General features: G+C 44.8%; 2 protein-coding genes across 4 annotated transcripts in view; one reads left to right on the top strand and one right to left on the bottom strand.

The window, feature by feature from the left end:
* LOC132821685 (uncharacterized) overlaps positions 1-25886 on the bottom strand; it is a 58451-nt gene extending 32565 nt beyond the window's left edge. Inside the window, exons 1-3 of the mRNA XM_060834395.1 lie at positions 25741-25886; positions 13983-14369; positions 10136-10483 (exon numbers count right to left, since the gene is read on the bottom strand). Coding sequence (XP_060690378.1) covers positions 10136-10483; positions 13983-14369; positions 25741-25804 — 799 coding nt within the window. The 5' untranslated portion in view covers positions 25805-25886. The remainder of the gene's footprint in view (positions 1-10135; positions 10484-13982; positions 14370-25740) is intronic.
* Positions 25887-58819: 32933 nt separating this feature from the next.
* On the top strand, positions 58820-133719 carry LOC132821652 (uncharacterized). 3 transcript variants are annotated; one of them, XM_060834371.1, is made up of 13 exons: positions 58820-58915; positions 66900-67286; positions 76917-77264; positions 88636-89022; positions 93342-93689; positions 106370-106489; positions 109212-109251; positions 114715-114776; positions 116868-116915; positions 117009-117044; positions 131987-132040; positions 132136-132171; positions 132694-133719. In XM_060834371.1, the coding sequence occupies exons 1-13, from the start codon at positions 58855-58857 to the stop codon at positions 132729-132731; spliced, it is 1965 nt and encodes a 654-aa protein (XP_060690354.1). In that variant the 5' UTR covers positions 58820-58854; the 3' UTR covers positions 132732-133719. The 3 variants fall into 3 exon arrangements, with proteins under 3 accessions (XP_060690354.1, XP_060690349.1, XP_060690361.1); XM_060834366.1 differs by having other exon boundaries at positions 132136-132180; XM_060834378.1 differs by lacking the exon at positions 88636-89022 and having other exon boundaries at positions 132136-132180.
* The last annotated feature ends 10460 nt before the right edge of the window (positions 133720-144179 follow it).

The raw sequence follows: 144179 nt of genomic DNA, 5'->3' as shown, positions 1-144179 counted from the left end.
TTCATGGGATGAGGGTGTCACAAGTGAGGCCATCATTTCTTGTCTGTTCCTAACTGCCCTTGAGAAAGTACTGGTGAGCTGTCTCCTTGAAATGTTGCAGCCAATGATGTTAGAATCCTTGGTGACTTTTAATGATTTTTATTTTGTTTTATCAATCTTTGCTTAGAGTTGTGAACTGAGGACTGTTACCTGAGGAAGACAAACAAATTTGGCTTAATTTATGAGGCCAGATGTGGAAGTTATTTGCAAGTTGATTCTGATCAAAACAATTCCATAGATTCTTCAACACTGGGGAAGAGCAGTGCATGTAAACAGACAGACGTTGGTCATTAATAAAGACAGTCCCTGGGAACTGGTTCCACCAAGTCTGGGAGAGACCGAATGCTCAAGGAGGTGGCAGATGTTCACTGGGAACTGGGACCTTGCAGTGAGATGGTCAGTCTGTCAGGGAGAGGCCACAGTTTCGAACTGGGTTTTGGGGAGGAGTCTGGCTGTTGAAGTAACAACATGAAGATCTGAAAGCCCCTTTCCTAACCGTCCATTGACAGCCAACGAAATGAGAGAGATAATGAGGTCCCTTGGCATTTGGATCTAATATTAGGAAAGCAGCCACATCCTTAACTAACTTGGTTCAACAATAAATGAAAATTGAATGGGCTACAGAATGTTGCCAGACAGTCATTGCAAAACTGAAAGTAATTTTAACAAATAAATGTGTATTAACTGCACCGAACTTTAATAAACCATTTCAATTAGCAGGAGATGTTTGCGATTTGGGGATTGGAGCAGTTCTCCTACAGGACAACGAGGCTGGGATGGAGAAACTTGTGGCTTATTTTTCAAAAAAGGTCGAACCAACATCAGAAAACCAACTTGATGATAGAAAAGGAAGTTAGCAGCTTTTCAACACTTTGGATTATATACTCAACATGGAGACAATGAGACTGTCTCTTTTACTGATCATAATCCACTGACGTTTGGAGATGGAGTTTAGATCTACAGCTGGAGAAGTGTGAGTGGACTGGAGGAAAGCTCATGTGGCACCTTGATTTAAAAATTGAGCAAGGGATAAACCAGGTAGCTCCAGGCCAGTGAGTCTGAGCTCAGTGGTGGGGAATCCATTGGAAGCAATTTAAAGGGACAGAATTAATCTACACTTGAGGAGGCAGGGATTAATCAGAAACAGACAGCATGGCTCTGTTAAGGAGAGGGCGGCAGAAGATGGGAAATTATCTGCTGTTAGTCTGGCTTCAGTTGTTTGTAAGATTTTAGTGAACATTATTAAGAATGAGATTGCAGAGAACTTGGAAGTGCAGAGTAAAATACAGCTGAGTCAGTATGGCTTCATCAAAGGCAGGTCATGCCTGAAATAAATCTGTTAGAAATCTTTGAGGAGGAAACAGGCAAGTTAGATAAAAGAGATCAAAGTTGGTCATTAATGAGAACATGACCAACTTGGATTTCCAGATGGTTTTTGACAAGGTGCTCCAGTGGAAGCTGCTAAATAAGATAAAAGCCCATGGTGTTAGGGATTGGCCTGGTGTGACAATACTCAGTCTTTCAGAGGTATATTTTGTCCTGGTATTTATTTTTTCATGAAAAGAGGTTGAGATAGAGGTGAAAAAAAGTCTGTTTCAAAACATTAAAGTAAACAGCTCGTGAACAGTTGAAACAATAGAAGCACTCTGAACGAGTGGGTTAAGCTCCGACATAACCAGGATTTCAGTTTAACTTTGAGAAGCTGCTGGGGTTTGGAAGCTGCTATACATTGCTTCCTGAAGGCAAATGGAATATTATCCTTCATTGTAAGAGGGATGGAGTTTAAACAGATGGAGGTTATGCTGCAGCTGTATAGGGGGCTGGTGAGACCACACCTGCAGTATTGTCTCCTTAATTCCGAAAGGATGCATTGGGACTGGAGATAATGCAGGGGAGGTTCACTTGGTTAATTCCAGAATTGAGGGGCTTGGCTTATGAGGGAAGATTGAGTCGGCTGAGACTACATTCATTGGAATTTAGAAGAATGATGGGGGAATATTACAAAAATATGTAAAATTATGAAGGAAATGGATAAGGTAGAAGCAGGGACGTTGTTTCCACTGGTGGGTGAAACTAGAACTAGGGGGCATCAGCCTTCTGTTATAAAGCCTCAAATTATCTTGAGAATGTGACTTAAATAAAGTTCTGGGTAATACACATTAATGAATCAAAACCAGCAAATCCATTCTAAAAGATGAAAGACTGGATAATCAAGGTTTGTTCAATGTATCATTGTATCACTGTAATCTATTGCCAGACACTCTTGTCTTATGGTCCTGTTTCACACCACCTGATGAAGGAGCAGCGCTCAGAAAGCTAGTGCTTCCAAATAAACCTGTTGGACTATAACCTGGTGTTGTGTGATTTTTAACTTTGTCCACCCCAGTCCAACACCGGCTCCTCCAAATCTTGTAAATGAACTCTGTCTTGTTTAAAACTAAATGGTTTGACCAGCCAATTCTCTCCTGCAATATCCACTTTACACCTGTTTAAAACAACGAGCAAAGTTAAGGTCTGGGCTCCCTTCTTAAAGGGTTTGAGGGATCTGGCCTGGTCCATAACAGAATGGGGACTCTTTACAGGATTTGTTGTTTAGTTGCAAACTGGGATTCGAGTTGTTGGACTTGAAGGCAGCGAATGGTAAGTGTTAGTGTCTGTTGTTCTGGAAGTTGGTTTTGGTTGGTGTTGCTTGGTGTAGTCAGGGCTCTTTCAGTCAGCAAAAGTTTTCTGGGGGTGGAGGAAGTGACCTTGGGGGTTTTACAAAAAGGTGGTTAAAGTAGCCTGCATCTCTGCTGTCTTACTTTTTTTTTGATATTTTAAACTTCTGTCAATTGACTTCCACCTCGCACCTCTACCTATCCCCCATTAATTAGTTTAAAACACTCAAAATAGTTGTTTAAAAAGGCACAAATATCAAGAGCTGTATTCTGGGGGAAGTCTTGTCAGATTTTTGTTAACTCACACACAAACAATGGTCCAAATGACCTCTTTCTATGCAGTAAATGTGGTGAGGGCATGGAATGCGCTGCCTGTGGGAGTGGCAGAGTCAGAATCATTGGTGACCTTTAAGCTGCAATTGGATAGGTACATGGAAAGGTGCTTCAGCCCGGAGAAATGTTTGGCACAATATTGTGGGCCGAAGGGCATGTTCTGTGCTGTATTGTTCTATGTTCTATGTTCAAGCCCTCCAGCCCTGGTATCATTCTCCTCAATCTTTTCTGAACCCTTTTGAGTTTCACAGCATCTTTCCTACAGCAAAGAGACCAGAAATGAATGCAGTATTCCAGAAGTGGTCCAACCAGCATCCTGTACAGCCATGATAAGAGCTCCTCATTCCTGTACTCAATGCATTGATCAATAAAGGTGAGTTTACCAAATGCTTCCTTCACTAAACAGTCTACCCTTTGACTCCACTTTCAAAGAACAATGAACCTGCACTCCAAGGTCTCTTTGTTTGGCAACACTCCTCAGTACTTTACCAGGAAGTGTATCAGTCCTGCCCTGATTTGCCTTAACAAAATGCAACACCTCAAATTTATCTAAGTTAAACTCCATCTGCCACTCCTCAGCCCATTGGCCCATCTGATCAATGTCCCGTTGTCCTCTGTGATAACCTTCTTTGCTGTTCACTACACCTCCAATTTTGGTGTCATCTGTAAACTTACTGACCATTTCTCTGATATTCACATCCGAGCCATTTATATAAATGACAAGAAGCAGTGGATCCAGTACCGATCCTTGCAGCACACCGCTGGGTACAGGCCTCCAGTCTAAAAAGCAATCCTGTGCTACCACACTCTGTGTCCTATCTTCAAGCCAGTTATGTATCTAAATGGCTAGTTCCCCCGGTATTCCATGTGATCTAACCTTGTTAACCAGTCTATCATGCAGAACCTTGTCAAATACTTTGCTGAAGTCCAATTAGGTCATGTCTTCCACTCTCCATTCATCAATCATCTTCATTACTCCTTCATGAAACCCAATGAGTCATGTTATGTCTGAACATGTCCTACTGATCCACACATTATCAGGAGCTATACAAATGTACAAGAATCCCAGTAGGATCACCCTGACACCCAAAGTGCCTGACAGACTGTCACTCAGCACAGAAGTGAGCCACACCAGGATTCTTCAGTAACAGTTAAATAATTCCATTAATGAATAATTCCAGTAATAAGAGCAGTGAAAGAAATGGATACCTAATTAATAATCCAAAACAGCATCCCTAGCAAGCCACACACACGCACACGCACACACACACACACACGCACAGACACACACAATCACAAGTAAGACAGAGAAAAGATAGATGATTTATATTTCTACCATGAGTGACAAAAGAATGTAGACAGGGTAACAGGGAAAACAAAACTCTGAAAATAAAAGTCCTGACCACAAGATGGAAGGATCGTTCTCTCTCACAGTCCTTGTGTTTTTTAGCAGGAACGAGATGCTGTGTTCTGGACAGTGATGGTTATGCTTCAAATTCAACGGCCACCAGGTGAACTTAGAACTTTTCACATGTGACTTCTTTCTTTCCAGATTACTTGTGTATTTTTCTGCTTTTCTCGATAGTGATGGGGGAGAGGCAGTGCTGGCTGCTTTCTCTCTGTAGGCTCCAGATACTTTACACTTTCAGACACTCCAGGGATGTTTAGCTTTGTAACAGCACAGTTCAACCAATCAGACAGCAGTTGCTAAGCAGAATTTTCTTAACTCGAAACATTATCATGAGATCCGATGACATCAGGTCAAACATGAGCAAGGGAATCTCCGGATGATTTCCCACTGCCACAATCCCCCCACTCCCAGGCTTCTGATCATGTTTATCACCACTTGGAGGAAGCACTGAGGTCAACACTGGCACAGAATGTACTCTGGGTGGGAGACGTCACTGTCCAACACCAAGACAGACTCAGCAGCTTTACTACTGCCTGAGCTGGTGGAATCTGAAATGACATAGCTCTTGGACTGGGTCTGTGGTGGGTGGTGAGGGAACCAACAAGAGAGAAAAGCTTGACCTTGTCCTCAGTCGTCTATCTGCCTATTATAGGATTGGGAGGAGTAACTACCACACAGTTCCGTGGAGACAAACTCCCATCATCACATTGAGGTACATCCCCATCGTGTATGGCACTAGGCCTGAGTTAAATAGGACAGACTTTGAACAGATCGTGCAAGTCAAGACTGGGATCCCTGAGACACTGTGGGCCATCAGTACAGCAGAATTGAGCTGTAACACAATCTGTAAGCTCATGGCATGTAATTCTCCCCCACTCAGCCATTAACATCAAGTCAGGACATCAATTCTCGTTCAATGAACAATGCAGGAGGTGATGCCAGGAACAGCACCAGCAAACCTGAAAATGAGATGTCAGCTATAAAACTACTTCTGTGTCAAACAGCATAAACTGCAATTGATGCTCTGGGGTAAGTGATTCCACTGTCAGTGCATCAGATATAAGCTCAGCAGACCTGTCACATGCAGTTATGAATGGGTGAGGACAATTAAGCAGCTAACAGGAATATGAGTCTCCACAAATATCCCCATCCTCAATGAGGGGGAGCCCTGCTCATCAGTGCAAATGATAGGGCTGAGACATTCACACCTAACTTGACCCAGAAGATGTCCCCAGCATCATAGATGATTCCTTACCCAGCCGGTAAATATAATTCAGTGGGTCAGCATTCACGTGTAGATGGGGCTAGGGACAGAAATCATGGGACCTAGTGCTGTTCCTCACACAACCCCTGACCCAACCTCCAGGACCCACACTCACTTCCACTTACCTGACACAGTGAACACCCTTCTTCAATCCTAATGTACTGTCCACCCCTGTCCTGGAGAGACCTGACCAAGTAAGGATGGCAGAGACAAAAACAGAAATTGTGGGAAAAACTCAGCAGGTATGGTGACATCTGTGGAGAGAAAGTAGAGTTAATGTTTTGGGTCCAGTGACACTTCTTCAGAAATAAAATGATCAAAAACAGTGGACTGAGAGGAGTGTGGGTCTTGCAGCTGCTCCTGAGATTCAGATTTATTTCCAAATTTACTTCTGGTTTTCTTACATTTATTAAATTTCAGTAAGAAAAGCTTTTTGTTTGATTCACGTTTAGTTATTTTATATTCAAAAACACAAAAAAATCCCAAAATGGACAGGCACAATATTTTTTATCAAACAGAGTCCTATAAATGGACTTTTTGGATCGGCCCACATGTGGGCTGTGGGAAGCTTTGCTGATGGAAAATCATTGCTGAGGGAGGTTTTGTTTCAAACCAAGTTGTGTTCACAGAGCTCTTGGACAGGTTAACGCGTGGTTGGCTCTGGAGTGGGATTTTATTTTTAATCAGAACATTGATAGCTGTCTGCTGACCACTTGTGCTTATTATTAGCTCTTTGGATAAAGAAATGTAGTTTATTTTAGAGTTAAGATGTGAGTGTAAGTTGGTTCTTTTTTGACTTAATGACATTGTGGGCATACAAGAGACACAGCATTAGATGGCCAGTAGATTTCGAGAAGTGATAACACAGCAGGATCAGTCAGATAGAAGGATGACTGTCAGGAAAGGTAAGAAGGTAGTTCAGAAATCTCTCGTACTGTTGAAAGGATAATCTCTCAGAGGAAGTTAGAAGGGACAGTCAGATCTTGGGCACTAAAAATGAACCTTATGTTCAAAGGGGTTTGACAAAATTTAAAAGAATAATTGTTGTAGGTGATTCTCCTGTCAAGGACACAGATACTAGGCTCTGCAGCAGTGAGCATGGATCTAGGATATTATACTGTTTTCTTGGTGCTAGGATTAAGGACATTACAAAATGTTTGAAGCATACTGTTAAAGGGAATAATGAGATACTGGAAGTTTTTGTACACATTTATTGGAATAACATAGTTAGGGAAAGGATTAAGGCTTTACAAAGTAATATCAAAGGTTAGGTCGACGATTAAAAACCAGACCCTCAAAAGTAATAATCTCTGGTTTACTCCCAAAGCCAAGCTCAGATGAGGGAACAAAAGGATAAAGGAGACAAATCAATGGCTGAAGAGGTGGTGTAATGTTCAGGGATTCAGATTCTTAGATCACTGCGATCTCTTCTGAGACAGAAAAGACCATTCACAAAGGATGGTTTCAACTGTACTGCTTTCAGGAACAATGTGTGAATAAAGAGATTGAGGTTCCAGTCAGGGATAGGAGAGAATCATACACTAAATATAAACAACTGGATCCAAATGGATCTCTTGCACCATATAATGAGTGTCGGGGCATTCATACGAGGGCGATCAGGAAGTCAAAGAAAGGACATGAGATAGCCTCAACAAGTAAGGTTAAGGATAATCCAAAGGGATTCTATAAATACATTAAGACCAAGACAGCAACACGAGACAGAGGAAAGGGCAAAGAGATTGCCTTTGTGTTCGACCTCTGGAAATGGGAGAGATCTTAAGTGAATATTTTGTGTCAGTTTTTACAGTGGAGAGAGAAGTGGAGGCGAGAGAACGCTGAGAAATAAATATTGATGTTTTGAAAACCGTTTGCATTACAGAAGAGGAAGGGCTAGAGGTCTTTGAAAATATAAATCTCTGAGACCTGGTCTCATGAATCCCAGGACTTTGTCAGAAGTTAAGAGGAAATCGCTGGGCACCTTGCAGAAACATTTGTATCATCTATAAATATGAGTGAGACGCTGAATGAGTGCAGAGTGGCTAATGTTCAAGAAGGGATGTCAGGGGAAGCCTGGGAACTTCAGACCTGTGAGTCTGACTTCAGTGGTGGATAAGTTGTTGAAAATAATTCTGAAATTTGGGATTTATATGCATTTGGAGAGACAAGGAATGATTAGGGATGGTCATCATGGGAGACTGATTAGCAAGATTAGATCTCAAGGAATACAGGGAGAACCAGTTATTTGGATCCAGAAATGGCTCAAAGGTAGAAGACAGTGGGTGGAGATGGAGGGTTGTTTTTCAGACTGGAGGCCTGTGACCAGTGGAGTGCCACAAGGATCGGTGCTGAGTCCTCTACCTTTTGTCATATACATAAATGATTTGGATGCGAGCATAAGAGGGACAGTTAGTAAGTTTGCAGATGACACCAAAAATCGAAGGTGTAGTGGACAGCGAAAAGGGTTACCTCAGATTACAACAGGGCCTTGATCAGATGGGGCAATGGGCTGAGAAGTAGCAGATGGAGTTTAATTCAGATAAATGTGAGGTGCTGCATTTTGGGAAAGCAAATCTTAACAAGACTTATACACTTAATGGTAAGGTCCTCGGGAGTGTTGCTGAATAAAGAGACCTTGGAGTGCAGGTTCATAGCTCCTTGAAAGTGGAGTCGCAGTTAGATAGGATAGTGAAGTAGACGTTTGGTATGCTTTCCTTTATTGGTCAGAGTATTGAGTACATGGGTATTGAGCCAGGGGGTCATGTTGCGGCTTTACAGGACATTGGTTAGGCCACTGTTGGAATATTGCATGCAATTCTGGTCTCCTTCCTATCGGAAAGATGTTGTGAAATTTGGAAGTGTTCAGAAAAGATTTACAAGGATGTTGCCAGGGTTGGAGGATTTGAGCTACAGGGGAGAGGGCTGAACAGGCTGGGGCTGTTTTGCATGGAGCATCAGAGGCTGAGGGGTGACCTTATAGAGGTTTCCAAAATTATGAGGGGTATGGATAGGATAAATAGGCAAAGTCTTTTCCCTGGGGTCAGGGAGTCCAGAACTAGAGGGCATAGGTTAAGGCTGAGGGGGAAAGATATAAATCAGAGCTAAAGGCAACTTTTTTACGCAGAGGGTGGTACATGTATGGAATGAGCTGCGAGAGGAAGTGGTGGAGACTGGTACAATTGCAACATTTAAGAGGCATTTGGATGGGTATATGAATAGGAAGGGTTTGGAGGGATATGGGCCAGGTGCTGGCAGGTGGGATTCAATTGGGTTGGGATATCTGGTCGGCATGGATGGGTTGGACCGAAGGGTCTGTTTCCATGCTGTACATCTCTATGGCTCTATGACTCTAGTGATAGTCAGCATGGTTTTGTGCAAGGGATATTGTGTCTCACAAACTTGATTGAGTTTTTTGAAGAGGTAAACAAGAAAATTGATGAGGGCAGAGGGGTTAAAATGGTTTACTGAGACTTTGGTAAATCCTTTGATAAGGTTCCCCATGGTAGACTAATTAGTGAAGTTAGATCCCATGGGATTCCGGGTGAGCTTGGCAAGTGGATGCACAATTGGCTGAAAGGCAGAAGACAGAGAGTGACGGTGGAGGGAGGGTTTTGTTCTGGAGGCCTGTGACCAGCAGGGTTCCACGGGGATCAGGGCTGGGCCCAGTTTTGTCACTCAATAATTTGAAAAGTTTAGGTAAGAACACAGAAAGACTGTTTTGCAAGTTTGCGGTTGATACCAACATTGATGGTACATTTAACAATGAAAGAAGGTTTTCTTAGAATACAAAGAGATCGTAATCAAATGGGAATGGGCTGAAGAGTGACAGATGGAGTTTAAGATAAGTGTGAGGTATTGCACTTTGGGAAAACAAACAAAGGGAAGACTTACACAATTAAAAGTAGGGCCTGTGAATGCAGGGCGAGGGTAAGTCCCACATGGCTGTGATGCCTCACACAGTCAGATGGACATTGGGGGAATGTAGTTGCACTGATGGAACTGTTCCTGATGAAGATTGTAACCAAGAGGGACACATCAGACTGTTGCACTTTCCTGTTTGAGGAGATGATCTCAGTGTCAGTATAACTTTGGGGCATTTGGAGATATAACTGAATGTTCTGAGTCTGTCAATGTCTTACAATACTGATATCAGAATGCACCTAACAATATCAGCACAACATAGTACATTAAATATGGACTAAAATTAAATTTGAAACCCGAAGCTAAAACACTACAGATGGTGGAAATTTTAAATAAACATCAAAATGCTGCAAATACTCAGCAGGGCAGAGAGTACCTGTGGAAAGAAACAGGGTTAATGTTTTAGTTCCATGTCCTTTCACCAGAAAATCAAATCACAAAACATTCACAGAATCTGTTCCACTCTCACTGTGCACCTTCTACAGGCTGAAGAATGTGGGAACGGTTTCTTACCATGTACCTGCAGCCGAGTCTCTTTCTGGATCAGATACTGAGAGTTGAATCTTGACCTGTATTCCACCAGACACAGGTAAGTGTGATTGTCCCTCACACTCAGCTGGTTTATCCTGGTCGAGGCGTTTCCCTCCTCTGGGTTCCCGATGAGCTCGTACAGATTTCCACCGTGTCCAGTTGTCCAAGTTCCCTGTGATTGGGCTGTAAATGTAACGATGTGTTGGTAGGGCTCCTTCCTCATCCAGGAAACAGTGGTCAGGGTGTAGGAGTCCCAGCGACTGAAGATACAGGGTAAAGTAACTGAATCTCCCTCTGTCCCACTCACCACTGGGACATTTCCCTGAGCAGCTGAGGAAAGGACAAACATCAGAATGGATGAGGTCAGTGTGCAGAAGTTCTTATTTCAATATGTTATATTCCTTTCAACTTCACAATAAAATGAACAATTAAAGACTCCACTCACATCTCTAACAGGTCTGTCCTAGATATTCCCCAACAAGAGTCACCCTGATCAAAATGTCTCCTCGCCACTCAATTTGAAAACCTTGATTACAAGATACTTCCATGATGTGGGGGTGCCAGTGTTGCACTGAGGTGGACAAAGTCAGAAGTCACACTGCACCAGGACTTCACCTGATGCAGGAGCAGTGCTCTGAACCTTGTTATTTCAAATAAACCTGTTGGACTATAACCTGGTGCCGTGTGACCGCTGAAGGTACTTACAGATCGGATCCATTGAACCCTCCTGAATTCATTCATGCAGAACCCGCCGCCCGATGCTCAATACTAATATACTTTAAACAAGGTCAAGGATTTTACAGCCTCCCCCCTCACTCTGTTGCTCAAACACTTTCAAAGTATTGACCACACTCTTGTGTGAAGGAGAGCCCCCTGGTGTCATTCCTAATGTAACCATTCACCAGCTCCAACCTGTGACCTTTGAAATGAGCACAGGTTAATTTAAACTCAGAGTCCAGATTACATTTTCCTACACTGAGTAAAATATTTGGGTGCAGGAGGAGGGGGATAACCAGCCATGTGGCTCTTTGCTGCATGAACTTAAAAGAGGAACTATGGGATTAAATGTTTCCACATTCTTATTTAAATTGGTAATCTGTTATTTTGCAATTGTTCCCCTGTTTGACTTCTGTTCACAAGAGCAAATAGCCTCTCAGAATCTGCATTGTCAAGCTCCTCAGGATCTTGAGGAAGGGTCACTCTGCCTGAAACGTTAACTCCAATTTCTCTCCACAGGTGCTGCCAGACCTGCTGAGCTTTTCCTTACACTTTCCATTTTTGTTTCTGATTTGCAGCATCTGCAGTTTTTTGTTTGTATTTTCCTCAGGATGTTCGCTGTTTCATTAATTTCTACTTTTGTTTATTTGGTCATGGGTGTCACTGGCCCAGATGATGTGCATTTATTGTCCATCCTGATTGCCCAGGAGAAGCTGCCTTTTTCAACTGCTGCAGCCCTGAGGTGTCGGGGTTATCCAGAGTAATTTAAGGGATTGAGTTTCAAGACTTTGACCCAGCAACAGTGAAGGAATGCCAATAGAGTACAAATAGACTCAGACTTCTCTGCATTGACCAAGGCCCCAATAACAGTGAGAACAGTCCCAGCCCTGTCAACCCTGCAAAGGCCTCCTCAGTAACATCTAGGAGCTAGTGCACAGACGGATCGACTATCAGTCTCACATGGTCCAACTCACAGAACCATAACTTACAATATCACAGACACCACGATCACTGTCCCTGGACACAGCCTGACCCACCACCAGGACAGAGCCAGCAGAGGTGGAGGCACAGTGGTATACTGTCAGGAGGGAGTTGCCCAGGGACTCCCCAATATGAAGTCCCCACGTTAAAGACTACATTGTAAGCCCATTGAACTGCAATCTGTAACCTCACAATCCACATTAACACACCCCCACACCAACATTCCCGTCAGGCTGGGAGATCAATGAAGAGACATGTGATTTTGCTGCATGCAACCAGATGAAAGTGAGGATTGCAGATGTTGGAGATCAGAGTGTGTATAACACCAGGCAAACTGAAATGTGTGAGACCAACACAATGAATCTACAATGTCCCCAGGACTACTTGCTCATCAAACAGCAGAAACAGCACACAACAGAGCCACCCCATAACCAATGGATCAGATGGCTCTGCAGTCCTGCTATAGACAGTCCTGAATGGTGGGGGACAATTGCTGCACCAGTTGTTCCAGTACAGAAAGCGCTTGATGTTGTCTACATGGACTTCAGTCAAGCCTTTGACAAGTTCCCTCACTGCAGACTGGTAAAAATGTGAAGTCACATGGTATCGGGGTGAGCTGGGAAGGTGGACACCGAACTGACTTAGTCATAGTAGACAGAGGGTAACAATGGAATGGAGGGTTGTAACAAGTGATGTTCCACAGGGATCAGTGCTGAGATGTCTGCTGTTCATGGCCTATCCAATGATTTGGAGGAGAACGTGTCTGGTCTAATTTGTAATTTTGCAGGCGATGCAAAGATTGGTGGAGTCGAGGATAGTGAGAAGGATTGTCAGAAGGTTCAGCAGGATACAGATCAGTTCAAAGCCCTTGGAATCCTTAACCAACCTTATCGGGAATGTCCCTGCAGCTGAGGGGATGCAGCAGATCAAGAAGGCAGCTCACCATTCCCTTCTCCAGGGTAATTAGGGATGGCCAATATCGGCTGACCCAGCATGTGACACCCACGTCCCCTTGAACAATGAAAAGATAACAATACTTCCCAGTCAGGATGGTCTGTATCTGATGCCATTTTTTACACTGAGGTCATAGAGGTCACTACTTTGGAAGGTGCTGGTGGAGGAAGTGTTGCTGCCTTGCTGCAGTGTATTTTATTGTTATTTTTATTGTTACAATACTGTTGGGGTGGGGGAGTTCCAGGATTTTGACCCAGTAACAGTGACAGGGAGCAATATATTTTACTGCTCTCTTCCAGACAAGTGGGGAGTATTCCATCACACTTCTAACTGGTCAATATGCTTTGGAGTCAGGAGGTGTGTTAATTTACAGGATCTCCAGCCTGTGACCTACTCTTGGAGTCACAATTCCATTTACACTCCTGGGTTCACTCCTTGTCCACAACAGAGTGAGTCATTCAGGGGGCAGTTAAGGGTCAACCTCATTACAGTAGGTATGGGGTCGCATGTAGGTCAGACCATTTAGGATACAGATTTCCCTCCCTAAAAGACATGAGTGAACCATGTTTTTTTTGTCGGAGGTGCCTACATGGTCTTTATTAAACTGGCTTTTCAGTCGAGATTCCTTTCAAATTCAAATTTCACAATCTGCCATGGATTGGAAAGTATTCCCCAGGACATTTGCCTCTGCAGAGTCCTTCTCCCCCCATCCATCTATTTTCTGCTCAGCCAATAGAAAATGAAGATAGAAACAGTGAGGTTTTCAGCCAATGCGAGCTGAGGGTTCCCTCACTTTGAGACGTGCTCATCCAATGAGGGCTCAGAATTTATGGATCTCTTTTTCTCACCCAATGCCAATAGAGCAGGACTGTCATTGGGAAGGGGGTCTTGGAGCTTGAATCCTTGATGATGTTGTGTCTGTTCCCTGCCCCAAAAAACTGAAGCCGGTCTGACCACAGCAAATGAGTGACTGTGGGAGGTTTCAGAGTCGGAAATGGGTTGGTCTGTAAATCCCAGCCAGGTCTCTCTCTCTCTCTCTCTCCTTCTCACTGCCTCCTGCCTGAGACCAACTGGAAGAGCCCAGGAGAAGAACCCAACCCGAGAGCTCCTGGACCTGGTGGAGCCTGTCCCCATTGAGTTGTCAGGGCAGTGACACCATCCGAACATTGTTCCTCACCTTCCACTTCCAGGCGTGTTCGATACCTTGTTTGCAAATTGCCGATATTGAGCTCCACTCGACACCGATAGAAACCAGCATCCTCCCGGCTCAGTCCCTCCATCATTACTGAGGCATCTTTGTTGGTGAGACTCCCCACGAATCTGAATCGATTCCCACCATCCCGCCGTCTCACATTCTCACACAGCTCACCCTGGGAATGGTCTGGACCAGGATATGTACACTTAAAGATAAAAGCCCGTGTTTCCTCCTTGTACCATAAGATGGAGCCGGTGAGTGTGAGGTGAGTGTCAGGGTGGGTGAAGCTGCAGGGTAAGACAGCGGAGCCTCCTTCCTCAGCCCACACTCCATCCGCGATTGTCATTGACCAACCATTAACAGACATCTCTGTGAGGGGAGAGAAAGAGAGAGAGAGAGGATATGAGCACAGCACAGACACCAAACAGTGAGGAAAAACACTGAATCTGTTGTATGATGAGAAAATATATAACATTGTTCAGTCATGGTTTATAAACTAACCTGGGACAGTGTGGAATGAGCTTCAGGCTGGAGCACAACAGGAGGTTTCAGGGGGTTTGTGTTCGACTGTGGGTGTTTGTTGCTGTTGGTTGATGAGAGTTTTTGGTGCCTGAGAGTTTCCAGGAGACCCAGAGTGATCTGAAGAGCAGGACTCAGGGCCCTCCCTGCAGAACCTTTTCTATTTCCCATTACCTTCTACTCTATTACCGAGCCAGCCTTCAGCAACCTGGCTCATTCATCAGGCGTAGCAGAGGGATGGGGTACACAGTGAAAGTATTGCAGAGGGTGAAGGTGATACACAGAGACATGAAGAAGGAGAACTGAAGTAAAAAAATAAATAAGTCATAATTCCAGAAAACTGCTGTCTCATTAGAGAGAGGTGACTGATGGTGATTTAACCTGAGGGCCACTCTGCCTCAGACAAGGGGCGCGGTTGAGAAGCTGAGACCTTCATGGTCCCCACAGACAGTATGGGAATTAAACCCACATTGTTGGCATTACTCCACATCGCAAACCAACTGTCCAGCCAACCAAGCTAACTGATCCAACAAGATGATCCAAGGAAATCCAGAAGGCAGTGTGAATATCATCAAGGGAGGTCATAAGGGAGTGTGGCATGGCTGGGTGGCATTTACTTGTGGGTAAGGCAGATGAGCTGATGGTGTAGATTAACACATTGGTATATGATTTAGTTGTTATTGCAAAGACAGATAAAAACAAGGACTGAGGTAAAAACAAGGACTGCAGATGCTGGAAACCAGAGTCGAGATTGCTGGAAAAGCACAGCAGGTTAGGCAATATCCGAGGAGCAGGAAAATCAATGTTTCGGGCAAAATCCCTTCATCAGAAATAGCGGCAGGGTGCCTGCAGAGTGGAGAGACAAATGAGACGGGGTAGGGGTGGGGAAAAGTTAGCATTGAGTACAATAAGTGAATGGGGATGGGGAAGAAGGTGATAGGTCAGAGAGGAGGGTGGAGTGGAAGGCTTCTTTAGGGTAGGCAAGATTGACAGCAGAGGTGTCAATGTGTTGCTGGAAAAGCACAGCAGGTCAGGCAGCATCCAAGGAGCAGGAGAATCGACGTTTTGGGCATGAGCCTTTCTTCAGGAATGAGGAGAGTGTGCCAAGCAGGTTAAGATAAAAAGTAGGGAGGGGGGATTGGGGGAGGGGTGTTGGAAGTGCGATAGGTGGAAGGAGGTTCAGGTGAGGGTGATAGGCCGTTGTGGGGGTGGGGACGGAGAGGTCAGGAAGAAGACTAAAGGTTAGGAAGGTGGTGCTGAGTGGTGCTGAGTTCGTGTGTTGGGACTGATATAAGGTGGGGGGAGGGGAAATGAGGAAACTGGAGAAATCTGAGTTTATCCCTTGTGGTTGGAGGGTTCCTAGGCGGAAGATGAGGCGCTCTTCCTCCAGCCGTCGTGTTGCTATGGTCTGGCGATGGAGGAGTCCAAGGACCTGCATGTCCTTGGTGGAGTGGAGGGGGAGTGGGAGTGTTGATCCATGGGGTGGTTGGGTAGGTTGGTCCGGGTGTCCCAGTGGTGTTCTCTGAAATGTACCGCAAGTCGGCGGCCTGTCTCCCCAATATAAAGGAGGCCACATCTGGTGCCGTGGATGCAGTAAATGATGTGTGTGGAGGTGCAGGTGAATCTGTGGCAGATATGGAAGGATCCCTTGGGGACTTCGAGGGAGGTAAGGGGAGAGGTATGGGCGCAAGTTTTGCATTTCTTTCATTTTCAGGGGAAGGTATCGGGAGTGGAGGTTGGGTTGGTGGGGGATGTGGACCTAACAAGGGAGTAACGGAGGGAGTGGTCTTTTTGGAATGCTTATAGGGGAGAGGAGGGAAATATATCCCTTGTGGTGGGGTCCGTTTGGAGGTGTTGGAAATGATGACGGATGATATGATGTATATGGAGGTTGGTGGCGTGGTAAGTGTGGACCAGTAGGGTTCTGTCCTGGTCACGATTGGAGGGGCGAGGCTCAAGGGTGGAGGAGCAGGAAGTGGAGGAGATGCAGTGGAGGGCATCGTCGATCATGTCTGGGGGGAAGTTGCGGTCTTTGAAGAAGGAGGCCATCTGGGTTGTTCGGTATTGGAACTGGTCCTTCTGGGAGCAGATGTGGCGGAGACGAAGGAATTGGAAATATGGGATGGCGTTTTTACAGGGGGCAGAGTGGGATGAGGTGTAGTCTAGGTAGCTGTGGGAATCGGCCGGTTTATAGTTAATGTCCGTGTTGATTCGGTCATCCAAGCTAGAAATGGAGAGGTCTAGGAAGGGGAGGGAGGAGTCTGAGATAGTCCAGATAAATTTGAGATCGGGATGGAAGGTGTTGGTAAAGTGGATGAACTTTTCAACCTTTCTCATGGGAGCACGAGGCAGCGCCGATACAGTCATCGATGTAGCGGAGGAAAAGGTGGGGGGTGGTGCCAGTGTAGTTGCGGAAGATGGACTGTTAAACATATCCTACGAAGAGGCAGGCATAGCTGGGGCCCATGCGGGTGCCCATGGCTACTCCTTTGGTTTGGAGGAAGTGGGAGGATTGGAAAGAGACGTTGTTCAGAGTGAGGACCAGTTCAGTCAGTCAAAGGAGGATGTCAGTGGAAGGGTACTGGTTGGTACAGTGGGAAAGGAAGAAGCGGAGGGCTTTGAGTCCTTCATGATGGGGGATGGAGGTGTACAGGGACTGGACGTCCATGGTGAAGATAAGGTGTTGGGGACCGGGGAAGCGAACATCATGGACGAGGTGGAGGGCGTGGGTGGTTCTTGGACTAAGGGGGACAGGACCGTGTCAAGATATGCGGAGATGAGTTTGGTGGGGCAGGAGCAGGCTGAGACAATGGGTTGGCCGGGGCAGTCAGGTTTGTGTATTTTGGGCAGGAGATAGAAACGGGCAGTGCGGGGTTGTGGGACTATGAGGTTGGAAGCTTTGGACGGGTGAGAAGTTGGAGTGGGTGAGAGGGGTGGAGAGGTTGAGGCAGTTAATGTCGCGGTGGCAGTTGGCAATGAAGAGATCGAGGTCAGGAAAGAGGCCAGCACAGGGTGTCCAGGTGGATGGGGTGTGTTGGAGGCGGAAGAAGGGGACGTCAGTGGGTAGGCGAGAATCCTGGTTGAAGAAGTAGGCGTGGAGGTGAAGGCGGTGGAAGAATTGTTCGATGTCTCGCCGCATGTTGAACTCGTTAATCCGAGAGCATAGGGGAATGAAGGTGAGGCCTCTGCTGAGGATCGATCGTTCATCCTCAGAGAGGGGGAGGTCTGGAGGGATGGTGAAAACACGTCAGGGCTGGGAGCTAGGACCTGGTGTGGGGCTGGAACTGGGAGTGGGGGCGGGGTAAGGCGTGGGGACGGGAATCGGGGCGGAGACGGAGATCAGGGTAGGGGTGGGGTTCGGCGTGGGGGGCGGGGTTAGGCTTGCGAACGGAGATCGGCGTGGGGGCATCTGCAGTCCTCACTTTCTCCAACAAGCTTGACAGCACAATGTCCCGGGTATAGAACCATCAGATGAGACATGTGGGGGAAGGGGAATGTAAAAGAGGAGGGGGTATTGCGACATTGATCAAGGAGTCAATTGCTGTAATAAGATGGATGATATCTTAGAATATTCTTCAAATGAGGCCACATGGTACAATGTAAAAACAAAACCCCATCACCACCCTCTGTCTCCTACCATCACGTCAATTTTGTTTCCAATTCATATTCTTCCCCTGAATCCCATGTGATCTGACTTTACTAACTGGTCTACCATGCGGAACCTTGTCAAAGGCTTTGCAAAATGACCAAGTCAATAACATCTCCCATCTTGCCCTCATCAATCTTTCTGGTTATATCATCAAAAAAGTTAATCAAGTTTGTGAGACATGATTTCCCCTGCACACAGCAGTGCTGACTATCCCTTATCCCTGGTGTTGGGTGAGGTTTTTAAACTTTGTCCACCCCAGTCCAACACCGGCACCTCCACATTATATTCCTTAACAGTCCTAACTTCTTCACATGCCTGTAAATCCTATTTCTCAGAACCTCCTCCAAGAACCTATCCACCAGTGATGTCAGACTCACAGGGTTATAGTTTTTTAGATTAGACTTACAGTGTGGAAACAGGCCCTTCAGCCCAACAAGTCCACACCGACCCGCCGAAGCGAAACCCACCCATACCCCTACATTACCCCTTACCTAACACTACGGGCAATTTAGCATGGCCAATTCACCTGACCCGCACATCTTTGGACTGTGGGAGGAAACCGGAGCACCCGGAGGAAACCCACGCAGACACGGGGAGAACGTGCAAACTCCACACAGTCAGTCGCCTGAGTCGGGAATTGAACCCGGGTCTTCAGGCGCTGTGAGGCAGCAGTGCTAACCACTGTGCCACCGTGCCGCACCTAGTTCCCAGGCATCTCCTTGCAGCCTTTCTGCAATAAAGGCATAATGTTAGACAACGTCCAGTCCTCCAGCACCTTACCTTTGGATGCAGATGATGCAAATATCTCTGCTAGAGGCCCCATAATTTCTTCCCTAATGTGCCATAATGCCCTGGGATACACATGACCATGTCCTGATGATTAATCACCTTTATGTTTTCAGGAACTCCAGCATTTCCTCTTCTGAAATGTAGGCTGTTTTCAAGCCATCAATATTTATTTTCCCAAGCTCCATGTCTTAAAGAGTGACTTAAAAGGGGGAAAGAGAGTTGGAGAGGTTTGGGCAGGAATTCTCACAATCTTGGAGATTGAAAGTTAGGCACCAGTGATCTTAATATTACAGTCTGGTGAAACCACCACCAGTCATCTCTTGCTAATGAGAGATTGGCCCGATGCCCCCTGGGACTATGGTGAGTTTACATTTACAATAAGGGATATGGAGGGGCCAGATTTGGAAATATTGTGAGTATATGAAGATGACAGACCCAATGCTGTGGAAGAATTTGAACCTGAGGAGGATAATCTTTCATTTTATGTCTTTTTCAATTCACGAGCAGTTCTGGGCACCACACCTTGGGAAGGATATTCTGTACCGGGCCACCAATCAGCTCACACTACTCTGATGTGTGTACAAGCAGGCACCACAAGCAGGTTGATACAAAGGTGCCAGGATGGACGTCAGGTTATGTATGAACTTCCTGTAATAGATCACCAGCCCCTGGAACGACCCAAGCTGTGGTACTGATGTGGAAATTAGGGTCACCTCTGCCTGCCCTCTTCCAATGGGTGTTACCCAGTCTTATTGACTCTGTCGTTTAAGTAGGACACTCAGGGTGCCTGGATTCTATATTTACCCCTAACTAATTCACCTCACCTGCACATCTTTTGGATTGTGGGAGGAAACTGGAGCACTCAGAGGAAACCAAAGCAGACACAGGGAGAATGTGCAAACATTGCATAGACAGTCGCCCAAGGCTGGAATTGAATGCAGGCCCCTGGTGCAGTGAGGCAGCAGTGCGAAACACTGAGCCAAAGTGTCGCTCTAAACCTTTCTGATTCATGTCCCTGTACAAATTTCCTATAAATGTTGTAACTGTACCTGCATCTAGCATTTTTCTTCTGGCAGTCCATTTCACATACAAACCCCCCTCTGTGTGAATACTTGCCCATCATGTCCCTCTTCATTCTTTCTCCACTCACCTTAAAAATATGCCCCTTGCTTTGAACTCCCCCCACTCTGAGACAAAGACCTTTGTTATTCACTGTCTGTGTTCTCCTCACGATGTTATTAACCTCGGGGATGATCACCTTGATGGGATTGCTCTATCTGCCCTCAATAGACAGGTGGAAATTGAGGAACAAAAATGTCAAGAGATCTCAGCTCTATGTAAGAATAATAGGGTTGTAATAAAAGGCAATTTTAACTTTCCAGATAGAGACTGGCACTGCCATAGTGTTTGGTGCTTGGACAAGTGAGGAAATTGTTAAATGTGTTCAAGAAAATTTTCTGTCTCAATCTGTAGCTGTCCCTATCAGAGAAGGAGCAAAATGTGACATTCTCTTGGAAAGTAAGGCAAGCGACTGAAACGTTTGGGAGCAGTGATCATCATTTTGTTAGTTTTAGATTCGTTATGAAAAAGTATAGGCATTGTAAAGTAGTATATAATTAGAGTCAGGCAAAATTTGATGGCATGGGACAGGAACTTTCAAACTTGATTGGAGTAAACTGTTCACAGGTAAAGGGACGACTGGCAATAAGAGTTTGCAAAACTGAGATAATGAGAGTTCAGAGACATGATGTTCCTGTTACAGTGAAGAGTAAGCTGGTCGGAGTCTGGGATAATGGATGAACAAAGATATTGAGGCTATGCTCAAGAATAATAAGGAGTCTTTTATTAGGTATAGAAAACTGGGATCAAGCGAATCTCGTGAAGAATATCATGCGTGTGTAGTGATTGTAACAAGGTCAGCCAGGTGGGCCTCACAGAATTTGAATACCCTAATTGGTGCAGGTAATCTGGTCCAATCAGGGAGTCCTGGCTGACAGAGAAGAACAGGAATGCTAAATATCCTGTTCACTCTGAGGGAGCTGGATCAATGCCAAGGACTCTCCACATGTAAATATGGGTTGACCTGGTGATGAAATACAAGCCTTTTAGTGGAATTATTTCAGTGACAACAGGGGTAAGATTAATAATGTAACCATGCAAAAGTGCCTACTCGCTTCAAACAAGCAGTACAACTGGCTTTACCAATGGAAAATGCAGCAAGTGGAGCAGATGAGAAATAGGATATTCCCCTGGAAGTGGGCACCCGCACCAGACCGACTGAGCTGAGGGAACCACCACCTGAGTGAAGGCAATTGCACAGCCTCACTCAGGACATATCCTGAATAGAGGGACTCCAGGTCAGCCCAGAGCAAAACCCCAAAACAAAGCCAAGCTCCAACCAAATAGTGACAAATTTCTCCAGGATCCAGGCTGGCACAGCATTGTAATTGCTGTAGGAATCAGGACTCGAGACAGTAAAAGAGTCTCATTCGACCTAAACTGAGTCAAAGAACTCATCAGTCAGTGTCCAGGAAAGTCCATCTAAATCTGGTGTAGAATAATTAATTTGTTTAACAACACCTAAATCAGAACCAATCAAAATTGGAGTCTGGTTAAATGATGACCTATTCTGGTTGAGGTCAATACCAGAATGGCCGTTGCAGTGATCATACAACCAGTCTTTAACAAAATTTGCCCTGGACTCCAACCCTTAGGTTTGTACAAGAGCTCAGCGAGATTGAGAACCTCATACCGGGAAACCTTTCCAAATTAAGGATACAACTTCGGTTCCAGTCTCTTATGAGAAGCAGCTGGTTCAGTGATCACTGATTGTAGTAAAGGGTTTGGACCCGAGCTTGATCAGGTGAGGTTGGTTGACAAAGAGTCACCTTGCTTCATCAACATTTTTGAATAGAAAATGGCTGCCTGAATGAATACTCAATGAGTATTTATATGGTTAACCATTTGCTTAAAATCTCCACAAAGATGAACCAACTCATTGGGTTTCATAACTGGTACGATAGGATCAAAAAACAGGAAATGTGGAGGACCCTGAAACTATGAACCATAAATACAATAGTCAGCACCAAATCACCAAGGGATTCAGAAAAAGCTTCTCTGCAGGAAGTGGTTAGGATGTGGAACCTGCTCATACACCAAGTGGTTGACACAGTGACCATTGTTGTACTGAAGGGGAAGCTTGATTGACACTTGAGGGAGGAAGCAACAGAGGGAAGTGCTGTCAAAGTGAGAGAAAGAAGGGTGGGGGGAGAACTTGAGTCTGGCTGTTGAAGTAACAACATGAAGATCTGAAAGCCCCTTTCCTAACCGTCCATTGACAGCCAGTGAAATGAGAGAGATAATGAGGTCCTTTGGCATTGGATTTAATATTAAGAAAGCAGTCACATCCTTAACTAACTTGGTCGAAAAATAAACGAAAATGGAATGGGCTACAGAATGTTGCCAGACAGTCATTGCAAAACTGAAAGTAATTTTAACAAATAAATGTGTAATAACTGCACCGAACTTTAATAAAGCATTTCAATTAGCAGGAGATGTTTGTGATTTGGGGATTGGAGCAGTTCTCCTACAGGACAACGAGGCTGGAATGGAGAAACTTGTGGCTTATTTTTCAAAAAAGCTGGAATCAACATCAGAAAACCGACTTGACGATAGAAAAGGAAGTTAGCAGCTTTTCAACACTTTTTCTCCATGTTGAGTATATAATCTAATGAGACTGTCTCTTTTACTGATGGTAATCCACTGACATTTGGAGATGGAGTTTAGATCTACAGCTGGAGAAGTGTGAGTGGACTGGAGGAAAGCTCATGTGACACCTTGATTTAAAAATTGAGCAAGGGATAAACCAGGTAGCTCCAGGCCAGTGAGTCTGAGCTCAGTGGTGGGGAATCCATTGGAAGCAATTTAAAGGGACAGAATTAATCTACACTTGAGGAGGCAGGGATTAATCAGAAACAGACAGCATGGCTCTGTTAAGGCGAGGGAGGCAGAAGATGGGAAATTATCTGCTGTTAGTCTGACCTCAGTTGTTTGTAAGATTTTAGAGAACATTACTAAGAATGAGATTGCAGAGAACTTGGAAGTGCAGGATAAAATACAGCTGAGTCAGTATGGCTTCATCAAAGGCAGGTCATGCCTGAAATAAATCTGTTAGAAATCTTTGAGGAGGAAACAGGCAAGTTAGATAAAAAAGAACAAAGTTGGTCATTAATGAGAACATGACCGACTTGGATTTCCAGATGATCTTTGACAAGGTGTTTCAGTGGAAGCTGCTAAATAAGATAAAAGCCCATGGTGTTAGGGATTGGCGTGGTGTGACAATACTCAGACTTTCAGAGGTATATTTTGTCCTGGTATTTATTTTCCATGAAAAGAGGTTGAGATAGAGGTGAAAAAAAGTCTGTTTCAAAACATTAAAGTAAACAGCTTGTGAGGCTTTGGGTGTTTTTTTTACAAGTTGAAACAATAGAAGCACTCTGAACGAGTGGGGTTAAGCTCCTACATAACAAGGATTTCAGTTTAACTTTGAGAAGCTGCTGGGGTTTGGAAGCTGCTATACATTGCTTCCTGAAGGCAAATGGAATATTATCCTTCATTGTAAGAGGGATGGAGTTTAAAAAGATGGAGGTTATGCTGCAGCTGTATAGGGGGCTGGTGAGACCACACCTGCAGTATTGTCTCCTTAATTCCGAAAGGATGCATTGGGACTGGAGATAGTGCAGGGGAGGTTCACTTGGTTAATTCCAGAATTGAGGGGCTTGGCTTATGAGGGAAGATTGAGTCGGCTGAGACTACATTCATTGGGATTTAGAAGAGTGATGGGGGAATATTACAAAAATATGTAAAATTATGAAGGAAATGAATAAGGTAGAAGCAGGGACGTTGTTTCCACTGGTGGGTGAAACTAGAACTAGGGGGCATCAGCCTTTTGTTATAAAGCCTCAAATTATCTTGAGAATGTGACTTAAATACAGTTCTGGGTAATACACATTAATGAATCAAAACCAGCAAATCCATTCTAAAAGATGAAAGACTGGATAATCAAGGTTTGTTCAATGTATCGTTGTATCACTGTAATCTATTGACAGAAATTCTGTGTCTTATGGTCCTGTTTCACACCACCTGATGAAGGAGCAGCGCTCCGAAAGCTAGTGCTTCCAAATAAACCTGTTGGACTATAACCTGGTGTTGTGTGATTTTTAACTTTGTCCACCCCAGTCCAACACCAGCTCCTCCAAATCTTGTAAATGAACTCTGTTTTATTTAAAACTAAATGTTTTGACCAGCCAATTCTCTCCTGCAATATCCACTTTACACCTGTTTAAAACAACGAGCAAAGTTAAGGTCTGGGCTCCCTTCTTAAAGGGTTTGAGGGATCTGGCCTGGTCCATAACAGAATGGGGACTCTGCAGGATTTGTTGTTTAGTTGCAAACTGGGATTAGAGCTGTTGAACTTGAAGGCAGCGAATGGTAAGTGTTAGTGTCTGTTGTTCTGGATGTTGGTTTTGGTTGGTGTTGCTTGGTGTAGTCAGGGCTCTTTCAGTCAGCAAAAATTTTCTGGGGCTGGAGGAAGTGACCTTGGGGGTTTTACAAAAAGGTGGTTAAAGCCAAGCTGTGGGAATGAGCAAACAAGCTGGAGTTGGAGCTGCCTCCTTCCGTGAGGAAAGGACAGATACTTACAGCAGGAGCTCAACATTTACATTTGTTGGAAACTCCTTCAGAATCTTTAGAGAGGCTAAAGTTCAGGTGAAAATGAAGCAGCTTGGGTTAGAGGCAAAAGGAAAAAACCCAAGGACAACCGAACCTTGTTAAAGGAGCAGCTCCTTCACAAAAGGAATTTCAGGTTATGGTCAGCAAGTGGGTAAGGACAGCGGAGTCCATGGAAAGGTCACCCATGGTCTTATTGGATGGTGGGGCAGGCTCAATGGGAAAACAGCTTCAAGGTAAGAAATAAAAGGTGAGAAGAGAGTTGAGGAGAGATACGTTTTCATACAGAGGGATTTAAGAGTTTGGCACTCACTGTCTGAAAGAGTGTTAGAGTTAGAAACGTGAGTAACATTTAACCAGTATTTTGGGATTTAGTAGACTTCCCATTTGCCTCTTCAGTAGCCTGCATCTCTGCTGTCTTACTTCTTTTTGATATTTTAAACTTCTGTCCAATTGACTTCCACCTCCCACCTCTACCCATCCCCCATTAATTAGTTTAAAATCCTCAAAACAGTTGGTAAAAAAGGCACAAAGATCAAGAGCTGTATTCTGGGGGAGGTCTCGTCAGATTTTTGCTAACTCACACACAAACGATGGTCCAAATGACCTCTTTCTATGCATTAAATGTCCAAGAGTCCGTGAATCGGTAATGAAACCTGAAAGTAATGAATCTTCACATGAGGAATAGTTAATTGTCACTGGCCGACAGTAATTAACACTCATCATATTGACAGAAGAGCTTTGAGGCAGAAACAGACAAGATGGAACTTTCTACACTGAGTTTAGTTTGTATCTACCAGAGAAAGGTTGTCACTGCACATCATTCAGGAAATCTCAATGGTCAACCAACTGCATGGTTTAGTTACAGCAAGTGGAACATTTTGACTTTCTGTGTTCTGTATTTGTAGTATTATTTGTAAGAAATTGAGGCATACACTTTTGTCTCATCATTGTCACTTCTCAATCAGTTCTGTCCCAGTATCTCTCTGAAACCTGGGTGTGCCTGCAGTGTTCTGTATCTCCCCTCACTCTCTGGAAGTGTTAGAAAGTACTTACTGTAAGCCTGCACTGAGACTGACAGGAGGACTGCAGAAAGACAAACGTAGAGGGACTTCATCATCAATTCTTCACTCTTCTCCTTCTCCAGAAAAATATGAAGTTACTTGACGTCCTGTGCACCAATGAAGAAATGTTGATCAGTGTAAACGATCTGAAGCAGGAGGAGGAAGTCTGTATGTGGTCAGTAAGACCCGAGAGGATGACAAAACTGTTGTAAAACTGAGGCACCAACCACAGCAACTGTTGAGAAAACAGGATGTTGCATCAGCTTCCAATACATTCCTCAAAATACTTAACGTCAACGTCAAAAACTCTGAGAGCTTGGGCTGCACAGTGTTAACGACAAACTAAAGTTCACATCTCCATGAAAAAACAAACTCCCAGGACAGGGACAGTTAGAGAGAGAGTGAATTTTCTCAACTCTTTTAAACTGAAATTAATGTTCCCTCAACAGCGTCGCCACCAAGCCCTCATCGGGCACGAACAGCACAAGGGAGGACACTCAGGACACTCAGTAAAGACCCCTCTCTGCTGTCTTCATCAAATACTGTCAGGACACAAACAGTTCAATTTTAACTACAGAGTAAAGCTCTCTCAAAACCGTCCCTATCAATCACTCCCAGTACAGTGACAGTCTGGGGTTGAATATGGAGTAAACATTCCTCTCAAAGACATCCAGGGCAGGGAGACCACATGGCCAGATTCAGAGTAAAGCTGTTCCCATCAAACACTCTGAGACAGTAACAGCACAGGATCAGATAAAGAGTTTAGCTCCTTCTCCCTGGTAACCCACGTCCCCCTGTATCACTGAAGGGAGAGGGACTGGACCCACAGATTCAGGCTGCTATCCTGGACCTTCCGTCCTGAACACACACCCTGGGGATAAGGGGTGAGCCAGGATCACAGATCACTGGCTAGTTAAACACTAATCCATGTATAGACAGATGCAGATTCAATGAGACTGGTTTGAATTGACATAGCAGACTCACACAGACAATTATTTTTAGTGCCATTAAAACCAACAGGATTTAACAGGACACCAAATTCTGTTGTGGTTGCTGAAGCCAGAGCATGGTTTGAATGTTATTTCTGCAGTTCCCACAATTTCTTTCCCTGACACATTGGGCTGGACTTTCATTTGTTTTTGTCCAAGATGCACCAAGTGTTTTTGAGCATTTTTACCTTACTCATTCTGATTCCATTACAAAAAGGCAAGGCTCACTGGGAGCACCCAGGGATATTGTTAGGGTGAGAATTGCAGGGGTTTGACCGAGTTACACTAAAGGAATGACAGTATGTTTCCAAGGTAGAACAGTGGGTGGCTTGGAGGGTAACGGTAATCCAATGTATGTCCTACCCTTATCCTTCCAGATGGTCATGGGTTTGGAAGGTTCTGTCTCAGAGTCTCTGGTAACTTTCTGCAGTGCATCTTGTAGACAATACACACTGCTGCATTTGAGTCTCGGTGGTGGTTGGAGTGGATGTTTGTGGATGTGGTGACATATAAGTGGGCTGATCTGTCCTGGACGGTGTCCTGTATCTTGAGTGCTGGTCAAGCTGCACCCATCCAGGCAAGTGGGCAGTATTCCAACACACTCCTGACTTCTGCCTTGTAGATGGTGGACCGGATTTTGGGAGTCAGGAAATGAGTTAACCATTGCAGTTTTCCGAGACTCAGATCTGCTCTTGTAGCAATTGTGTTTATGTGGCAAGTTCAGCTGAATCTTTGGTCAATGCTAATCCCAAGGGTGTTGACAGTGGGAGATTCAGTGATGGTAACACCATGAAATGTCAAGTGGCAGACTCTTATTGGAGATACTCATTGTCTGGTATTTGTGTGAGACAACTATTACTTGCCAACACAACCTGATATTGACACATTCTTGTTGCATTTAAAGTATCAGAGAAGTTGCGAATGGTGCTGAACATTATGCAATCATTGGCAAACATCCTCACTTCTGACCTTCTGTTGGAGGGAAGGTCATTGATGAAGCAGCTGAAGATGGTTAGGCCAAGGAGACTACACCACACTAATGTCCTGAAGCTCAGATGATGGACCTCCAAAAACCATCAACATTTTTTTGTGCGGGGATGACTCCGAACAGTGGAAGGTGGCCCCAATCCTCAAACACTCTCATTTTGCTCGGGCTCCTTGATGACACACTCAAAACAATGTGGGCTTGATATCAAGGGCAGTCATTCCCACCCCACTCATGGAAGTCAGATCTTTTGTCCATATTGTCCAGGAGATGCCAGTGTTTTAACTGGATGGGCTTGACTCAGGAAGTGGCAAACAGAGGGGCACAAGCTTTTAGCATGATTACTAGAAAGTTCTCAGGCCTAAGCACTGTCCAGAGCCTCCAGCCATTTCTTGTGGAGTTTTCATGTGGAATAAATCCAATTGGCTGAAGTCTAGTATCAGTATTGCTGTGAATCACTGGAGGAGGCCAGGATGGGTCACTCACTTGGCACTTTGAAGATTGCTACAAATGCTTCAGCCTTATCTTTTGCACTGATATATTGGGCTCTTCCATCATTGAAGACAGGGATAGTTCTGGAGTCACCTCTTCCATGACTGAGTGTGGCAGGACTGCAGAAATTAGATCTGACTGTTGGTTGTGGAATCACTGAGCTATCATTTGCTCCTCATGCTCTTTGGCACGCAAGTCCGCCTGTTTGATTGCTTCTCCAGACCGACACCTCAGTTATAGGTGTGCCTGTTGTTGCTCCTGGCATGCCGTCCTGCACACTCTATTGAACCTGGAGTAATCCCCTGGCTGAATGGTAATCCTTGAGTGAGGGAGCTGTCACACTCTGAGATTACAGATGTGCTGGAGTGCAATTTTGCTGCTGTTGATGGCCCACAGTGTCCCATGGATGTGCAGGCAGGAGTTGCTAGATCTGTTCAAACTCTATCCCTTTTGACATGGTGATAGTGCCCCACAACATGGTGGAGGAGACCTTTTGTCAGGAAACAAACACGCGCGCGCACACACACACTCATACACACACTCTCATAAACTAAACATTGGTCTTTGGGTGGGGGGATGCCCCATAAAACAGTTTCAATGGTCCCCTGTACACAAGACCTGCTGAGGTGCTTTTTGTGCTGATCAGAATGCTGATCCTTGGTCTTCCTGCTCCTGGTCAGTTATATCTGCAATAAAAAAAATTAAAAATGTCTGCAATAAACAGAAATCAGAGCAGCTCAGAATTATAATTTTTGTTTGAGGGGAATTACATGAAAGGGGAACATTTCCCCCAACAATTGTACATTTATTTTATTCATTGATAGGATGGGTGTATTACTGGTAGAAAGTGAGGACTGCAGATGCTGGAGATCAGAGCTGAAAAATGTGTTGCTGGAAAAGCACAGCAGGTCAGGCAGCATCCAAGGAGCAGGAGAATCGATGTATCGGGCATAAGCCCTTCTACTGGCCAGGCCAGCATTTATTGCCGCCCAGAGAGCAACCAAAACCCAACCATACTGTGGTGGGTCTGGGGTCAGGTATAGGCCGGTCCCTGTAATGATGGCATTTTCTGTCCATAAGGACATGACTGACCCAGATGGATATTTCCTGACAAGCGGTGATGGGTTTGTAGTCACAATTAGGCTCTTAATTACAAAATGTTTTGTATTTAAATTCTACCATCCCTTATGGTATAATTCAAATCCAGACCCCCAGAACATTACCTGGTTCGCTGCATTAACTGTCCAGCAATTTACCATGATGCTCTCACATCCCCTTTTCCCTCATTCTCTTCCTGACCGGGATAAATTCACTGGGAGAGACAAACTGGTGACTGACAGTCAGGTACCACCCAATAGGAACGTGGAGAATCTGTTTGTTTTCTGTTTGGTGCATAAAAGCAACACCCCAATGAAGCTGGGTAGGTTGGCAGACCAATGGCAGAGCATTGGAGGGAGGAGGTGAGGTTTGAAAGTCGTGGGATCAAACCCCCATGATCTGACTGGACAGCATTAGAGATACCAGGAACAAGGAAATGGGTTACAACCTCTGTTTTCTTATTCCGTGGGGCCAACTGTCCATGTCCGATAACATGGCCCCGGAACTTGACTGGAGCTTTTCCGAATTCACTCTTAGCCAGGTTAATTACAGGGTCAGTCTCCAAATGTCAGTCAAATAATTCCAATCAATAAATGTTCCTTCCATGTGTAATTAAATATCAGAAGGTCATCAATGTATACCGCAAAATTCGGTTATTCAGAAATGACTTATTGGTTAGTCTTTGAAATGTGGCAGGAGCATTTTTCATCACAATTGTCATGCCTTTAAATTGGTATTGTCCAATTGGTCGGGGAAAGTCAGGACTGCAGATGCTGGAGATCAGTGTCAAAAACTGTGGTACTGGAAAAGCACAGCGGTCAGACAGCATCTAAGGAGCAGGAGAGTCGGAGATTCGAGCATAAGCTGAATACTTCCCAGTTTATTCTCAAATATCTCTCCATGCGATAGTAATAACTCTCTCAGGTCATTTAAATTTTCCTCTGGAAGCTAACTCAATAGTTTATCCCAAGTTTTGAGATCTTCCTCATTGTCCAAATTAATTTGAGAGATGTCCAATTCAGAATCCTCTGAACTTGCTTCTTCACTCTGTGTTGTCACCAGTAACACCTTCTCCTTTTGCTTTCATTGCATATTGAAATACCTTGTGCACATAATCACCTGATACATTCTGTGAAATTTCTTTTCTATCTGGAACCCTTATCAAATAATTCACCTCACTCAATCTCCTTTTGATTTGTTAAGATCCACTAAACCTTGTTTTTTAAGGTTCACCTCTCACTGGAAAAACACTGACACTTTATCACTTTGAGTAAAATTGCAATTTTTTGGTTTTCTTGTCTCCTTCCTGTTTCATCACATGCTGTGCTATTTTAACTGCTGTTGAGCCTACTCTCTTGCTTTATTTAACTGTTCACTAAAACTTTGACACATAGATACAGTCTGCAGTTAAGTGAGAATTGGGCAACATGATCTCTGATAAGGAATGACAAGAGATGGCAAAGAAAACTGAAGATGGATATGTGTTCAAGATTGAGACATGGAGCAACATGTGAGGGCCTTTGGATCAGCGGGCGGGAGTATGTGAGGGATGGCACACAGGCACAGCATCAGAAACAAATTCTGATGAAACAGATTCACTCCCAAATAAGGTTAACATTGAAGACCACAAGACACAGAAACTGAAGTGGGCCATTCATCCCATCAGGGTCTCGCAGGTACAGTGCTGCTGTGACGGAGGGGTTGGGAGCATATGAAATGGGAACCATTCGCAAACAGGAAACTCCAAACAGACATGTGACTGTCACTCCCTTTACCAGGATATGAATATCATTGTCCTTTCTCTGTGGAAGCAAATGTTTTCCTTTCTGTCTGAGAGAAAAGATGTCAGATGTTGGTGTGACTGTATATGTTCCAAGATATTCACAATCCTGAGTAGACCATCCTGGAGTATGTGGTCATTCTGTGTACCCCACCTGCAGAAGGATGACCTGTACTGGGCTGAATCGGAGTACAGAGCAGGTTTATTGAAATGGTAGTTTGTCTCCAGGCGTTAAAAGATCAGAACAGGTTAAAGAGAGAAAAAGAGCTTCATTGTGGTACAGAAAAAGACCATTCAGCCCATCAAGTCCAAGCTAACTATCTGCCACATTATCCCATGTGTCCCATTCACTGCTCTATCCCCAAAGCCCTACAAGTTTATTTCCCTCAGTTTCTGGTCTCATTTTTTTCATCAATAATTGATCATCTTCAACCAACCGAATAGGCAGCATGTTCTGCACATTTCCAGTCAATGCATCAACAGAACCACTTGCCCATCTACATTTTCTCAAACTTTTAAACCTGATCCTAATTCTTGTACCATCACCTACTGGACAGAGTTCCTTTTTTTTTGTCTGCCTTATCTCGATCTGTTATAATCTTGTACTGCTCTATCGAAATGATCCTCAACCTGGATTCTTCAAGGAAAATAGCCATTTCTCCAAAACAATCCTCTGACTATATTTTCTGTGTCTCTGTGCCATTCTGGTACAAGTGCGCTCCACCCCTCAGGAGCTCTCACATCCTTCCTGACCAGAACTCTGGTGACTAGAATTGGATGCAACACTTGACTGTCTCATAACCAGAGCTGAATCAAAGGTTAGCATCTTCTCCATGAGATTGTTCTCATTAACAATAATAATAAAGCCCAAGATCCCATATATGGTGCTTTCTGATTATGTCCTGTCACCTTTAAAGATAGGTGCACATTAACCTCCTGCTCCCTCTGTCCTTGCATACTGTCGACATCTGTGTCATTCAAATATACATTCCCTCTCTGCATTGCTTCTCTCAAAATGCATCAACTCACTGTGTTTGAAAGAAGAGACATATTCAATTCAAAATGCTTACTCTGGCTGTACAATTTCCTTTCCACTCAGGTTTCCTGGGTTATTTATAAGAAATAAAACTCCATGGGCTCACCACTTCCTGGGTGAAGAAATCCCCATGGGCATCTGTAGAGTGAATGCAGAGTTAATGCTGTGTGTCTAATCCAGTTATGTCTTCTGAAGAACGGTCACTGGACTCCAAACATTAAGTCTGCTTTCTCTCCACTGATGTTGCCAGACCCATTGAGTTTAGCCAGCAGTTTCTGTTTTTGTTTCTGATTTCCAGAATCCACAGTTCTTTGCCATTATTTGGATTCGCTGTGGTGAGTGTTTGTCTTTCAGATTGGAGGGAAGTGTGCTGTCCTGTTAAAACAATTCTCTTTTTGAACGATGTGTATGACCTGGACTTAGGTATACAGGACAGAATTTTAATACTTGCAGAGACACAATGAAAAGAAAACATTCAATGATCCTCAAAATTACCGAATCATTCCGAATGAGACATGACAAAAACAGATCTTGATCAACAAGAGTATAATTTTAAGAAAAATGAATAATTCGTTATGAAGAACAGAACTTAGCAAAGCACAGATAAACTATAAGACAATATAACTGATATATACTATTGTTATGAAGTTGAAGGTGTGTAGTGTACCTTTAAGAGAGAGAGTCTGCTGTTCTCAACAGATAGTTTACAAGCACCTGTGTATATAACTAGACAGCAGTCCCAGAGTTTACTGGAAAATTGAAAATATGTAACATTTGGCTCTGAAATGGATACCTAAGTTTTGGTTGCTGTTTTGACAACAAAATTCCAATTTAACCCATCAGTTTAAATTATGCCCCAATGTACTAAAACCCAGTCATGTTTGAATTTATTGTTTTGCCAACATTGAGCCAGTGAGACAATCTGATATTAGGGTATAAAAATGCAGGCATTTTGAAAATTGGAGGGAGAGCAACTACTATCAAGATAGATTTAAGAAACTAGGAAACACTCTCTATCAAAGGTAGCTTTCCATGTGAAACATACTCCCAATGAAAGAAATTAGATGACCCAGGGAATTCAGCAGCTGGAAGTGTAATGGCACAGAAGTAGACAGCGGTTGTATGGTTTTGAAATTAAATTGATGTAATTTTCATAAATGTCTTATTGGAACAGTATATTGTTATGGAGTTGGAGGCAGGGAATAAGCAGTTGAGAGATGGGGGTCTTCGAGTTGTGAATAGTTGTTGTTTAATGTTCAGTTTAGAGTTAAACAATAAATTGATGTTATTTTTTCGAAATATTTGAATTTGGGAGTTCTCTGTCATATATATTTGAACAGATTAAGAGGCGAGGTGAGCTTTTCTGGGTGTTTGGTTTCATTAACAGAGTGGTTCACCACCGTGTCATAACACAATCTAAGTCAAATCTTCTCTGGTCATAAACATCCAATCAGACATCTCTCTCACAAATGCCTGCGCACGCATTCACACACACACACACACACACACACACACACACACCTGAGGGATAAATTGAGAAAGGAAATGCAAGAATTGTAATGTTCATCTGGATGCCAGGCTTTCATGAAACCTTTGGATAATGGGTTGTATGACAGGCGCATAGGACTGTCCATCTGGCTTGAATTCCAAAGTCCCTGGGCAATGTCAGCAGCTTCTGCAGACCTCGAGACACTTTTATTTATTTCTCACAGACTGGGACTCTTTTCTCAGAACAAGACAGTAACTGGAGAATCACCAGAGAGACAGAGAGAGAGAAAGACAGAGAAAGCGAGAGAAAAACACAAAGAGAGAGAGAGAGAGAGAGAGAGAGAGACAGAGAGAGAGACAGAGATGGAGAGAGACAGAAAGAGGGAGAAAGAGAGAGAGAGAGCAAAATAAAAACAAATTAGCCCCAGTGGGAGGCTTAGAAAACAAATTGCTAACCCCCACCCCATCCTGCCACCCCCAATACAACTCCCAACCCGTCCCTGACTCACACCATACCCCACCCCTAATGCATCCACCCCAATGTGTCCACTCAACCAGATTCCACCCCATTCTGCAACCTGTCCCCTCTAAATGGCCCCTCCAACCCAGCCCCCAACCCATCCCTACCCCACCCACCCCATCCTCCAACCCGATACCCTGACTCCAAACTTATCCCCCCGCCCACCCCAACCTTTGCCACACACCGCACACCCTGTCCCACATCCCCAACTCATCCCCCACTCCATCACCCACCACCACAACCACTTCCCCACCCCATCCCCCACCACCAAAAACACCCCCACACCCTAAACTGTGCCTCACTCCCCAACCTATGCCCCATCTTCACAACACCCCCCACCCCTCCACCCCATACCTGGTTCCCCCTGTCCAAAATCCAGTGAGAGTCAGCTCACTCTGGTTCTAACCTTTACTTTCAACATTCTCTGTGTGTGGCAGGTCAGCAAACGGTCCTCCAATGATGAACCAATTCAACACACAGCCAGCTGCCAGTTCCGAGGCAGAGCAACATTTCAGTTCATCCACAGTGTCTTTCCAGCTGGAATTCACCAGCTGTTCGCTGCTTCAAGGATGCTGACAGCTGTCCCTCCAGCTGATGTGGAAAGGCTGCCTCAGTGTTGATGGGACTTATCAAGGATCACATGGTCAAGGAATCATTTCAAAAATGACCAAAAGGCTTCCCTCAATAATCCAACATTGATGTAAATGCATGGGCGACCCTCATTCAAATGAAAGCGAGTTGAAGGAAACTCCTGTGTGAAGGGACACAATTGTTTGTGAACACCCATCAGCAGACGAAGCATGGAAAAGGAACCACAGAATGGACTTTTAATGATCTCCAGACCAAGGACCAATCTCACCTGTGGGGAAACACCTGTCAAATATGTGGTTGGAGATGTGGCTCCAGGATCAGGCTCATCAGTCACACATGGACCCACAGACCCCATGGCCAGTGGCACGGAATTTCCTCAGTGGATGATCCCACTCATCAGTGAGTAATGACGATGACAATGAATTAACCTGCTTTGTCTTTCCAAGCCAGATTCCAACAACATTTGTTCCCTTTTTGTTTTCTCATCTTTTGTAAATGATGAACTGAGAGCACGGATCAGTCCTTGGAGCTACGATGTTGTGTCCATTATGGAGACTTGGATACCACAGGCGCAGGAATGGTTGTTGGACATTCTGGGGCTTGAATGTTTTAAAAGGAACAGGGAGAGAGGTAAAAGGGGTGGGGGGTGGGAGGTGGGAAGTGGCATTGCTAATCAGGGATAGTATCACAGCTGCAGAAAGGGAGGTCATCCAGGAGGGTTTGCCTCCAGAGTCAGTGTGGGTAGAAGTCAGAAACAGGAAAGGAGCAGATACTTCATTGGGAGTTTTCTATAGACCCCCCAATAGCAATAGAGACATGGAGGAGCAGATTGGGAGGCAGATTTTATAAAGGTGCAGAAGTAACAGGATTGTTGTCATGGGTGACTTTAATTTCCCTACTATTAATTGGAATCTCCTTACTGCAAATAGTTTGAATGGAGCAGGATTTGTCAGGTGTGTCCAGGAAGGATTCAGACTCAATACGTAGATAAGCCGACTAGAAGGGAGGCCATATTCCATTTGGTTCTTGGCAATGAACCCGGTCAGGTGTTAGATCTCGCGGTGGGATAGCATTTCAGTGATAATGATCACAATTGCCTGACCTTAACTGTAATCAGGTAGCAGATGGTAGAGAAAGTATTTAATTGGGGGAGGGGGGATTACAATGCTATCAGGCAGGAACTGTGGAGCACAATTTGGGAACAGATATACTCAGGGAAATGCACGACCGAAATGTGGGGGTTATTCAGGGAGCACTTGCTGATAGTGCTGGACAGTATTGTCCTGCTGAGGTAAGGAAGGAATGGTAGGATGAATGAACCTTGGATATCAAGGGATGTAGAACATCTAGTCAAGAGGAAGAAGGAAGCTTAATTTAGGTAGAGGAAGCAAGGATCAGACAGGGCTCTGAAGGGTTACAAGGTCGCCAGGAAGGAACTGAGAAATGGAGTGAGAAGAGATGGAAGTGGGCATGATAAAACCTTGGTGGGTAGGATTAAGGAAAACACCAAGGGACATTCTACACTTATGTGAGGAACAAGAGGATGGCCCGAGTGAGGATAGGGCTGCTCAGGGATAGTGGAGGGAATTTGTCCTTGGAGTTGGAGGAGGTAAGAGAGATCATTAATGAATGTTTTGCTTCAGTATTCAATAGAAAGAGGGTCCTTGCCGTTTGTGAGGACAGTGTGAAGCAGGCTGATATACTTGAACAGATTGATGTTAAGAAGGAGGATGTGCTGGAAATTTTTAAAAAATGTGAGGATGGATAAATCCACTCGGCCAGAGAGGATGTACCCAAGGTTACTACGGGAAGCGAGGGAACAGATTGCTGTGCCTTTGGCGATAATCTTTGTGTCCTCACTGTCCACTGGATTTGAATCAAATCAATGGAGGGTGTCACGTGTTATTGCCTTGTTCAAGAAAGAAAATATGGATAATCCTGGGAATTACAGACCAGTCAGTATTATATGGTGAGACATGATTTATGATTACTTGGAAAATCATAGCTCATAATACAGTGGCTCAGTAGTTAGCACAGCTGCCTCACAGCACCAGGAACCTGAGTTCAATTCCCACCTCGGGTGACTGGCTGTGTGGAGTTTGCACAATCTCCCTGTGTCTGCGTGGGTTTCCTCCGGGTGGTCTGGTTTCCTCCCACAATCCAAAGATGTGCAAGTTAGGTGAATTGGCCATTCTAAATTGCCCATAGTGTTAGGTGCATTAGCCAAGGGTAAATATAGGGTTGGGGAATGGGACTGGGTGGGTTACTCTTTGGAAGGTTGGTGGGGACTTGTTGGGCTAAAGGTCGTGTTTCCATACTGAAGGGATCTAATTGAATCTTGATTTGTGTGGGGCGGGTCACGTTTCATGAGTCTTGTTTAATTCTTTGTGGGTGTAACAAAACACATTGATGAAGGTACAGCGGTGGATGTGGTGTACATGGATTTTAGCAAGGCGCTTGATGAAGCTCCACATGATAGGATCATTCAGAAAGTAAGGAGGCATGGGATTCAGGGATATTTGGCTGTGTGGATATAGAATTGGATGGCCCAAAGAAGACAGGAAGTGCTAGTTGATGGAAAGTATCCAGCCTGGAGCTCGGTGACCAATGGTGTCCTGCAGGAATCTGTTCTGGGACTTTTGCTCTTTGTGATTTTTATAAATGACTTGGAAGAGGAAATGCAAGGGGGGTTAGTAAGTTTGCTGCTGACATGAAGGTTAGTGGCGTTGTGGATGGTGTGGAGGGCTGTTGTAGGTTGCAATGGGACACTGACTGGATGCAGACCCCAGCTGAGAAGTGGCAGATGGAGTTCAACCTGTAAAAGTGTGAAGTGATTCATTTTAGAAGGTTGAATTTGAACACAGATTACAGGGTTAAAGGCAGGATTCTTGGCAGTATGGAGGAACAGGGGCATCTTGGTGTCCACATCCATAGATGTGTAAAAGTTGGTACCCAAGTTGACAGAATTGTTAAGAAGGCAGATAAAGTGAGGACTGGTGTATTGTTATGAAGCTATGGATATACTGTACCTTTAAGAGAGTTAAAAGCTAGTAGTCACAGCACTGAGTGTTCTCAGTAAGATACAACATAACATGTGGTCCAGCTATTGGGGTAGCTAGGGTTTGAATTAGATTTGAATTAGGCCAAATTATACCCAAATAAAACAAACTCTAATCCAGTTTGAATTTCGTATATTGACATTCTGAAAAGCCAATGATACAATCTGATGCTTTGACGTGAAAAGACCAGGGAAAATTGAACAGTTTAGAGAAGAACTGCCAAGCCAATGACATCTGCAAACTGCCCAGAGAATAGCTTTCTTCAAGATACCTTTATCAATCCGTAACCTGTGGAGCAGAATCCCCCTGTGTTGATGCTTCACACTCTCTCTGTTACAGTGTCTGAAATGGATGGTGATTGGTCAGTTTGAGTACAGCCAGTACCTGGAGCAGACGCTTGCTGGGCCTGATTTGTCTTGGGAATACTGGATGGCCCTGGATCATTCCTGAAAAACACACAAGGAACATAAGTATTCAGAGGAAGCTAATGGCATCATCCCAGTAACAAGAATCCTATCTTTTTGCTTATTCCCTCACAGGTCATGGGTCTGGCTGGCTGCTCCTAGCTGTCCATGAGAAGGTGGTGGGGAACTGTTGCTGGATCAAAACCCTGGAGTTCCCTCCCTTCTGTGGCTCGACCTATTACACACGGACTGCAGTGTTTCATAAAGGCAGCTGACCATCAACTTCTCAAGGGCAACTAAGGATAAATGCTGACCCAACAAGAGATGCTCACATCTAGAAATTAAATTTAAAAGATTTTCAAATCACCCATGTCAGCCTTGAAAAAGTGGTCACCATAAACAGCCTTGCCTTGCCTACCAAGTTGTAGTCAGCAGGTGTAACACAGAGAGGGCTGTGCAGACACTGTCAGGAACCACAGTGACAGATCATTCCAGGCAGCTCTGGATCAGCTTGGAGCAACTAGTCACAGGGCAGGGAGGGAGGGTGTTGGAGATGAGGGGAAAGTTCCTGCAGGGGCCTCCCATCTGCTGCAAATTTGGAGGAAGTTACAAGGCTTGGAAATCTTGGGAAGTGGAGGATGATGCACAAATCACATCCACACCCAATGGAAATTCAGCTGCTTGGAGAGCAAAAGAGGAAGTAATAGGTTTCATAAAAACTTCCATTTTATACTCAGCAAATGATAACATTTCAATTATTTCCTTCATAAAACATTAATTACAATTCAGAGTATGCATGGTAATAAAAATGAGCAATAGTTTAGTTTTCCACGGAGGTGAATTGCAGGTTAATTTGGGGAAGGGAGATCACAGGTGAATCTGGAGCTAGAGATTTGCATACAGCTAGAAATTAACAAATTCTGTTGAGAATTTATTAACCTGTCATGGTTTATGGAGATCACTTTCCCACTCTGAGTGTTTGAGCAGTTTCCTAAAAGGACAAACCACGTTAGCAGCTCATCAGCAGGAAGCTGCATTCAGTAAGAGATATTCAATTCATCTCTGAACCAGAGCCTCTCTAGCACTACCCTTGTATCAATCACTAATTACTCGACCTTTTCAAAGGTGGAGTGTGCTCGATTTGCCTGTGAACTCCCTAAAGAGACAAAAATGATCAGTAAATATTTTGGTAAGTGATGAACAAATCTGTTACATTCTCTCCACAACTGGAAATGTCTCAAATGAAGCTGTCCCTTATCAACAATATATACATATCGCACAGTCAGACACAAAGATCTCCAGAATCTAATGTAGTACCTAAACCATTTACTCAAGAATATCCTACACAGCTCAGTCCAAGATCAGTAATTGACCAAGTCAGATTGCACTGTTTTAAAATAATTACTGGGGTGAGGCGTCAAATGTAGGAATATGTGTTCAGTAAAAGAGCAGAGACAAATTAAGATGGAAAGGTATTAATATTGTTATAATCCCAGCTGATGTTATTACTGACAAATCAGATCTCAGACGTGGAACCTGGCTTGCTAGATTATATTTAGATTATTCTTGGTTTCCAATGAAATGTTCTCTCTGTGAAAGTTAAGCACATAATGCTGCATGTATTGCTTTAATAATAAAACACAAGTTTATTCAGAATAAAAATGACAAAATAAAATAAACAAAACTGTCTACTTCTGACACAAACCCAAAGATTTTTAAAAAGTATGCAACAAATATAATTCCATTTCTGTCAAAACACTCTTTTACAAATTAAATTCAATGAAAAGCTTTTTCATCATACCCAAAGCTTTTCACTGGTACAGTGACAAGACACAGAAAATCTACATGTTACTCACTTAAAAAACAAAATCGCAAACTGGAAATGAATAATATTAAATACTCCGAGTTGGGCTAGAGGGTAAACTATGAAGAGGATACAGATACTTTAGTGCAATTTGGATCAGTTCAGTGAGTGTGCAAATATATTGTAGTTGAAGTATAATGTGGTTAAGTATGAGATCATCCACTTTGGGAGCAAAAACAGGAACAAGGCAAAATGCAACCACAAAACAAGGCCTCCACAGCCATTCATGCACAAGATATTTTCAACCAACTTGAAGGCAGCTCTTGTATGAAGGGATACAATTCTTTTAAAATACTGATAGAAAAGAGGAAGTATGGAAAAGGAACCAGAAAAAGGAATACCAGTGACCCGGTGGCCAAGGATAAATTCCAAAAGTGTGGAAGGATTAGCGGTTGCAGGATTATGTTCATCAGCCACACAATGACCCACAAAACCCACAAGCAATGACATGGAATTTCCAAATGCAGAAACCCAGATAAATGTAGATGGGTAAAGGTAGTCCAGATGAGGAGTACTTTGAATATGTTTGGATTCATTTCTTCAAACAGCACATTCTGGAGCCAAAAGTACATCAGAGCCTTCAAGACTTGTTATTCTGCAATAAGATAAGATTAATTAAGAAAATGAAAACAGAGATACCCCGAGGTAGCAATGATACTAATATGACTGAATTTTACAGTTTTAGGGAGGAAACCATGGATCCAAGACTGTTACGTTAAACTAAAATAAGGATAATTATGAGAGTATGAAAGCAGAATGAGTTGAATTGAACTGATAAATGAGGTGAAGGGAATGATCAATGGATATAGTGGCAGATATTAAAGGGGGTAAATATTCCAATGAGAAAGAGAAATGGCAAGGGGCAGGACCCAGCATTTGGAGGGAAACGCAAAAAGAAATGAAGTATTGAAATGAAAGGAAAAGGAAATAATTACACAAAGCAAAGGAACAGGTCTGAAGATTGAACAGAATATAAAAGGCACAGGAATCAATGGCTCCAAGATGTACAAAGAGGGAAAAATTAATGTAAGTGAGAAAATCATGTCGAAATATGTATTTCTATGAAGACTTTAGAACCAAATACAACATGAGTCAGTCTGCAGAATTAATCATGGGAATGGCAGATGAATTCAAATAATTTTTGTATCTGCAAGAAAATTACAATCCCCAGAGAAATGACACTGAGTTAATCATTGAAGCTGTGGGCTGGCAACTTCCCGGGTCCCTGATGGAGGGGATCTTGGGTCTTTAAGGTGTCGCTGCTGGGAAAGTTGACCAATTGCTTTAAATTCCCAAAGTTCTCGAGGTTCAGAGGATGTCCCATTCCTTTCAAGAATAGTGAATGTAAGTCATTTGTTCAAAAAGGGAAGAAGGCAGAAAGTAGAAAACAACAGATCAGTTTGTTTATCTATCAGAGTGAAAATGCTCGAAATTAAGATTGAAGACGTTATAGCAGGTCACTTTGTGAAAATGAAATGTACTGCAGATAAAGGACAACATGTGGATACATTGAGCTTATATTTCCAGAAGGCATTTGTTAACATAGAAAATAGGAGCTGGAAGAGGCCATTCAGCCCTTTAAGCATGTTTCACCTTTCAATCTGATCGTTACTGATTGTCCAACTCAGGACCTTGTTCTGGTTTTCTTACTATACTCTTTAGTCTGAAGGACTCGATCTAACTCCTTCTTAAAGTATTCAATGTTTTGGCCTCAACTGGTTTTTGTAGTAATGTATTCCTTATGCCTTCTGTGAGTAAATGAATTTCTCCTTCATCTCTGTCCTAAATGACCTACCCCATATCCTTATCCAGTGACCCCTTGGTTCTTTACTCCTCAGTTATCGGGAACATTTTTCTTGCATTTACCGTGTCTAGTCTTTGCTAAAATTTCATATGTTTTCCTGAGATCCCTCATACTTAATCACAAGTTTCACTTTCCCATACTAAGCAAAGAGGCTTTGACGTCATGACATTTCATGTGTTCATCCAAATACTTTATAAAGCCTGTGAGGCTTCCTGCATCTAGTAAAGTCCCAGGCAATGCACTCCAGAATCCCACCACCCTCTGAGTGAAAACATTTTGCCTGAAACTCCCTCTGAACCTCCTACCTTTCATATTAAAGTTATGCCATTTTGTTGTTGTGAAGTTCGTAATTCACTGGGAACCCGAAATTCCACATTAGGGAGGCAGAGGTAAAATTTTGGACAGGAACACTTCATTGATGATGCTCACACCTCCACAACTGTCTCCTTACTGAGCCCCTGGCACCACACCCTGCAAGTCACCGAACCAGCTTTCTTAAAGGGTCAGCATCCAACCAGGTACATAACACCCCTTACCCTTTATTTTAAACAAACCCTATCAAGGCTGGATTCAAACGAGTGTGGCATGGAGGAATTCCAGAAAAAAAATCAATGGGAGTCAGGGGTCAAACTCTCCTTTGGTTCGAGTTATACCTGGTACAAAGGAAGAAGATGGTGGTTACTGGATATTAGTTATCTCATCTCTGCAGGAGTTCCTCAGGACATTCCCTCAGGCCTAAATATCTTCAGCTGTTTCATCAATGACCTTCTTCCATCATAAGGTCAGAAGTGGGGATCTTACCTGGTGATTGTATAGTCTTTAGCATCTTTTACAAATCCTCAAATACTGAAGCAGAGACAATCTATTGAAAGACCCCTATCATTCAATAGGGTTCCCGTCACTGAATCTCCCACTATCAACATCCTATGAGTTAGCATTGAACAGAAGCTCAACTGGACTCATCAGAAAAACAATGGCTATAAGAGGAGATGAGGAATATTGTAACAAGTAACTCACCTCCTGACTCCCCAAAGCCTGTCCATCATCTACAAGGCACAAGCCTAGAGTGTCATGGAATACTTCAAGCTTCTCTGGGTGGGTGCAGCTCCAACAACACTCGAAAAGCTTGACACCATCCAGGACAAAGCAGCCCATTTGATAGGCACCATATCCACAAGTATCCACTCCCTCCACCACTGATGTTCAGTAGCAGCAGTGTGTACTGTCTACAAGATGCACTGCAGCAATTCCCCAAAGATCCTCACATGCACTTTCCAAACCCACAACCAGTTCCATCTGGAAGGACAAGGGCAGCAATCACATGGGAACACCACCCCCTGCAATTCCTCTCCAAACCCCTCACCATCCTGACTTGGAAATATATTGCTATTCCTTCACTGCTGCTGAGTTAAAATCCTGGAACTCCCTCCCTAATGGCATTGTGGCTCAACCTACAGCACACGGACTGATGCAGTTCACGAAGCCAGCTCAGCCCCACCTTCTCCGGTGTCACTAGGGAAGGGCAATGAATACTGGCCAGGCAGAGACGCCCACATCACACAAATGAATTCCAACATTTCATCAGCCTATTGATGTTTCTGCTGATACCAACTTCATGACTGTCACCTTGGATATGTTGGATTGGGCATCCACAATGAACAGGAACATCCGTCCCATTATTGATCCCGTGAAATTGATGTGAATCCTCTGCCATCATCTGTTTGGGTGCCGTGTGTGGTCCCTCACCATCAATTTCATGGCCTGGTTCCTCTACACAGTTTTTAAAAATCTCACATTTTCTGCTTTTTAAATGCAGGCTGTGCTCTTACAATCTTTTCAGTGTTCCCTCTCAATTTATCAAATGCTCTTTTTTGTAGGACTCAGTCATCAAACCATCCTCCAGATAACACTGGACTCTTTGAACTCTTAACATAGATGCATGGCCCTCTGCAACAGAGCAAGTGCTGACATGATGCCAAAAGTAGTGGAATAGTCCCCTGTGGGTTAGTATTGTCAGTAACGGCTGGGATCCCTTCGTGACCCCCATCTGCAAGGAGGATTGAGAAAGATCTATTTAAGAACATTTCTTTTTCCCAGCCAGGACACTTATAAGGATGTCAGTGAGTGGAAGTGAGTATTGATCTGCTCTCAGGGCTGGGTTGAGTGTGAAAATCACCACCAATCCTCACTGTGCCATCTGTTTCTAAGACTGGAATGATGGGAGTTTCAGTAGCTCCCGAGTGCATACTCTCTTCTTCAGCCATTGGCCTGAGTCCCCTCACAACCATTGCTCTCGGCTCACTGCCCGGTGTGTACTGTTCTTCCCTGGCACAGACCACAGCTGGAGACCCCTCGTTTCCACTTCCCTCGATGTTATCAAAATTTACAAAATCCAGACATCATCCTGTCTGGGGGTAATAAATGGTGATTGTGGACAGATTGTGGGTCTGATCCACACTGGCTGTTACTTGTTAAGTTTGTAACTCACTGGAAACCAGGAATTTTACACAAGGAAGGCACAGGCACCCTTTATTGACAATGCTCACACCTCCATAGGCAGCTCTAGTCTGAGCCCAATGCTCTTCACCCTGTGAGTCACCCGACCAACTCTCTTACAGGAGCAGCACACCAACTACAGACACAACAGTTACTGACCCTTCAACTCAGGGAAGCAGATGCTTTCTGCCCACACTGTCCATGGCCCTCATCAACTTATCCACCTCTATCAGGCCCCTCCTCAGGCTTCTCTGCTTCAAAGAAAACAACCTGAGCTTATGCAGCCTCTCTTCATCGCTAAAGTGCTCTATCTCCAGGTAACATCCTGGTGAATCTCCTCTGCATCTCTCCATCTTGTTGTGTCAAACTCAGAATGACGTTGTTTCATTCACGTTTATAGGACAAGCTAAACAGAGGACAGCCAGAGAATTTCTAGAAGCATGGCACCCATCCACAGACTCTATCAACAAGCACATCACTCTGAACCTGTCGATTATCCTGCTCCTCAGATACTGCCTGACCTGCTGTGCTTTTCGACTCTGACCTCCAGTTTCTGCAGTCCTCGCTTTGTCTTTGTATTTAGTATTATACAATCATGGTTTAGAAACAGATCTGAGACAGTGTGGAATGAACTACAGACTGGAACACCACAGACAGCTTCAGGTGGTTTGTAAACATCCTGAGGTGAGACTGTGGGTGTTTGTTGCTGTTGGTTGATGAGAGGTTTTGGTGCCTGAGAGTTTCCAGGAGACCCAGAGTGATCTGAAGAGCAGGACTCAGGGCCCTCCCTGCAGAACCTTTTCTATTTCCCATCACCTTCTACTCTATTACTGAGCCAGCCTTCAGCAACCTGGCTCATTCATCAGGCGTAGCAGAGGGATGGGGTACACAGTGGAAGTATTACAGGGGCTGGAAGTGATACACAGAGACTTGAAGAAGGAGAACTAAAGTAAAAAAATAAATTTGTTATAGTCCCAGAGAACTGCTGTCTCATTGGAGACAGATGACTGGTGGTGATTTAACCTGAGGGTCACTCTGCCTCAGACAAGGGACACGGTTGAGAAGGTGGGACCTTCACGATCCCCTCAGACAGTATGGAAATTAAACCCACATTGTTAACATCACTCCACACTGCAAACCAACTGTCCAGCGAACTGGGCTAACTGGCCTGAAAAGACAAACCAAGTATGTCCAGAAATCAGTGTGAACATCATCAAGTGAGGGCATAAGGGAGCATGGCTGGGTGGCATTTACTTGTGAGTAAGGCAGATGAGCTGAGGGTGTAGATTAATGAGTGGAGATGTGATATTATGATCGCAGAGACATGGTTGAGAGTGGGGCAGGATTGGCAGCACCATGTTCCAGGCTATAGAACTGTCAGATGAGACATGTAGAGGTTGGGGGGGTGGGGGGGGTTGGGGGGGAGGTAATATAAAAGGCGAGATGGTGTTACAACATTGACCAATGAGTCAATTGCTACAAAAGAGGAATGATGCAGAGTTATAAGGTCATAGAGCCAGAGAGTTGGTTTAGCTCAGTTGGCTGGATTGTTGGTTTATAAAACAGTATGATGTGAACAGCCTGGGTTTAATTCCCATCACTGGCTTGAGGTTACCACGAAGGGCTCTCCTTCTCAATCTCTTCCCTTGCCTGAGGTCTGGTGACCCTCAGGTTAAACCACCAGCAGCTGCTTCTCTCTAATGAGAAAACAGTCCCTCTGATCTGGTCAGGTTATGGTGACACAACAACATACAGCATGGAAACAGACTATTTGGTCCAATCAGTCCACACTGACCGGGTTCTCAAACTAAACTCATCCGACTTGCTTACATTTGGCTCATATCCATCCTATTTATGCAGATATCCAAATGTCTTTTAAATGTTGTAACTGTATATATGTCCACCATTTCCTCTGGCAGTTAGTTCCACACAAGTGCCACCCTCTGTGTGAAAATGTTTATCCTGTGTAATTTTAAATCTTCCTTCTCTCAACTTAAAAAAATGCCCCCTAGATTTGAACTCCTACACCCTTGGGAAAAACTCTTGCTATTCGATTATGTATGCCCCTTATGGTTTTAGAAACCTCTGTAAGGGCACCCTTCAACCTCCTGTGCTCCAGTGAAAAAAGACCCAACGTTTATGACTCAAACGCTCCATGCCAAACACAATCCAACCGGACAGCCAGGATGATACACAGTACTCCAGAAGAGGAGTCACCAACATCCTGGACAACCTCAACAGACGTCCCAACTCATCCACTCAAAGATCTGAGCTATGAGAGCAAGCATATTCATTGTCTTCTTAACCACACTGTCTACCTGTGATGCAAATTCAGGGCATTATGTACCAACTTGATTAGAAAAGGGAAAAAAGGAAGCTTATGGGAGTTACTGAGCTCTGAAAACACTGGATAGCCTCAAGGGTGTAGAAAGTACAGGGGGTTACTTAATGAAGAAACTAGGAGAGCAAAGTCTGGTCAGGGAAAGAAACTGTTGAATAATGTTAAAGAGAGTCTAAGGGATTGTAATATATGTTAGGGGCAGGAGAAGAACCAGAGAAAGCATGGGGTCTATTAGGAACCAAAATTACAATCGGTGCGTGGAGCTGCAAGTCTTAGGTGAAGTTGCAAATGAGTTTTTCACGTCGGTATTCATGATAGAGAGAAGTACAATGTTGGTACAGAAATCAGGGACACAGACCACGCCAAATGTAAACAAAGTATTATATAGATGGAAGTGACAATGGAGATTTTAACAGACTTGAAAGTGGCTAATTCCCCAGGCCCACATGGTATCCCAGGTGGAGAATGCAAGGGCTCTGATATCACTTTCCAAATCCTCTCTGGTCACAGGAGGGGTGCCAGAGGATTGAAGGACAGGTGTCATTATTCAAGAAGGGTGGTAGTGATAAACCAGGAAACTACAGGCCAGTGAGTACAACATCAATGCTGGGGAAACGATTAGAAACAATTCTGAGAGACTGAATGAATCTTTACTTGGAGAGACAAGGGTTAATCAAGGGTAATCAGCATAGCTTTGTAAAGGAATTGGATTGAATTGGATTGGATTGAATTTTTCTTGGAGGTGATGAGGTGTATAGATGAGGGTAATGTAGTTGATGTAATCTACACGGACTTCAGTCAGCTCCACTTAAGGATGTCACTGACTTTTTACACATTCACCAGGCAGGATTCTCTCTGTCCCTCCATGAAACACGTTGACATAAACTAACACAGTGACCCTTTCCAGCCCTCCTCCTAGGTGTGTTGAAACAGATTCAGATTTATTTTCAGCACTGATTGTCTGGAGATTTCTTTCCAACTCTCAGCTGGAGACTTTTATAAAATTAAGAAAAAAAACAACTTCTCCTAGCATGACTTCTATTGGTCTGAACTCAACCTGTGAGTGACACTTAATTCTGATCTTAAAACCCAACTTTGAAAATATTCAGTAATTAACTCCTGAGGCGACTTGATTAATTGACATAGTTTCTCAGAAAGGCTGTCTTTACTTCATTGTTCCAAATGACATTCTGGCCCCTTCTTTTAAAAGAAAGACATCATTATCACAGAACTGAAAAGTAAAATCTATTTTCCCTCTACAAATTCTGAATGAATAATAATATTTTATAAACCTTCATCATACAGTGCCTTCTGGTTTTTTATCGCTTCATGAATGGGAGCAGTCTCTCTCTCTCCATGCTATCCTGACCTCTCATGATTTTGACCACCTCAATCAAATCTTCCCTCAGCCTTCCTTTGGCCCAGATCCAGTCTAAACCCAATGATAAGTGACCTCTCGTTATTATGATGTCTCCAACTGTGCAGTTCACAACAAGAGGGAACATTCTATCCACTCTGTCAAAAATTGTACAAATGGAAAGATCTCTGCTCAATCTTTGCTCTGCTTTCCTCTTCGATGCAAAAGTAACACACACAGGATTGGTCAAATAATAATGAGCATTTTTATTTGAAGGGTGCATTTTGGTTTACTGGGAGGCGACCTTTGTTGGAAATCGGACTTCTATTCTGATGCTTCAGACTGTCAGACAGGTCATGGGACTGAGGTAAAAACAATGACTGCAGATGCTGGAAACCATATTCTGGATTAGTGGTGCTGGAAGAGCACAGTAGTTCAGGCAGCATCCAAGGAGCAGCGAAATCAACGTTTCGGGCAAAAGCCCTTCATCAGGAATAAAGGCAGAGAGCCTGAAGCATGGAGAAATAAGCTAGAGGAGGGTTGCTTCAAATATGATTCCAGACCCACAACAATGCGAGTAACTTCCCAGTGGCCTCTGGGCAATTCGGGAGGGATAATGAATGCTGGCCCAGCCAGTGACAACTGGATGCCATGAATGAATCAAAACAGAGTCCATGGATGGTGATGAAACCAAACCCATATTGTCCTCAGGATTCAGGAATTTCTGACAATGAGCAATGAGATTGACTGCTCTGAGTGTGAACATGGTCAGGAGGATTATGGAGAGGACAGCCCAGATTACAATTACGAGTCACAAAGCCAGATCATGCAGCAGAGACAAGGAATAAAGTGTCTTGAAAAAACTATAAAATGCAAAATGGAAGTCTTTACAAAAAACGATGCATTCACAGCGAGGATTCATGGAGAGGAAAGACTGAGCAGAATTTCAGACTCTGCTCCTGAATCAGGAAGGCTGACTGATGGGGACGGTGAAAGTTATGAGATGTCAGATAGTACAGACAAGCAGGAAATGTGGAGGGACCCTGAAACCAGGAACTGGAAATCTTTTAGTCACCACCAAACCACCAAGGGATTCAGGAAAACACAGGGAGTGGTTAGGATGTGGAACCTGCTCATACACCAAGTGGTTGACTCAGTGACCATTGTTGTACTGAAGGGGAAGCTTGATTGACACTTGAGGGAGGAAGCCACAGAGGGAAGTGCTGTCAAAGTGAGAAAAAGAAGGGTGGGGGGAGAACTTGTGCAGAACATGATCACCACCGAAGACCAACAGAGTTCTTTACGTTCCATTTGCATGAGCCTTAATTTACTGTTCAGATTACTTCATATCATCCTTAACATGCTGAACCTTTATTCGTTCATTGGGTGTAGGTGTTGTGAGCGGGTGTTACCTGTCCCACATTGTTGTCACAAAGGTACTAGCGAGCTGCTGCAGTCCATGATGTTATAACCCTCACTAATACTTCATTATTTTTATTTCATCAGTTTTACTTTGGAGCTGGGAATTAAAAAGATGTGAGCTGAAGGTGACAAACAAGTTTTGCTTTCTTTGTGAGGCCAGGCCGGGAAGTTATTTGCAGATTGCTTCTTGATCAGAACCATTCCATCGAACAGCTGTGAGCTGGGAGAGCAGTCTGTTTAAACTGATAGGAGATCTTGATCAGTAATTTTTTGTCATTACCTCGGTCAATCCGCTCTGGGGGGGACCTTCTGCTCAAACTGATGGTAGATGTTGAATGGTAACTGGGACCTGGTGGGGAGATGGTCAGGGTGAGAGTGAAAGTCCACAGTTTTGAACTGGATTTTGGTCTGTGTTTTAAGGGAGCAGGAGTTTTGATGCAAAAGCATGAAGTTTTGAAAGGTCCCTGAATAACCTTCCATTGGCACTGATTGGAAGCTCAGAGAATAGAAACTCAGTTCCAAGTATTACTGAATTCATCGGAGTGAGCTGAAACTTTGGCCCTAATTGATATCTCCAGAAAGTCAAACCAAGAAACAATCATCTCTGCCTGTGGAACTAAAGTATCATGAGAACCACTTGCATGATCTGGCCAGTTTTGTTATTGTATTTTATTTATCCCTTAACTGTGTTTTTTCATCTGTCAGTATTTGTGTCAGTGTTCTTTAATTTTGTTGAATTTTCACTCTGCTACAGTCACTGTATTGTTCATAAATTGCTAAGTATTGTGTTTAAGTTACAAATCAATGTCATTTGGGTCAGTTCTGAAGGTCTTTGAAGGCAAATGGAATTGAGAAAATTGGAGATTAGAATTCCAAAGAGTAGAGAAAGAGATAGAAAGGGAGGAGAAAGAAATAAATTTCAAAGAGCATTAAAGCTTAAAAAATTGGAACAAGAGTGGCAAGAGAAAGTAAAGTAACAGAAATTGAAAATGATGCCTTTTCGGAGCAGTGGGTCAGTGGTTAGCACTGCTGCCTCACAGCATCAGCAACCCAGGTTTGATTGCACCCTTGGGACCGTCTGTGTGGGTTTTCTCCGGGTCATCTAGTCTCCTCCCACAGTCCAGAGATATGGGGGTTAGGTGGATTGGTCATGTTAAATTACCCATAGTGCCCAGGGATTTTAGGTTAGGTGGATTAGCCACAGGAAATGCAGGGTTACAGGGATGGGATGGAATCCTCATTTGAACTTCAATGTGGATTTGATGGGCTGAATGGCCTGTTTCCATACATTAGGGATTCTGTGTTACTCCATGCTAGGCAAGTTAAACCAAATGTTTGGAAGAGACTTAAAGAGGAAGGTTTGAGCTGTAATTCACAGTTCAGTCAGGAGATTTTTCAGATTGTGCAGGTGAAATGATTGCACAGAGGCCAGGATCCTATCACCAAGACACATTTTATTTTCACGGGCGCTTACCAGCCAGCTCAGAACCAGTTCCGAGAATGAGGAAACTCTCTGAATCTCCTGTTTATATGTGTCCCCCAGTGCCCCCTGGCCCAGGTAACAACCCAATCAAGGATCTTCTAAAAGGGGCAGCACGGTGGCTCAGTGGTTAGCACTGCTGCCTCACAGTGCCAGGGAACCAGGTTCAATTCCCATCTGAGGCAATTGTCTGTGTGGATTTTACACATTCTCTCTGTGCCTGCTTGGGTTTCCTTCCAGTGCTCCGGTTTCCTCCCACAGTCCAAAGATGTGCAGGTTAGGTGAACTGGCCATGCTAAATTGCCTGTACTGTTCGGTGCATTAGTCAGAGGTAAAGTAGGGGAATGGGTCTGGGTGGGTTGCTCTTCAGAGGGTCAGTGTGGACTTGTTGGGCCAAAGGGCCTGTTTCCGCACTGTAGGGAATCTAATCTCATCAATGAGATCCACCGGGCCCACATTTCAATCACTACAGCAGGTTTTGTCAAAATTTGAAAAGAAGGAAATGGAAGCAATTTTCATGGTGTTTGAGAAGATAACAGATATAAGGTGGGCAAAAGCAGAACTGACCTTGCCCATGCAAAATAAATTAACTGGTAAAGTAGAAGAGATTTCTACATCCCTGTCACAGGAACAGTGCAGGGTTTATGATTAACTGTTCATTGTGGATAGGAGTTGGTCCTGGGAACATCCAGCTGGAGGTTTTATAACTTACGGAAACAGCCTGGACAAACAGATACTGAGTTTGGGATATTTAAAATAATGTCCATTCATGGATAAGAGCATTTAAGCCTGTCAATACTTACAATGTTACAAAGAGAAATTATTCATTCAATCCCTACAGTGTGGAAACAGGCCTTTTGACCCAACATGTCTACACTGAACCTCCCGAAGAGTATCCCACACACACCCATTCCCTTACTACTGAACATTTCCCCTGACTAACCTACACATCCCAGAGCACTATGGGCAATTTAGTCTGGCCAATCCACCTAACCTGCACATCTTTGGACTGTGGGAGAAAACCAGAGCACCCAGAGGAAACCCACACAGACTCAGGGAGAATGTGCAAAGGGTGGAACAATGGCTCAGTGGTTCGCACTGCTGCCTCACAGCACCAGGGTCCCAGGTTCGATTCCAGCCTTGGGTGACCATCTGTATGGAGTTTGCACATTCTCTCCGTGTCTGCATGGGTTTCCTGCCACAGTCCAAAGATGTGCAGGTCAGGTGGATTGGCCGTGCCAAATTGCCCTTAGTGTTAGGTGCATTAGTCAGAGAGAAATGGGTCTGGGTGAGTTAATCTTCGGAGGGTCGGTGTGGACTTGTTGGGCCGAAGGGCCTGTTTCCACACTGTAGGGAATCTAATCTAAATCCACACTGACACTTACATGAGGCTGGAATCAAACCTGGGTCCCTGGCGCTGGGAGGCAGTAACACTAACCACTGGGTCTCCAGGCCACCCTGTTATTTTAAAAGTATTTAAGTCATCCTAATCTTCTGTAAACAGTACAAACGTCAAAAACCAAATTGTACTCAGGGCAAGACAAGCCGTTATAATGGCTGATGGATACGAACTGATCCTCTCATCTCTTTTTGTGTCAGGCCAGAAATGTGAGAAAAATATAAAGTGGTGAAGGAAAGGGGAGGTAGGTCACCAGGACGGACAGGATGGAATCCCCGAAAATTAACAAGGAAATTGCTGAGGGTGGAGGTTCGGTTCAGAAACGTCAATGTTTCTATTCGACTAAGTTGGGTCATGTGCATTCGGAATGTTGGAAAGTGTGAGGAAAAGCTATGGGACTTCTCGGAGTCAGCAAAGATGACAAGGGAGCACAATAAAGAGAATAATATGGAGCACGCTGTAGCTTTGGCTATAACAAAAAGGCCAGAGGTGAACTCTGTCATGAGGACAGAAATGTGTAAGGTAGATGAGAGGTTCCTTTTGTCAAAAGGGAAAGTGACTCCTTTCCTTCAGGTGAGCTAGCTAAACCCACAACTATATTAAGAGATACAGAGACAACATAAACCGAGGCAAGAGCGAGGCCATCCTCTTCGGGAACTGGGCCGACCAATCCTTGATCCCCTTCACCGTCAGGACCGACGACCTGAAGGTGCTGGGTATTTGGTTCAGGGGGGCTGGGAGGTGCGCCAAGTCTTGGGAGGAGTGTATCAGTAAAGTGAGACAGAAACTGGGCAGATGGAGGCTACGGTCGCTCTCCATCACAGGAAAAAACCTGGTCATCAGGTGTGAGGCACTGTCATTGCTGTTGTACGTGGCACAGGTCTGGCCTATTCCCAGAACCTGCGCTGCTGCAGTCACCCGGGCCATCTTCCAGTTTATATGGAGTTCAAAGATGGACCGGGTCCGAAGGGACTCGCTATACAAAGATCTGGGCAACGGGGGAGAAAATACACCCAATGCCACCCTCACCCTGATGGCCACCTTTGTGTGTGGCTGCATCAAGCTGTGCGTGGATCCCCGGTACGCAAACACCAAGTGTCACTACGTACTGAGGTTCTACCTGTCCCCGGTGTTGCGAAGGATGGGCCTGGCCTCGCTGCTGCGGAACGCTCCGAGTAGTTGGACCGTTCCATACCACCTGTCCTTCGTGGAGAAATTTTTGAAGAAAAACACCTTTGACCACAAGTCCATCAGGAAGTGGTCAGCACGTAGCGTCCTCGAGACCCTTTGGGAAAAGGAGAGGGCGGATCCTGTTGAGTGGTTCCCTGAGCAGACTGTCAAAGCAATTTGGCAGAATGCCTCATCGCCAGAACTGTCCAACAAGCACCAAGACATGGCTTGGCTGGTGGTGAGAAGGGCTCTGCCTGTGAGATCATTTATGCCCGCCTGGACTCTCAGCCGCACCGCACGCTGCCCTCGAAGCGGCTGCAGGGGGGACGAGACTGTCACAACTAATCGTGAACAGGTGATGGCTTGTGGTGTTCGGACAAATAGAAGGGGATAACCAGGTGTAAATAAGCACGCTGTCAGGGGGCCGGCCGTGCAGTATGTTCATAGGCACTGGAGCCTCTATCTGTATTACAGATTTGGATTTACCATTATCAAATAAAAATTTAAAAGTACAGGATAGATGGGTTACATGCAGGGGAAGGAAAGGGGACAGACAGACAGTGCAGAGATCCCCTGGGGACATTCCCCTCAGCAATAAGTATATCGTTTTGGATACTGCTGGGGGGGATGACCGACCAGAGGAAAGCCATCGTGGTCAGTTCTCTAGCACTGAGCCTGACACTGTGATCGAGAAGGGAAGGGGGCAGAACAGGAAAGTACAAGTGGTAGAGGACTCGAATGTTAGGGGAATCTACAGGAGATTTTGTGGTCAGGATGGGGATTCCCGGAAGGTATGTTGCCTCCCTGGTGCCAGGGTCCGGATGTCTCCGATTGGGTGTATAAGATTCTGAAAGGGGAGGGCGAACAACCAGAAATCATGTTACATGTTGGCACCATGATATAGCCAGGAAAAGGATTGAGGATATAAAAAATGATTTCAGGGAGTTAGGATGGAAGTTGTAGAGCAGGACGAACAGTCATGTTCTCAGGTTTACTAATGGTGCCACGAGATAGTGAGGCGAGGAACAGGGAGCGGGCGCAGCTTAACACGTGGCTGCGCAGCTGGTGTAGGAGGGAGGGCTTCAGATATGTAGATAATTGGGATGTCTTCTGGGGAAGATGGGATGTGTACATGAAGGACTGATTGCACCTGAACTGGAAGGGGACCAATGTCCTGGGTGGAAGGTTTGCTTGAGTGGTTCAGGAGGGTTTAAACTAGTATGGCAGGGGGGGGTGGGAACCTGAGCTATATACCGGTGCTGAGAGTTGATGGAGATGAGGCAATAGCAAGAGGTAGTGCAGCCAGTGGGAAGGAATTTCCTGGGAAAGAACCAAAGGATTGCTTTAATGCAAGGAGTATCGGGAATAAAAGTGATGAACTTAGAGCATGGATCAGTACCTGGTGCTATGATGTTGTGGCCATAACAGAGATGTGGGTTTCTCAGGGGCAGGAATGGTTGCTGGAAGTTCCAGGGTTTAGAGCATTTAAAAAGAATATGGAAGGGGGAAAAAGATGAGGGGGTGTAGCACTGCTAATCAGAGAGGGTATCACAGCTACAGAAGTTACCATTGTCGAGGAGGGTCTGCCTACTGAGTCAGTATGGGTGGAAATTAGGAACAGTAAGGGAGCAGTCACCTCATTAGGGGTTTACTACAGGCCCCCCAATAGCAGCAGGGAGATTGAAGAAAGCATAGGTCAGCAGATTTTGGAAACGTGTGAATGTAGTAGGGTTGTTGTAATGGGTGACTTTAACTTTCCCAATATTGATTGGATCCTCCTTCGAGCAGATGATTTGAATGGAGCTGTTTTTGTAAGGTGTGTTCAGGAGGGTTTCCTAACTCAGTACGTTGACAGGCCAATGAGGGGAGAAGCCATTTTGGATTTGGTGCAATGAGTTGGGGCAGGTGTCAGATCTTGCGGTGGGAGAGCATTTTGGTGATAGTGACTACAACTGCCTCACATTCTACATAGCTATGGAGAAGGAGAGAAACAGGCACAATGGGAGGATATTTAATTGGGGAAAAGGAAACTATGATGCTATCAGATGTGAGTTGGGAAGCATGGACTGGGAGCAATTGTTCCATGGGAAGGGCACAAGAGACATGTGGAGAATGTTTAAGGAACAGTTGTTGAGAGTGATGCATAAATGTGTTCCTCTGAGACAGGCAAGAAGGGGTAAGATAAAGGAACCTTGGATGACGAGCGCGGAGGATATCCTCGTCAAAAGAAGGCAGCTTACGTAAGGTGGAGGAAGCTAGGGTCTTGCTCAGCTCTAGAGGATTTCAGGCAGGCGAGGAAGGAGCTCAAAAATGGTCTGAGGAGAGCCAGGAGGGGGCACCAGAAAGGCTTGGCAGGAAGGATTAGGAAGAATCCAAAGGCATTTTACATGTATGTGAGGAATAAGAGAATGATCAAAGAAAGTGTAGAGCCGATCAGGGATAGCATAGGGGACTTGTGTATAGAGTCTGAGGAGATAGGGGAGGCCCTAAATGAGTTTATGCCTCTGTCTTTACTAACAAAAAGGACCTTGTAGTGAATGAAACCATTGAGGAGCAGGTACGCATGCTGGAATGGATAGAGATCGAGGAAGCTGATGTGCTGAAAATTTTGACAAACATTAAGATTGACAAGTCACCAGGGCCAGACCAGATTTGTCCTCAACTGCTTTGGGAAGCGAGAAATGTGATTGCTTCACCATTTGCAAAGATATTTGCATCCTCACTCTCCACCAGAGTCATACCTGAGGACTGGAGGGAAGCAAATGTAATTCCTCTCTTCAAGAAAGGAAATAGGGAAATCCCTGGCAATTACAGACCAGTCAGTCTCACGTCTGTCATCTGCAAGGTGTTAGAAAGAATTCTGAGGGATAGGATTTATGACCATCTGGAAGAGCATGGCTTGATTAAATGCAGTCACCTCAGCTTTGTGAGGTGAAGGTCATGCCTCACAAATCTTATTGAGTTCTTTGAGGATGTTACTAGACAAGTTGATGAGGGTCAAGCAGTGGATACGGTGGATGTGGACTTCAGTAAGGCATTTGATAGGGTTCCCCATGGTAGGATCGTTCAGAAGGTCAGGAGGAATGGGATACAGGGAAATTTAGCTGTCTGGATACAGAATTGGCTGGTCGACAGAAGACAGCGAGTGGTAGTGGAAGGAAAGTATTCTGCCTGGAGGTCAGTGGTGTTCCACAGGGCTCTGTTCTTGGGCCTCTACTCTTTGTAACTTGGGTAAGGAGATTCAAGGATGGGTTTGCAAGTTTACAGACTGCACAAAGGTTGGAGGTGTCGTTGACAGTATAGAGGACTGTTGTAGGCGCAGCAGGACATTGACAGGATGCAGAGAAGGGCTGAGAGGTGGCAGATGGAGTTCAACCTTGATAAATGTGAAGTGATGCATTTTGGAAGATTGAACTTGAAAGTTGAGTACAGGATTAAAGACAGGATTTGTGGCAGTGTGGAGGAACAGGGGGATCTTGGTGTGCAGGTACATAGATCCCTTAAAATTGCCATCCAAAGTGGACAGGGTTGTTAAGAAAGCATATGGTGTTTTGGCTTTCATTGAGTTTAAGAGTCGTGAGATCTTGTTGCAGCTCTGTAAAACTTTAGTTGGACTGCACTTGGAATACTGTGTCCAGTTCTGATTGCCCTATTATAGGAAAGATGTGGATGCTTTGGAGAGAGTTCAGAGGAGGTTTACCAAGATGCTGCCTGGAATGGAGGGCTTATCTTACGAAGAGAGGTTGACTGAGCTTGGACTTTTTTCATTGGAAAAAAGGAGGAAGAGAGGGGACCTAATTGAGGTGTATAAAATAATGAGAGGCATAGATAGAGTTGATAGCCAGAGACTTTTTCCCAGAGCAGAAATTGTTAACATGAGGGGTCATAGTTTTAAGCTGTTTGGCGGAAAGTATAGAGGGGATGTCAGAGGCAGGTTCTTTATGCAGAGAGTTGTGAGAGCATGGAATGTGTTGCCAGCAGCAGGTGTGGAAGCAAGGTCATTGGGGACATTTAAGAGAGTACTGGACATGCATATGGTCACAGAAATTTGAGGGTTCGTACATTAGGTTTACCTTACGTGAGGATCAATGGTTGGCACAACATCGTGGGCTGAAGAGCATGTTCTGTGCTGTACTGTTTAAAAAATCACATTCTTGAGATAACTTACAGTTTTACAATAAAAGGTGACATCTTAGTTCAGTTAATGCATTAAAGGTATGAGGTTGGAGTCTGTCTGTATTCCAATTTTGAGTCAGACTGGTTCTATTTCCAAAGTAGGAATTTATAAAATGTTACTTGGATTAGCTGCCTGCATTGACTGCCTGCAGGTTGTGGACTTTTTGACAAAATGGAATGTCCCTGCACTTTTGCAAATTCACATTCACCCAACATAAATGTGTGTGAGCATGTGAGGGACAGAGAGAGTGTGTATGTGTGTGAGTGAGGGAGCGAGAGAATGTGAGTGTTTGCACTTGAGTGTGTATGTGTGGATGTGAATGTGAGTGCTTGAGAGTGTGTGTTTGCGTGTGTGCGTACTTGGTAGTCTCTGTGAGTGTGACGGTGTATAAGCCTGTGAGAGGATTTGTGTTTGGGTGTGAGTGTGGGGAGTGTATGTGTGTGTGTCTGATAGAGAGTGGGTGTATGAGAAAGGGCCCTTTGGTCGTCTCCCTGCACTAACTGGTTTTTACTTGAATAAACGTTGGCCACGTGCCTGGATCCTGTCTGCCTCCTGAGTCTTTGTACCCATTCGGGGGGACAATGTAAAGGTGCTTTCCTTCTGGTTAATTTCAATTTTAAAAAGTAGAAGGAGTTTTACTCTGGATCCAACCCTGAGCTGTGGCTGTCCTGGGAGTGTTTGAGGAGACAGTGCTGAAAGAGCTTTACTCTGTCTCTAACACTGTCCTGCCCCAGCTCACGGAGTGTTTGATGGAGACAGTGCTGAAAGAGCTTTACTCTGTCTCTAACACTGTCCTGCCCCAGCTCACGGAGTGTTTAATGGAGACAGTGCTGAAAGAGCTTTACTCTGTCTCTAACACTGTCCTGCTCCAGCTCACAGAGTGTTTGATGCTGAAGCTGATAATTTTGAGAATTATGTTGGAAGCTGATAGAACATCTCTTTTTCTCAACGGTTGCTGTGGTTGGTGCTTCTGTTATAGAAAAGCTTTGTCATTCTCTCAGCTCCTACTGACCGTACACAGACTTCCCGTTTGTTGTTCGTATCGTGTATGATTGCCTCACATTTATTTGGCAGGAAGTCAAGTAACTTCTGTATTTTTCTGTAAAAGGACAAGAGTAAGTGAGTGAGAAGGATGAAATGGTGAAGTATTAACGATGAGGTCTCTCTATGTTTGTCTTTCTGCAGTCCTTCTGTCAGTCTCAGTACGGGGTCACAGTAAGTACTTTCTAATACTGACCTTTCAAATCCACTTTGTTCATCATGGAATTGCCTCCTCCTTGATGGTCTGTTTGCTGTCTGGTATTTAGTTCCCAAACTGTTACTGCTCAGCACGATGTGCCTTTTCCTTCACTGCGGTTTCTTCATCAGGGAGAAATCATTTGTTTTCTCAAAAATGAAAGCAGTGACAATTGACTATTCCGAGCGTGATGATTTATTCCTTCATGTTTTCCTTGTAGACTCATCAACCTTAGACATTTACAGTGCAGAAGGAGGCCATTTTGGGTGATCATGTCTGTATCAGTCAACGATGATCTCACTCTACTTCTCCCATTTTGCAGCTCTCCATCTAAAAGCCTTCTTAACCAACTTATTGAGGGCTTTAATGTAATTAGTGGGGTGGAGACCGCGGTGGGAGGTGGGATTCAGTTGGAGGGAATTTTGAAAATCAGAAAGGGATGCTGTTCAGAGGGTCAATGTGGATTTGTTGGGTCAAATCTCCTGTTTTCACACTGCAGGGATTCGGAAAAATAGAAATGACAGAGCAGAGGTGCAGGCTACTGAAGAGGCAAATGGAAATGCCAATGAACATCGAAGTACAAATGTTACCAGTGTTTATAACTCAACTTCCCTTTCAGGCAGTGAGTTCCAGACTCTTATTAACCTCTACATGAGGAAGAATCTGTTAAGTCTCCTCTCACTCTCTATCTCCGACCTTAAATCTATCTTTCCTGTTAACTGACCCCAGTATGAATGAAGAAAGGACCTTCTTCCCTATCCTATCTGAGCACTCATAATTATCCATATTTTATTAGTTTTCCTGTCAACCAATCAAAAAAAATGAGAAAGCAAATAATGCAGGGTAGTGAAGAGGTTAATGATAATCAAAGTGTGATGGGAAAGAGTAGGAGATGTACAGAGAAAGATACAAGAGGCGAGGCCACATTGGATTCGGTACTGGGCAATAAACTGGGCCAGCTGTTAGATTTGGTGATAGTGACCACAATTCAGTTAAGTTTATTTGAGTGATGGAAAGGTGCAGGTATATACTGCAGGGCAAGAGTTATAGCTGGGGGAAAGGCAATGAGGCAAGATTTATGAAGCATAAGATGGGGAAAGAAACTGCAGGGAATGGTCATAATTGAAATGTGGAGCCTGTTCAAGGAACAGCTCCTACGTGTCCTTGATAAGGATGTACCTGTCAGGCAGGGAGGACGTGGTCATGCCTCACAAACCTTATTGAGTTCTTTGGGATGGCGACCAAACGTGTGGATGAGGATAAAGTCGTTGATGTGGTATATATAGATTTCAGTAAAGTGTTTAATAAAGATCCCCATGGTTGGCTATTGCAAAATACAGGGAGGCATGGGATTGAGGGTGATTTAGCAGTTTGGATCAGAAATTAGCTAGCTGAAAGAAGAGAGGGGAAGGTGGTTGATGGGAAATGTTCATCCTGGTGTTCAGTTAGGAGTGGTGTACTGCAAGGATCTGTTTTGGGGCCACTACTGTTTGTCATTTTTATAAATGACTTGGATGAGGGTGTAGAAGGATGGGTAAGTGTATTTGCAGATGGCACTAAAGTCAGAGGAGTTGTGTACATTGCTGAAGGATGTTGTAGGTACAGAGGGACATAGATAAACCGCAGAGGTGGGCTGAAATGTGGCAAATGGAGTTTGATGAGGAAAAGTGTGAGGTGATTCACTTCGGAAGGAGTAATAGGAATACAGAGTACTGGGCTATTGGTTAGATTCTTGGTAATGTGGATGAGCAGAGAAATCTCGATGCCGATGTGCATTATCGCTGAAAGTTGCCACACAGATTGATATTTTTTAAGAAGGCTTACAGTGTGTTAGATTTAATTGGGAGAGGGATTGTGTTTCAGAACAAGAGGTCATGTTGCAGCTGAACAAAACTCTGGTGCTGCCACACTTGGAGTATTGCATACAGGTCTTGTCAGTACATTATAGGAAGGATGTGGAAGCTTTGGAAATCTCAGAGGAGATTTACTAAGATATTGCCAGGTATGGAGGGAAGATCTTATGAGGAAAGGCTGAGGGACTTGAGGCTGTTTTCGTTAGTGAGAAGATGGTTAAGAGGTGACTAAGAGAGAATATAAGATGATCAAAGGATTAGATAAGGTGGACAGTGAGAGTCTTTTCCCTCGGATGGTGATGGCTAGCACGTGGGGACATAGCTTTAAACTGAGGGCTGATCGATAGAGGACAGATGTCAGAGGTAGGTTCTTTACTCAGAGAGTAGGAAGGGCACGGAATGCCCCATCTGCAACAGTAATAGACTGACCAACTTGAAGGGGTATTAAATGGTTATTGGTAAATATATGGATGATAATGGAATAGTGTAGGTTAGATGGGCTTCAGGTTGGTGCAACATTGAGGGCCGAAGGGCCTGTACTGCACTGTATTGTTCTGTGTTCTACGTTTTAAAGATGTAGTAGAAACTACCAGCAGCTTAACAAATACAGTTAAAAAATTTCAACTTTGGGCTCTTTATCCCTGTCCGGAAAAACATTCAAAAAATGAAAGGAGTTGGGGTCACATTGTTCATAAAGGAGGGTATCAGTGTGGTGATGAGGAGTGATACAAGTACAAGAATTCATGATGTGGAATCGGTTTAGGTGGAAATTCGGAATATCAGGGGAAAGGAATTACTGGTATGAGTTGTTTATTGGCCGCGGAAAAGTTGTTTCACTGCAGGATAAATTATAAACCAGGAAATAGGAGAGGGGTGCAACAAAGGTACGACAATGGTCATGGGTGATTTTCATCTGAATATTGACTTGACAAATCAGATCAGCGAGGATAACAAGGAGAATGAATGTGTAAAATGCAGAAAGGATGGTTTTTTAGAAAAGCCAGTTGCAAAATCTGCCTGGTAATAGGCTATTTTAGATCTACTAATGTGTAATAAGGGAAGATTATGAAGCGTTTCTGTAATTGAGGATGCTCTCGGGCGATCACAACATTGTAGAATTTCAAATCAGCTTGGGTCTAAGAATTGTGTCCTCAACTTCAGTGAAGTCAACCACAGAGGTTTGAAGAAAAGGAAAACCCACAACTTGTAAAAATTATTTGGATGAAAACTTGTGGTGTCATAACATTCAAGGCTATTGGCCGAGTGCAGGAAAGTGGGACTTGTGTTGGTGGAATATATTTTGGTAGTCCAGTCTTAATGGGCTGAAGGGCCACTTCTGCACCGTCTGATTCTGTGATTCTAAACCAACTGCAGATGCCAATAAAGATCGTAAAGGTGGAGACAATTGGGATGACAGTAACTGGACAAGCAATAGGGAAACTAACAGCAATCGTTGCTCTGGGCATATACAGAGAAAGAAAATAATTGTGGAACTGCGTGAGGGAGAAAGTTGGGAATTTAAAACATGGAACAGGGAAATGGCAGATAATTTAGAGTTACATGGTGATCTGCTCATAGAATTTAACAGCACAGAGGGCCATTCTGCCCATTGGGTCTGTGCTGGTCACCTATCTATTCTAATCCGATTATCTAGCACTTGCCCTCATATACCTCATGACCAGCCTGTTGATATTTTCTTTCTGCCCAAGGCTATCCTCCTCATTATTTATCACCCCACCAAGTTGTTTAGACTCTGTGAACATGTTGATCAATCTGCCTACATATAAGTTTATATCATTGATATAAACCACAGACAGCAAGGGTCCCAACACCTACCCCGGTGGGCCTCCAGTGGACACAAACACCCAGTCGGAAAAAGGTCCCTCATCCTTCATCTTCTACTGCCTGCCAGTGAGAAAATTGTGGATCCAATTTCCCAAATGTCCTTGGATCCCATGGGCTCTGACCTTTGCTGTCAGTCTCCCATGTGGAGATTGATAAAAGCCTTGCTGAAGTCCAAGTAGACAACATCAAAATCACTGCCTCATCTGCACACCTGGTCTTGGCTTCAAACAAATTCAATTATGTTGGTCAGATATAAGACCATAGGATATTGGAGTAGAGCTAAGCCATTTGACCAATCAAGTCTGCTCTGTTTGCGATCATGGCTGATATGTTCCTCAAACACATTCTCTGCCTTCTCCCCATAACACACTTGAACCCCTGACTAATCAAGAACCCTGTCAGAAATACACTCAATGACTTGGCCTCCACAGCCCTCTGCAGCAATGAGTTCCACAGAATTCTCACCACAGGCTGAAGAAATTCTTCCTCATCTCAAATCTAATCCTGCACTCTGCGGCTGTGCCCCTGGGTCCTCATCTCTCCCCCGAGTAGAAACATCTTCACGTTCATGATATCCAGGCCTCTCAGTATTCTGTAAGTTTCAATCAGATCCCCCTCATCCTCCTAAACTCCCTTGAGTACAGACCCAGAATCTGTACTCATCATAACAAGTCTTCGTCCCCTGGATCATTCTTGTAACTTCCTCGATCTCTTCCAATGCCAACAGCTCCATCCTCAGATATGGGGCCCAAAACTGCTGTCAGTATTCCAAATGTAGTTTGGCCAGATATAGCCTTATACAGCACAGGCAATACACCCCCTAGCCTTGTATTTACACCCTCTCGAATGTTTTCTGAACTGCCAACTGAACTTAGAACTTAGAACATAGAACATAAAAAAGTACAGGACAGAACAGGCCCTTCGGCCCACAATGTTGTGCCAAGGTTTAATCCTAATTTAAATTATAATAACTTCACCTACACATCCCTCAACTCACGGCTATGCATGTTCATATCCAGCAGTCGCTTAAATGTCCCTAATGACTCTGCTTCCACCACCACCACCACTGGAAATGCATTCCATGCATTTGCAACTCTCTGTGTAAAGAATCTACCTCTGACATCTCCTCAATACCTTTCTGCTAATACCTTATAACTATGACCCTTTGTACCAGTCAATCCTGCCCTGGGGAGAAGTCTCTGGCTGTTCCTCTCATTATCTTGTACACCTCGATCAGGTCTCCTTTCATCCTCCTTCTCTCAGAGAGAAAAGTCTGAGCTTGTTCAACCTTTCTTCATAAGGCAAGCTCTCCGGTACAGGCAGCATCCTGGTAAATCTTCTTTGCACTCTTTCCAAAGCCTCTGCATCTTTCCGAGAGTAGGCTGACCAGAACTGGACACAATATTCCAAGTGTGGTCTCACCAGGGACTTGTAGAGCTGTAGCAAAACCTTACAGCTCTTAAACTCAATCTCCCTGTTAATGAAAGCCGAGACACCATATGCTTTCTTAACAACCCTATCCACTTAGTGGGCGGCACGGTGGCACAGTGGGTGGGCGGCACGGTGGCACAGTGTGGGCGGCACGGTGGCACAGTAGTGGGCGGCACGGTGGCACAGTGGTTAGCACTGCTGCCTCACAGCGCCTGAAGACCCGGGTTCAATTCCCGACTCAGGCGACTGACTGTGTGGAGTTTGCACGTTCTCCCCGTGTCAGCGTGGGTTTCCTCCGGGTGCTCCGGTTTCCTCCCACAGTCCAAAGATGTGCGGGTCAGGTGAATTGGCCACGCTAAATTGCCCGTAGTGTTAGGTAAGGGGTAAATGTTGGGGTATGGGTGGGTTTCGCTTCGGCGGGTCGGTGTGGACTTGTTGGGCCGAAGGGCCTGTTTCCACACTGTAAATCTAATCTAAATCTAATCTAATCTAATCTAATCTTATCACTTGGGTGGCAACTTTGAGGGATCTATGTACTTGCACATCCAGATCCCTCTGTTCCTCTACACTGCCAAGAATACTGTCTTTAATCCTATTCTCATTATTTGAGTTCAACCTTCCAAAATGCATCACTTCGCATTTATCCAGGTTGAACTCCATCTGCTATTTCTCAGCCCAGATCTGCAGCCTGTAATAATGTTCAATATTATCAACGGCACCTCTAAACTTTATGTCACCTGCAAATTTACTAATCCACCCCTCAACCTCCTCATCCAAGTCATTTATAAAAACTGCAAAGTACAGAGCCCTGGGGGACCCCACTCATCATTGTCTTCCAGGCAGAATACTTTCCGTTGACAGCCACTCTCTGCCTTCTGTTAGCCAAACAGGGTTCAGAGACACTGTGCTCCTGTTAGAGTGAAAGGTAAGGCCAGTAAAATGAGGGAACAATGGATGAATAAATATATTGAGGCTCTGGTTAAGAATATGAACGAGTCATGTATTAGGTGTCGACAACTGGGATCAAGTGAATCTTTTGAAGAATATAAGGGCGATCGGGGCATTCTTATGAGGGATATCAGGAAGGCAAAAAGTGGACATCAGATAACCTCAGCAGATAAGGCTGAGGACAAGCCAAAGATATTCTACAACGTCATTAGAAGCCAGAGAGCATCCAGGGAGGGAAGAGGGCCTCTTCAAGATCAATGAGGTCATCTATGTGTAGAACCAGAGGAGAGGGGGAGATATTCTAAACAAATAGTTTGCATCAGTTTTGACTGTGGAGAAAGAAATTGACGCAAGGGAGATTAAGGGCTACGGGGAGAACGCTGGTAAGTGGAGTTGAAATGCCCATCAGCCATGATTGAATGGCGGAGTGGACTCGATGGGCCGAATGGCCTTACTTCCACTCCTATGTCTTATGGTCTTATGGTCTTAACTCGGGCAAATAAATATTGATGTCTTGAAAGCAATTCACTTTACTGAAGAGGAAATGTTGGAGGTCTTGAAAAACATAAAAGTGGCTTTGTGCAGGGGAAATCATGTGTCACAAACTTGACTGAGTTTTTTGAAAATGTAACCAAAAGACCAGTGAGGGCAGAGGGGGAGATATTGTTTACATGAACTTGTGTAAAGCTGTTGTCAAAGTTCCACATGGTGGACTAATTAGTGAAGTTAGGTGGCATGGGATTCAGGGAGAGAATACCAGTTGGATACAAAATTTGCTTGATGCTAAGAGACAGAGTGTTGTGATGGGGGTTTGTTTTTACATTGGACCATGTGACCTCATTTTAAGAACATTCTAAGATATCATCCATCTTATGTCAGTGAGTAACTCCTTCATCAATGTTGCAACACCCTCTCCTCTTTGACATTCCCCCTACCCCTACATGCCTCATCTCACAGTTCGATAGCCCAGAACATTGTGCTGTCAATCCTGTCACACCCTCAACCATGTCTGTGTGATAACAACAATATCTCATCCTCATTCATTAATCTACACCCTCAGCTCATCTGCCTGACTCACAAGTAAATGCCATCCAGCCATGCCTCACTCCCTTATGCCCTCACTTGACGATATTCACACTGCCTTCTGGATTTACTTGGATTGCCATCTCACCGTCAGTTAGCTCAGTTGGCTGGACAGTTGGTCTGTGATGTGGAGTGATGCCAACAAGGGATGTTTAATTCCCATATTGTCTGAGGTGACCATGAAAATCCAATCTTCTCAACCTTGCCCCTTGTCTGAGGCAGAGTGACCCTTAGGTTAAATCATTACCAGTCATAACTTCCTTTAATGAGATGGGAGTTCTCTCGCACAAAGAGATGAGTTTACTTTTTTACTTCAGTTTACTTTTTTCCATCTTCATGTCTCTCTGTATCCACCCCTGCCCCCCACACAATGCTTCCACTGCATCCCCCATCCCTCTGCTACGCCTGATGAATGAGCCAGGTTGCTGAAGGCTGGCTCGGTAATAGATTAGAAAGCGATGGGAAATAGAAAAGGTTCTGCAGGGAGGGCCCTGAGTCCTGCTCTTCAGATCACTCTGGGTCTCCTGGAACAATGGAGAGTTCAGAAAACTCTCAGGCACCAAACCCTCTCTTCAACCAACAGCAACAAACACCCACAGTCTCACCTCAGGATGTTTACAAACCACCTGAAGACCTGTGTTGTATCCAGCCCGGAGTTCATTCCACACTGTCACTAGTCTGTTCAGGAATCACAATTGTATCATATTTTATCTTTTCTCACAAAATAACAGATTCAGTGTTTTACCTCACTGTTTGGTGTCTGTGCTGTGTTCATATCCTCTCTCTCTCTCTCCTCCCACAGCGGATTCTGCTAATGGTTGGTCAATGACAATCGCGGATGGAGTGAGGGCTGAGGAAGGAGGCTCCGCTGTCTTACCCTGCAGCTTCACCCACCCTGACGCTCACCTCACACTTACCGGCTCCATCTTATGGCACAAGGCGGAAACACAGGCTTTAATCTTTAAGTGTACATATCCTGGTCCAGACCATTCCCAGGGTGAGCTGTGTGAGAATGTGAGACAGCGGGATGGTAGGAATCGATTCAGATTCGTGGGGAACCTCAGCAACAAAGATGCCTCAATAATGATGGAGGGACTGAACCAGGAGGATGCTGGTTCCTATCGGTGTCGTGTGGAGCTCAATATTAACAATTTTGGATCTGGAAAAGGAACACGCCTGGAAGTGGAAGGTGAGGAACAATGTTCGGATGGTGTCACTGTCCTGACAGCTCAATGGGGACAGGCTCCACCAGGTCCGGGAGCTCTCGGGTTGGCTCCTTCTCCTGGGCTCTTCCAGTTGGTCTCAGGCAGGAGGCAGTGAGAAGGACAGAGAGAGAGACACACACAAAGAGGGGGGGGAGAGAGAGAGAGAGAGAGAGAGAGAGAGAGCGATGACTGGGATTTAGAGACCATTCCATCACCATTTTTGAAACCTCCCACAGTCACACTCATTCATTATCACGGTCAAACTGGCTTCATTGCTCTGGGATGGGGAACAGAGAAAACATCACTGACAATCCAAGCTCCAAGATCCCCATCAATGAGTGTCCAGCTTTATCAGCATTGGGTGAGGACAAGAGAGACCTGGCACCTCCTGAGCCCTCATTGGATGAGCTCATCTCAGGGTGAAGGAACCCTCAGCTCACATTGGCCAAGAACCTCACTGTTGCTATCCTCCACCTCTACTGGCTGAGGAGATAATGGGGGGAGCTGTCCTTGCCAGAGGCTAATGTCCTCGGGATTGTGGCAGATTGTGAAATTTGAAATTGAAAATATTTAGAACTGAAAACTAGTCTAATAATGACTGTGTAACCATCACCATTAAAAAAGAATCTGTGTTAATCATGTCCTTTTGGGAGGGAAATCGGCTAACCTTACCTGATCTGACCTAGATGTGACTCCATACCCACAGTTATGTGGTTAACTATTAACTGCCCCTCAGTTGTGGATAAAGAGTGAACCCCGGAGTGCAAATGAAACTGTGGCTACAAGAGCAGGTCACAGGCTAACAATCCTATGAATTAATACACCTCCTGACTCCAAAGCTTATTGGCCAGTCAGGAGTGTGATGAAATACTTCCCACTTGCCTGGAACAGTGCAGGAAAATATATCACTGTTCTGTCATTATTACTGGGTCAAAATCCTGGAAATCCCACCCTCATATCACTGTGGTAAGAAAAATAACTATAAAATGCACCGCAGCAAGACAGCAACATTTCTCCACCAGCACCTTCCAAAGTAGGGACCTTGAAGACCTCAGTGAAAAATAACATCAGATACAGGCCATCCTGATGTGGAACTATCTTTTCATTGTCCAAGGGGATGTGGGTGTTCCATGCACAGTCAGCCTTTATTGGCCAGCCCTGGAGAAGGGAATGGTGAGCTGCCTTCTTGAACTGCTGTATTCCCTCAGCTGCAGACACATTCATGATACGGTTGGTAAAGGATTTCCAAGGCTTTGTCCCAGTGACACTGAAGGAATGATGAAATATTCCCCAATCAGGATGGTGAGTGTCTTGGAGGGAAGCTTGTAGGTGGAGATGTTCTCCTGTATCCCATGTTCATCAGTGAACAACCATCCCCATTGCTGACCTGATGGTGGAGGGAGGGGCAATGATGATGCAGCGAAAGATGGTTAGACCAAGGACACACTAACCTGAGGAACTCCTGTAGAGATGTTCTGGAGCTGAGATGACTGAACTCCAAGAACAACAACAATTAGCGTTGAGGTTAGAATATAGAACATAAAACATAGAACAATATAACACAGAACAGGCCCTTCGGCCCTCGATATTGTGCTGATATGTGAACTATTGTCAGTTCATCCCCCTACACTATCCCATCATCATCCATGTGCTGATCAAAGGATTGTTTAAATCTCCTTTAGAATTGGATCTAACCAGGGACATGGGGAAGCTGAAATTGTAAGGGAGTTAGTCAAGCACTTTGGTGTGTCAGAGAAACAGAGAAGTGCAGGAGAGTTAGAAACATTTAGTTTACAAATGAGGAAAATGGAGTTAGAAGGTAAAGAAAAGGAAAGAAGAGCCATGAGAGAAGAAAAGAAGAGAGAGAGAAGAAAGAAACAAAGAGAGATAGAATAAATGGAGGGAAACAGACAGAGAGAGAGAGAGATAAAGAGAAGAAAGGGAGAGAGAAAGAGTGAAGAAAGAGAAAGGAAAAAGAGAGAGAGAGAGTGAAAAAGAAAGAGAGAGAATGTTGTTAGCAGAACAAAGAGAGAGCGAAGAAAGAGAAAGAGAAAGGGAGAGAGAATTTGAACTTTGGAAGTGGTGAATGAGTCAGGAAAGCCAAGTTAACAGGATGGAGATGAAGAGTGAAGATCGTGATATATACAAATACATCAAACCTCTGCTACATTTTGATGAGAAAGATGTGGAAGCCTTTTTAATTTATTAGACAATTTTGCTCGGCAAAGGAAGTGGTCAGGGAACCTCTGTGTAATGCTAGTTCAGAATAAGCTGGTAGGCAGAGCTAGTGAGGTATTTGCAGTGCTGTCAGATGAGGGGTCAAGAGATTATGAAGATGTCAAACATGCTACTTTGAGTGCTTATGAATTGGTACCAGAAATATATAGACAGTGGTTCAGAAATATAAAGAAGGAACCAAGTCAGACTTGTATTGAGTTTGAAAGAGTTAATCAGTCATTTTGATAGATGGGTACGTGCTTTAAAGATAGATAAGACCTTTGAGGCTCTAGGAGAGATTATTCTGCTGACGAGTTTAAAAACTCACATCACTCAACTTGCACCAGATTGTGTTGCTGGTAGCATACAGACAGGAGATGTTCCATGGAGCACATGAACTACCAGTAGGAGGTCACCTCAGTGTAAGGAAGACTCAGACAAAGGTACAAAAGCCGTTGTATTGGCCTGGGATGCACAAAGATGTTGTTAACTTTTGCTGTACATGTCAGACAAACCAAGTGGTTGGTGAGCCAAAGCAGTGAACCCAACACCTTTGTTGCCAGTTCCCACATTTGAAGAACCTTTCATGTGGGTTAAGATGATGTAGGTTCCCTCCCTATAACTATAAGTGGGAACCAGTACTTGCTAACCATAATGGGTGTGTCTCCCAGATTTCCGGATGTAATTCCATTACGGAGCATGAAGGCAAAATGGGTGGTAGAGGAGTTAGTAGCTTTCTTCACTTGGTATGAGCTACCCAGAGAGATTCAGTCAGACCATTGTCTCATTTTATGGCTCAGCTGTTTAAAGAAGTCATGGATAGATGAGGCATACAGCACATTAAACCAAGTGCATATCATCCTGAAACTCAGGGAGCTTTGGAAAGGTGGCATCAGACCCTGAAGCCCATGTTAAGAATGTGCTGTCAGGATTACCTGAATGATTGGGATGAAGGTATCCCATTCATATTGTTTGCCATTAGAGATGGCTCAAATGAATCTACTCAGTTCACTCCCTTTGAGTTAATATTCGGACATGAAGTGAGAGGTAAATTGAAATTAATTAAAGAAAAATTGACAGGACTGAAGACGGAGGTCACACACATGGACTATGTATCAGGGATGAGAGAGAGATTAAATCAGGCAGGTGAGTTAGCTAAACAGCACTGAAAGAGGGTGCAGTGTAGATTGAAGCAGGTGGCAGATAAAAACTCCAGAATTCAGTAATTTTCCCATGGGGATGATGTGTTAGTATTGTTACCAATGACAGGATATGCTTTCAAAGTCAGGTTCAGTGGTCCCTGACAAATTGAGAAAAAAGTTGAGTCAGGTAAACTATCTGGTAAAGATGCTGGACAGGAAAAACATTGTATTGGGTATGTCATGTGAATATGTTGAAACATTATTATAATAGAGAGGGGGAACTGGAGGATCAGGTGTTAGTTACTGCCCCACAGAGTGAGGAATCAAATCTCATGTTGTGCAGTTTGATTGCCTTAAAATACATGAAACAATGAAGAAGTCCTTGAGGAGGGGGATAGGTTAGTGAACAATCTGTCCCAGTAACAAAGAACCAGCTGAAAGGATTGGTGCAGCAATATAAGGACATATGCAGGAATAAGATGGAGAGGCCTGATCCTATTGTGCATGAGGTAGAAGTAGGGAATGCTGTTCCAATAAAACAACACACCTACAGGCTTAATCCTTTCAACGCCACACAGATCCAGAAGAAGTGGATGCAATGCTCAATGAAGCTATCATCAAACCGAGTCAAAGCAAGTGTAGTTCGATGATTGTGTTAGTTGCCAAACCTGATGGGATTCAACAATTTTGCATGGACCATTGGAAGGTCAAGTCCATTACAAAATCAGACTCAGACCAATACTAATACTCTCCTTCTTTATGGTCATTTAAGCGGGCATTGGATAGGCATTTGGAAGTTATTGGGCTAGTATAGGTTAGGTAGGATTCGGTCGGCGCAACATCGAGGGCCGAAGGGCCTGTACTGCGCTGTATCCTTCTATGTTCTATGTTCTATGTTCTATTTGAGGACTGTATGGAGAAAGTTTAACAAGCCCCTTACATCACAAAGTTGGACTTACTTTTTGGGTATTGTCATCCCTTTATCAGAGAAAGTGAAATAAATTCCTGCGTTTGTCACCCCAAATGGGTTCTGTCAATTCAAAGTGCTGCCCTTTGGAATGAAGAACACACCCAGCCACATTTAAAAAGCTCGTGAACAGAGGTGTGGCTGTGTTAACAAACTGTGCAGTATATCTGGATGTTGCAGTGATCTTTAGTGAGTCATGGAAAGATCACATGGTACAGTTGGCACACAGCTCTTTGAACGATTAAGAGAAGCAAAATGGTAATAAAATTAAAGAAAACACAATTTGCGAAGGCAGAGGAGACATTATTGGGAGATAACATCGGTCATGAAAGGTTGACCCTCAGGAATGCAAAGACAAAGACCATCGAGGAATTTCCACAAACAACCTCAAAGAAAGAAGTGCTTTGATTTTGGGGACTAAGTGGATTCTATTGGAAGTTTGTTCCAAATGTCAGCAGGGTAGTGACTTCACTCACGGATTTCCTGAAGAAGAACACAACAATTCGGTGGATGGAACAATGCCAGGAGGCACTTGACAATGTAAGAGTTGTATTAACCGTGGCTCCAGTTTTAGCTGCACCAAATATTGCACTCAAAGTAGCAATCGATGCTCATGATATTGGACTTGAGGCTATACTGCTACAGGAAGGTGATGGTGGAATTGAATAGACAGTTGGTTACTTTTCAAAGAAACTCAACACCCACCAGAGAAAAATATTCTACCATTGAAAAGGAATTATTGAGTTTGGTACTGGCTATACAACATTATCGCAAGTTTAATGGATAAATTTTAAATAAAATTGAACAGATACCAATGTTATACATATGTGTGAGGAAATTAATATGAACTTAAGTTAATATCCTATGTATTTCATTGTCATGGGGTTAAGAATTAGGCAAAAAATGGAGACATCTTTTCATTATGATGGTTCATTTTTTTTCTTTGGGGGTGTTTGTTATGAAGTTGAAGGTGCGTACTGTACCTTTAAGCGAGAGTGTAAGCTGTTCTGCACTGAGAACGTGCAGGCACCTGTCATGTGACTGACGAGCAGTCTCAGAGTGTACTGGAAAATTGAAAATATGTAACATTTAGCTGTAAACTAGATACCTCAATTGTTTTGTCCATAATTTGAATCTAATCAATCAGTTTAAATTATGCCCCAGGATACAAAATGAGTTTGAATTTATTGTTTTTGCCAACTTCGAAACAATGAAACTACCTGATGTTTGGGGTATAAAAAAAAGCAAACATTTTGAAAGTTAGACAGAAAGAAATTGCCATTCAAAACATTCTCGATCAAAGGGAGGTTTCTCATATGAAACATCTTTGCAGTGAAAGACAGAAGACAACTCAGGGAGATCTTGAGCTGAAAGAAGAAACACACCAATAATAACAGCCACTGTGTGGTCTTGTAATGAAGCTGATGTAATTTTAATACAGGTGCTTATTGGAACAGTAGATTGTTATAGAGTTGGAGACAGATAGCAAGCGGTTTAGGGAAAGGAGGCTAAGAGTTGGAAATAGTTGTTGTTTAAGGTACACTTTGAGAGTTAAAGAATCCATTTTTTATATAAAAGTGAATTTTGGGAGTTCTCTGTTCCTCATACTTTAACAGATGGCGATGTGAGGTGGGCTTTTCTGGGTGTTTGGTTTAATTAGCAGAAGGCTTCAACGCCGTCTCATAACAGCAGCTTCACCTGGGCAATCAGGATGGACAATACATGCACATAATCCGGGCCAGCGACACCCATGATGGAATAAAACAAAAGGAGAAATAAATGAAACAAAGAACATCCTGAGGAAAAACCGAAAACAAAGCTGCTGATGCTGCAAATCAGAAACAAAAATGGAAATTGCTGGAAAAGCTCAGCAGGTCTGGCAGCACCTGTGGAGAGAAATCAGAGTTAACATTTCAGGCAGAGTGACCCTTCCTCAAGATCCTGAGGAGCTTGACAAGACAGATTCTGAGAGGATATTTACTCTTGTGAACAGAAGGCAAACAGGGGAACAATTACAAAATAACAGATTACTGATTTAAATAAGAATGAGGGAACATTTAATCTCATAGCTCCTCTTTTAAGTTCATGCAGCAAAGAGCCACATGGCTGGTTATCCCCCTCCTCCTGCACCCAAATATTTTACTCAGTGTAGGAAAATGTAATATGGACTCTGAGTTTAAATTAACCTGTGCTCATTTCAAAGGTCACAGGTTGGAGCTGGTGAATGGTTACATTAGGAATGACACCAGGGGGTTCCCCTTCACACAGAGTGTGGTCAATACTTTGAATGTGTTTGAGCAACAGAGTGATGGGGGGAGGCTGTAAAATCCTTGACCTTGTTGAAAGAAAATTAACTTTGAGCAACGGGCGGAGGGTTCTGCATGAATGAATTCAGGAGGGTTCAATGGATCCGATCTGTAAGTACCTTCAGCGGTCACACGACACCAGGTTTTACTCTAACAGGTTTATTTGGAAGCACTAGCTTTTGGAGCGCTGCTCCTTCATCAAGTGATTGTGAAGTATAAGATTGTAAGACACAGAATTGACAGCAAAGGTTTATAGTGTGATGTAACTGAAATTACATGTTGAAAAAGATCTGGATTGTTTGTTAAATCTCTCATCCATTAGAATGACCATGTTGACTTCAATTCTTTTATATGTAAATCACAAAACTTTTTTTATAAAAGCTCCATTCTCAAGTGAACTTTAACAATTGGTGTCTGTCAGCCCAGATAATGTATTGAAGGTGTGAGCTCCCCTGGGTGATCCTGTGTGTGCCACAATGTTTAGACTGATTCTCATCTAAAAAATTGAATTTATCGAATCTTACATGGATTCATGCAGTTTTTGTGCAATGTAAAATGCAACTCTGCAGTACAAATTCACCCCCACAAACTTATATGTGCATGTGTGCGCGTCCACGTGTGTGTGTTTGTGTGTGTGTGTGTGTGTGTGTGTGTGTGTGTGTGTGTGTGTGTGTCGGGGAGGGGGGGGGGGTAGGGGTGTGGAAGGGGGGAAGGGTGTGTTTGTGAGTGTCTGTGAAAGAGTGTGTGCATGTGTTTGAGTATAAAGGGGTATACGTCTGTGAGAGGGGCATGTGTGATTGTGGGAGTGTATGTGTGAGCATATGAGAGAGGGTCTGCCTCATGTGTCCGTAGGAGTGTCTGTGTGTGTATGAGAGAGAGTGTCTGTGTGTGTGTGTGAGAGTGTCTGTGTTTGTTTGTGTGTGTGTGTGTGTGTGTGTGTTTGTGTGTAAATGTGTGCGTCTGTAGGAGTGTCTCTGTGTGTGTTTAAGAGTGTCTGTGTGTGTGTAGGAGTGTGTGTGTGTGTGTGTCTGTGTGTCTGTGTGTGTGTGTAGGAGAGTCGGTGTGTGTGTGTGTGGAGGAGAGTCGGTGTGTGTAGGAGTCTCTCTGTGTGCGTGGAGGAATGTCTGTGTGTGTAGGAGTGTGTGTGTATCTGTGTGTGTGTCTGTGTGTGTAAGTGTGTGTGTGTGTGTGAGTATGTGTGTGGAATGTTTGTGTGTCTGTGTGTAAGTGTGTGTGTGAGTATGTGTGTAGGAGTGTGCGTGTGTGCTTGTGAGTGTGGAGGAGTGTCTATGTGTGTCTGTGTGTGTGTAGGAGAGTGAATGTGTGTTTGTGTATGTGGGCATGTGTGTGTGTGTGTGTGTGATCATGTTTGTAGGAGTGTGTGTGTATCTGTGTGTGTGTCTGTGTGTGAAGGAGTGTGTGTGTCTGTGTGTGTAGGAGTGTGTGTGTGTGAGTATGTGTGTGGAATGTGTGTGTCTCTGTGTGTGTGAGTATGTGTGTAAGTGTGTGCGTGTGAGTATGTGTGTAGGAGTGTGTGTGTATGTTTGTGAGTGTGTAGGAGTGTCTGTGTGTGTGTAGGAGAGTGAATGTGTGTTTGTGTATATGGGCATGTGTGTGTGTGTGTGTGTGTGTGTGTGTGTGTGTGTGTGTGTGTGTGTGTGTGTGTGTGTGTGTGTGTGTGTGTGTGTGTACAGTGTGTTGGGGGTCACCTGTAGTGTGACATGAACCCAAGATCCCGGTTGAGGCCATCCCCATGGGGACCGAACTTGGCCAAGAGCCTCTGCTCGGCCACTTTTTGTTGCTGCCTGTCCCGAAGTCCGCCTTGGAGGATGGTCACCTGAAAGTCCAAGGTTGAATGTCCCAGACTGCTGTATGTGGCAGGTACTCATGCAACTCAGCCAACGTTGTCTATCCCATTCGCTGCAGGCAAGGATGCCCTGAGGCATGCTGCATTGGTGAGACCAAGCAGGGGCTATGGCAACGGATGGGTGGGCACCGTACAGCAATCAACAGACAGAGGTGTTCCCCTCACCCCCAGTCAGAGAACACTTCAGCAGTCCTGCATACACAGACATACACACACATATACAGAGACACACATACACACAAGACACATACACACACACACACACACTCCTATAGACACACATACGGACGCAGATCCTCTCTCATACACTCCCACACTCACACATGCACCCTCCTACAGACTTATACCCCTTTATACTCACACTCACATACATGCACACACTCTTTTACAGACACTCACAACCACTCCCGCACAAACACACACACACATATAAGTTTGTGGGGTGAATTTGTACTTTCAGAGTTTCATCATATTTTGCTCAAAAAACTGCAGGAATCCATGGAAGTTTCAACAAATTCATTTTTTTAGATGAGAATCAGTCTAAACATTATGGCACAGACAGTACCACCCAGGGGAGCTCACATCTTCAATACATTATCTGGGCTGACAGACACCAATTGTTAAAGTTCACTTGAGAATGGAGCTTTTAAAAAAGAATTGTGATTTGCATATAAAAGCACTGAAACCAACATGGTCATTCTAATGGATGCGAGACTTAACAAACTATCCTGGTCTTTTTCAACATATAATTTCAGTAACATATAATTTCACACAATAAAAATTTGCTGTAAGTTCTGTGACTTACAATCTTATACTCCACTATCACTTGATGAAGGAGCAGCGCTCCAAAAGCTAGTGCTTCAAATTAAACCTTCGGACTATAACCTGGTGATGTCTGATTTTTAATCTTGTAATCAAGGTTTTCAAATTGAGTGGCGAGGAGACATTTTGATCAGGATGACTCTTGTTGGGGAATGTCTAGGACAGACCTGTTAGAGATGTGAGTGGAGTCTTTAATTGTTAATTTTATTGTGAAGTTGAAAGGAATATAACATATTGAAATAAGAACTTCTGCACACTGACCTCACCCATCCTGATGTTTGTCCTTTCCTCAGCTTCTCAGGAAAATGTCTCAGTGGTGAGTGGGACAGAGGGAGATTCAGTCACTTTACCCTGTATCTTCAGGCGCTGGGACTCCCACGTACTGACCAATGTTACCTGGATGAGGAAGGAGCCTTACCAACACATCGTTACATTTACAGCCCAATCACAGGGAAATTGGACAACTGGACACGGTGGAAATCGGTACGAGCTCATCGGGAACCCAGAGGAGGGAAACGCCTCGACCAGGATAAACCAGCTGAGAGTGAGGGACAATCACACTTACCTTTGTCTGGTGGAATACAGATCAAGACGCAATCTTTTGTATCTGATCCAGAAAGAGACTCGGCTGCAGGTACATGGTAAGAAACCGTTCCCACATTCTTCAGCCTGTAGAAGGTGCACAGTGAGAGTGGAACAGATTCTGTGAATGTTTTGTGATTTGATTTTCTGGTGAAAAGACATGGAACTAAAACATTAACCCTGTTTCTCTCCATCGGTATTGTCTGCCCTGCTGAGTGTTTGCAGCATTTTGATGTTTATTTAAAATGTCCAGCATCTGTAGTATTTTAGCTTTTGGTTTCAAATTTAATTTTTTTCAATATTTAAAGTACTATGATGTGCTGATATTTTTAGGTGCACTCTGATGTCAGTATTGAAAGACATTGACACACTCAGAATATTTAGTTCAATCTCCAAATGACCCAAACTTATACTGGCATTAAGATCATCTCCTTGAACAGGAAGGTGCTACAGACTAATGTGTCCCTCTTGGTTCCAACCTTCATCAGGAATAGTTCCATCAATGCAAGTACGTTCCCCCAGTGTCCATCTGACTGTGTGAGGCATCACAGCCACGTGGGACCTATCCTAGCCCTGCATTCACACATGGGTGATAACAGGAGTTGGTGGTATACTGTTACTGTTACTGTTATGTCACTGGGTGACTAATCCAGACACCCAATCCTCGGGCCATGGGTTCAAATCCCACCACAGTAGAAGGTGATTTGTTTTAAAATCTGGAATTTGAAAAAAAAGCTAACCTAATGGTTACATGTGCCCATTGTTGAGATTTGGAAAAGCCGATCTGATTCAATCATACACTTTAGGGAATCTGGGCTTTGGTTAGTTAGCTGGACGGTTGGTTTGCAAAGCAGTGTGATGCCAACAGTGTGGGCTCAATCCCCACATTGACTCAGGTGACCATGAAGCACCCTCCTTCTCAACTCTCCCCTCACTGAGGTGTGGTGGCCCTCAGGTTAAACCACCACCAGTTGTCTCTCTCTCTCTCTCTGTCTCTCACTGTCTCTATCTGTCTGTCTGTCTCTCTCTCTCTCTCTCTCAAGAGAAAGCAGCCCATGGTCTGGTAGGAATATGGCGACTTGATTTAGAGAATGAAATCTGCCATTCACACTCAGTGTCATGTGTTGCCATATGCACAATATTGAGCCCTCTCTCTCCATCAGCACCACCTCACGCAGGCTCAGGGCTGCTAATAATCCACCAACTCTGCACAGTCCACTTCTAACTCTGTATTGGGAAAGCAAAACACAGACTGGATGATTACTTTGCAGAACAGAAATGTTCTGCCCACAAAAATGATTCTCAGCAGCCAGTTGCCTGCCATTTCCACACACCACTTTTTGGGGACCCAGTGACCTTCTGGACTCAATATTGAGGTGAATAATTTTAGGGCCTCAGCACCTTCTCCTACCTCCTTCCCCAACCCCCACACACCAGGCCTTGTCATCACATGGGCTACTACCAAAACAATCCATTGTCAGTGACGAATGGTCCCCATCAGCAGCTGTTCACTCTCCCAGGCCGACCTTTCCCCTTTCGTTTGTCTGTCCAATTGTTTTTCTCTCTGTCTGGGGTCCCTTCCCACTGAGTGTTTACTCCTGCCTCCTCCCCCCTCCCCATCTTCAGCATCTATACCAACCTTTCCGCAGCTATAATCAGTTATAGAGTCATACAGCACAGGAGCAGACCCTTCAGTTCAACTAGTCCATATTGACCATAATCCCAAACTAAAGTAGACCCACCTACCTGCGCTTTGTACATATCCCTCCAAACATTTCTTTTTCATCCACCATTTCCTCTGGAAGTTCATTCCACATGAACCACTCTCTGTGCAAAATAAAAACTGCCCCTTAGAGGCATAGAGTCATAGAGATGTACAGCTTGGAAACAGACCCGCTGGTCCAACTCGTCCATGCCGACCAGATATCCCAACCCAATCTCGTTCCACCTGCCAGCACCCAGGCCATATCCCTTCAAATCCTTCCTATTCATATACCCATACAAATGCCACTTAAATGTTGCAATTGTACCAGCCTCCACCACTTCCTCTGGCAGCTCATTCCATACACGTACCACCTTCTGCGTGAAAACGTTGCCCCTTAGGTCTGTTTGCTATCTTTCCCCTCTCACCCTAAACCTCTGCCCTCTCGTTCTGGACTTCCCAACCCCAGGGAAAAGATTTTGCCTATTTATCCTATCCATGCCCCTCCCGTAATTTTGTAAACCTCTATCAGGTCACCCCTCAGCCTCCTTCCTTATGTCTTTTTAAAATCTTTCTCCTCTCACCTTAAAGATATGCCCCAGTCTTGAAATCTCCCACCTGAGCAAAAAGACACCTGCCATTCACCTTATCTATATTCCTCATGCTTTCATCGATCTTGATAAGGTCACCTCTCAACCTAGTACACTCCAGTGAGAAATGTCCCAGTCGCTCCAGTCTCTTCCGGTAACTCAAGGCCTACTTTCTCGGCAACTTCCTGGTAAATCTCTTCTGAACCCTCTCCAGCTAAATGATATCCTTGTAATAACAGGGTGACCAGAACTGGACACAACAGAGGCCTCACCAGCATCCTGTCTAACCTGAACATAATATACCAACTCCGATAATCAAAGGTCTGAGCAATGAAGGCAAGTGTGCTGAACCACCGTATATATAGATGATGCAAACTTGGAAGAATTCTGTACCTGAATCCCTAGGTCTCTGTTCTACAGCACGACCCAAGGCCCTACTTTTAATTGTGTAAGTCTTCCCTTTGTTTGTTTTTCCAAAATGCAATACCTCACACTTATCTTCAACTCTATCTGTCACTCTTCAGCCCATTGAGCCATTTGATAAAGATCTTTTTGTATTCTAAGATAACCTTCTTCACTGTTCAATATTCCATCAATTTTGGGATCAACCACAAACTTGCAAAACATGCTTTTTGTAATCTCATCGAAATTGTTCATATAAATCAGTGACAAAAGTGGGCCCAGCCCTGATCCCCGTGGAACCCTGCTGGTCACAGGCCTCCAGAACAAAACCCTCCCTCCACCGTCACTCTCTGTCTTCTGCCTTTCAGCCAATTGTGCATCCACTTGCCAAGCTCACCCGGAATCCCATGGGATCTAACTTCACTAATTAGTCTACCATGCGGAACCTTGTCAAAGGATTAACCAAAGTCTAAGTAAACAATGTTAACCCCTCTGCCCTCATCAATTTTCTTGTTTACTTCTTCAAAAAACTCAATCGAGTTTCTGAGACACAATATCCCTTGCACAAAACCATGCTGACTATCCCAAATCATTCCTTGCCTCTCCAAATGCATATAAATCCAAAATTTTGGAACAACTTACTCACCACTGAAGTCAGACTCACAGGTCTGAAGTTCCCAGGCTTCTCCTGACATCCCTTCTTGAATATTAGCCACTCTCCAGTCATTCAGCACCTGACTGTTATTCATGGACGATACAAATGTTCCTGCAGGGGGCCCAGCAATTTCCTCTTCACTTCTGACAAAGTCCTGGGATTGAGTAGATCACGTCTCAGAGATTTATATTTATATTTTCGAAGATCTCTAACAATTCCTCTTCTGTACTGCACGCTGTTTTCAAAATGTTAATATTTATTTCTCAGAGTTCTCTCACCTCCACTTGTTTCTCCACAGTAAAAACTGACACAAAATATTCATTTGATATCTCTCCCATCTCCTGAGTGGTGGCATGATGGCTCAGTGGTTAGCACTGGCACCGGGGACCTGAGTTCAATTCCAGCCTCAGGCAGCTGGAGTTTGCATGTTCTCCCTGTGTGGTGAGGGTTTCCTCCCACAGTCCAAAGATGTACAGGTTAGGTGAATTGGCCATGCTACGTTGCCCATAGTATTAGGTGTATTAGTCAATGGAAATGGGTCTGGGTGGGTTACTCTTTCGAAGGTCGGTGTGGACTTGTTGGGCCGAAGGGCCTGTTTCCACATTAGATTAGATTAGATTAGTTACAGTGTGGAAACAGGCCCTTAGGCCCAACAAGTCCACACTGACCCGCCGAAGCGCAACTCACCCAGACCCATTCACGTACATTTACCCCTTCACATAACACTACGGTCAATTTTAGCTTAGCCAATTCACCAAATGTGCACATTTTGTGGACTGTGGGAGGAAACTGGAGCACCCAGAGGAGACCCACGCAGACACGGGGAGAATGTGCAAACTCCAAAATGAGGCGTAGAATTGAACCCAGGTCTGTGGCGCTGTGAGGCAGCAGTGCTAACCACTGTGCAACCATGCCCCCACATTGTAGGGAATCTAAAACACAAAGACAACCTCTTTGCTTTTTAAGGAGGCTTACACTCTATCTCTTGTTGCTGTCTTGGTCTTAATGTACTTATAGAATCCCTTTGGATTATCCTTAACCTTATTTGCTGAGCCTATCCCATATTTTTTCTTTGATTTCCAGAACTCTCTCTTATGAATGCCCCGACACTCATTATATGGTGCAAGAGATCCAATTGGATCCAGTTGTTTGTATTTAGTATATGATCCTTTTTTATCCCTGACTGGAACCTCCATCTCTTTATTCACACATTGTTCCCGAAAGCAGTACAGTTGAAACCATCCTTTGTGAATGGTCTTTTCTGCCTCAGAAGAGATCGCAGTGATCCAAGAATCTGAATCCCTGAACATTACACCACCTCTTCAGCCATTGATTTGTCTCCTTTCTCCTTTTGTTCCCTCATTTGAGTTCGAGTCTGGGAGTAAATTAGAGATTAGTACTTTTGAGGGTCTGTTTTTTAAATTTTCGACCTAACCTCTGATATTCACTTTGTAAAGCCTTTATTCTTTCCCTAACCATGTCATTCCCATCAATATGTACAAAAACTTCCAGTATCTCACTCTTCCCTTGAACAGTATGTGTCAAACATTTTGCAGTGTCCTTAATCCTAGCACCAAGAAAACAGTATAATATCCAAGATTCATGCTCACTGCTGCAGAGTCTCCTGTCTGTGCCCTTGACAGGAGAATCACCTACAACAATTATTCTTTTAAAAGGAGACTTATCTATTTTCGCGCTCTGCAGGGTTTCTAATACCTCTTCCTTGTGAACCTCAATCCCACCTAGTCTAGTAGCCTGTATCTCAGTATTCTCCTTGACAACATTGTCGTTTTCGAGAGTGAATACTGTTGAAAAATATTCGTTTAGTGCTTCCCCTGTCGCCTCTGACTCCACACACAACTTCCCACTACTATCCTTGGTTGGCCCTTGATTGGGCAATGACAATCGTGGATGGAGTGAGGGCTGAGGAAGGAGGCTCCGCTGTCTTACCCTGCAGCTTCACCCACCATGACACTAACCTCACACTCACCGGCTCCATCTTATGGTACAAGGAGGAAACACGGGCTTTTATCTTTACCTGTACATATCCTGGTCCAGACCATTCCCAGGGTGAGCTATGTGAGAATGTGAGACAGCGGGACGGTGGGAATCGATTCAGATTCGTGGGGAGTCTCACCAACAAAGATGCCTCAGTAATGATGGAGGGACTGAGCCAGGAGGATGCTGGTCCCTATCGTGTGGAACTCAATATTGATAGTTTTCAAACAAAGTCTCCAACAAAGCTGGAAGTTGAAGGAAAGGAACAATGTTTGGATGGTGTCACTGCCCCGATAGCTCAACGAGAACAGGGTCTACCTGGGCCCGGAGAACTCGGGTTGGCTCCTTCTCTTGGGCTCTTTCAGTTGGTCTCAGGCAGGAGACAGTGAGAAGGAGAGAGAGAGAGAGAGAGAGATGAGGCTGGGATTATGGACCATTCCACCACTGTCTGAAACTTCCCACAGTCTCCCAACAACTCCCTAATTTGTTGTGTTCAAACTGGCTTCAGTGTTCTGAGGTAGGGACCAGAGAAAACATCACCAAGGATGCAAGCTCCAAGATCCACCTGGTTCCATGTTCCCTATGGGCAATATGGAGTCAATGACAGGGATCTCAAGGATGGATCTGGATAAAGGAAGTCGGGGGTCAGAGTGCATCGGTTTTTGAAGATGTCAGGACATGTTGAGAATGTGGTTGGAAAAGCAAATGGGATTTACAGGTTTCAGAAATGGAGGTGTTGAGAACTGAGGCAGGTAGCCCATAAGACACAGGAACAGAGGAAGGCCATTCAGCCCATTGAGTCTGTTCCACATTCAATGAGATCATGACTGAGATGATAAACGTCAATTCCCCATTCTTGCTTTATCTTCACAATCCCTGATTCCGTGAATGATTAAAAATTTGTCTATCTCAGCCTTGGCTATACTTAATGACCCAACATGACCTCCTCTCTGTAGTAAAGTAGTCCAGAGATTCACTACCCTCTTAGAGAAGAAATTCCTCTCATCTGAAATGTGTAACCCCTCATTCTGAGCTGATGCCCTCTGTTCCTGACAAGGGGGACAACCACGCTGCATCCACCTTATCAAGCACCCGAAGCATCTTTAATGTCTCACTTTGGTCACTTGTCATTCTTCTGTAATCCATCAAGCACAGGCTCAATCTTGTCAAACGCTGCCCATAAGACAGCCCCTCCCGACCTGGCATCAACTAATTGAATCTTCTCTGGACTGCCTCCAATGCCAGTTTCACTTTCCTTTGATAAGGGAACAAACCTATCCACAATATTCCAGCTGTGAGCTAACTAGTGTCTGGTAAAACCTCCCCACTTTAAAATTCGATTCCATTTGAAATAAAGGTCAGCATTCCATTGACCTTCCCTACTCTCTGCTGAATGTTTTTGTGAATCTTCCATATTCTTCTGTTCTGGAACTTTCTGCAGGCTTTCTCTGTTTCACTAATATTCAGCCCCTCTATTCTTTGTGCCAAATGTATAACCTTACATTTTCCACATTATATTCCAATTGCCAAGTTTTTCCCACTTATTTAACCTGTCGACATCTCTCTGCAGCTTCTGTATTTCATCCTCATCACTTGCCTTCTCACCTACATTTTTGTCATCAGCAACTTGGCTACAGTGCATTCACTGACCTCATCCAAATCATTAATGTATATTCTCATAAATGTGGCCCCATCTCAGATCCTGTGATACACCACTAATTACAGTTTGCAGGCTGAATATCACTCCCGTGTTATCCCAACTCTCTGTTTTCTATCAGTTGGTCAATTCTCTATCCATGTTCGTACACTACCACCAGCACCATAGAATTTAATCGCATTAAGGAGCTTAATGTGTTGCACCTTCTGAAATATCCGCCCCGATTCCCGCCCCCACGCCTAACCCCACCTCCACTCCCAGCTCCAGCCCCACACCAGGTCCTAGCTCCCAGCCCTGCCGTGTTTTCACCATCCCTCCAGACCGCCCCCTCTCTGAGGATGAACGAATGGTCCTCGGCAGAGGCCTCACCTTCATTCCCCTACGCTCTCGGATTAACGAGTTCAACACGCGGCGAGACATCGGACAATTCTTCCGCCGCCTTCACCTCCACGCCTACTTCTTCAAACAGGATTCTCGCCCACCCTCTGACGTCCCCTTGTCCCGCCTCCAACACACCTCATCCACCTGGACACCCTGTGCTGGCCTCTTACCCGCCCTCGATTTCTTCATTGCCAACTGCCGCCGCAACATTAACCGCCTCAACCTCTCCACCCCTCTCACCCACTCCAACCTCTCACCCTTGGAATGTGCAGCCTTCCACTCCCTCCGCTCCAACTCAACCTCACTATCAAACCAGCAGACAAGGGAGGCACGGGAGTAGTTTGGCGCACCGACTTTTACACCGCTGAGGCTAAATGCCAGCTCGCGGATACCTCCTCCTACTGCCCCCTTGACCATGACCCCACCTCCCACCACCAAACCATCATCTCCCAGACCATCCATAGCCTCATCACCTCAGGGGATCTCCCATCCACCACCTCCAACCTCATAGTCCCACAACCCCGCACCGCCCGTTTCTTCCTCCTGCCCAAAATCCACAAACCTGACTGCCCCTGGCCGACCCATTGTCTCAGCCTGATCCTGCCCCACCGAACTCATCTCCGCATGCCTCGACACAGTTCTGTCCCCCTTAGTCCAAGAACTCCCCACCTACGTTTGGGACACCATCCACGCCCTCCACCTCCTCCGTGATTTTAGCTTCCCCAGTCCCCAAAGCCTTATCTTCACTATGGACGTCCAGTCCCTGTACACCTCCATCCCCCATCACGAAGGCCTCAAGGCCCTCCGCTTCTTCCTTTCCCGCCGTACCAACCAGTACCCTTCCACTGACACCCTCCTTTGACTGACTGAACTGGTCCTCACTCTGAACAACTTCTCTTTCCAATCCTCCCACTTCCTCCAAACCAAAGTTGTAGCCATGGGCTCCCGCATGGGCCCCAGCTATGGTTTCCTCTTCGTGGGATATGTGGAACAGTCCGTCTTCCGCAGCTACACTGGCACCATCCCCCACCTTTTCCTCCGCTACAACGATGACTGTATCGTTGCTGCCTCGTGCTCCCATGAGGAAGGTTGAACAGTTCATCCACTTTACCAACGCCTTCCACCCCGACCTCAAATTTATCTGGACCATCTCAGACTCCTCCCTCCCCTTCCTCGACCTCTCCATTTCTATCTTGGAAGACTGAATCAACACGGACATTAACTATAAACCGACCGATTCCCACATCTACCTAGACTACACCTCGTCTCACCCTGCCCCCTGTAAAAACGCCATCCCATATTTCCAATTCCTTCGTCTCCGCTGCATCTGCTCCCAGGAGGACCAGTTCCAATACCAAACAACCCAGATCGCCTCCTTCTTCAAAGAACGCAATTTCTCCCCCAATCATGGCCGACAATGCTCTCGGCTGCATCTCCTCCGCTTCCCGCTCCTTCGTCCTTGAGCCCCGCCCCTCCAATCGTGACCAGGACAGAACCCTACTGGTCCTCACCTACCACCCCACCAACCTCCATAAACATCATATCATCCGTCGTCATTTCCGCCACCTCCAAACGGACCCCACCACCAGGAATATATTTCTCTGCCCTCCCCTATCAGCATTCCGAAAAGACCACTCCCTCAGTGACTCCCTTGTCAGGTCCACATCCCCCACCACCCCAACCTCCACTCTCGGTACCTTCCCCTGCAAACGCAAGAAATGCAAAATTTGCGCCCACACCTCCCCCCTTACTTCCCTCTAAGGCCCCAAGATTTCCTTCCATATCTGCCACAGATTCACCTGCACCTCCACACACACCATTTACTGCATCCGCTGCACCCGATGTGGCCTCCTCTTTCTTGGGGAGACAGGCCGCCTAATTGTGGAACATTTCAGAGAACACCTCTGGGACTGCCAGATCAACCAACCCAACCACCCTGTGGATCAACACTTCACTTCCCACTCCCACTCCACCAAGGACACGCAGGTCCTTGGACTTCTCCATCGCCAGACCACAGCAACACGACGGCTGGAGGAAGAGCGCCTCATCTTCCGCCTTGGAACCCTCCAACCACAAGGGATAAACTCAGATTTCTCCAGTTTCCTCATTACCCCTCCCCCACCTTAAATCAGTCCCAACCCTCGAACTCAGCACCACCTTCCTAACCTGCAATCTTATTCCTGACCTCTCCACCCTCACTCCCACTCCAACCTATCAACCTCACCTTAACCTCCTTCCACCTATTGCACTTCCAACGCCTCTCCCCCAAGTCCTTCCTCCCTACCTTTTATCTTAGCCTGTTTGGCGCACTCTCCTCATTTCTGGAGAAGGGCTCATGACCGAAACGTCGATTCTCCTGCTCCTTGGATGCTGCCTGACCTGCTGTGCTTTTCCAGCAACACATTGACACCTCTGCTGTCAATCTTGCCCCACCCTAAAGGAGCCTTTCACATCCATCAAAGATTTACCTGCACATCCAGCAATATCATTTATTGAATCCGTTGCTCCCGATGCAGTGTCCTCTACATTGGGGAGACTGGACGCTCCTAGTACAGCACTTCAGGGAACATCTCCGGGACACCCATACCAATCAACCCCACTGCCCTGCGGCCCAAAATTTCAACTCCCCCTCCCACTCTGCTAAGGACATGCAGGTCCTGGGCCTCCTCCACTGCCGCACCCTCACAGGAAAAACGCCTCATCTTCCGCCTCAGAACACTTCAACCCCATGACATCAATGTGGAGTTCACCAGTTTCCTCATTTCCCCTTCCCCCACCTCACCCTAGCTCCAACCTTCCAGCTCAGCACCGCCCTCATGAATTGTCCTATCTGCTAATCTTCCTTTCCACCTATCCACTCCACCCTCCTCTCTGACCAATCACCTTCTTCTCCACCCCCCCATTCACCCATTGTACTCTTTGCTACCTTCCCCCACCCTCCTCTCTGACCTATCACCTCCATCCCCACCCCCATTCCTTTATTGAACGAGATGCTACCTTCTCCCCACCCCCACCTCCCTCTCATTTGTCTCTCCACTCTGCAGGCACCCTGCCTCGATTCCTGATGAAGTACTTTTGCACGAAACATTGATTTTCCTGCTCCTTGGATGCTGCCTGACCTGCTGTGCTTTTCCAGCACCACTCTAATCTCGACTCTGGTTTCCAGCATCTGTTTTTATCTGTTTATACCCACCCTCAACTACATCCCTGCAATACCAACTAAATCACATACCAATGTGTTAATCTACACCCTCAGCTCATCTGCCTTACTCGCAAGTAAATGCCATCCAGCCATGCCACACTCCCTTATGCCCTCCCTTGATGATATTCACACTGCCTTCTGGATTTCCTTGGATCATCTGTTGGATCAGTTAGCTTGGTTGGCTGGACAGTTGGTTTGCGATTTGGAGTAATGCCAACAATGCGGGTTTAATTCCCATACTGTCTGTGGGGACCATGAAGGGTCTCATGTTCTCAACCGTGCCCCTTGTCTGAGGCAGAGTGGCCCTCAGGTTAAATCACCATCAGTCACCTCTCTCTAATGAGACAGCAGTTCTCTGGGATTATGACTGATTTATTTTTTTACTTCAGTTCTCCTTCTTCATATCTCTGTGTATCACCTTCACCCTCTGCAATACTTTCACTGTGTACCCCATCCCTCTGCTACGCCTGATGAATGAGCCAGGTTGCTGAAGGCTGGCTCGGTACTAGAGTAGAAGGTGATGGGAAATAGAAAAGGTTCTGCAGGGAGGGCCCTGAGTTTTGCTCTTCAGATCACTCTGGGTCTCCTGGAAACTCTCAGGCACCAAAAACTCTCATCAACCAACAGCAACAAACACCCACAGTCGAACCACAAACCCCCTGAAGCCTCCTGTTGTGCTCCAGCCTGTAGCTCATTCCACACTGTGACAGGTTAGTTTATAAACCACGACTGAACAGTGTTATATATGTTCTCATCGTACAACAGATTCAGTGTTTTACCTCACTGTTTGGTGTCTGTGCTGTGTTCATATCCTCTCCATCTCTCTCCACCCCCCTCTCACAGCTTTGTCTGCTTATGGTTGGTCAATGACAATCGCGGATGGAGTGAGGGCTGAGGAAGGAGGCTCCGCTGTCTTACCCTGCAGCTTCACCCACCCTGACACTAACCTCACAATCACCGGCTCCATCTTATGGTACAAGGAGGAAACACGGGCTTTTATCTTGAACTGTACATATCCTGGTCCAGACCATTCCCAGGGTGAGCTGTGTGAGAATGTGATACAGCGGGATGGTGGGAATCGATTCAGATTTGTGGGGAACCTCACCAAAAAAGATGCCTCAGTTATGATGGAGGGACTGAGCCGGGAGGATGCTGGTTCCTATTGGTGTCGTGTGGAGCTCAATATCGGAAAATTTGGATCTGGAAAAGGAACAAGCCTGGAAGTGAAAGGTGAGGAACAATGTTCGGATGGTGTCACTGCCCTGACAGCTCAATGGGTACAGGCTCCACCTGGTCCGGGGGCTCGCGGGTTGGGTTCTTCTCCTGGGCTCTTCCAGTTGGTCTCAGGCAGGAGGCAGTGAGAAGGAGAGAGAGAGAGAGAGAGACCTGGCTGGGATTTACAGACCAATCCATTTCCGACTCTGAAACCTCCCACAGTCACTCATTTGCTGTGGTCAGACCGGCTTCAGTTTTTTGGGGCAGGGAACAGACACAACATCATCAAGGATTCAAGCTCCAAGACCCCCTTCCCAATGACAGTCCTGCTCTATCGGCATTGGGTGAGAAAAAGAGATCCATAAATTCTGACTTCTCATTGGATGAGCATGTCTCAGAGTGAGGCAACCCTCAGCTCGCATTGGCTGAAAACCTCACTGTTTCTATCTTCACTTTCTATTGGCTGAGCAGAAAATAGATGGATGGGGGAGAAGGACTCTGCAGAAGTTAATGTCTTGGGAATACTTTCCAATCCATGGCAGATTGTGAAATTTGAATTTGAAAGGAATCCAGACTGAAAAGCCAGTTTAATAAAGACCATGTAGACACCTCCGACAAAAAAAAACCATCTCAGACTCCTGCCTCCCCTTCCTAGACCTTTCCATTTCTATCTCGGGCGACCGAATGAACACGGACATTTACTATAAACCGAGCGATTCCCACAGCTACCTAGCCTACACCTCCTCCCACTCTGCCCCCTGTAAAAACGCCATCCCATTCTCCCAATTTCTTAGTCTCCGCCGCATCTGCTCCCAGGAGGACCAGTTCCAATATCGTACAACCTAGATGGTCTCCATCTTCAAAGACCGCAATTTCCCCCCAGACATAATCGACGATGCCCTCCACTGCATTTCCTCCACCTCCCGGTCCTCCGCCCTTGAGCCCCGCCCCTCCAATCGCCACCAGGACAGAACTGCACTGGTCCTCACCTACCACCCCACCAACCTCCATATACATCGTATCATCCGTCATCATTTCTGCCACTTCCAAACTTACCCCACCACTAGGGATATATTTCGCTCCCCTTCCCTATCAGCATTCCAAAAAGACCACTCCCTCGTCAGATCCACACCCCCCACCAACCCAACCTCCACTCCCGGCACCTTCCCCTGCAACTGCAAAAAATGCAAAACTTGCGCCCACACCTCCCCCCTTACTTCCCTCCAAGGCCCCAAGGGATCCATCCATATCTGCCACAAATTCACCTGCACCTCCACACACATCATTTATTGCATCCGCTGCACCCGATGTGGCCTCCTCTATATTTGGGAGACAGGCCGCCTACATGCAGTACGTTTCAGAGAACACCTCTGGGACGCCCGGCCAACCAACCCAACCACCCCGAGGCTCAACACTTCAACTCCCCCTCCCACTCCACCAAGGACATGTAGGTCCTTGTACTCCTCCATCGCCAGACCACAGCAACGGCTGGAGGAAGAGCGCCTCATCTTCCGCCTAGGAACCCTCCAACCACCAGGGATGAACACAGATTTCTCCAATTTCCTCATTTCCCCTCCCCCCACCTTGTCTCAGTCAAATCCCTCGAACTCAGCACCGCCTTCCTAACCTGAAAACTTCTTCCTGACCTCTCGGCCCTTACCCCCACTCCGGCCTATCACCCTCACCTTGACTTCCTTCCACCTATCGCATTTCCAACGCCCCTCCCCCAAGTCCCTCCTCCCTACCTTTTATCTTAGCCTGCTGGATACACTTCCAGAGAGCTGTAGACCTGCACACCAAGATCCCTCTGCATTTTAATCCTCCTCAGGGTTCTGCCATTCAGTGTTTAATTTCCACCTGCACTTGACATTCCAAAATACACCAATCACATTTGTCTGGATTAAACTTCATCTGCTGTCAAACTGATCTGTATCCTGCTGAATCTTCTGACAATCCTTCTCACTATCCTTAACTCTACCAATCTTTGCATCGCCTGCAAAATTACAAATTAGACCAGACACGTTTTCCTCCAAATCATTGGATAGACCATTAACAAAAGACGTCCCAGCACTGATCCCTGTGGAACATCACTTGTTACAACCCTCCATTCCATTGTTACCCTCTGTCTCCGATGACTACGTCAGTTCGGTGTCCACCTTGCCAGCTCACCCCGATACCATGTGACTTCACATTTTTACCAGTCTGCAGTGAGGGAACTTGTCAAAGGCTTGACTGAAGTCCATGGAGACAACATCAAGCGCTTTCTGTCCTGGAACAGCTGGTTCAGCAATTGTCCCCCACCATTCAGGACTGTCTATAGCAGGACTGCAGAGCCATCTGATCCATTGGTTACGGGGTGGCTCTGTTGTGTGCTGTTTCTGTTGTTTGATGAGCAAGTAGTCCTGGGGGTGTTGTAGATTCCGTGTGTTGGCCTCGCACATTTCAGTTTGCCTGGTGTTGTACACAGTCAAGGTTAGAGTGGTGCTGGAAAAGCACAGCAGGTCAGGCAGCATCTGAGGAGCAGGAAAATCAATGTTTCGGACAGGAGCCCTTCATCAAGAATGTGGCTGATGAAGGGCTCCTGTCCGAAAAGTTGATTCTCCTCCTCTTGCATACTGCCTGACCTATTGTGCTTTTCCAGCACCACTCTACTCTTGACTCTGATCTCTAGTATCTGCAGTCCTCACTTTCACCTGGTATTGCATGCAGCAAAATCACATGTCTCTTCATTGATCTCTCAGCCTGACAGGAATGTTGGTGTGGGGGGTGTTAATGTGGATTGTGAGGTGACAGATTGAAGTTCAATGGGCTTACAATGTAGTCTTTAACTTGGAGACTTCATACTGGGGAGTCCCTGGGCAACTCCCTCCTGACGGTATACCACTGTGCCTCCACCTCTGCTGGCTCTGTCCTGGTGCTGTGTCAGGCTGTGTCCAGGGACAGTGATCGTGGTGTCTGTGATATTGTAAGTTATGGTTCTGTGAATTTGACCATGTGAGGCTGTTAGTCGACCCGTCTGTGCACGAGCTCCTAGATGTTACTGAGGAGGACTTTGCAGGGTTGACAGGGCTGGGACAGATCTCACTGTTATTGGGGCCTTGGTCAATGCAGAGTAGTCTATTTGTACTCTATTGGCATTCCTTCACTGTTGCTGGGTCAAAGTCCTGAAACTCAATCTCTTAAATTACTCTGGATAACCCCAACACCTCAGGGCTGCAGCAGATGAAGAAGGCAGCTTCTCCTGGGCAATCAGGATGGACAATAAATGCACATCATCTGGGCCAGTGAAACCCATGACCAAATCAAACAAAAGTAGAAATTAATGAAACAGCGAACATCCTGAGGAAACTACAAACAAAAAACTGCAGATGCTGCAAATCAGAAACAAAAATGGAAACTGTTGGAAAAGCTCAGCAGGTCTGGCAGCACCTGGTGAGAGAAATCAGAATTAATGTTTCAGACAGAGTGAACCTTCCTCAAGATCCTGAGGAGCTTGACAATGCAGATTCTGAGAGGATATTTGCTCTTGTGAACAGAAGGCAAACAGGGGAACAATTGCAAAATAACAGATTACTGATTTAAATAAGAATGAGGGAACATTTAATCTCATAGCTCCTCTTTTAAGTTCATGCAGCAAAGAGCCACATGGCTGGTTATCCCCCTCCTCCTGCACCCAAATATTTTACTCAGTGTAGTAAACCGTAATCTGGACACTGAGTTTAAATTAACCTGTGCTCATTTCAAAGGTCACAGGTTGGAGCTGGTGAATGGTTACATTAGGAATGACACCAGGGGGCTCTCCTTCACACAGAGTGTGGTCAATACTTTGAATGTGTTTGAGCAACAGAGTGATGGGGAAGGCTGTAAAATCCTTGACCTTGTTTAAAGAATATTAATATTGAGCACCGGGCGGAGGGTTCTGCATGAATGAATTCAGGAGGGTTCAATGGATCCGATCTGTAAGTACCTTCAGTGGTCACACGGCACCAGGTTATAGTCCAACAGGTTTATTTGAAATAACAAGGTTCAGAGCACTGCTCCTGAATCAGGTGAAGTCCTGGTGCAGTGTGACTTCTGACTTTGTCCACCTCAGTGCAACACTGGCACCCCCACATCATGGAAGTATCTTGTAATCAAGGTTTTCAAATTGAGTGGCGAGGAGACATTTTGATCAGGGTGACTCTTGTTGGGGAATGTCTAGGACAGACCTGTTAGAGATGTGAGTGGAGTCTTTAATTGTTCATTTTATTGTGAAGTTGAAAGGAATATAGCATATTGAAATAAGAACTTCTGCACACTGACCTCATCCATTCTGATGTTTGTCCTTTCCTCAGCTGCTCAGGGAAATGTCTCAGTGGTGAGTGGGACAGAGGGAGATTCAGTTACTTTACCCTGTATCTTCAGGAGCTGGGACTACCTTCCCCTGACCACTGTTACCTGGATGAGGAAGGAGCCCTACCAACACATCGTTACACTTACAGCCCAATCACAGGGAAATTGGACAACTGGACACAGTGGAAATCGGTACGAGCTCATCGGGAACCCAGAGGAGGGAAACGCCTCGACCAGGATAAACCAGCTGAGTGTGAGGGACAATCACACTTACCTGTGTCTGGTGGAATACAGGTCAAAACACAATCTTTTGTATCTGATCCAGAAAGAGACTCGGCTGCAGGTACATGGTAAGAAATCGTTCACACATTCTTCAGCCTGTAGAAGGTGCACAGTGAGAGTGGAACAGATTCTGTGAATGTTTTGTGATTTGATTTTCTGGTGAAAGGACATGAAACTAAAACATTAACCCTGTTTCTTTCCACAGGTACTCTCTGCCCTGCTGAGTATTTGCATCATTTTGATGTTTATATAAAATTTCCACCATCTGTAGAGGATTAGCTTTGGGTTTCAAATTTAATTTTAGTCCATATTTAACGTACTATGCTGTGCTCATATTTTTAGTTGCATTCTGATGTCAGTGTTGAAAGACATTGACAGACTCAGAACATTCAGTTATGTCTCTAAATGCCGCAAAGTTATACTGACATTGAGATCATCTCCTCGAACAGGAAGTTGCAACAGTCTGATGTGTCCCTCTTGGTTACAATCTTCATCAGGAATAGTTCCATCAGTGCAACTACATTCCCACAGTGTCCATCTGACTTTGTGAGGCATCACAGCCATGTGGGACTTATCCTCGCCCTGCATTCACACATGGGTTATAAAGGAAGGTGGTGGTATACTGTTACTGTCACTGGGCGACCAATCCAGACACGCAAGTCTGTGGCTATGGGTTCAAATCCCATCACAGCAGAAGGTGAAATGTGAATAAAATTTTTTAAAATATAGAATTTGAATGAAAAGCTAACCTAATGGCTGAGATTTGGAAATTCTGATCTGATTCAGTTGTACACTTCAGGAAATCTGGAGTTTGGTTCAGTTAATTGGATGGTTGGTTTGCAAAGCAGTGTGATGCCAATAGTGTGGGTTCAATCCCTGCATTGGCTCGGGTGACCATGAAGGACCCTTCTTCTCAACTCTCCCCTCAGTGAGGTGTGGTGGCCCTCAGGTTAAACCACCACCAGTTTTCTCTCTCTCTCTCTCAAGAGAAAGCAGCCCATGGTCTGGTAGGAATATGGTGACTTGATTTAGAGAATGAAATCTGCCATTCACACTCAGTGTCATGTGTTGCCATATGCACAATATTGAGCCCTCTCTCTCCATCAGCACCACCTCACGCAGACTCAGGGCTGTTCATTATCCACCAACTCTGCACGGTCCACTTCTAACTACGCCTTGAGAAAACAAAACACAGACTGGGTGACCACTTTGCAGAACAGAAATGTTCGGCCACAAAAATGATGGTAAGCATCCAGTCGCTAGCCAGATCGACACACCAGCTTTTGGGGACCCAGTGACCTTCTGGACTCAATATTGGGGTCAATAATTTTAAGGCCTCAGCACCTTCTCCTATCTCCTTCCCCTAATCCCCACACACCAGGCCTTGTCATCACATGGGCTACTACCAAACCAATCCGTTGTCAGTGACGAATGGTCCCCATCAGCAGCTGTTCATTCTCCCAGGCCAACCTTTCCCCTTTTGTTTGTCTGTCCAATTGCTTTTCTCTCTGTCTGGGGTCCGTTTCCACTGAGTGTTTACTCCTGCCCCCTCACCCCTCCCCATCTTCAGCATCTATACCAACCTTTCCCCAGCTATAATTAGTTATAGAGTCATACAGCACAGGAGCAGACCCTTCAGTTCAACTAGTCCACACTGAACACAATCCCACTTGCCTGCGCTTGGTCCATATCCCTCAAAACATTTATTTTTCATGAAATTATCTAAATGTCTTTTAAGCATTGTAACTGTACCCACATCCACCATTTCCTCTGGAAGCTCATTCCACATGAACCACTCTCTCTGTAAAATAAAAACTGACCCTTACGACTTTTTAAAATCTTTCTCCTCTCACCTTAAAGATATGTCCCCAGTCTTGAAATTTCCAACCTGAGCAAAAAGACACCTGCCATTCACCTTATCTATATTCCTCAGGCTTTTATCGATCTTGATAAGGTCACCTCTCAACCTTGTACACTCCAGTGAGAAATGTCCTCGTCACTCCAGCCTCTTCGGTAACTCAAGGCCTATTTTCTTGGCAACTTCCTGGTAAATCTCTTCTGAACCCTCTCCAGCTAAATGATATCCTTGCAATAACAGGGTGACCAGAACTGGACACAATAGAGGCCTCACCAGCATCCTGTCTAACCTGAACATAATATCCCAACTCCGATAATCAAAGATCTGAGCAATGAGGGCAAAGATGCTGAATCACCGTATATATAGATGATGAAAACTTGGAAGAATTCTGTACCTGAATCCCTAGGTCTCTGTTCTACAGCACTACCCAAGGCCCTACTTTTAATTGTGTAAGTCTTGCCTTTGTTTGTTTTCCCAAAGTGCAATACCACACACTTATCTTAAACTCCATCTGTCACTCTTCAGCCCATTAACCCATTTGATTACGATCTCTTTGTATTCTAAGATAACCTTCTTTCATTGTTCAATGTACCATCAATGTTGGTGTCAACCGCAAACTTGCAAAACATTCTTTCTGAGCTCTCACCTAAATTTCTAAAATAAACGACTAACAAAAGTGGGCCCAGCCCTGATCCCTGTGGAACCCTGCTGGTCACAGGCCTCCAGAACAAAACCCTCCCTACACCGTCACTCTCTGTCTTCTGCCTTTCAGCCAATTGTGCATCCACTTGCCAAGCTCACCCGGAATCCCATGGGATCTAACTTCACTAATTAGTCTACCATGCGGAACCTTGTCAAAGGATTTACCAAAGTCTAAGTAAACAATGTTAACCCCTCTGCCCTCATCAATTTTCTTGTTTATCTCTTCAAAAAACTCAATCAAGTTTGTGAGACACAATATCCCTTGCACAAAACCATGCTGACTATCACTAGAGTCATAGAGCCATAGAGATGTACAGCATGGAAACAGACCCTTCAGTCCAACCCATCCATGCTGACCAGATATCCCAACCCAATCGAGTCCCACCTGCCAGCACTCGGCCCATATCCCTCCAAACCCTTCCTATTCATATACCCATCCAAATGCCCCTTAAATGTTGCAATTGTACCAGCCTCCACCACTTCCTCTGGCAGCTCATTTTATACACGTACCACCTTCTGCGTGAAAAAGTTGTCCCTTAGGTCTATTTTATATCTTTCCCCCTCACCCTAAACCTATGTCCTCTAGTTCTGGACTCCCTGACACCAGGGAAAAGACTTTGCCGATTTTCCCTATCCATACCCCACATAATTTTGTAAAACTCTATAAGGTCACCCCTCAACCTCTGATGCTCCATGGAAAACAGTTCCAGCCTGTTCGGCCTCTCCCTATAGCTCAAATCCTCCAACCCTGGCAACATACTTGTAAATCTTTTCTGAATCCTTTCTAGTTTCACATCATCTTTCCAGTAGGACGGAGACCAGAATTGCATGCAATATTCCAACAGTGGCCTAAACAATGTCCTGTACAGCTGCAACATGACCACCCAGCTCCTGTACTCATTACTCTGACCAATAAAGGAAGGTATACCAAACGCCTACTTCACTATCCTATCTAACTGCAACTCCACTTTCAAGGAGCTATGAACCTGCACTCCAAGGTCTCTGTGTTCAGCAACACTCCCAAGGACCTTACCATTAAGTGTATAAGTCCTGCTCAGATTTGCTTTCCCAAAATGCAGCACCTTGCATTTATCTGAATTAAATTCTATCTGCCACTTCTCAGCCCATTGCCCCATCTGATCAAGATCCTGTTGTAATCTGAGGTAACCCTCTTTGCTGTCCACTACGCCTTCGATTTTGGTGTCATCTGCAAACTTACTAACTGTACCTCTTATGCTCACATCCAAATCATTTATGAATATGACAAAAAGTAGAGGACACAGCACCGATCCTTGTGGCACTCCACTGGTCACAGGCCTCCAGTCTGAAAAACAACCCTCCATCACCATCCACTGTCTTCTACCTTTGAGCCATTTCTGTATCCAAACAACTGGTTCTCCCTGTATTCCATGAGATCTAATCTTGCTAATCAGTCTCCCATGATGACCATCCCTAATCATTCCTTGCCTCTCCAAATGCAAAAAATTCCCAAATTTCAGAATTATTTTCAACAACTTATCCTGTTTTTTAATCTTCGACCTAACCTTTGATATTACTTTGTAAAGCCTTAATCCTTTCCCTAACTATGTCATTCCCATCAATTTGTACAAAAAGTTCTGGTTTCTCATTATTCCCTTTAACAGTATGCTTCAAACATTTTGCAATGTCCTTAATCCTAGCACCAAGAAAACAGGATAATATCCTAAATCCATGCTCACTGCTGCAGAGCCTCCTGTCTGTGCCCTTGACAGGAGAATCACCTCCAACAATTATTCTTTTAAATTTTGTCAAACCCCTTTGAACATAAAGTTCATTTTTAGCGCCCAAGATCTGACTGTCCCTTCTCATTTCCTCTGAGAGATTATCCTTTCAACAGTACGAGAGATTTCTGAACTACCTTCTGACCTTTCCTGACAGTCATCCATTGATCTGACTAATCCTGCTGTCTTATCACTTCTCGAAAACTACTGGCCATCTAACTCTGTGTCTCTTGTATGCCCTCAAAGTCATTAAGTTGAAAAAGAAGCAACTTACAATAGCATATTATTTCTAAAATAAACTACATCTCTTTATCCAAAGAGTTAATATTAAGCACAAGTGGTCAGCAGACAGCTATCAATGTTCTGATTAAAAATAAAATCCCACTCCAGAGCCAACCACGTGTTAACCTGTCCAAGAGTTCTGTGACCACAACTTGGTTTGAAACAAAACTTCCCTCAGCAATTATTTTCCTTCAGCAAGTCTTCCCACAGCCCACATGTGGGCCGATCCAAAAAGTCGATTGATAGGACTCTGATAAAAAAAAAATTGTGCCTGTCTGTTTTGGGAATTTTTTTGTGTTTTTGAATATAAAATAACGAAAAGTGAATCAAACAAAAAGCTTTTCTGACTGAAATTTAATAAATGTAAAAAAGCTTGAATTAAATTTGGAAATAAATCTGAATCTCACGAGCAGCTGCAAGACCCACACTCCTCTCAGTCCACTGTTTTTGATCATTTTATTTCTGAAGAAGTGTCACTGGACCCAAAACATTAACTCTACTTTCTCTCCACAGATGTCACAATACCTGCTGAGTTTTTCCAACAATTTCTGTTTTTGTCTCTGCCATCCTTACTTGGTCAGGTCTCTCCAGGACAAGGGTGGACAGTACATCAGGATTGAAGAAGGGTATTCACTGTGTCCGGTCAGTAGAAGCGAGTTTAGGTCCTGGAGGTTGGGTCAGGGGCTGTGTGAGGAACAGCACTAGATCCCATGATTTCTGATCCTAGCCCGATCTACACGTGAATGCTGACCCACTGAATTATATTTGCCGGCTGGGTAAGGAATCATCTATGATGCTGGGGACATCTTCCGGGTCAAGTTCGGTGTGAATGCCTCAGCCCTATTATTTGCACTGATGAGCAGGGCCCCCCCTCATTGAGGATGGGGATATTTGTGGAGACTCATATTCCTGTTAGATGCTTAATTGTCCTCACCCATTCATAACTGCATGCGACAGGTCTGCTGAGCTTATATCTGATGCACTGACAGTGGAATCACTTACCCCAGAGCATCAATTGTGGTTTATGCTGTTTGACACAGAAGTAGTTTTATAGCTGACATCTCATTTTCAGGTTTGCTGGTGATGTTCCTGGCATCACCTCCTGCTTGTTCATTGAACCAGAATTGATGTCCTGACTTGATGTTAATGGCTGAGTGGGGGAGAATTACATGCCATGAGCTTACAGATTGTGTTACAGCTCAATTCTGCTGTACTGATGGTCCACAGTGTCTCAGGGATCCCAGTCTTGACTTGCTCGATCTGTTCAAAGTCTGTCCCATTTAACACAGGCCTAGTGCCATACATGATGGGGATGTACCTCAATATGATGATGGGACTTTGTCTCCACGGGACTGTGTGATAGTTCCTCCTCCCAATCCTATAATAGGCAGATAGACGGCTGAGGACAAGGTCAAGCTTTTCTCTCTTGTTGGTTCCCTCACCACCCACCACAGACCCAGTCCAAGAGCTATGTCATTTCAGATTCCACCAGCTCAGGCAGTAGTAAAGCTGCTGAGTCTGTCTTGGTGTTGGACAGTGACGTCTCCCACCCAGAGTACATTCTGTGCCAGTGTTGACCTCGGTGCTTCCTCCAAGTGGTGATAAACATGGTCCGAAGCCTGGGAGTGGGGGGATTGTGGCAGTGGGTAGTCATCCGGAGATTCCCTTGCTCATGTTTGACCTGATATCATCGGACTTCATGATAATGTTTCGAGTTAAGAAAGTTCTGCTTAGCAACTGCTGTCTGATTGGTTGAACTGTGCTGTTACAAAGCTATGCGTTCCTGGAGTGTCTGAAAGTGTAAAGTATCTAGAGCCTACAGAGAGAAAGCAGCCAGCTCTGCCTCTCCCCCATCACTGTAGAGAAAAGCAGAGAAAACACAAGTAATCTGGAAAGAAAGAAGTCACATGTGAAAAGTTCTAAGTTCACCTGATTGGCCATTGTATTTGAAGTATAACCATTACTGTCAGAACACAGCATCTCATTCCTGCTAAAAAACACAAGGACTGTGAGAGAGAACGATCCTTCCATCTTGTGGTCAGGACTTTTATTTTCAGAGTTCTGTTTACCCTGTTACCCTGTCTACATTCTTTTTTCACTCATGGGAGAAATATAAACCATTTATTGTGTGTGTGTGTGTGTGTGTGTGTCTTTGAAGGGATGCTGTTTAGGAGCATTAATAAGGTATCCATTTCTTTCACTGCTCTTATTACTGGAATTAATAATTAATGGAATTATTTAACTGTTACTGAAGAATCCTGGTGTGGCTCATTTCTGTCCTGAGTAACAGTCTGTCAGGCAATTTGGGTGTTGGGATCATCCTATTGAGATTCTTGTACATTTGTATAGCTCCTGATAATGTATGGATTAGTAGGACATGTTCAGACATAACATGACTCATTGAATGTTATGAAGGAGTGATGAAGATGATTGATGAATGGAGAGTGGTGGACATGGCCTAAATGGACTTCAGCATGGTATTTGACAAAGTTCTGCATGATAGACTGGTTAACAAGGTTAGATCACATGGAATACAGGGGGAACTAGCCATTTAGATCCATAACTGGCTTGAAGATAGGACACAGAGTGTGGTGGCACAGGATTGCTTTTTAGACTGGAGTCCTGTACCCAGCGGTGTGCTGCAAGGATCGGTGCTGGATCCACTGCTTCTTGTCATTTATATAAATGGCTCAGATGTGAATATCAGAGAAATGGTCAGTAAGTTTCCAGATGACACCAAAATTGGAGGTGTATTGAACAGCAAAGAAGGTTATCACAGTGGACAATGGGACTTTGATTAGATGGGCCAAGGGGCTGAGGAGTGGCAAACAGAGTTTAACTTAGATAAATTTGAGGTGTTGCATTTTGTTAAGGCAAATCAGACAGGACTTGTACACTTCCTGGTAAGGTACTGGGGAGTGTTGCCAAACAAAGAGACCTTTGAGTGCAGGTTCATTGTTCTTTGAAAGTGGAGTCAAAGGGGAGACCGGTTAATGAAGGAAGCATTTGGTAAACTCACCTTTATTGATCAATGCAGGAATGAGGAGGTCTTGTCATGGTTGTACAGGATGCTGGTTGGACCACTTTTGGAATACTGCATTCATTTCTGGCTTCCCTGCTGTACGAAAGATGCTGTGAAACTCAAAAGGGTTCAGAAAAGATTGGGGAGAATGATACCAGGGCTGGAGGGCTTGAACATAGAACATAGAACAATACAGCATGGAACAGGCCCTTCGGCCCACGATGTTGTGCCAAACATTTCTCCGAGCTTAAGCACCTATCCATATACCTATCCAATTGCCGCTTAAAGGTCACCAATGATTCTGACTTTGCCACTCCCATAGGCAGCGCATTCCATGCCTCCACCACTCTCTGGGTAACGAACCTACCCCTGACATCCCCCCTATACCTTCCACCCTTCACCTTAAATTTATGTCCCCTTGTAACACTCTGTTGTACCCAGGGAAAAAGTCTCTGACTGTCTACTCTATCTATTCCCCTGATCATCTTATAAACCTCTATCATGTCACCCCTCATCCTTTGCTGTTCAAATGAGAAAAGGCCTAGCACTCTCAACCTGCCCTCATACGACCTATTCTCCATTCCAGGCAACATCCTGGTAAATCACCTCTGCATCCTCTCCAAAACTTCCACATCTTTCCTAAAGTGAGGCGACCAGAACTGCACACAGTACTCCAAATGTGGCCTTACCAAGGTCCTGTACAGCTGCAACATCACCTCACACCTCTTGAATTCAATCCCTCTGCTCATGAATGCTAATACACCATCGGCCTTCTTACAGGCTCCATCCACCTGAGTGGCAGCTTTCAAAGAGCTATGAACATGTTTATAAAATCATGGATTCAGACAGGATAAATAGTCAAGGTCTTTTCTCCAGGGTACAGGCGTCCAAAACTAGAGGGCACAGGTTTAAGGTGGGTGGGGCAAGATTTAAAAGGGATCGAAGGGACAACGTTTTCATACAGAGTGTGGTGTGAGAATGGAATGAACTGCCAGGGGATGTGGTAGAGGCTGGTATAATTATAACATTTAAAAGGCATCTGGATGGTATATTAATAGGAAGGGATCTGAGGGGCATTGGCCAAATATGGCAAATGGGACAAAATTTATTCGAGGATATCTGATGGGCATGGGCAACTTGGACTGAAAGGTCTGTTTCTGTGCTGCACATCTCTGTAACTTTCTTTTCACATTTTGTACTGGTTTTGTCCAACTCAGTGTCTCCCTTTGCCATTCCTCAGCCCATCATCTCATCTGATCAAAGTCCTGTTGTACTCTGAGATAACCTTCTTCGCTGTTCACGACATCCTCGATTTTGCTGTCATCTGCAAACTTACTAAACATAGCTCCTGTATTCAAATCTAAATTTGTTCCTCCAATGATTGAGTCTCCTACCACTCGCGCTTTTCTATTCTCCCCCTTCCCTTCTGAGCCACAGATCCAGGCTCAGTGCCAGAGACCTGGCCACTATGGCTTTCCCCTGGTAGGAATATTATGATGGTTCAACTGCTCATCCAGATACTTTTTAAATGTTGCCAGGTTTTCCACCTCTATTACCCTCCCAAGGGAGTGCATTCCAAACTCCCATCACTGTTTCCGCGAAGCCCCTCTCCTCACACTCGCTTTCACGTGAAAATTATGTCCCATCATTCCTGACTTTGCAGTTCAGGGGCTGAACAACTGTGGACATTGTTAACTCTCCAACTATGCCCCAATGAGGGTATTGTGTCCATATCTGTCACCACCCATTAAGAGGAATGTGAAAGTCCTAGAGGGAGTGCAGTGACCCGAATTATTCCAGGGATGGGCTCGGGATGTTTCAGGGAGGGGATCGGAGACTGGTTTTCTTTATACGTTTTGAGAAGCAAGGGTCATTGTCCTTGGAGCTGAGGAGATTGAGGGGAGATTTGATTGAGACAGTGACAGGCGAAGAGAAAGTAAACAAGCAAAAGGTCTATTTATTACCTTTTGGGACAAGGATGTAGGCCTCAGATTTCGGGGCAGAGGTCCAGAGAGAATGTGAGAGAAAAATGTTTACACAGTGAGTACTGATGACTGACAGTCACCAACATCAACGAAGGGGCATGTGGAAACAGTCATTGATCTCAGAATTAAACCTGATAGCCCTTGAAGGAAGTGAACTGGCAAAACTTGGTGGGGAATCAAGCAGATGGGTGGGTCTCACCTGGATTGTTCCATGTGGAGTTAACCAGGACCCAATGGGTAAAATGACCTCCTTCTTATAGTCAATTCAATGATTGGCATTGACTGAGGACAAGACAGGGCAAGTACCTTCCAATCCCTCACTGAGTGAGCGCATTGTGAACTTCAGGTCTCATTGGCCGAGAATATGTGAAGAGCCACCTCCCGACCTCCCATTGGCTGAGAATGTCAGAGTATTGTTACCTGCCCATCCTGATTGGTTCAGAGTCAGATGGGGGCTGCTCGTTGCTGAAGATTGAGCAGTGACTTTATTGAAACTTCCAAGGTGCTGAGGGGTCTTGAGGGAGTAGATGCTGAGAGGATGTGGGTGAATCTGAAACTCATTTCAAATTAGGATGAAGATGGGGGGAGATTACCTCCTTCATGGGATTATTCATGTGTAAAGGTGGTACAGGGTGGGTCTATTTCCTAACCACTGCCCGCTCCCCCCTTCCCAGAATGAAGGAGCACAGACTGGAGAATAAGGCTGTGGAACAAAAAACAAAAGGTTTGAGTGAAGGTGGGAGGGATGCTGGGCCCAGAATGAATGAAGTCATGTGGGTTCAGTCCATTTCCTAATCTGTAACTATCCCACGAATGAGAAACTCAAAATGAGGGGGTGGAGCGTAAGTGATTTTCAACACGGTGCGTCCTTCAGGAAACTATAATTGCCTGGTCCAGACCCATGAGAAATATGTGGGGGGTATTTAATTACTCATTTCATTGTGATTTTGAAAGAAAGGTAAAAAATTGAATCTGGAACTTCTGGACACTGACCTCACCCATTCTGATGTTTGTCCCTTCCTCAGTTGCTCAGGGAAATGTCTCAGTGGTGACTGGGACAGAGGGAGATTTAGTTACTTTACCCGGTATCTTCAGTCGCTGGGACTCCCACACCCTGACCACTGTTACCTGGATGAGGAAGGAGCCCTACCAACACATCGTTACATTTAGAGCCCAATCACAGGGAACTTGGAGAACTGGACACAGTGGAAATCGGTACGAGCTCAGAGGAGGGAAACGCCTCAACCGGGATAAACCAGCTGAGAGTGAGGGACAATCACACTTACCTGTGTCTGGTGGAATACAGGTCAGAACCTGATTCTCAGTATCTGATCCCAAAGGAAACCCAGCTCCTGGTACATGTAAGAAATCATTCTGAAAAAAAGGCAACAACTGATGGTATTATTGCTGGACTATTAATCCAGAGACCCAGGTCATGTTCTGGGGACCAGGGTTCAAATCCCACCTTGGCAGATGGTACAATGTGAAATCAAATGAATTATCAAAGTAGCGATGGCTGTGTGACCACTGTTGATTGTTGTAAATCTCCATCTGGATCATTGATGTCCTTTAGAGAAGGAAACTGCCATTCTAACCTGGCCTGGCCTACATGTGACTCCATACCCACAGTAATGTGGCTGATTCTTAACTATGAGGCATGGGCAATAAAAGCTGACTGAGCCAGTCACACCCTCACAACTTAATGACCATGATAAAGGCTTTAGTCTGTGAAGGGTCGATAGTGTGGGTAGAACAGATTGTGGGAACATTTTACAATTTGATTTTCTAGTGAAAGGTCATTGAACTAAAATGTGAACCTGTTTCTCTCCACAGGTATTAGCTGGCCTGCTGACTATTTGATTTTTATTTCAAATTCCCAGCATCTGCAATATTTTGCTTTTGTGTTTGAAATTTGATTTTTTAAATGTTTAGTGTAATTTGATGAGCTGATTCTTTTAGGTTCATTCTGATGTCAGTATTGAAAGACATTGACACACTCAGAACATTCAGTTCAATCTCCAAATGCACCAAAGTTATACTGACCCTGAGATCATCTCCTCGAGCAGGAAGGTGCAACAGCCTAATGTGTCCCTCTTGGTTACAATGAAAGTGTTCACACCTTCATCAGGAATAGTTCCATCAATGCTAGTATGTTCCCCCAGTGTCCATCTGACTGTGTGAGGAAGGACAACAATGTGGAACCAATCCTCGTCCTGCATTCACACATGGGTTATAAAGGAAGGTGGTGGTTTTCTGCTACTGTCACTGGGTGACCAATCCAGACACCCAGATCATGGGTTCAAATCCCACCACAGCACATCTCAGGCCTGATAATGATTGGAGGTGCTTTCACCTACTTCCCGGTCCCTATTATCACATTGTCTTTCTCCCTGGAGGGCCATTCATCGTCCCTTTGTCAATGTGACTGTCTTTCTCACCTTCTGGGCTCAGTCTCCACCCAGCCTCTCACTCATTTCCCCCACTCCCACCCCGGTCCCACAATCCCCTGTCAACAGTTTACATACCACCTTTCCTTAGCAGCTGTCAGTTCTGATGAAGGATCACTGGACTCAAATCTTTCATTCTGGGTTCTGTCCACAGATGGCTGCCAGACCTGCAGAGTTTCTCCAGCAATATTTGTTATTGATTCCTTCATGACAACATCTGGTGTGCCGGAATCCCGAGGACAGTCACTATTACCAATTCTTCTCTCCCTCAGTCCGGGGGGAGCTGGAGCTAAATCTGTCCTTCCCATTATCCATCTGAGACCGGGCAAGTCAGCACCGGATCCAACAACTGCCCTGTGGAATGATGTAAAATATCCATCTCACCTTCTATTCTGTGTCACAGAATTAAGCAGCTGCCTCCTTCAAGAATTGTCCTGATCTGGAAAGCACTGCCTGACAGGGTGATGGAAACAGATTCAACAGGGGCATCTTTCAGAAACAAGGGATCAGTATTCGGAAAGGAGCAAGTTACAGGCTTATAGGGACAGACAGGGGGAGGGGGATGAACTGGATTGTTCTGTCAAAGAATGCTCAATGTGTACATTTAATCTCACACTCTATCACCCTGCTACAGGTTTCACTGCACCAACATTGAGATATTACTAACCAATGTTGTTCTTGTTGTTTTACAGTGAAGACTCAGCTTGCTCAGTATGTCTCAGTATATTCGCTGGTCATTCCACTGCTCATCCTCCTCCTGCTCCTCCTCATCATCATTGTCATCATCTTCATCACCTTCAGGAAGAAAGGAGGTGGGTTCTGTAGAGAATGAGGTTAATGAAACAATATGGTTCTGTTTTTGAAACAGCAATAAACAATGGCCCTGGATTAATTTTCCCTCACTGACTCTCTCCTCTTCAGTACATTCTCTGAAAACGCTGGCTTTGTCTTTGGTGGGTGGTGGAGGGTGGGTGAAGGTGGCCTGTTCAATATCATCACCCACTGTCTGATGTCTGACTCATGGGTGACTGAAGATTGAGGCTGTTTCACAAGCAAGGCCATTCCAATCCATTCTATTAAACTCTGATGGATTAATCCCCATTCTTCTCCCCATTACTGTCAACTCTCAATGCACCAAAATGTCTTCTCATTCACTTCCATTTGACAGAATCCCAACAGACCAAACCTTTTCCATTCATTCCCACTCAGTACAGAATCTCGATAGAACATAAAGGAAACTGCAATTTGAAGCAATTCCTTTTTGTGTTTTTATTGTTAAAATTGATTTGCTGCAAAAAGACAACCTGGTTCCTCAGATAGTCTGAGTAACAGACATCTCGGGGTGGGATGGTAACATGGGCTCCTGTTCGGGCCTGTGCAGTGGGGGCAATGCTCAGGCACTGATCTGGTTTGGGGCTGACCTCGTGACCTACCTTTGCTCTGGTTGGTCAAATTAAAAACATCGTGTCTGTTTGAATACAGGAGTTACATTCGCTATTGTTGAAGGCAGTGGGACCAGCCCAGAACCTTGGGGATTCTGGGAAATGTGAAGCAATTGTTCAATTTTCCCAGCAGCTCCTCTTTAACGATCCTGGGATGAAGTCCATAAGGGACTCAGGGAACTGTCAGTCCACAGCATCAATGATTTACTCAGGACCACCTCTCTGGTGTTTGGAATTTTCTGGGTTCCTCCTTCCTTTTCATTTCCGGATTTATAATGATCTGGAATGTTATTTGTATTCCTTATCCTGAAGACTAATGCAAAATACCTATTTAATGCAATTGCCATTTCCATGACTAATTCTACAAACTCCTGTTGTTTTTAAACCATCTAAATGTAACGTTGCCATATTCCCAGAGTTCCACAGTGGTGTTCTCTGATCAGAGAGAGCGAGAGAGAGAAACAGATGGCTGGTGATGTGTTTAACTTGATAATCATCTTATCTCAAGTAAGAGGTGAAGTTTGAAAAATTGGGACCTTTGTGGTAAGATCAGCTAATGTGGTAATTGAATCCATGCTCTACATCACAAGTCAGCTGTCTCACCAACATACCTGCAAAATGTCTCGAGAAACTCTAACTATCCACTCTTATATTACTGCCGAACTTTCTCTGGAAAGTAAGTTTTCCCTCCTGATTAATTTTGTTGCCTTTGATTGATGATTTTTATATCCTGTCCAATCTTCTTTCCTGTTCCTTTATTTTGTGTAAATATTTGTGTTTTCTTTCAGTTTGACACTGTCATTAATTTTTTTACAGTTAACTATTACTCCTCGTGAGATATCTGTAACTGTATCTCTTCACCATTCCCTTCACATAATTTATAAGTGATCTTTAGCTCATTGACCGCTTATGATCAAAATTAAATCTCCCAGTGTGTTAGAAACAGGGACCCTGGGGTTAGTCTTGCCCAAGTCGTCTTTCTGGGTATAAAATTAAGGGGTGGTAGGTATAGGACCGATGTTAGGGGTAGATTCTTCACACAGCGGGTTGTGAGTTCATGGAATGCCCTGCCCGTATCAGTGGTGAACTCTCCTTCTTTATGGTCATTTAAGCGGGCATTGGATAGGCATTTGGAAGTTATTGGGCTAGTATAGGTTAGGTAGGATTCGGTCGGCGCAACATCGAGGGCCGAAGGGCCTGTACTGCGCTGTATCCTTCTATGTTCTATGTTCTATGTAAAACAAGATTTATTTTTGAGTACTGTACTGGGGATGAGTGCTGGGGTTGATACAGAGCTTTTATTATTTTTGATTTGTAAAGAAGTATTTTGGCATTAATATGATAAAGTTTGACTCTATGTTTAAACTTTTTTGAACTGATGTCTTAAGTAGACACATGTTTTATCTTCATTCCTTTTGGGAATGAGCTTCTGCTAGAGTGTGACAGCAAACTCTGCAGCATCGTGAGCTTATCTTTCAGAGAGAGACCATTTCATCAAAAACAAAAACAACTCAAAATATGCTCGAGCAAACCTGTTTCAGTCTGGGACCTGACTTGTCCAGTAATAACATCAACTGGGATCATAACAATATTAATACCTTTGTCTCTTGTTTCTGCTCTTTGACTGAACACATCTTCCTGCATCTGATCCCTTGTTCCCACTGATTATTGTAAAACACTCTCATCTGACTTGGTCAACTATCATTTACATCTTACCACCTCCCCCCATCCTATCTCCTGCATTTAAGCCAATATTTTCTGAGCTACCGTCAGTTCTGGGGAAGGGTCACCGGACCTGAAACATTAACTCTGATTTCTCTTCAGAGATGCTGCCAGACTTGCTGAGCTTTTCCAGCAACTTCTGTTTTTGTTGTTGGTCCATTATTGATATTGGACTGGGCTAAGGAGGGCACTTCTGAGTAAAGCTTTTGCAATCAGATGAGATTCGAGAGATCACTGTACCTAACTGTGCAAAATGTATATATTGTTAGTCAGGGATGGTTTTGCTTGGGACTCATCCAACTGTGGAGACAATGTGGCAAATATGTTCATAATTTAACAAAATATTTATGAATCATTTTTATCTCTTTAGGGGGTTCACAGCAAATGGATCTGACCACAGCTTTGGAAAGGTAAGGTCATCAGTGACTGATATAAACGTGGTTGTAGAAATGCTCTGGGTCATAGAGTCATAGAGATGTACAGCAGGGAAACAGACCCTTCGGTCCAACCTGTCCATGCTGACCAGATGTCCCAACCCAATCTAGTCCCACCTGCCAGCCCATATCCCGCCAAACCCTTCCTGTTCATATACCCATCCAAATGCCTCTTAAATGTTGCAATTGTACCAACCTCCACCACATCCTCTGGCAGCTCATTCCATACATGTACCATCCTCTGTGTGAAAACATTGCCTCTTCTCTACCTTTCCCCTCTCACCCTAAACCTATGTACTCTACTTCTGGACTCCCCAACCCCAGGGAAAAGACTTTGTCTATTTATCCTATCCATGCCCCTCATAATTTTGTAAACGTCTATAAGGTCACCTCACAGCCTCCGAAGCTCCAGGCAAAACAGCCCCAGCCTGTTCAAAGTCTCCCTATAGCTCAAATCCTCCAACCTTGGCAACATCTTTTTAAATCTTTTCTGAACACTTTCAAGTTTCACAACATCTTTCCAATAGGAAGGAGACCAGAATTGCACACAATATTCCAACAGTGGCCTAACCAATGTCCTGGACAGCTGCAACATGACCTCCCAACTCCTGTACTCAATACTCTGACCAATAAATTAAAGCTTACCAAATGCCATCTTCACTATCCTATCTGCCTGAGACTCCACTTTCAAGGAGCTATGAACCTGCACTCCAAGTTCTTTTGTTCAGCAACATTCTCAAGGACCTTACCGTTAAGTATAAAGGCACTGCTAAGATTTGCTTTCCCAAAATACAGCACCTTGCATTTATCTGAATTAAGTACCATCTGCCACTTCTCAGCACATTCGCCCATCTGATCAAGATCCTGTTGTAATCTGAGGTAACCTTCTTCACTGTCTACTCCACCTCCAATTTTGATGTCATCTGCAAACTTACTAACTGTACCTCTTATGCTCGCATACAAATCATTTATGTAAATGACAAAAACTAGAGAGCCCAGCACCGATCCCTGTGGCACTCCACTGGTCACAGGCCTCCAGTCTGAAAAACAACCCTCTTCCAGCACCCTCTGTCTTCCACCTTTGAGCCAGTTTTGTATCCAAATGGCTAGTTCTCCCTGTATTCCATGTGATCTAACCTTGCTAATCAGTCTCCCATGGAGAACCTTGTCGAACGCCTCACTGAAGTCCATATAGATCACATCTACTGCTCTGCTCTCATCAATCTTCTTTGTTACTTCTTCAAAAACTCAGTCAAGTTTGAGAGACATGATTTCCCACGTATAAAACCATGTCGACTATCCCTAATCAGTCCTTTTCTTTCCAAATACATGTACATCCTGTCCCTCAGGGTTCCCTCCAACAACTTGCCCACCACTGAGGTCAAGCTCACTGGTCTATCCTTTCCTGGCTTGTCCTTACTGCCTTTCTTAAACATGGCACCACATTTGACAACCTGCAGTCTTCTGGCCCCTCACCTGTGACTATCGATGATACAAATATCTCAGCAAGAGGCCCAACAATCACTTCTCTAGCTTCCCACAGAGTTATCGGGTAAACCTGATCAGGTCCTGGGGATTATCGTTTCAAGACATCCAGCACTTCCTCCTCTGTAATCTCGACATTTTGCAAGATGTCACCATTTATTTCCCTACAGTCTATATCTTCCATATCCTTTTCCACAGTAAATATTGATGCAAAATATTCATTTAGTATCTCCCCCATTTTCTGTGGCTACACACAAAGGCCACCTTGCTGATCTTTGAGGGGCCCAATTCTCTCCCGAGTTAAACTTTGGTCCTTAATATATTTGTAAAAGCCCTTTGGATTCTCCTTATTTCTATTTGCCAAAGCTATCGCATGTCCCCTTTTTGCCCTCCTGATTTCCCTCTTAAGTATACTCCTACTTCCTTTATACTCTTCTCAGGATTCACTTGATCTATCCTGTCTATACCTGACATATGCTTCCTTCTTTTTCATAACCAAACCCTCAATTTCTTTCGTCATCCAGCATTCCCTATACCTACCAGCCTTCCCTTTCACCCTGACAAGAATACACTTTCCCTGGATTTTTGTTCGCTCATTTCTGAAGGCTTCCCATTTTCCAGCCCTCCCTTTACCTGTGAACATCTACCTCCAATCAGCTTTTGAAAGTTCTTGCCTAATACCGTCAAAATTGGCCTTTCTCCAATTTAGAACTTCAACTTTTAGATCTGGTCTATCCTTTTCCATCACTGTATTAAAATGAATAGAATTATGGTGGCTGGCCCCAATGTGCTCTGCCACTGACACCTCAGTCACCTGTCCTGCCTTATTTCCCAAGAGTAGGTCAAGTTTTGCACCTTGTTTAGCAGGTACATCCACACACTGAATCAGAAAATTATCTTGTACACACTTAAGAAATTCCTCTCCATCTAAACCTTTAACATTATGGCAGTCCCAGTCGATGTTTGAAAAGTTAAAATCCCCTACAATAACTACCTTACTATTCTTACAGACAGCTGAGATCTCCTCACAAGTTTGTTTCTCAATTTCCCTCTGAGTATTGGGGGTCTATAATACAATCCCAATAAGGTGATCATCCCTTTCTTATTTCTCAGTTCCACCCAAATAACTTTCCTGGATGTATTTCCGGGAATATCCTCTCTCAGCACAGCTGTAATGCTATCCCTTATCAAAAATGCCACTTCCCCTCCTCTCTTGCCTCCCTTTCTATCCTTCCTGTAGCATTTGTATCCTGGAACATTCAGCTGCCAGTCCTGCCCATCCCTGAGCCATGTTTCTGTAATTGCTATGATATCCGAGTCCCATGTTCTGAGTTCATCTGCCTTCCCTGTTAGGCCACTTGCAATGAAATAAATACAGTTTAATTTATTAGTCCTCCCTTGTCCCTGCCTGCCCTGATTGTTTGACTCACTTCTGTTCTCAACTGTACCAGTCTCAGATTGATCTCTTTCCTCACTATCTCCCTGGGTTCCACCCCACCCCTCCCCCCCCAAACCTTACTAGTTTAAATCCTCCCAAGCAGTTCGAGCAAATTTCCCTGCCAATATATTAGTCCCCTTCCACTTTAGGTGCAATCCATCCATCTTGGACAGGTCACTTCTACCCCAAAAGAGATTCCAATGATCCAAAAATGTGAATCCTTCTCCCATGCACCAGCTCCTCAGCCATGCATTCATCTGCTCTTTCCTACTATTCCTGCCCTCTCTAGCTCATAGCACTGGGAGTAATCCAGATATTATTACCCTTGAGGACGTCCTTTTTAAATTTCTATCTAACTCTCTGTAATCTCCCTTCAGAATCTCAACCCTTTCCCTTCCTATTTCGTTGGTTCCAATGTGGACAATGACCTCTTGCTGGCCCCTCTCCCCTGTGAGAACATCCTGCACCCTCTCGGACACATCCTTGATCCTAGCACCAGGGAAACAACACACTACTCTGCTCTTTCTCTGCTGGCCACAGAAATGTCTGTCTGTACCTCAGACTACAGAATCCCCAAACACAATTGATCTCTTGGAAGCCAATGTACCCCCTGTTGCATTAGAGCCTGTCTCAATACCAGAAACCTGGCTGTTCGTGCTACATTCCCCTGAGAATCCATCACACCCCTACATTTTCCAAAACAGCATACCTGTTTGAAATGGGTATATCCACAAAAGACTCCTGCCCTAGGTGCCTACCTTTCTTACCCTTCCTGGAGTAACTCATCTATGTGACTGTATCTGAGACTTTCCCCCTTTCCGATAACTGCCATCCATCACATGGTATTGCTGTTGCAAATTCCTCATCGCTTCTATCTGTCTCTCCAACTGATCGACTCGATCTGATAAGATTCACATCCAACAGCATTTATGGCAGCTATAATCCGCAGTAACCCTAAAACTCTCTTTAAACTCCCACATCTGACAAGAAGTACATATCACTGCAAAGGCCATTTTTGCTCCTTCACAATCTACAGACCCAGAAAATAACACTTTCTTATTCCTCTGCAAAACACTGCCCCAGGTTAAATTAATAGCTATGGCTTATATTTTAAGTTTAATCAAGAGACTTATCTCCAAAAACATATAATCAAGAAAGAACCCACTGTACTCACTAATACAGCCTTTCTCTTGGACAGACATAAAACAACAATTAACTTATCTGATTCTGTGCTGTGAACTTCGCCCAAACTGGTTCCTCCAAGATTAGTTGTGAAATTCACTGTTAATTTTCCGAAATGCACTCCGATGTCCAGCGAAAAATGAATTCCAAAACAGCAAAGGCAGTAACTGTGCATCTCTCTCTCTCTCTCTCTCTCTCTCCTGCACTGTCCTCACCAGGTGCTTCCTTTGTCTGTTCTTCTCCCTTTTAAAACTGATGTTGTTTTGACTTTTTTTCCCAAAGTTCCAAAACAATGCAACAGCAGATAAAACAGTAATTGCTGCTCCTGGAATTTGAGGAAATCACCTCCAGCACCTAAAATACCTCAAAAAAGGAGCAGCTCTTACAGCCAGAAATGTTTCCCGTCCTCCATCTTGGATTACCCAGAATCCTGAATATCTCTTGCTCACAGACAGAATGCAGGTCCCTGCTGATGAGCTGCTAATGTGGTTTGTCCTTTTAAGAAGCTGCTGGAACACTCAGAGTTGGAAAGTAATCAATAGACTGAGGTAAATGACAGGTTAATGATTTCTGAGCAGGATTTGTAAATTTCCAGCTGATTGTAAATCTCTAGCTCCTGATTCACCGTCCCCAAATTAACCTGCAATTTATCCTCATGCAAAACTGAAATGTTGCTCATTTTTATCACAGTGGATACTTTGAGTTGTAATGAATGTTTCATGGAGGGAAAGATTAAACTGTTATCACTTGCAGTGAGTGCTGAGGATAAAAAGGATGTTTTTGTGAATCCTACTATTTTCTCCCTTGCTCTCCAAGCAGCTGAATTTCCACTGGGTGGGAATGTGATTTCCTGATCATTCCCCACTTTCCAAGGTTTCCATGCCCTGTAACATCCTCCAAAATTACAGCAGATGGGAAGCCCCTGCAAGCACTTTCCCCTCATCTCCAACACCCTCCCTCCCTGCCCTGTGACTAGTTGCTCCAAGCTGACCCAGAGCTGCCTGGAATGATCTGTCACTGTGGTTCCTGACAGTGTCTGCACAGCCCTCCCTGTGTTACAGCTGCTGACTACACCTTGGGTTCCATGGGTGCCAGCCATATTCTGATGCCAAGGCAAAACTGTTTCTCATGACAATTTATTCAAGGGTGGCTTTTCTGATTGTGTCTACATCTGAGTATCTGTGATTTCTATCAAAGTTCATTCCATTAACTGTGTTTATCACTCTTTGGAATCTGTTCTCTGTGTAACCAAACCAAGAGATTGATGTTCAGTCAGAATGTTCCTTTCTGTGACCTGGCAGAATGCATATTCATGTTCCTTTTGTATTTTTCAGGAATGATCCAGGTTCATCCAGCATTCCCAGGACTGATCAGGCCCAGCAGCTCACTGTTCCAGGTACTGTCTGTACTCTAACTGACCGATCATTGTCCATTTCAGAGACTCTAACAGAGAGTATGTGAATCCTAGAGAGATATTCAGGGGCAGACTGTTACATTGAGTTAAACATTTCTCCAGCACAGAATAAAGCCCTTTAGCCCATTGACTCTGCATCTGTTGAAAACTATCCCTACCCCCAACCTTAACCCCTCACACTTATTGCACAGATTGACGTCTTTGATAGATGAACCTTTTAACTTTCAGACCATTCAATGTAAATGAGTGAAAAGCTATGGGTTTCCATTAAGGGATCTGACCAGACTCTGGATTATTGTCTGGGCAATGGAGATGGAAATCTTCTCCTCAGTCACTGACCCTGGATGGATTCTTGGACAATAACCATTTCCGATTCCCTGGATCATCTGGCTGAGTAACTGGCTCAGCCCGGTCCTTGCTGCCTCGAGCTGTTCGCGGCCAGTCTGTCTGCTGCTTCGGTATGGGTCAAGGAAAACAGTCCAGTTGGGTGTCACACATCTCAAATGACTCCCAGTGGGGAACCTGAGGATCAGGTTCATGCTCTGGGGAGAGAGGTTCAATTTTTACCATGGCAATTTGTAGAATTTACATTTAATTATTAAATCTGGAAGCATAAACTCAACTCTGTGATGGTGGCCATCTGAATTAACATTAGTTGTTGTCTTAAAAAACGTTCTGGTTCACCAGTCTCCTTAGGGAAGCAAACTTACCGTCTTTACCCAATCTGCCCGACAGGTGACGTCAGATCCCCATTTCAAACATCAGTGTGTCTTTTTAGGAGCGATTGAATGCAATGTGTCTGACTCTGACCTGCTGCCCTCTGAAATGGCCAAGCAAGCCTCTCACTTCAAGGGTGTTCAGGGATGGGCAACAAACGCTGGCCTTGCCTGTGAGACCCACGTGCCTTGCACGGATATGAAAACTACTGAATTTGTTCTCACCATCTTCTCAATCCCTGCACCCTCCAATGCTCCCCCCACCTCACCTCAACTCTCCACCAGCGTCCAACATTGAACATAGAACATTACAGTGCAGCACAGGCCCTTTGGCCCTCGATGTTGTGCCGACCTGTGAAACCAATCTGAAGCCCATCAAACACTATTCCATTTTCATCCATATGTTTATCCAATGGCCATTAAATGCCCAGCAAGTTGGCGAGTCTACTGCTGTTGCAGGCAGTGTGTTCCACACTTATACTACTCTCTAAGTAAATAAGCTATCTCTGACATCTGTTCGATATTGATCCCCCCTCAATTTAAAGCTATGCCCCTTCGTGCTAGCCATCACCATCTGAGGAAAAAGGATCTCACTGTCCACCCTAATATATACCCATTCCTTTCCATTGCTTAAATAAACTTAACCAATTTGTGGTCACTATTACAAAAGTGCTCACCTACCTCCAAATTGTACACCTGGCCAGGTTCATTACCCAGTACCAAATCTGACGTGGCCTCGTCCCTTGTTGGCCTGCCTGTGTACTGTGTCAGGAAACCCTCCTGCACACATTGGACAACAACTGACCCACCTAAAGTAGATGAACTATAGTATTCCTAGTCAATATTTGGAAAGTTAAAGACCCCCATAACAACTACTGTGTCACTCTTGCTCTTGTCCAGAACCATCTTTGCTATCCTTTCCCCTACATCTCTGAAACTATTTGGAGGCATATAGAAAACTCCCGACAGGGTGACCTCACCTTTCCTGTTTCTAACCTCAGCCCCTACTACCTCAGTAGATGAGTCCTCAAATGTCCTTTCAGCAATCATAATACTGTCCTTGACTAACAGTGCAACCGCACACCCCCTCCCCCCACCTTACCATCTTCCCTGTTCTTACTGAAACATCTAAATCCTGGAACTGCAACAACCATCCCTGTCCCTACTCTACCTATATCTCCAAAATGGCCACAACATCGAAGTCCCAGGTACCATCCCATGCTGCACGTCCAATATTTCACCCGCTCCAATCACATCTCTAACTCAGAGAATGATGTGGTGTCCACTGACCCATTGCTGATATTTAAGGACAAGCCTGTCGATGCATGGCCCTTTATCATTCCTGTTTGTGTTACAGATCAGGACAGTTCCATCCTCTATGCCGAGATTGACAGCAACAGAACAGGTAAATGGCTGCACCTTAAAGGTTTTGAGCAAATGTCTAATTGATATTCAGATTCTATAATCAAACTAAGAGAACATTTTGTCTTTGTTAAAGGTGGCCAGAGATTCACAAACAGTCTGTCAGAAGACCGTGAGTCAACGTTTGTTTCTATATTGAGAACATATATGGTTTGAGATCACTCCCACTCCCCCATATCTTTAAGAGCTGATTTCACTGTGGGTCTGGTTTCCTGAGGAGGAGTTACAGTGTTGATGTTTGAAGCTGCAGTGGGAAACTGGTCAACTCATAGAATTCGTGCCTGGCCACCGTCAGAGAATCATCCCAAATGAGAACTCCCAGTTCAGTTTTAACTGACCTTGAATTCTCCCCTGATGAGGTCTTCATGATGCCAGTCTGACCCAGTACCATTCCCTCAGAAGACGATTGTTGAAGGGTGGTCGGGTCTGATAAACGTGATTGAATTTTTAAGGAGTATTGAAGGATGGTTGATTGGGTGTTGGATATTGACCATCAATGCGGATGTTAGCAAGGTGTTTGATGAAGTTCCACAAGGCAGACTGGTCACAGAATCAAAAGTTCATGGGATCCAGGGGAAAGTGGCGAGATTGATCCAAAGCAGGAGACATTGAGTTATTGTGAGTGGGTAGTTTTGTGACGGTGATGCTGTTCCGAGTGCCACTCAGAACTAGTTCCCTCAGTGTTCAGGTTCTATCAAGGTTTGGACATGTATGTAGGAGTCATGATTGAGAAACAAACAGACAAACTCAGCAGGTCTGGAGAAAAGAAATGGAAGAAAGCTACAACATGAAGGGACTTAGGGGCACTTGTACACAAAACAAAGGTGCAGCAGAGATTGAGCAGGATGTTCCCTGATTTGGTGTGTGTTAACTATCAGGAGAACTTGGTCAAATCTGGATTTATTTTTGTGAGAGTATTGGAGGGTGAGGGGAGACCTGACAGAAATACATAAATTTATGAGAGGCAAGGATAGGGTGGATAGTCAGTTTTTTTTCAAAGAGTGGAGATGTCATATACAAGCGTCATAAATTTAAGGTGAATGAGGAAATATTTGAGGGTGATTTGTGAGGATAGCTCTTAACAAAGAGAATGGTAGATGTCTGGAAAAGGCTACCAGGGGAGGTGATAGAAGCAGATATGTTAGTAATATTTAAGAGCCATTTAGACAGGCCCATGAACAACAGGAAGAGAGAGGGATGGACCATGTGCTGGGAAATGGGATTAGTTTAGAATGGCATCATGGTTTGTACTGACATGGAGGACCAAAGGCCATGTTCCTGCACTGTCCTGTTCCATGTTCTGTCGTCTATGTTTAGAGAGACAGGAACCGTCAACACATCTAAAACCCAGGAGAAAGTATGGACTGCAGATGCTGGAACTCAGAGTCAAAATGTGTGGTGCTGGAAAAGCACAGCTAGTTCGGCAGCATCCGAAAGGCAGGAGAGTTGATGTTTCAAGTATAAACTCTTCATCAGGAATGAGTTTTCTGCTCCTCGGATGCTGCCTGACCAGCTGTGCTTTTCCAGCACCACCCTTTTTGACTCCGACATTTCAAACTCACTTGGATAAGGATTTGAAGAACATGAGTCTCCAGGGCTATGGACCAGGAGCTGGGCAGTGGGATGTTCTAGAGAGCTCTTTATCAATCATCATAGATACAATGGGATGAATAGCCTCCTCCTCTTGTTCGGGAAACCTTCCAATATAAATCAATAGAAATTGCTGGAGAAACTCAGCAGGTCTGGCAACATCTGTGGAGAGAAACCAGAGTTAAAATTTCAAATCCAGTGATCCTTCTTCAGAACTGTCTGTAGCTGGGGAAAGTGGTATCTATGGTAAAGACAGGTGGTGGAGGAGGGGAAAAGGAGTGAGCAGATAGGCAGAGATGGAGCCCAGAGAGAGTGAATGGAAGTCAGATCATCAAAAGGATGCCAGGGAGAATGAAAAGCTGATAGTGGGGACAATAATTTGGTGAAAATGGTTTGGCTGTGCTTAAAACAACTCATGTCATGACAGGGCCTGAGGTGTGAGGATGGATAAAGCACATGGAATGATTTGTCCTGGCTGTAAAAGTATTTAGAACTCAATACTGAGGCCAGGAAGCTGCAGGGTGCCCATGTGGAGAATGAGATGCTGTTCTTCCACCTTGCACTGAGCACCGCTGGAGTGCTGTGGAAATAGTGGTTAATGGTCCTCTGGATGTGGATGTGGGTGGGATGATTGATGAGGGCAAGGCAAGGGAAGGGAAGTGATGAGGGCAGAATTGCAGGAGATGGGTTGGACACGGCTGAGGGCCTTGTCAACCGTGGTGATGGAGAATCCTTGGGTGAGGATAAAGCTTGGCATTTCGGAGATCCCCTGTGCAGAATGTGGCCCCATCAGACAGATGTGGTGGGCTTGGAGAAACTGGGAGAATGGAACAGAGTCTTTACAGGAAGCAGGGTGTGAGGATGGGGAGTCAAGGTAACTGTGGGAGTCAGTGAGTTTGGAATGAATATTGGTGGCCAGCCTATCCCCAGAAATAGAAACAGAGATGCCAAGGAAAGGAAGGCAGGAGTCCGAGATCAGGTGACGGTAAGAGCTGGGTGGATATCGGAAGTGAAATAGATTAGATTTGATTAGATTACTTACAGTGAGGAAACAGGCCCTTCACCCAACAAGTCCACACTGACCCGTCGAAGTGCAACCCACCCATTCCCCTACATTTACCCCTTTACCTAACACTACAGGCAATTGAGCTTGGCCAATTCACCTGACTAAATTCATCTTTGGACTGCGGGAAGAAACCGGAGCACCAGGAGGAAACTCACGCAGACACGGGGAGAATGTGCAAACTCCACACAGTTAGTTGCCTGAGTCGGGAATTGAACCCGGGTCTCTGGCGCTGTGAGACAGCAGTGCTAACCACTGTGCCACCGTGCTACCCATAATTGATAAAATATTCCAATTCTGGATGAGAGAGGGAAGCAGCACTGATGATGTCATCGACATACAGGAGAAAGAATTGTGTGAGTGACCTGAGGAGGCCTAGAATGAGGAATGTTCTACTTGCCCCACAATGAGAGAGGCATAACTAGGGCCCATATGGGTACCGATGGCTACACCATTGAAGAGGAGGTGGCTGAAGCTCACTAACCAGTAATTCTGACACTGATATAAAGTGGCAAAAGAATCACAGATGTAGTTGGGAAGGGCTGGACAAGGTAAGGAAAAATTCAGTCAAGGGAAAAAGAGAAAAGTTCCCTCAGGCAGGAAGAAGCAGGAACCCTGGGTCTGCCCGGGCAGTCCAGCTATAGATTTTGGGAAGAAGGTGGAAGTGGGAAAGTCTGGATTGTGGGAATATGAGCTTGGAGGGTGTGGGGGTGGTGGGGAGAGCCTGGATCAGATGAACTTGTGACTGTTGTGGACACAACAGCCTGAGACCAGTCAGTTTGGGGGACATTGGGGTGATTGGAGGAGGACAGAGAAATTAAAATGACCAAGGTAATGTTAGCTGCTCTGGATGGACAGGCAAAATCTCCGGTGTGAGATTATTGATGATCATTTCAATCCGTTCAACCACAACATTGATTACTCTTCTTGAGTCATTTAGTCTGTAGCTTGCCTTCTTATCAGGAGTAGCTCCCTTGTTCCTTGTTACATTCAGTGTTAACTCTCTCCTGTCTCCCCAGAACAGATCCTTGATGTTGCGTTGACTCCTTCTTCTCAGGGATGGCTCATTAACATGTTGCTTTTAATTCCTTGATAACAGTTTCTCCTTGTCCCTTTTATCTCAGTCCCACTGCATTTCAGAAAAAAAGTCATTATTGATTCGTTTAAGCTCTGAATCATTACCAAAGTTCTGAAGTTTACATTCTTACAGCCCCTCATTATTCTAAACTTCAGGGGAAACAAACCCAACCTGTCCTCCCTCTCCTCATGAGACAACCTGCTTCTCAATCTCAGAAACCTCCTTTGAGCCAGCACCAATATCCTTCATTATGTACAGCATTTGAGATATGATCTCAGAACTGCCTTGTATATCTAAAATAACATGTTTACGTTTATATCCAATTCCTCTTTTATTCAAGGAGAGCATTTTATTAACCTTCCTGATTCTATGGTGTAAGAGTGTTACCTACCTTTGTGACCTGATTCCCACCACATGTTAGAATTCTGCAGTGGTTCTCCATTCACATATTTCTCTACTTTTTTCCTGTGTTTAGTGTGTCTGCCCTGCCCAATGTCTGTACTCTGTGATCAATACAGGCGAATCCAACTCTCCTGTTCAGTGCTTTAACCAGATGATGACATCATGATCACATTGTGGTTTGTGGCAGCTTGCAGTAAGAAATTAGTTCACTGCAAACATAAAAATAGAGCTTCATCTGCTGTAAGAGGTTATTCAGTGCCCTGAGATCATGAAAAGTTAGGCATAAATGCATTTATTTTCATTCTGGAAATGAGAAATGCAACAATCAGTTTGTGAAGAGTAATGTCCCACAAACAGCACTGTGTTCAATCAGTTAGCCTGTGTCTTTTCATGATGTAGCCTGAGGGATGAGTGATGGTGAGGACACAATGATCTGGGTTGAGGGATGAGTGACAAGGACACAGTAGAGAGCTCCTCTGTTCTTCATTGAAGTAATGCATGTGGAATTGTTCACCTCCACCTGAGAGAGCAGGTCAGTGCAACCTTTAACATCTCAGCCACAAGATAACACTTTAGACATTGCAGCGCTCCATTCGAACTGCTCCGAAGTCTCAGCATTGATCTTACGTTGTAGCCACTGGAATGGGGAATTGAACCCACAGCCTTCTAACTCCAAGGAGTATGTGGTGTCCACTGAGCTGTTGCTGATACCTAACAACACACCTACCAATAAATATCCCCTTATCATTCCTGTTTGTGTTACAGATCAGGACAGTTCCAGCTTCTGTGCCAAGATTGACAGCAACAGAACAGGGAAATGGCCGTACGTTGGTGGTTTTGAGCTTTTGTCTAGATCTGAGATAGGATGAGTGACTGGTGTGGACAGAACAGCCTGAGAGTATTCAGTTCAGTGGGAGAGAGGAGTGAATGGAGGAGGGCAGAGAAATACAAAGACCAGTGTCAGTTCTCAATGAATGGGACAAGTGCGGCTTAAAGGCCAGAGGGAGAGGTCCAGGTGGAGGAAGAGAGTTGGAGGTGGGTGAAAGGGGTCTGTGGGATGGACAGAGGACTCCTGTCCAAAGAAATGGGCACAGAGGCAAAGGCAACGGAAGAAGAGATCAACATCATGTCGTGTCTGAACCTCGGTGAGGTGGGAGTGCAAAGTGATTAAAACTGAGACCTTTGCTGAGTACAGAACATTCAGCATCGGAGAAAGGATAGTGAAAGTCCAACAAGAGGTGGAGGTAGGAGAATGGGGAGAGACAAGTGGGACAGTGGGTGGAGGAAGTTTCCAGAGGGGTGGGGGTACATGGTATCGGGTGAATGAGCCAGAGAATTAAGTCGAACTGGGGCTCAGGACAGCTTTGAGACAGTGTGAAGGGGTGCGGATAGAGAGAGAGGTCAAGAGTGTGCATATGATGGCACATAGCACTGAGTGTGGGTCTCAGGATGTGGTGAGAGCAGCTGTCTGAGCAGTGATGGACATCATGGAGAGAGCTGTGATCCTGGGTGGATTCAAAGCACAAAGGATGAAACTCTTTCACTGTTTGTGTCAACTAATGACCCCATCACCTCCCACCAATCCCTCTCATCCCTATAGCCTCGGTGCTAACACATGCTGTCTGACTACCAGCTTTTGGCCTTATCGAGAGTAGTGGGGACAAGGTAGGAGAGCGGAACTGAGCCAGAACCAGATCAGTTGTGGTCTTAATGAATTGTGGAGAAAACTCGATGGGCCATAGGGCTTGCCCCTGCTATGAAGTACGATGTACATATCTTGAAATTGAAGCAGATGAGGTTCAAAGTTACTGGCTGTGTGGTTTGGGAATTGGCTTTGGGCCAGGAAGCAGAGCGCTGTGGTCTGTGGTTTTATTTCAGACGGGAGGGAAGTGTGCAGCACTGGTGATATAATTCTCTTCTTGATCTTTGTGAGTGATCTGCACTCAGGGATACAGGACAAACTCCAATGTTTGCAGATAACACAAAATTCAAAACCACAGTGAAGAGTGAGGAAAGTGCTGACAGGCTCTGGGGCATATAGGCTGGTGAAATGGCCAGCCAAATGAAAGTTAACACTGGGAAGGGTGAAGTGACACATCATGATAGGAAGAACAAAGAGAGGTGTGATAAATGGTGTAATTTTACAATGGTTACAGGAACAGAAAGTGAGCAGAAATGCACATTGAGAAGTCTTTGAAGCTTGGAGGTTTAATGAAATGCATTAAAATAGGCAAAAGAAATGTTTGTTTTTATTGAATGCCACATGGAGTAGAAAAGCAAGGATGGACATTTCCAAAACATCAGTTTGAGCCCAGCTGCAGACACATGACCAATTCTGTGCACTATCCTTTAAGGAAGATGTTTTTGTACAAAGCAGATGAATCGAATGGTTCCAGAGAAGAGAGACTTCAGTTCTTTGGAGGAACTGGTGTTGTCTTTACAACAGAGAAGATTCAGGGGAGATTTGACTGGGCTGTGCCAATTCAAGAAGAGTCTTTCGAAAGCAAGTCATGACCAACTGTTTCCAAAGGCAGGACAGTCAGTTAGTAAATGGATCCAGGTAAAGGTGGTGATGAAAGAACCAGAGGTCACATGACAGACTCAATGCAGCAGATCCAGGAAAGGACACGGGGTGTGTGACTAATTTCAATAGATTTTTCAAAGGGCCAGCCCAGGCACAGGGGGCTGAGTGGTCTCCTCCTGTTATGTATAATGCAGTACAACGGGAAGACAATATTTCCTCTTTTGCTGCCACACTGGAGTGGCATTCCATAAGAGACATGTGTGACATAACAGAGTTAACTCTGATCTGTACCTGTCAGAGACTGGAACAGTTAATTAGATTAGATTACTTACAGTGTGGAAACAGGCCTTTCAGCCCACCCAGTCCACACTGACCCTCCAAAGAGCAACTCACCCAGACCCATTCCCCTACATTTACCCCTTCACCAAACACTATGGGCAAGTTAGCATGACCAATTCACTACCCTGCACATCTTTGGACTGTGGGAGGACATTGGAGCACCTGGAGGAAACCCACGCAGACATGGGAAGAATGTGCAAACTCCACACAGACAGTTGCCCGAGGTGGGAATTGAACCCGAGTCCCTGGCGCTATGAGGCAGCAGTGCTGACCACTGTGCCACCGTGGCACCCCTTAATGAGCTCTGAGACTCAGAACGATTTGTATTTAACAAGGTGATTGTGAATTGAAACATTATAAAACATCCTGCAAGATGACCAAATGTTCACAAGCTGCAGGAGTTGGTTAATGAATTGAAGAAGTCCCAAACACACACAAACAATGAAATGATTCAAAAATACAGAGGCAAAAGCTTTTGAAGTTTGTGTCTTTGGAAGAACAGAGAATGTGTCCAAACACTGTTCAGTTTCCTGACCGTGAAGATGCAGTCACTGCATTCCTGTTTGTTACTGCAGTTACATGGGATCACCACCAGCTCCAAGTTCCCTTCCAAGCCACCCACTCTGTCCCGACATGGAAATATATTGTCATTCGCTCACTGTCACTGGGTCACAATCCTGGAATTCCCTCCCCAGTGGCATTGTGGGTCTCCCAACATTTACACGGACTGATGATGAAAGCAAGGACTTTTTGTTGCCTTGTGGAGAGCTTTGTTGTCAAACAGTCACTGCCATAGTTTCTGGAAGGTTGAGCTGTCTCAGCTGATCCAGTGTTGGATCTCTTCCCCAATGGGCATTGAGAAGCAGAGTGCCCTCATGGTCACCTATGGGCTGGACTGAGACTGGCAATGATGAGCAGAGCCAGTGATGTCGGCCCTGGGCTTCCTTTGGAGGGAGGTGTCTCCCAAGCTACTGAGAGTGCTAAATGTATCCCGGAGTCTTGGCATATACAACAGGTAGAATATTGAACTGACCAGTGATTTGTGTTTTGGTTTGGCAACACTCAAGCATTGGCCAAGTCCCTTGTTTGCAGCATTGAAGAGATCAAGGGTGGCTTGCTAGTCGGGCGCAGAATGTGAAAACAACAGTGATGTTATCAGTGCGTACTGCATCTTATGTGGGTCTGTTGTGGTCATTTTATTATTGGCATGGATGAGACTGAGGTTGAAGAGATTTCTGTCTGGGCCATGTTTAATCCTGACACCAGAGGTCAAAGCTGCTGTTTGGTAGATTATAGATAATATGGAGCTATCACACAGTGTTGCTTTACTCTGGTCCTGTTCCTTGAAGACATCCGTTCCTGAAGATGTCAAGTCATCCCAAAGCAGTTGCAGAAGTTGGAAGAAGTTTCTGGACATTCCAAATTTTAAGAGTATGATTCATCAAGTGATTAACTGAGTCATCTGCTGTGATCAGGTTGAGAAATGTAATACAGAGTTCCTGGTGTTGTTTTTGACATTTTACTTGGATTTGTCTGACAACAAAAGCCATGTTGGAGATTCCATTGGAAGGTTTAAAGCTGTAGTGTGTCTTTGGGAGGATTCCCACAGCCACAGGAAGTAGGAGAGTCAGGAGAATGTGTATCAGGACGTTCTCCACTAAGGACAAGATGCTCTACCATTCAAGAGGATCATGTCTGAGCTTGTAGTTCAACACCACTTTCCTGCACCATCCCGTTACCCCTCAATGTTTTTAATGTTGGGAAATCTATCAATCTCATTCATGAACATGAGAAATAGTTAATCTTCCACAGCTGCCTGATGAGAGAATTCCCAAGATTAACTGCTTCAAAACAATAAATTCCCCCTCATCTCAGTTCCAACCACCTATCCCTCATTCTGAGACTGTATTCCCTGGTTCAAGACAGTGTATGACACTCACTCTGTAACAAGTGAATCTTTTTGTTGATATGGAAATCCAATCCGTTCACCACATTCCAGATGGGATCTGAGCAAAGATCGATATAATTGCAGTGAGATGTCAGGAATTAAGGGAGGGCCACACCAGAAGTGAAGGAAGGCCTGAACCAGGAGTGAGGGGAGGCCTGCAGCAGGAGTGAGGGAAGGACTGAACCAGGAGTGAGTAAGCTACCCTAGACCTCTTCAATGCTTCTAAGGGTTGTACCATTTACTGTATACTTCCCTCTTGCATTAGACCTTATGCATCACCACATGTCTCTCAAAATTAAATTACAGCAGCCATTTCTGTGCCCAAGCCTGCAGCCTTTATATGTCCTGCTGTATCCTCTGGCAATCTTCCTCACTATCCAAAGCTCCCTCAATCTTTGTGTCATCTGCAAACTTACTAATCATCCCACTTACAATATTCTCCAAAATATTTATAAATGTTGTGAACTAACATGGGTCCTAACACTGACTCCTGTGGATCACCAATGGTCACAGATTTCCAGTCAGAAAAACACCCTTCCATCACTACTCTCTGTCTTCTATGACTAAGCCAATTCTGCATCCATCTTACCACCTCTCCGCAGATCCATGTGACTACAATTTCAGTATCAGCCTGCCATGAAAACCTTTGTCCAAGGCCTTACGAAAGTCCATGTGGACAATATCTATCACCCTGTCGTTGTCAATCATGAAACTTGCTCAAAAGGCTGAATCAAGTTTCTGTGACATGACCTTCCTGCACAAAATCATGTTGCCTCGTGTTCATAAGAAGATATTTTTTTCAAATTGAGTACAGCCAGTCATTAAGAATCTACTCCAAGATTTTCCCTACCACGGACGTAAGGCTCACCAGCCTGTAAGTTCCTGTATTATCCCTGTTGCCCTCAAACAAAGGAACAATGGTGGCTCTTCTCCAGTGCTCTGGGACCTGTCCTGTGACTAAACAGAATCCAAGGATTCTGTACAAGCTCCCAACAATTTGCTTCCTCACCTCGATGAGTCAGAGGAGGCAAATCTCTGTGTCTTTAGATTAAAATATCTGTTTCTGTACCCTCCATTTACCAAAGTAAATGGAAAACCATCCTGTACAATGTTTCTAAATGCAGACTTGCAATCTTTGAGACTGGCTGCTGCTTTCCATCACTTCCTGATGACATTGGCTTCCTCTTTGAGCATGTGGCACCTTGTAGCCCTGTATAAATCTGCTCACTGACAGCTCCTCCCATTCTTCAACAATTACTGTACCTTACAGCAGTGCCCTTTTGTGGGACTGGAGTCACATGTAGGCCAGACCAGGTATGCAATGGGATGCATTGAAGAAGGAAATAAGGAGAGTACAGGGCTAAATCCAGTGAACCTTGTATACTGAGGAATACACAGCATTGGATGAAGGGAAAAGGGAGGCTTATGACAGATACCGAGAATTCAAAACAGTGGCAATTTCTGGAGGATTATAAAATGTGCAAGTGGGAAGTTAAAGTGGAGATTTGGAGTGCTAAAAGTAAATATGAAAGTATACTGACAGGTAATATAAAGAAACATCCAAAATATTTAAAGGAATATTCATGGTAAAAAGACAACAAAAACCATGGTTGTAATTGAAACTTGAACCCAGAGAATGTATGTCAGGCTGTAATTGACAACTGTATGTTGGTGTTCAGGTGTGAGAGGGATGATTTTGGTGTAGAAATCAGGGAGATAGTCTGTGACAAGATTAAAGAAATGAACATGGATAGGAACTGCTGAGTGGTATGGGCAGCAAAAAGTAGATAAATCTCCAGGGCAGGATGAAATGTATCTCAGGTTGTTGATTGAGGCAAGGGAAAAAATAGCAGGGGCTTTGGAAATAATTTTCCATTCCTCTCCAGCTGCAGGAGAGGTGCTGGAGGACAGGAGGACAGCCAGTGTGGTACCTCAAGAAGGGAGCAAGGGATAAACCAGGAAACTTCAGGCTAGTCAGTCTAAACTCTGTGTTAAAATGTGTGGCAGGTCAGGTTATTGAACGGCTAGTGCCCAAAACATCGACCCTCCTGCTCCTCAGATGCTGCCTGAGCTGCTGTGCTTTTCCAGTGCCACACTGGTTCAACTCTGACTCTCCAGCATGTGCAGTCCCCACTTTCTCTCAGTCTATACTCAGTGGTGTGGAAGCTGTTCGAGGTAATTCTGAGGGACAGAATGGATCTGCATTTGGAGGAACAGGGATCAATCACAAACATGGATTTGCTCAGGAAGTTATATCTTAACAACTTCCCTGAATTTTTTTTGAAGAGGTTACCAGATGTGTAGACGCGGGGAATGAATTTGATGCCATCTTTTTAATGCAAAGGGAGATAGATTTTAAAAGAGATCTTATTGAATGATGGAGCTGGCTCGAGGGGCCAGATAGGTAGCATCTGCGGTGCAGGAGAATTGACGTTTCGAGTATAAGCCCTTCATCAGGAAGGATCTTTCTTCCTGATGGAAGGCTTCTTCCCGAAATGACGACTCTCCTACATCTCAGATGCTGCCTGACCAGCTGTGCTTTTCCACCTCCACACTCTTTGACTCTAAGCTCCAGCATCTGCAGTCCTCACGTTCTCCTCTAGGGGTCAGATAGCCCTCTCCTGCTCCGATTTCTGATGTTCTTGTGTCTTCTTGGACTTCGGCAAAACTTTTGACCATGTTTCACATGGGAGAACGATAGCAAAGGTGAGAGCCCATGGGATCCAAGGAAATTTGGGGCAAATTCGATGCACAATTTACTGACTGGCAGGAAACAGAGGATGATGGTTGAGGGACATTTTTGTGGCTGGAAGCGTGTGTCCTGGGGGATCCCACAGGGGTCACTTTTGGGGCCCTTGCTATTTGCGGTTTGTCATAAATGTTTAGACTTGAATGAAGAAGGGTTGATTAATATGGTCCCAGATGATAAACAAATAGTTGTGGTGGTAAATATTGAGGAGGATAGCCTTAGATAACAAGAGGATCTGTACGGGCTGGTCAGATAGACTAATCAGTAGCAAACAGTATTCAACCTGGGTAAGCGTGAGGTGATACACTTGGGCAGGACAGAAAAAGCTAGGGAAGACATAATGAGCAATAGGACCGTGGGAAACACCAAGGATCAGAGTGACCTTGGTGTACATGTACACCAGGAGAAAGTGAGGACTGCAGATACTGGAGATCAGAGCTGAAAATGTGTTGCTGGAAAAGCGCAGCAGGTCAAGCAACATCCAAAGAGCAGGAGAATCGACATTTCAGGCATGAGCCTGAAGAAGGGCTCATGCCCGAAACATCGATTCTCCTGCTCATAGGATGCTGCCTGACCTGCTGCGCCTTTCCAGCAACACATTTTCAGTACATGTACACCAGTCCCCTTAATGTATCGGGACAGGTGGATAACGTGGATAAAAAACCCTATGGGATACTTCCCTTTATTAGTTGAAGCATAGAGTTTAATTCAGAGCAGTGAGGTTATGCTGGAACTGGATGAAAAATTGGTTAGGTCACAGCTAAAGAATTGTGTGAAGTTCAGGAATCCATATTATGGGAGGGATCTGGAGAGGGTACAGAGCAGATTTGCCAGGATGTTACCTGGGCTGGAGAGTTTCAATTCTGAAGAGAATTTGGATAGATTGTTTTCTCCAGGGAGGAGGAGATTGAGAGGAGACATGATTGAAATGCTTAAAATTATGAGGGACATAAATACGGTTGAATTGAAAATTATTTCCCCATGATGGAGTGATCAGTGACCATGGGGCATTAATTTAATGTACAGGGCAGGGTGTTTGTTTTTATTCATTCATGAAACATGTATGTCACTGGCTGGCCAGCATTCATTGGCCATCCCTTGTTGATCTCTTGAGAAGATGGCGATGAGCTGCCTTCTTAAACCGTTCCAATCCATGTGCTGGAGGTAGACCCATAATGTCTTTAGGGAGTGAATTCCAGGATTTTGACCGAACACGAGTGATGATATATTTCCAAGCCAGGACGGTGAGTGCCTTGGAGGGGAATTTGCAGGTGGTAGTGTTCCCATTTATCTGCTGCCACTAAATGTTTAGCTGGATGTAATCGTGGGTTGGGAAGGTGATGTCTCAGGATCTTTGATGAATGTTAGAGGTTTATCGGAGATGTGAGGGAAACCTTTTCACTCGGAGGATGGCGGGAATCTGAAAGTCATTGCTTTTAAGGGTGACACAGGCATGAAACCCTCATAATGTTTAAGGTCTGTTTAGGTGCAATGTCGATGTATAAAGTATTGGGGCAACTGCTCGATAATAGAATTGGAATGGGTAGATGGTTGGTTTTGACCAGCATGGACTCAATGGGCCAAAGGGCCTTTTACTGTGCTCTACATCTCTATCACTCTATGATTAAGACCATTAGGGGTCGTGTGGTACAGTGGTAATGTCCCTCCTTCAAAGCCAGGAGGTCTCCGTGAAGTCCCACTTGATCCAGAGGTGTGTAATAATATCTCCAATCAATGTGTTTGGAAAATATCTCCAAGAAAGTATTACTCACTTGAAATACCTGGGAATGGGTGTCAAAGTGCCACATCTTAGCATGGTGAGGGGATGGTAAGTGGGTTCTGGAAGGGGGAGCATAAAAGGTATGCCTTAGTAAGGGACACACTTTGAATTTAACCCCCAATAAGTTCCCTCATGTAAACTGTGATCCCCAATATCTCTGAGACACTGTGAAACGTGATTCTTTAAAATCATGTTCCGCCTGGATGTACATTGTGGAGGAGCAGGATGTGTTTCCCTCTGCAATGGAGGGGATTGGCTCAGAGTGCTGGGTGCAGGGTTTGTAACCTGAACTATGGGACTGTGGGAAAATTGGAAACCCTGGGGTAGGGTTGGGAATCGTGGAATGAGGAAACCCATGGGAAGGCATCTGAGACTTCCCGACTTGGAGAATGTGGAAAGATCGTTTATGCTCTTCTTTTCTTGAGAATTTCAATCAAATCATCCCAACCCTTCCAGTGTAACAGGATACAAACATAATTTGTGATCCCACACCTTGTAATTTAACTCTGTGAGACCTGATGTCATCATTCTGCACCACACTCTTTCTCAGGTCAGAATATCCTTCCCAAGGTGTAGTGCCCAGAACGGCTCGTGAATTGAAAAAGGCATAAAATTAAAGATTATCCTTCTCAGGTTCAAATTCTTCCACAGCATTGGGTCTGTCATCCTTATACACTCACAATACGGGCGGCACGGTGGCACAGTGGTTAGCACTGCTGCCTCACAGCCCCAGGGACCTGGGTTCAATTCCCGACTCAGGCGACTGACTGTGTGGAGTTTGCACGTTCTCCCCGAGTCTGCGTGGGTTTCCTCCGGGTGTTCCGGTTTCCTCCCACAGTCCAAAGATGTGCGGGTCAGGTCAGGGTCATGCTAAATTGCCCATAGTGTTAGGTAAGGGGTAAATGTAGGGGTATGGGTGGATTGCGCTTCGGTGGGTCGGTGTGGACTTGTTGGGCCGAAGGGCCTGTTTCCACACTGTAAGTAATCTAATCTAATCTAATCAATATTTCCAAATCAGGCCCCTCCATATCGCTTCCTGTAAATGTAAACTCACCATAGTCCCAGAGGGCATCGGACTGTTCTCTCATTAGAGAGGAAAAGCTAGGCAAACGTGAGGACTGCAGGTTCTGGAGATCAGAGTCTAGATTAAAGTGATGAAGGGATTTTGCCCGAAATGTCGATTTTCCTGCTCCTCGGATGCTGCCTAACCTGCTGTGCTTTTCCAGCACCACTCTAATCTACGCTCATTAGAGAGAGATGTGTGGTGGTGGTTTCACCGGACTGTCATAGTAACATCACTGGGGTCTAATTTTCAATCTCCAAGACTGTGAGAATCCCTGTCCAAACCTCTCCAACTCTCTCTCCCCCTCTTAAGTCGCTCCTGAAGACATGTGTGTTGGAACACCACCTGTCCAAATAACTCCGAATATGGTTTGATGTCTGATTCTCATGCAGTTCATTGAACATTTTCCAATGGTAAAGCTGTGATGTGAATCCAGGGTTCTGTATGATTCTTTGATTCTAGAGTCAGAAAGCGAATGCAGTAAGGCAGTTTCAGAGTGAATCCTGTTTGTATTACAGCTCAGCCTGACTCCTGTCCCTATGCCAGCATCGTGTTTGACAGCAACAGAAAAGGTAACCAGCTACATACTTTTTTTCCCACATCGTGATATTTCTAAACATTTAAAATACATCCTCCTCACTAACAGACTATTCTCTTTCATTTCAAGGTGACAAGACTCTCCGGGTTGCTGATTCAGAAGAGAGTGAGTCAGGTTTGTCCTTTCCGAATCCTAATCCTAATTCTTTCTCCTTTCCCAATCCCTGAAGCCCATTCTCTGATGTGTGGGACAGTGCTAGTTGGGCCTGGGTGATCCATTTCCTTGTTATTTGAGACCCCAACTTTGGGTGGCGCCATTATGGAGATTTGATCACATGACCTTAAAGCCCCATTCCCTCACCAGGGTGCTGTTGTCATTGGCCCGTCAGTCTATTCATCTTCAATAGGATGTTCCTTTACTCCACCAATCAGAAAGCAAACAGTCTCTCCACTATCCCATTGGATGATACTTGACTGTCTCTCAAAAAGCTTGTCTCTCCCAATGTATTTGTGAGCGTCATCAAGAGAATGAGGGGAAAATGTACAACTGATGGAGTAAATATTTCCCTTTCCTGTAACTACTCTGATAGTGATGGGACTGATATTTGGGTAAATATGCCCCTTTCCTGTATTTATCTTTAAACTGAATTTATAATTATCATCAGCTCTGATTTCTGTCTCTTTCTAGCGGATGTAACCTATGCAGCTGTGGTGAAGACTCATTAGGAGCGAATAAGAACTGAGGTTGCATTGTTTCTCAGATCAAATTCAAGGAACGTCATGGAACTTACCGGCTCAAAACTTGGCATTATTGTTCTTCAAAATTGTTTTTTAAATTTTTTAAAAATTTGTGCCTTTTTATCTTAGTGTATTTTTAATTGTGGACTGAAACGCATCAGAATTGTTGAAAACCAAAGATTGTTTAAGGGATACTGCACACTTTTGAAAGCAAGTAACCTGACACTCATTGTAAGTGTTGTTTACACAGCTGCTGGGTCAGACAGCAGCAGAAGAAGGTGCAGACGAACTGGAGACATGCCCATGTACAACTGGCGATTCAGCCAGAAGCAAGTATCTGATTGGTCTTTGTACTAAAGATCAGTAATCAATGACAAAAACCGTTTTGCTGCCAATGACTATGTGATTGGTTCCCAGGTAATTGAACAGTTTGTGGATATGAACATGACAGGGAGAAGCCATCCGATCTCCACCATCTGAGGAACTGTTCATCATCAGATCTGTTCCCAGCAGGAAAAGCTACTTTAAATCTGAGGATAACCAACTAATTGTCTATTCCTTCAGCAGTTGCAGTAAGTTCTGACCTTTAATGAGTAAGTCAGACCTTTTATAAACCACACACTCTATCTCTAGTAAACAAGTGACAGCATCTGGAGAAGCAGCATTCTGATCAGCACAAGAATCATCTCAGCAGATCCCGCGAACAGGGATTGACGAAACTGTTTTCTGTGATTGATGTTTATTTTCTGTGTGGGTGTGTCTGTGTGTGTGTCTGTGTGTGCATGCGCATGTCTGTGTGTGTGTCTGTGTGTGTGTGTGTGTCTGTGTGTGTGTGTGCATACAATATGTGCTTGCTTTTAAGGGGACTTGATTCATGAGCATCTTAGAGTTTTAACTAATGTTGTTATAGCTCAATGGTCCATCATTTTTGTGTGGAATTAGAGTCTATTTATGTGTGATAAATAGTAATCCTTGTGAAGAACAGAAACCTAGTCTGTGCCTTCTGTCATCTTTAGTATAAAACTCAGGGGAAACTAACTTTGGTGACAATTCAGGGAATAATGCAACTTGATTTCCAACATGCTACCTCAGTGAGGCAGAACAGTAACCATCCATATGTAATAGACCACACTTGGAATATTGTGTCCAGTTCTGGTTGCCCTACTATAGTAAAGATACAGAGGCTTTGGAGAGGGTGCAAAGAAGGTTTACCAGGATGCTGCCTGGATTGGAGAGCTTGCCTTATGAATAAAGGTTGAATAAGCTCAGACTTTTCTCTCTGGAGAGAAGGAGGAAGAGAGGAGACCTGGTCAAGGTGTACAAAATAATGAGAGGAATAGACAGAGGCAATAGCCAGAGACTTTTCCCCAGGGCAGGATTGACTGGTACGAGAAGTCATAGTTTGAAGATATTAGGTATAAAGGAGACGTCAGAGGCAGGTTCTTTACACAGAGAGTTGTGAATACGTGGAATGCATTGCCAGCTGTGGTGGTGGAAGCAGAGTCATTGGGGACTTGCCTTAAAGGGTCAGTTTCAAGTACCCTACCACACAGAGTGCACAGCACGGGGGTAACCACAGGACGTCTATACTGTTCTAATCTACTTAATTGAACAAAGAATTCTCAAGTACTTGCCTTAATGGGTCAGTTTAAGTACTTTACAGATAAAAACAAATTAACTATCCCAACCACTGAAAGCAACAATGAATTGATAAGTGCATCCTGGATTGTTTAATGTGATGAAATAGCTCTTGCTTGCGGTCTGTGGTTACCCTGGGGAGAGATCTGTTGTTACCTTGTTTAATAACTGAACTGTTTTGACACAATACAATGGATATGCTCAGGATGTATATGACCTAACCCTCCCCCACTTTTTTTAAAAACAAAAACAAAACATGGTAATGTGAATCCCAGGTGGAACGTTAGATTGGGTTTCGAGGATTATTAGGCTCCAACCTTGGTTTCTAGCGGTAGAGGTTAGGACTGTTTAAATGAGCTGACCGTGATGTGGTTAGGAGAAAAACAAAATCTGAGACGAGGTGGTCATGAAGATCAGTGTTTCAAAGACGAGTGAATGTGTCGGGGCTTGCAAGAGATCAATCATTGAAATATAAACGAAAATGAAGCTGGCCTGACTGACAGAGACCAGTTTAAATGTGGGTCATAGAAATGAGGATGAAAGTGAAGGTACCATGAAGAATCTGACTTGGAGATTCTATCCAATGAGCAGAAAATTGAAGAATTATAACTTGGTTAAATTCCTCAGCGTGCAGAGGAATAAAGCTGGAAGAGGTGTGAGCTGCATGAGAGTTTTGATGACCAGAAACAGTTGCATCTTCCCTTGAGTGGCTGTCAGGAGCTGTTTCTTCACTTGGATCATTGAATCAGTGCATTTGTCAAAGAGACACCAAACAGAGAGTCTGAATCCTCTGTCTCTGGGGTGTCTGTATCAAATCCTCCCTGTTCTCCTATTGGTGTGCTATCCGTCCCCCTGTTGGAGAAATGTAGAATTGCCATCTGGGAGTTTGCGTCAGTTTTGTTTAGTCTGTAATTCTCTCGGTTCCCAGACATGGGCTGTGCCATGCCCCCTATTGGAGACATCTGGAATTACCGTCTGGGAGTCTGAGCTCGCCTGCTCTGGGTTTCCCTGTTGGTTTACTATCACTCCCCCTATTGGAGTCATCAGGAACTGCTGCGTGACAGTCTGAGTGAGTCTGTTCTGAGTGAGTCTCATGTCCATGGTGCGGAGATACCGTTAAGTGTCTGAGTTATACTGAGTCGGGAATGTTCAGTTTGCCGATCTGTCAGGGGGTTCTCAGGAATCTGTGACATTTCCGTGTTGTCACTGGGTAATGTCTGATGCCAATCTGTTGCACACTCTCCTATTGGGTCATTTAAACTGGTCGGGGGTCCCTTGGATATGGAATCTGCTACTGGTGACAGTGATGGAAGTGTATCATTTCCATCAGGGGTGGATGCCCTGAGGATGTGTTATGGGGTGTCCTTGGTCTTGTTATTTGGTCTGAAACTGTGTCAGCTGCCTTCCATAGACTAAGGTGGTGAGAGGGGCTGTGTTGTGTGCCAAAGGCTTTTAACTGGTTTCTGTGGTACCAGCCAGTTTTACCCATGGCTAGTAGAATCTTATAGACTGAGGGGCTAGCTTTATCCACCACCATAAGTGGACTGGAATATTTAGGGGAAAGGAAGGAACTTGGCTCATAGACCTGGAGCATTACTTGCTATCCTGTGGGGTACTCGACACGGTTAATTTTGCGATTGAAGTAAGCCTTGCTTAGTTTCTTTCTCGTCCCTAACTGGACAGCTACTGCCAGCTAAGTGCCTTTACTATTGTGGGGGAGGTGCTGTCCAGCTTTTTGTGGGGGAGGGCAGTGAGGCAGGCTCTGATAGGTCAAGTCCGAACAGGGAGACAACCCCTTTCATGGGTCAGCCTGTCATCAGTTGGGGGGGTGGGTGGTATCTCCTCACCATGAGGACAAATGGAAGCACTGTCTCCCAGGTTTTGTTATTCTGTTGCACTGTTTTCCTCATCATCCCTTTCAGTCTGTGGTTCATTCTGCCTGTGATCCCACTGGATTGGGGGTGGTAAGTGATGTGGAATTCCTGTTTGATACCAAACATGGTCAACACATTTTGCATTACTCGGCTAGTGAAATGGGGTTCCCTGATCTGACTCGATACTGCAGGGTCAACCCCATCTCGTGTACACCTGTTGTGTGAGGATCTGGGCTGTTGTTCTCACTGTGTTTGCCCCAATGGGAAATGCATCGATCCGTTTTGTAAAAGTGTCGATGATATCATGGATGTAGGTGTATCTGTTTTCACATGGAGGCAGGGCACCTATAGAGTCAACTTGGAGGTTTGTCCAGGGCCCTTCCACTGGACGTGCGTGCCAACACAGTTCTTCAAGTGTTCTGTCACAGCCTCGATTCCCTGGTGCCCATGCCATCATGGAATTGGTAAATAATGTGGTTCCTGTCCTGAGTCAGGACTACATAGACTCCTGCCTTTTGGACTAACTCATCATGTACTTGCAGAGAATCTTTCCACATAGCTTAGGCATCTGGATAAATCCCTGCCACAATCTGTTTTAACAGGTCATCACGATGTTGCTCTTGTCGAAGGTCTTCTACGTTAGTCTGACTTACAGTAACTGCATTGGCCTGCTCACCTGTAGGTAACTGCCACAATTTTCCAACATGAGCAACATTTTATGGAGAATTCACCTGCTCTGTAGTTACCTTCTGGGGATGTCTTGTGGTGGTGTTTAACTTTAATTATACTCTATTGCCTTCCACGGGCAGACTGCAGTCCGTACTGAAATAAAGGGGGCTGTTGGTAGTGATTTCCCATTGGTAGAAATTAAACCTTTGCTTCCCAGAGTGGTAAGAATTCAGTGAGGCTGTTGCACACACACATGCTGTTGGAAAATATATCTGTGGATGGAGGAACTGGTTGGAGTGGCTAACTACATAAGCCACAGCTGCTAGTTCCACAGCCTGGTCACTGAGATGGTTGGGTAATTTTCAGGCTAATTGAAACAATAGCTGTCCCTGAGTGTTGGTCATGTATATCCCACAGCCGGTGATCCACATGCCATCCTGTCCAGTCGAGGGTCCACCTACAGAAATTCCGATGGCTGTGTCTGCTTGGTTATTCTCTTGTCTCATCCCAGCCATTTTCCCTGCTGTTTGGGTCATAAAAGGGCCGGTAGGGTGTTTTGTGGCTGTGATTTGGCAGTCATGTGGGTCTCCTCCATAATTCAGGCCATCAGCTAGGAAGCTGGGCACTTTGGTACGTTTGACCGTGATGTCCCGACTCTGAAGCAGTGGAGTCCATCGTGTGGCTCGAATCTGTCTCACTGAGCCATCTTTGATTGGGCCGTCCAGCAGGACCTGGATTGGTGTATGTTCAGTCAGTATGGTCAGTGGGTTTAAACCAATAACGTAGTCAAAGTATTGGCCTGCCCAAAAGACTGTGTGGTGGTGCCATTCCCACATGGAAAGCCCTTGCTCCACGGGCTGTAGGACCCTGGAGGCATAAGCTCCTGGCCCTTGCCTACCATGTCACTCTTGCAGTGGAACAGCAGCTATCGTCTGGTCTGTGGCTGCAGCTTCGAGGGCGTATGGTAAATCAGGGTTGGGAACTAGTCAGGCAGGTGCTGTTGTGAGGGCGTGTTGTAACTCAGTTACTCCTCTGTGTGTTGAGGTGTCCAATTCCAGGCAGCGTCCTTTATCAGTAACTCTGAGACTGGGGCTGCTTTGATGGTGAACCCATCAATGTGGTTCCTGCACTATCCCACTAACCCAAGGAAGGATCAAAGTGCACGACCATCTCGGGGGAGTGGGAATCGTTCTGTGGTCTCGAATCGCTTTTGATCTATTTCCCTTTTCCTGTGGGTGATTATCATTCACAAGGATGTGACCCTAGGCTGTAGAATTTGTGTCTTTTTCAGATTAATTTTGCATCCTAGCCTGTGTAACAGATCGAGTAATTCACCTCGGAGCTGAATGTGCTCCTCCTTTGTTTCTGTTTACACAAGTCAGTCGTCTACAAGTTGTATGAGGCAAAAGTGAGGCCTGCAGATGCTGGAAACTAGAGTTTAGATCAGAGTGGTGCTGGAAAAGCACAACAGGTCAGGCAGCATCCGAGGAGTAGGAAAATCGACGATTTGGGCAAAAACCCTTCATCAGGAATAGAGCCGATTCCAATGACTGATATCAAGTCCTGTGAAGTACGTCACTTGTGGGACTTTCTTCATTATTGTGGCTCCTGTTGGTGCAGTGAAGTGGGTGGGGGGCGGGTGGGCGGGGGGGTGGGGGGTGGTTGACTTTACGAAGCTGTCTGTAATCAATGGTTAAACCCATCTGGTTTGCTGATTGGCCAAATGGGATCATTATTAGTGGAGGTTACAGACTGTCAATCACCTTGGCCACCTCCCCCTCTGCCTGTCTGAGGAAACCATATTTTTTTTGTGATTACAGGGTTGGGCCCCTCAATTATCACCTCTCCAGGGATATGCTCACAGTCATGTTTATGCTGGGCTAATATGTCTTTGCGTTTTGCAGCTATCCTTCCCACAGCCAGATTCTTGGTCATTGTCAGAGGATTAAATCAGAACTTTCCTGTTGTACTGACTCGATTAGCATGAGGACCTGTTGAGATGATGGATGGGGTGTTAATGACTGGAGGTAACTGCCCTATGCAGGCATTCACTGGGCCAATTCTAAAACTACACCTCATCAGATAATCAATGCCGAGTATGTGGATCCCCCCCCAACCCCGGGTTGATTATAATAGCAGGACACTGGCATGTAATATCACCCAGTTTAAATCCGATCCTTTCAGTAACGTACCCCTCCTGTACATGACCAGCCAACCCATTTAAAGCAATCGTTCCTGTGGTCCACCAGGGTATATTTTTAAATCTCGATGTATTCAGGGTTGTGTCGGAATCTCCGGTATCCCAAAGGAAATTGACAGGGCGACCTCCTATCTCGCTGTTGACTAGTGGCCAACCTGCACCATCCCACTTTGTGTCACAGACCCATATCAGGGAGGCAGAAGCCTGACACTGTTGTGCGGATGCCTCAAAGGTTGGCATTGAGGGTCTGAGGTTGGTTAGTCTCCCACACCTGGGACATTCCGCTCAGAACCCATGCCTCACTGTGTCTTGCCTCTACAGGATTGAAGTTCACACAGACCTTCCTGCTCTCCTCAGTGCCCTGGGAAACTAAAGTCCTCACCCACTTAGCTGAGTCAGCCTCGGATAACTGACCCCTGTCTAACTCTCCAGAAACCCCTGTGATATGTACCCAAAGGAACTGGCTAAGACAGTTGGGTGTGTCCCTTTCTTTTGCCTACCCTTATCCAAGCCGTCGACGGGGTCCCCTTTATTCGAACCAATCACTGTCAGGATTGGCTTTTTCATGTTGACAAGGCCTCTGTCTCCCACATTTGCTGGAGCTGGGATCATGGGCTGTACCGACTGGCTCAAACACATTACAATAAGTTTCACCTCCTCTCTCTCGTCCAGACCCCGTAAAATGTTCTGCTGCCTGAACTTCTTATAGAATATAAAAGGATCAGTGGATGGTTCAAATTCAGGATTATGTTTTTCTATCTTTAGAATTAGTTGAGATTCCCTCCAGTGTGGAAACAGGCTCTTCGAGCCAACCAGTCCACACTGACCCTGCGAAGAGTAACCCAACCTGACCCATTTCTCTCTGATTAATGCACCTAACACTATAGACAATTGAGCATAGTCAATTCACCTGGCCTGCACATCTTTGGATTGTGGGAGGAAATCAGAGCACCGGGAGGAAACCCATGCAGACACGGGGAGAATGTGCAAACTCCACACAGACAGTCACCCAAGGCTGGAATATCGAACCTGGGACCCTGGTGCTGTGAGACAGCAATGCTAAACACTGAGCTAGCATGCCACCCATAGAGTAGGACCTCTACAGGCTTGGAGGGCTGAAGGGCCTGTTTCTGGGCTGTAAATTTTCTTTGTTCAATGTGGAAACAGACCCTTCAGCTGAACAAGTCCACACTGACAGTCCAAACAGTAAACCAATCAAACCCATTCCCCTTCCCAATATTTACCCCATCCCAATATACACCCAACCTACACATCCCTGGCCACTATGGGCAATGCAGCATGGCTAATTCAGCTAACCTGCACATCTTTGGATTGCAGGAGGAAGCCGGAGCAAACCCAGGCAGACATGGGGAGAATGTGCCAACTCCTCACAGGCCGTTGCCTGAGGCTAGAATCGAACCCAGGTCCTTGGTGCTGTGAGGCAGCAGTGCTATCCACTGAGCCACCATGCTGCCCTGATCTCTGCAGACTGTGCAGTGGTAAATGGGGTGATGTATGTGATTGGGGGCAGGTCCTTCGGGTCCCCGAACTGCCTTTCAATTGTTATTGGGTTCAATGTGACCGGGAGTGCTCCCAGGGGCATTGAAGGAGGAGACTCCTATGGGAAGGGTGGGGATAGACCCCAAACCTCTGTGCTCCTGGTCCACTGTTGAGTGTCTTCCCTGAGCTCATCCCAGTCTATCCTTTGTTTTTTTTCTTCTCTAACCTCTCCGTATGGGCACATTATCCCATTTCGAATGGAAAGCTGTGATTTTAATTCGTCAATTTCCTGCAGACACTTGGTATGATCTGCAGCTGCCTGCTTCTTCACTTGGAGTTGGGGGCCAAGTGCCGTGTGTCCAAGTTTTCAGATAACACGAAGATGTGTGGCAGAGCAAAGTGTGTAGAGGACTGTGAAACTTTGCAGCGATACTTAAGTGAGTGGGCAAATGTCTGGCAGGTGGAATACAATGTTAATAAATGTGACGTTATCCATTTTGGGAAGAGTGACGGTATAAAGGAGTATTATTTGAATGGACTGAGGGTACCGCTGTTGTTACTTTCTTGGTCCTAATACCACTGGGTCTCTCCCGACGTTTCGGTGTTTTACCTGACCTACCCCAAACACACACAGAAACAGTTGTTTGCTGGACTAGAAGTAAAAACCTGTTGGCTTTATCTTTTCAAGAACAGTTCAGTTTTGACCTTTCTATTCGGATTGATTCACTTGGGACTCCTGACCTTCGTGTGGGACAGCTGTCCTCTTAACAAGTGGCTCAGGCAAAATCGCACAGAGTGTCAGGTTGGACAGGATTCGATTTCAGAGCAACATATCGAGGTCCCATCTGGGGTGCCAATTTGTTATACCTGCCACACAGTGTGTTTAAAATCTTATATTCAGCAAAAGAACTGGAAGTCAACTGTAAGACAAAAATATTTGGTTGTTGAACACAATTAATATTAGAACAATAAAGTACGCCATAATCTAACAAAAAAAACCACAACAAACTATCTTACGTTTCAGCTTAACCTGGTGTGACCGTATCCCATCCCACTGGAACGGAGCTCCACACGGTGAGGTCTTCTTCTACTTCCGATGGCCTTGGAGGTGCCTTCTCTTTCAGTGGTTATTCTCGGGTTACCGCTCTGAGTGGGGTTTTGCGATGATTCTAATCCTTCAGAGCCATCCTGCCCTTTTGGGAGGGTCTTGACGATCTGCCAATGGATTGACCAGGTTTGATTGCCCTGATCAAACAGACCAAACCAGGTGTAGGCTCATTGATGGCAGGGTGGCCCTTAGGTGTTCATTATGGTCGGTGCTGTGTGCATGTAGCCTCCTCCAAATAAGGGTACTAGGCACCTCCATGTCTATTGAATGACTCCCTGCTCCCAATTGTCCCCAGGGTGACATTCTATTGTCCCATTCAAGTCCAGCTTCAGGTGTGTATTGCAGGGTCTGCAGCTGTCAGGTTTGTTTGTAAACCGTCTGTGAGCAGCTGTAGCCTGTCTGGATCCTGCAGCGGGTGGATTAGCACAGTCACTTTAGTCAAGGCTGGGTTTGATTTCCCAGCATGCTTTAATCAGTGTCCATCTTTTGTAAATCCATGGTACACCCTGGTACTCCTGGTACACCCAGCCGAGTGCAGCCTCCGATCTGTCCTGGCCCTGCTCGGGGCAGTCAGAGTCAGGATGCTCTCCATATAAGGGATGAGGAAATGAATGATCAGCAGCACACTCTCTGTCTTGACCCTTTCTGCTCTGTCCCAGGCTTTTTTCCTCCTGGAATGACAGAGGCAGGTAAAAATACTCCAAAAACCTTGATGCAGCTTGGACCAAGCTAAAGAAACACAAGAGACAGCCCCCAAGCTTTGGGGCATTGAGAAGGCAATTGTGGGGACTGTAGAAATAACATGCAAACCACACCCTGGCTTCAGCAGTCACAACAGATATTACAAATCTACCTCATTCTGTTCAGTTCTATATTTGGTTCTAAATGTATCAGAAATAAATATCCTAATGACACAGGCAGGGAGTGTTTCGTTCTGTTAATCGATTCTGTTAATGGTGGATGACATAGTTTAGCCAAGCATCAGGTCTTTGTGACCTTGTTCGGATAATCTGAAATTCGGATAATTGAATGCTGGATAATTGAGGTTCCTCTGTGTGTGTATGTCAGCAGTGTCAGTACAACCCAGACTCTCTGAAAAATCTCTTTACACATGGGAGTGGTGATTAACTCGCCAGAAATCTCTGGTCCTGGGTCAGTCCTTAGCTCCACGATGTGTTCAGTCCAGAAGGTCCAGGACAGCAGCCTGCATCTGTGTCTCCAGTCCCTCTCTCTTCAGCAATAAAGAGGGATCCATATTATCCTTTGTCTGATCCAGGGATGCTCCTGTCAAGGGAGTGTTTGACAGGGACTATGTCTCATGGAATCATAGTGTCCCTATAATGTGGAAGCACGGCATTCGGCCCATCAAGTTGACACTGACCTTCTGAAAGACATCACACCTGTTTCCAACCCCTTCCCTTATTCCTGCATTTCCCATGGTGAATACACCTCAGCTGCACACCTTTGGACTGTGGGAGAAAATGAAAGCACCCAGAGGAAACCCACGCTGACACAGGGAGAATGTCTCTGTCGGGTTTGTACAGTTGCCAAAGAGTGGAATTGAATCAGGTCCCTGGTGCTGTGAAGCAGCAGTGCTAACCACTGAGCCACCGTGCTGGCAGTAATGTGCAGAGGAGCTTTATTGTGTATTTAACCCAGTGCTTCCCCAGCTCTCAGAGTATTTGATGTTGGGACTGAGGACTTTGAGAAATTTATTGGAAACTGGTGCAATCGTTCCTTTTCTGGAGTGGCTATGATTGGTGCCCCACTTTCAAAACAGTCTTTTCACTCTCTCAGCTGCTACTGACTGTACACAGCCTTCCCTTTCTGTAGCCTTTCATGTAAGATTTATCAACATTCCTTTGGCAGTGCACAGGAAGTCAAGTCCCTTCTGTAGTTTTTTTGTGAAGGGACAAGAGGAAGCGAGTGAGAAGGGTGAAATGCTGGAGTATTGATGATGAGGTGTCTCTGTGTGTCTTTCTGCAGTCCTCCTGTCAGTCTTGGTACTGGGAAACAGTAAGTATTTTCTAACACTGACCTTTCAAATCTACTTTGTTAATCATGGATTTGCTTCCTCCTTGATGACCCGTCTGCTGCCTGGTACTTACTTCCCAAAGCTGTTGCTGTTCAGCACAATGAGCCTTTTCCTTCACCGTGGTTTCTTCATCAGGGAGAAATGACTTCCTTTTGGGAAAAAATGAAGCCAGGATAACATCGCTTACCTGAAGCTGCCGAAACATTCCCATCAGAGCTCCGTGTGGGACAGAGCCCACAGAAACTCATGTGACCTTCCAGAGAGTGAGGGGAGATACAGAACACTGCAGGCACCCCCAGGTTTCAGAGAGATCCTGGGACAGAACTGACTGAGAAGTGACAATAATAAAGGTAACTCTTCCATCTGCCTTTTGAACCACTTTATCCCCCTGTGCTGCTAACTTAAGTGACCA

The sequence above is a fragment of the Hemiscyllium ocellatum genome, chromosome 2 (assembly GCF_020745735.1).
Source record: "Hemiscyllium ocellatum isolate sHemOce1 chromosome 2, sHemOce1.pat.X.cur, whole genome shotgun sequence".
In the NCBI taxonomy this organism is placed as follows: domain Eukaryota; kingdom Metazoa; phylum Chordata; class Chondrichthyes; order Orectolobiformes; family Hemiscylliidae; genus Hemiscyllium; species Hemiscyllium ocellatum.
Note: the sequence above shows the minus strand (reverse complement) of the source record. Positions and strands in the feature narration are given on the sequence as shown.

Bases quoted from the DNA above. Each gene is read 5' to 3' on its own strand.
- LOC132821652 (XM_060834366.1), top strand. From the start codon at position 58,855: ATGAGGTCTCTCTATGTTTGTCTTTCTGCAGTCCTTCTGTCAGTCTCA. The intron at 67,287-76,916 runs GTGAGGAACAAT...TCCTTTCCTCAG, and splicing joins AACACGCCTGGAAGTGGAAG to CTTCTCAGGAAAATGTCTCA. The intron at 89,023-93,341 runs GTGAGGAACAAT...TCCTTTCCTCAG, and splicing joins AACAAGCCTGGAAGTGAAAG to CTGCTCAGGGAAATGTCTCA.